This window comes from Acipenser ruthenus, chromosome 31 (genome assembly GCF_902713425.1).
Source record: "Acipenser ruthenus chromosome 31, fAciRut3.2 maternal haplotype, whole genome shotgun sequence".
Taxonomy (NCBI): domain Eukaryota; kingdom Metazoa; phylum Chordata; class Actinopteri; order Acipenseriformes; family Acipenseridae; genus Acipenser; species Acipenser ruthenus.
This window is the reverse complement of record NC_081219.1, coordinates 7,416,066-7,537,961: the sequence shown is the minus strand read 5'-3', so window position 1 is coordinate 7,537,961 and position 121,896 is coordinate 7,416,066. Positions and strand designations below refer to the sequence as shown.

Sequence of the window (121,896 nt, the reverse complement as noted above, 5' to 3'; positions counted from 1 at the left end):
GTACTTTTTTCACAATTACTACATTGTGGGATTTGTTTTAAACAAATGCAGCAAATCCTAGGCTTTCCTTGGCATTAACTGTGATGCGTCAGCACTTAAAACAGTGAACGTTGCAAATGATTGCTTTTTGACACACTATAAATACCCCAAGAAAAAGCTTACCTTGACTTCTAATAAAACAGTGAAACCATTAGTAACTAGTGACCACAACATTCATTTGAAATCTGTTGGGAAAATAAAGCAACAAGATATGAAACACTGGTTTACTTTGTAGAGACTCTGTATTATATTACCTAGTTGTTTGGTTCATATTAACAGGTGTTTTTCTCCATCCAAAAAATAGGAGTTCATTAAAGACTGGAGTAAACACTTTGAAAATAGCCCAATATGCCAAAAAGATAAAGAACAGGAAGAGTTTAGTAAGGTAGAAGATATAGAAAATAGGGAAAAAAACTAAAGAAAAATAAGAAAAGAGAAAGGACAGGAGAGAATTGTAGGTTTGGGGATTCCTAAGTGGGGAATTCTTCTGGTATAATGAGTTCCATGCTTCGTCATCCCCCAATTATACAACAAGATCATATGGCTCATGCTTTAACTGATACTCAAACCTTCCACACAATTTACACAATTCATTTCAAATGTGCCACAATTCAGTTTTAAACTAATAATAATATCTCACATTAAAATATTGTATAGTTTATAAGTAGGAACGTATCTTTAACATGTTACTCATTAACTTGATGATTTTCCGCATGGGGGTCTAGGGTTCTCTACATCTCCAAAAATATATGAAAGGATCAATTGCTATGTATAGCACCACAAGATGAATATTTGTGAAGATTTTCTTTTTTGGTAGTAGCTAAAATACTTTCATAAATCTCACTTGCCATGCACTTTCATTCCCTGTACATGCCTCAGGAGAGCAGTGTAAACGGACGTGCAGAATGACACAGAGGATGACAATTTTTTGAGGAAATGAAGGTGAGTTTATTTAGTGTTCAATGACAGAAACAGAAAAATAAAACAAACAAAAACAGACAGTAGGCTGCTGGGAGGCTATTTGTCCCTTAGTGAGAGCCAGAGAGCCTATCTGCAGTCCCTCAGGGGTGTTGGTCCCCTGGTCCCCAGGCAGTAGGGTTCTCTGAGCGAGTCCCTTCTTTTACTCAGGTGTCCTGGTACTGGAGCTCGCGGGGTTAATCCACTGGAGGCAAGTTCAGGTTACAGGTAAGGCAGAGTAGTTCCCTGTAGAGCTTGTCTTTCATGGCCTGATTCCGAGAAGCTAATTCACGCTTTGTTTAATCTAGACTAGGTTACCAGACCCTGCCTTTTCACGGTTACAACTTGTTCAAAATGCAGCGGCGCGAGTCACCACATAACTCTGCTGGCCTCTCTATACTGGCTTGCAGTACGATTTAGAGTTGATTATAAGATCCAACATTTCATGTCCTGGCACCTGATTATCTAAAAGAGCTTTTGTTCCTACATGTACCTAGACATGCTTTAAGGACGGCTGATTCTGCTCTTCTGTCCCTCCCAAAGATTAAGACATAAAGGAAAGGAGAGAGAGCTTTCAGTTGCAATGCTTCCAGATTTTGGAACAATCTACCATATGATACTGGAGATGCTGAGTCACTTACTATTTTTATTTATTTCTTAGCAGACGTCCTTATCCAGGGCGACTTACAATTGTTACAAGATATCACATTATTTTTACATACAGTTACCCATTTATACAGTTGGGTTTTTACTGGAGCAATCTAGGTAAAGTACCTTGCTCAAGGGTACAGCAGCAGTGTCCCCCACCTGCGATTGAACCCATGACCCTCCGGTCAAGAGTCCAGAGCCCTAACCACTACTCCACACTGCTGCTTGATTTTTAAATCAAGATTAGCTAGCATTTTGTACCAATTTTTAAATGTGTTCTTTTTGAACAGTACAGCGCTTTAAGATACTGTCGTATGAAAGGCACTATATAAATAAATAAACTTACTCTCCAATCAGCCTGGACTATGAGTGCCTTACCAAGATGGCCGCTAGAGAGGCGTACCTCCTTGCATCTACCTCACCTGACCTCACAAAGATGGCAGTCTTAAATGGCTCGTTCAACCATCCTTGTGAGGGAAGCCTACAGTTGACCTCAGCGCCACCTGTCTATAATACAGACTAGTGTTATAAAAGTACATTGCTTCGTAACGCAAAGTTCTACAGTAAATATTGTAATGTAATGTAATAACAGTGAGCTTCTTCTAATTGTTTAATTATCTCTCATCTTGCTGGCAGGCCTGTATTGATTTCCAATGTCTTTTTGCTTCCTGGTTCATCAGATTGTGTGACTTTTCTACTCTATTTACTCCACCAGCTACTATACAAGTAAGTGGAGTCAACAGAGTTGAAAGGTCAGACAATTTTATTTTTTCTTTTATCCAACAAATGTGAAGCACAAACACTTTTAAGGTCCATGCCACTATCCTATATTATCTATGGGGGTTTCCAATTGCCTACTCTACATTGCCAGACTGCATGCTGTAATGATGAACTCATGACCACCCTTAAACTGGGCCTGGATTATACTGACATGGAGGGAGGGTACAAACTTATCCACAGCACACATTATTTTGTACTAAGCAATGGAATAATGGTAACGTGGCTAGAATGTCTGGCAATGCTCATTGACCACAAACTGTCCCTGTGGAAAGCAGCATGCGCGGTGAATATATTCAGCCAGTCTAACTGAATTACTGAGGGTTTGTAATGTACTGTGTGCACCCGAGTATCTCTGGAACAGTGTGTGGAACCTGTATGAGCGTGTTTGGCTCGATGGGGCAAAAATAACAAATAGCAGGCCACCTAGCGCTCTGTCGTGTCAGCAGAGAAACAGGATATCACACTGTGGTTAGGCCTCATGTCACAGACCCTGCTTTACACAGGAACTAATGAGCCTTCAAACTGCACAGGCACTGAAACACAGTGACAGCAGGACACCCTTCGGAAACAGCTGCAAACAAACCGCAAAGAACGTTTAGTAAACTTGTGCACTGTTTATTTAACTGTATTATTATTAGTAGTAGTAGTGAAGTAGTACTGTAGTAGTACTGTAGTAGTAGTAGTAATAATACTAGTACTACTACTAATAATAATGTACACCCAACGGTGCATAATAAAACATTCTATCAAGGGTTTCTGGAACATATAAATCAAGAGAGTCATAGCACCAATGGTTTCTCAATGTCACCAGAAATCTGAGATACAATTACAGCCTTATACGTACAGTTTTGGTGTATATTATTTGTTATAAACATGGTGACATAACAGACAGAAATTGTAGAACGAGCCGTGTTTATTTTTCACATTGTTTTATGTTTAAATTTCATGTTCATAATAACATTGGAAAAAATTATTTTTAAAAACGCAAAATAATTACAATATAATATGTGAAAGTATTATAAAACATGATGCACAAGGAGGTGTTGTGAATTCATAAAGCAAGTGTCTCCCTCTGAAATATGATATTTTCTCATATTGGAGGGATTCCTGGAATTAAATCGGATTGTACAGGTAAAATTAATAAAACAACATTATAAAACGTGCTAGAATCCATCTGAATAACGTACCAACTCCTATCAGAAACTCCTAATAAATTTCTCCCTTGCTCACCTTGGTTTATACTGCTGCTGTTGTTATTTTTTCTGAATCAAAAAAGCTTAACTAATTTTAGCCCTGTCAAAGAAAAGGGAGCAAACTTTTCTCTCGTTCAGAAACACATTTAAATGTGGCTACCTGTGCTTAGTTTCACAGTCTTCTAGTACATATTATTAGTTGTTTATAGAAAACCTTTACCTGGAGCAAAAAATTAAAAAAGAACTTCAGGTTTTGACTGTGTGTGCTGTATTACTGCATTAACCACTCCAATAAGCTGGAGACACGCACCCCTTGTCAAGGAAGCTGAAAATGTGTGCATTAGTTGCTATACCGTACATGCTACAGTGCCTCCGTGTTTAACAAAGCGCTGCACTGTGTACTTTGGATACAGGCGTCTGCCAAATAAATACATCATAATAATAACAGTCTCTTTTCTAGGCAAGTATACAGAAGGGTGTGTCGCTAACAGTGAGATGTACTTGCCATTCTTGGCGCTAGTCAAGGCGGTGAACTTCCCGGGGCAGGCGCAGAGTTGGCGGGCAGACCTCTCACCTGTGCCGCTGTTTAGTGCCTAATACACCTTTTTGCACTGAAAAAAATAATACTCTGAAGCAGATCGGCTGGCTTCAAAGCAGCTGTTAACAAATCAACCTGATCAAGATATTCTGCAAGTATTAAAGGTAAAAAAAACAGTGTATTCTTTAAGTGTGAAGCAGTAGGCTATGTTCTCACATTTTTTGTTTTGTTGTGACAGGTTACCAGAGTGATAGGTAACATGGTTCCTGTTAGTAGCGCTCAGTTTTTAACAGCCTTTAAACGAATACCGTGAAAATATTGACAAAAGGAAAAAAAATATTTAATGCAAAATTGAGAAAAGGAAAAAAAAAATTAATGCAAAATTGTAAAATGTGTGTAAACGTTTAAAATAATACAATGAAATACAGCAGTAAAGAATAATACGAATAAAGAACCATACTATATTTACACCACTAATTATTTCAACACTGACTTAAAAAAACATTTCTTTGCGCACATCAGTTGCCAATGCTGAGACCAAGTGAAACAGTGGGGTTTTCTTCACCAGTTACGCCAATAAATTAGTATTATTATTTGTTGTTGTTGTTGTTGTTGTTGTTGTTGTTGTTGTTGGAGAGCCCTTAAAAAAACCTATAAATCCAGAACGAGCCTATTGTGTGATCATCCAGAGTCTGCTATTGGATTTTCTCTTGAGTGGAGTCCTCCGGACCTGCATGTGTGGAGCTTTGCAAGAGTTATTTATTTATATTTGTTTTTTAATCACCAATGTAATGTCAGTTAATAAAATAAAACACTATTGGTATTGCCTGTAGTTTACATGCATTTCCCCAATGCTGCTCCTGTAATCACGGGGGATTATTACAATGTATATTAGTATACATCCACTGTATGCGCACACATAGCAGTGTGAATTACAGACAGACGGACAGACAACTCGGTATACACCCAGATTCAGATACGATCGATAACATGTGCTAAAGATCACACCCGAGTAAGTTTCATCACAATTGGATATTTGCTTCACTTGTTATATCTAAAAATGCAAGTGCGTCATGCAGACATACGCCTCCATGTGTATGTATCCCATTATGCCATTCCATAGAGAGCAAGATAGAAAATGTTTTTATTATAACTAACATTTAACCGATGGAAGGAGTGTTGGGCTGAACTTGTGGACAACATTAACGATTCCTTGTAGAATAAGCACAGAAAGAAGCCTTCTAAAAATAGTTTATGATCTAGTGCTCCCTCTTGTGGTGAAATATTGTAACAATAGACATAGATTTGCCTTATCATTAGAGCGAGGCTTTAATCTTTCACTGTGAATGTGTAGTTTCCCAAGTTTGAATAAAGAGGGTTATTTGAATAGAAGTTCAATATGAAAACACCAGTACACCATAAGCTTTTACATTTTTTAAACATCATACTGTTGTAAATAGTTGCCTTTTTGGCACATCAAGTTACATGGTGGCAAGTATTAATAAGGTCAGCTTTTTGATAACGTATGCACCACTGAGTAAACAGGCACTGAGGGGTCTTAAATGAATTTGCAAATGTGACACCACTAACCTAACACCTCTCTGCCTTCATTCTCATTGCACATCACTCAGTCAGGTTTGATCATGGTTATTATACAAGAAAAATGAACCCTCTGTGGCTGTTATTTTATAGAGCTGTCCCCGTAACACTGGTAAAGCTTTATATCTCAGAACTTATTTTAGCTAGTTCATTCATATTTGCTGGTTTATATAAATCCATGCTTACATTTTTAGTTTTACATCCTGGTGACTTTTTAAAACTCATAAGTTGAAAGCACCCCCATGGCCTCAAAAATGGCTTTCAAAGATGTCTTTTATCTCTAAGTTGAACTGGGTTTCCAGAGTGTAGCCACTAACCTGTGGCCCTGCAACACTGCCCCTAGTGGATTTCAGAAATACCACACACATGATCTGTTTGAGATCTGAATTGCGGCCACGGGGCTGTTTTTAACAAGTGAGTTTTAAAATGCTTTAACATTAACATTATGTAAGCAGCACAATAACCTTCATAGCAAGAAACAAGTTAGTGCTTATATCCCAAGTGATGGATATTAATGTGGATAAATGGTTCATTTTATAGACGTGGAATCCATTGTATTTCTTATTTGCAGTTTCTAAAGTAAAGAAAAAAACAACAAACATTCTGAAGTCTTAGCACAGTAAGCAGGCTGGAACTTCCTCAATGGAGGGATCATATAAACTGGAGGGTGAGTGAAGCATGAGGACGGGCTTGCAGTTTTGTAGGAATTTTTGTGATAGAGCTTCATAATGTGCTCTAAAACACCCTCCTTTCAGCTCTCCAGCGCTGTCACCCAGCACCTTTACAATGATCATTCTCAGCTCTCCAGCGCTGTCACCTTGCACCTTTACAATGATCATTCTCAGCTCTCCAGTGCTGTCACCCAGCACCTTTAAAATGATCATTCTCAGCTCTCCAGCACTGTCACCCTGCACCTTTACAATGGTCATTCTCAGCTCTCCAGCACTGTCACCCGGCACCTCTACAATGATCATTCTCAGCTGTCCAGCACTGTCACCCTGCACCTCTACAATGATCATTCTCAGCTCTCCAGCACTGTCGCCCAGCACCTTTACAATGATCATTCTCAGCTCTCCAGCACTGTCACCCTGCACCTCTAAAATGATCATTCTCAGCTCTCCAGTACTGTCGCCCTGCACCTCTACAATGATCATTCTCAGCTCTCCAGCGCTGTCGCCCTGTACCTTTTGATTAAGAGCAGTAAAACACTTTTTATTAGCTCTCCAGTACTGTCACTTCTCCTGCAGCAAGCAGGATCTTCTCATAATTCATCATAGTTCAGTGTTACAGATCATCAATGTTTACAGGAAACCTGTTACTTTTACCTTTCCTGTATCCCATGTTGCATCCCCACAGTTCTGATGGTTTTGATATTGTTATTCACACATGGGTCGTAAATCAGACGGGAATACATTTTACTCTTTTCATGGTCAAGAAATAACTGCTCATTTGGATCAGAGCACCAGCATAGTTGCATCACGGAGCATGATCTGGATACACACTGACCGTCATAAAAAAAAGCTCTTATTCCCGGTGAACACAAGTAAAACTTGAAAAAAGTATTCCAAATATCTGTGCTTGTGTTGAAAAATACGTACAATGCTGCAGTAAGCTCAACACGGGATACATCAAAGCAATAGGGTGTTCTATAACACTATAGTTATAGAATGAATTCATAGGAGAGTTAATAAGGACCAGTCGATTTCTCCACTTTCTTGCTGTCAACATTCTCCTTAATGATCAGTAAGTAATCTATTTTTACTCCTCCAGAAATGCTATTTCTCTGTGTGATTGCTTGTTTAAACACTACACTGAAAAACAGTATACACATAAAGGTTAAAATAGTTAAAAATTCTAAAGTTCTCAAGTTACTAATGTAATGGTTGGTTTCACAGACCCTCTTTAGCACTAATCTTGGACTACATTACCTAAAGGTGTGTTAGTGCTAATCAGGGTCTATGAAACCATCATTCGAGTTTATTTTTATTTGAATAAGCTCTGTTGCTGTGAAATTGTTGCTCTCCAGTCCAGAGGTGAGTTGAGCCCCTTTTCTCCCCTAGATGTGGAGTTAGCTTGGGAGAGGATGAAGGAAGCCAAAGCCATGGTGAGTACCAGAATCCTCTCCTCCTACTCAGTGGCCCTTTTCGTCCACACTGCATGTCAATGTGCCTTAAAATGAATGAAATATACAACTGGATTCAATCATGGATTCATGTTACCAATCCTGTGGGTCACCCATCACCACTCCACGAATTTCATTACAGTATATTTTATAAAGATACCCCTTACAGACACTCTTCAATGCAACTCCTCTGTGCTACTGCACTGTTAGACTATTTACATAACTTAAGGGCAATCCATTGCTACCAGACCACCTGAAGCAGCACCGCTGTGCAATATATGTTCCAAATCCACTGTGTTGCCACTGATTTGCAATCAGGGTAGTTAGTGGAGAAGCCTATGTTGGAAGGTACTGTAAGTATGTCGTACATTTTAAATGTATCTTGAGAAGTGTATTGAAAGATCCTTTTCTTAACGTCTTTGAGATTGTTGGAAAGCATGCTCTTCTCTGCAGTGTCTGTGCTCCTCTGTGTTGCGTTGCTTCATTGTGGTGATTCTGGTCCAATAACACAACTAACCCTTCTTTGTCTCTTTTAGCTTTACTTGGTTGAGGACAGCTTTGGTATCCAGGACCGAATAATAGATCCACCGTGGACAGAAGGAACAAGGGTGAAGCAGGACAGAGAGCCAGGTAGGTCAGAGTTAAGGAAAAGGGGGACCAACCTGTTCCTTCTAATTCTAAATCTGGGGAGCTCAGGTTTGTGAAAATAATGTACTTTGCTGTACTATAGTTGTGCAGATTATTAATGGATCTGGTATTGTAGTTGTGCAGATTATTAGTGGATCTGGTACTGTAGTTGTGCAGATTATTAGTGGATCTGGTACTGTAGTTGTGTAGATTATTAGTGGATCTGTACTGTAGTTGTGTAGATTATTAGTGGATCTGGTACTGTAGTTGTGTAGATTATTAGTGGATCTGTACTGTAGTTGTGTAGATTATTAGTGGATCTGGTACTGTAGTTGTGCAGATTATTAGTGGATCTGATACTGCAGTTGTGCAGATTATTAGTGGATCTGTACTGTAGTTGTGTAGATTATTAGTGGATCTGTACTGTAGTTGTGCAGATTATTAGTGGATCTGGTACTGCAGTTGTGCAGATTATTAGTGGATCTGGTACTGTAGTTGTGCAGATTATTAGTGGATCTGGTACTGCAGTTGTGCAGATTATTAGTGGATCTGTACTGTAGTTGTGTAGATTATTAGTGGATCTGTACTGTAGTTGTGTAGATTATTAGTGGATCTGTACTGCAGTTGTGCAGATTATTAGTGGATCTGGTACTGTAGTTGTGTAGATTATTAGTGGATCTGTACTGTAGTTGTGCAGATTATTAGTGGATCTGTACTGTAGTTGTGTAGATTATTAGTGGATCTGTACTGTAGTTGTGCAGATTATTAGTAGATCTGTACTGTAGTTGTGCAGATTATTAGTGGATCTGGTACTGTAGTTGTGTAGATTATTAGTAGATCTGTACTGTAGTTGTGCAGATTATTAGTGGATCTGTACTGTAGTTGTGCAGATTATTAGTGGATCTGTACTGTAGTTGTGTAGATTATTAGTGGATCTGTACTGTAGTTGTGCAGATTATTAGTGGATCTGTACTGTAGTTGTGCAGATTATTAGTAGATCTGTACTGTAGTTGTGTAGATTATTAGTGGATCTGTACTGTAGTTGTGTAGATTATTATTGGATCTGTACTGTAGTTGTGCAGATTATTAGTGGATCTGTACTGCAGTTGTGTAGATTATTAGTGGATCTGGTACTGTAGTTGTGCAGATTATTAGTGGATCTGTACTATAGTTGTGTAGATTATTAGTGGATCTGTACTGTAGTTGTGCAGATTATTAGTGGATCTGTACTGCAGTTGTGTAGATTATTAGTGGATCTGGTACTGTAGTTGTGCAGATTATTAGTGGATCTGTACTGTAGTTGTGCAGATTATTAGTGGATCTGTACTATAGTTGTGTAGATTATTAGTGGATCTGTACTGTAGTTGTGCAGATTATTAGTGGATCTGGTACTGCAGTTGTGCAGATTATTAGTGTGGTGTAGTGGTTAGGGCTCTGGACTCTTGACCGGAGGGTTGTGGGTTCAATCCCCAGTGGGGGACACTGCTGTTGTATCTTTGAGCAAGGTACTTTACCTAGATTGCTCCAGTAAAAAACCAACTGTATAAATGGGTAATTGTGTGTAAAAATAATGTGATATCTGTATAATGTGAAATAATGTATAATGTGATACTTGTAACAATTGTAAGTCGCCCTGGATAAGGGCGTCTGCTAAGAAATAAATAATAATAATAATAATAATAATAATATGTACTGTAGTTCTGCAGATTATTAGTGGATCTGTACTGTAGTTGTGCAGATTATTAGTGGATCTGTACTGTAGTTGTGTAGATTATTAGTGGATCTGTACTGTAGTTGTGCAGATTATTAGCTGGTCGTGCTGTTCAAAGGTCTGTTGTCCAGGCTAGTTATCAGAATGCAAATGCATTTCCTTTCCTGCCACGTTTTTTAAATTGTACTGTTACCCTTTATGTGTATAAATTACTGCGGTTATAGTTTTTTTTATGAATTGAAGAATGATAGCAAAGCATATTAACCACACACACTCATACACTTTTTACACATTTTTGCTGTCAACGTGAGATCTTATATGACCCCCTTTACATAGGATTTTACTGTTATCCTTCATGTGAAAAATGTCAGTTTACTACTATTACTATTGGTGACATGACATCTGTTGTCGACCAGTGGGCTCTAGGGGGCGTGCTCTGTACCACCCCCCCCCCCCCCCTTCGTTTTGAACATTTAATAAAGTCTTTTTTGACCGTTTTTTTATTTAAACTAGTTAACGTCCAGTCCTTGTTTGCACCCCTATTTGTTTACGGGTGCTAAACTGAATTTTTTCTCTGGCCACCTTTGGACGGCCGGTGCACCGGCTGCCACTGGGCAGCTGGTGTAGCCTGCCAACTGGGCTTTAAATAGGAGTACTACTACTACTACTACTACTACTACTACTACTACTAATAATAATAATAATAATAATAATAATAATAATAATAATAATAATAATAATAATAATAATACAGGATGATTACAGCAATGACATTGTTAATAATAATGTCTATTTTTGTCCACAGCAATGGAGGGAGAGTCAAACCCAGAGACAGACCTTTCGAAGACTATCAGAAGCCTCAGAACACAGAACGCTGACTGGAGCTCCCTCAGGTCAGGAGTTTCTGTTTCATTTCAAATGCAGACAGCAATGTGAGGTGTCAGATTCAGAGACTGACATGTAATATGAAACATGTCAAACGGAGTTGCATTCAGTTCAGCATTCCCAATGCCAGTGCTAACAGTGTGCCTTTATCCAACACAAGGGAAGGAGAAGTTCACTTTTCATATCTATGGATTTAATAGTTAACAGTGACACGCTGGTGTAAGCTATATGTGGTGGCCCTTTATAGCACTGAACTGCTTTTAAGGATCTGTGGTTCGGTCCCATTCATTATGCCCCTAACATGTCTCTGCCATTGGGGTTGAAGCCTTTATCATGTAGCCTACATATTGTCTTGTGCTGATATTGATTCTAGGCTTCATGATAATGTTTTATTCGGGATATAAAGATAATACAAGGCTGTAGAAGATCAAAGCAAATCAAATCACTTCCTGTGCTGAGTAAAATTACTTAATTCGATAGGGATGCAAAACTTTTGGCCAGAGCTGTAGACATTGGAGTAAAACCGAGCACCAGGAAGCAGCAGTAACTTTTACTTTTATAGAGTTTGTTTAGTTTTAACTCCCTATTGACTGCTCGCCAGCTTCCTGCTTCCTGCTTCCTTCAACTCAGCAGCCTCGAATGAATGATCTGTGGGGGTTTTATTTCCCCACAGAACAGGCACAGGCAGCTGGCACCAATTTACAAGAATTTGCCAACTGCCAAAACAATTAAACAAATTAACAAAACAATTGACACATACATTTGCGCATTTGGCAGGGAGGATTTTAATCCCCTCCCTGCCTTGCTAATATATATATATATTGTGCGAATGTAAGTTTTAAATACAAACAAAGAACCAAAAGATGTTCAACAGAAGAAAATACAGACTGGTGATTTGTAGGTAAGAAAGTGGATTGACAAAACTTGGTTAGCCATCCTTTAACTAAAGGGTTACCATCTCTGTGTCTTTCCTGCAGGCCACACAGCAGCTTGATCCAGATCTCACCTGAGAGCACCAGAACACTTCCCTGCAGCAGGGTCCTGTCTGAAACGACAAACCTGCCCCAGAACACTCCTGAGCGGAGCAGAACCCGAGAACTCACCGATGACATCATCTGCATTCTCCACAAGCACCAGCCAATGAGCTGCAGTGATGGAAGCACAGAGGGAAGAGGAACCCGGAGCCCAGCAGGCAGCGCTGCCTCCCCCCTGTTTAATGCTCAGCGCAGGCAGCTCCTGAAAGCCGGCTCCCCTACTGGCAGGACCCTGCAGAGCCTGAAAGAGCGGATCCACCAGCAGAGACAGCAGCACCAGGCTGTGCAGGGCAGCACTACTGAGGTCTACCAGCGGGGGGCGATCACCAGGAAGGTCAGGAAGGTCACCTTCGCACCTCCCCCTCCCGTCTATAGAGGTCTGTTTGAGTCTGAATACTGCAGTATTAGTGAGGGGAAAAAAGCGACTGAAGTCTGTCTAACTGTTCAAGTAACCAGATAAATCTGACAAATTCAAGCAAGTTTCACAGGTTTCTGTTGTTGCTTGGACTCATAATATGGAAAATGGAAAATGTTCCCTACAACCAGTCGCTTCAAAAGTGTAGTGAACCCCCCCCTACCCCCCCCCCCCCCCCCCTCCGGGTAACGGGAGAAAGTCCGACACACTCGAGAGCTTTGTCCTGGATGACAGCCGGCAAGCTCGGAGGTAGACAGGATGGCTAGTAGATGAATAACATCAGCCAGAGGTACAACTGCAGCAGGTTCCAGTGTAAAGCAGGTAACAGTGTAAAGCAGGTTCCAATGTAAACCAGGTTCCAGTGTAAAGCAGGTTCCAGTGTAAAGCAGGTAACAGTGTAAAGCAGGTTCCAATGTAAACCAGGTTCCAGTGTAAAGCAGGTTCCAGTGTAAAGCAGGTAACAGTGTAAAGCAGGTTCCAATGTAAACCAGGTTCCAGTGTAAAGCAGGTTCCAGTGTAAAGCAGGTAACAGTGTAAAGCAGGTTCCAATGTAAACCAGGTTCCAGTGTAAAGCAGGTTCCAGTGTAAAGCAGGTAACAGTGTAAAGCAGGTAACAGTGTAAAGCAGGTTCCAGTGTAAAGCAGGTTCCAGTGTAAAGCAGGTAACAGTGTAAAGCAGGTTCCAATGTAAACCAGGTTCCAGTGTAAAGCAGGTTCCAGTGTAAAGCAGGTAACAGTGTAAAGCAGGTTCCAGTGTAAAGCAGGTTCCAGTGTAAAGCAGGTTCCAGTGTAAAGCAGGTTCCAATGTAAACCAGGTTCCAGTGTAAAGCAGGTTCCAGTGTAAAGCAGGTAACAGTGTAAAGCAGGTAACAGTGTAAAGCAGGTTCCAGTGTAAAGCAGGTTCCAGTGTAAAGCAGGTTCCAGTGTAAAGCAGGTAACAGTGTAAAGCAGGTTCCAATGTAAACCAGGTTCCAATGTAAACCAGTTTCCAGTGTAAAGCAGGTTCCAGTGTAAACCAGGTTCCAGTGTAAAGCAGGTTCCAGTGTAAAGCAGGTAACAGTGTAAAGCAGGTAACAGTGTAAAGCAGGTTCCAGTGTAAAGCAGGTTCCAGTGTAAAGCAGGTTCCAGTGTAAAACAGGTTCCAATGTAAAGCAGCTTCCAGTGTAAAGCAGGTTCCAGTGTAAAGCAGGTTCCAGTTAACATAATCATTTATATTATTAAATCATTACTTTCACACATCGGAAAAGGGTCCCACTTCCAGAGCTCATCTCTTACATTATGCACTTCTATGGGTTCAAGCGCTTTCTCACTGAGCATGCTCACTACTTACAGTCATTCAAAACGACAGAGATGAAACACATACACACTCTTAAAGGGGCCGCATCCTTCTACCGTAGGTAGAATCATTCCAATATTAAAACTTTACAATGCATTAGTAAGACCTCACCTAGAATATTGTGTTCAGTTCTGGTCACCTCGTTACAAAAAGGATATTGCTGCTCTAGAAAGAGTGCAATGAAGAGCGACCAGAATTATCCTGGGTTTAAAAGGCATGTTGTATGCAGACAGGCTAAAAGAATTGAATCTATTCAGTCTTGAACAAAGAAGACTACGTGGTGATCTGATTCAAGCATTCAAAATTTTAAAAGGTATTGACAATGTTGACCCAGGGGACTTTTTTGACATGAAAAAAGAAACAAGGACCAGGGGGTCACAAATCGAGATTAAATAAAGGGGCATTCAGAACAGAAAATAGGAGGCACTTTTTTACACAGGGAATTGTGAGGGTATGGAACCAACTCCCCAGTAATGTTGTTGAAGCTGACACCCTGGGATCCTTCAAGAAGCTGCTTGATGAGATTCTGAGACCAATAAGCTACTAACAACCAAACGAGCAAGATGGGCTGAATGGCCTCCTCTTGTTTGTAAACTTTCTTATGTTCTTATGTTCTTATGTTCTTATGTTCTAATAGATACAGGTTTGTTTAACACTCTGCTACCCATTCCTCTTGTCAGGGTTCACCATTGTGGCTGAGAGAACAGAGAGCCCAGGTGAAGGCAGAGCCAGTCTCCAACCCGGCAGCAAAGGGACAACTCGCAGGAGGGACCAGACACAGAGAACAGGTAACAGATGTTAGATATTATCAGTTACTGCTGTTACAGGTTTTTTATGAATTCAGGAATGATAGTAAGGCATGTTAACCACACACACTCATACACTTTAGATTTCTACACATTTTTTGCTGTCAACATGATCTTGTATGATGCCCATTAAAGTAGGATTGGATGATAATGACATTTTTCATTACAGGCTAAAAATTGTCACGGTAATTACAATCCTCCGTAGTTAGTAGTTCTTCCTCTTTCACAGACTCTTTTTGTTCCTTTTTGGACACATTTGTTGCTACAGGAAGTGAGGAACAAAAAAATCAGTTACAGTAGTGCTGATCCTTATGAACTTTAGATGACTGTCAATTCTTGTTGATAATACTGGGACTCATGGGAGAATTGTTATTATGAGACGTTAATAAAGTGTTTTATAAGCATTGGTCTGTGTGTTTGCAGGTCACTCGAAAAGCCCAAGACTGAAGAAAACAACCTCACCCAGCAGCTCTCCCTCCAGAGACATGAGCAGACAGACAAGTAAACCATCTTCCATCTTCTTAAAGCCTTGCGGCTGGTTCATTTAGCAAGCACACTTTTGGCATGCGTTATTTTCCTTTTTCAGCACTATTCAGAGGTACAGTACTGTACATGTGTTTAAACTAGGGGCTTTTTGAACGCAAGCACTGTTTTGGAATAACAAACTGGTATATTTGGCACTTGTTCTCCTGTGCCTGAAAGTTTAATTATTTTGTGCCATAGAGCTTGGTAATAAAAACACAGATCATAAATAGAATTAAGTCCTAACCTGGGATACAAAAAGAATTGCCAGGGAGATACTGTAATAAGAATGAATTAATCACTGCACTATTCTGCAACCCAGGGGGACAGTTTGAAGTGGGTGGAATCTATTGAGCCTACAATAAATTCGAATTAAGGGGGACATGATTGAAGTCTTCAGCATTTTAAAAAGAGTTGACCCTAATCAATACTTTCAGCACAGCATAGAAACCATGACACAGCTGGAAATTAAGTGGAGATAGACTTAGGACAGAAGGAAGAAGACACTTCTTCACATAGAGTGTAGTGAGGGTATGGAATGGGTTACCGAGTCATGTTTTTTATTATTTGTTTATTTAGCAGACGCCTTTATCCAAGGCAATTTACAGAGACTAGGGTGTGTGAACTATGCATCAGCTGCAGTCACTTACAACTACGTCTCACCCGAAAGACGGAGCACAAGGAGGTTAAGTGACTTGCTCAGGGTCACACGAGTCAGTGGCTGAGGTGGGATTTGAACTGGGGGCCTCCTGGTTACAAGCTCTTTTCTTTAACCACTGGACCACACAGCCTCCAGAATCCACTGGGATGCAACTTCTTATTTTCATTGAGTTCTGGATTGGTTTACAGTGGCTGGGCAATTGTTAACCAGGGGGAATTTAGTTAGTCTGAAGTCTTGTTGGCTGAATGCTAGTCACATTATTAAATATCATAGGCAGCCTGTGCTTGGTGTGCATGTTTGACAAATGACTGCACTGACCTTGTAAGGCCCAGTCGGCTGGCAGGAGCTCATTGGATCGTGTGTAGATGCCCATTATTTATGTACTGCAGGACGGGTCAGCTGGGGTCAGGGCCAGGGGAGAGTAATGGAGATTCAAAGGTCACCTCCACCGGGTCGATGTTCATATGTACAGTTGAATGGCTTCATGTCACTTTAACTCAATACTAAGGGTCTAAATAAGTGCTAGGGATATTAGTCATTAAGTGCATGGAATAGGTGACCTACGGTATTGTAAGGGTGAAGCCCAATATATTCTCAGCCTCTTGAGCTAAACAGTTACCTGATTTTACCAGTCACGGTAACGCCACAATACTTGCTCAATACTTGTGACTGGCTCACAATGAAATTATATTGGATACAGATTGGTCTGTAGAATGTAGTTGAGAACCACTGTTATTATCACTTCAGGGATCTGTGGTGACAAAGATACAGTGGTGGCGCTCAGTATGTCACACTTATATTTGAACCTATAAATGTATTATCGAATCGTGATGAAACTTGGTTCGGACATTCCTTTGAGTTCTAGACTCAGAGCAGGGTTAGAACAAATATCAACAATTGTGATATTATTGATACTTTGTTTAGTCTTTATTATTTATTGTACAGAAACAATATCATCAACAATAGTATTATTGTCAATAATTGTGTTTCTTCAGAGAAAGTCACAATCAATTTCTAGCTGATAATTAACAATTAAAAATGTCATTATCGTCCAACCCTTTTGGTCTATGATTGTTTTTCTATAAGACTACATCTGAAAAACGCTTTCGCAATTTTAATAAAATATAGCATAAAAATTTGTTACAAAAGTTATGCCCAAAATACTATAGATCTTCTAATTGCATTGAGATGCATACTACTATAGGATCCTTGGCAGTAAGTACACTGTTGTATTACTGTTGTAATGGTCACTGTGCTCCCTGTATTGACCTGCCTGTTTGTGTGTCATGTTGCAGGAGGCCGGTCTCCGGGGGTGTCTGCCTGGCGAGATGGACAGCGTCTGGTGAGGATGCTGCTGGGGCCTGCCCCCCGACCCAAGAAGGGAGAGAGCGCTACCCAGGGGTCAGGAGGTACTCTCTCTTTTCTAATCATATTGTACTGGAGAAAGCTTTATATTAATTTTGAATGGAATGCCTGGGTGTCGACTGAATGTTATCAGTCTACCCTCGTGTCCGAAACACGATTATTGACGATAATACTAGTGTTGATAATCATTTTTCCAAAAGACCATTGAGTGTCAAGGTCCTGGATAAATTAACAGGTTAATATTTATTTATTGCATTTATATAGCGTTTTTTATACAAAAGTATTACAAAGCACTGTATACTACATAGCAAAAAAAAACCAACAAACCACAATACATTTCTATAGCATGTCACACATACAGCTGCTATAATCAGAACATTTAAATAATATATTTAAATAACAGTATACGCATAATACAAAAGCAGCAATTTTAAAGTTACATTAAAACCCACTAAGATAAGAAAGCCATTTTATAAAAGTGTGTTTTTAGTCTTTAGACTTTAGTAACTTCCCTAATATGAGTCTCAAATGATAGATCAGGATCAAAGATGACCTCCAAACTCTTAATTTCTAGTTTAAGTTTTGATGAGAGACTGCAAGGGTCGAGCTCATGTAATCCCACATTTCCTTTTAGTTGGTTCTGTGATCCCACTAGCATAACCTCTATTTTATCTGAATTCAACATTAGACAATTCTGTGACATCCATTGATGTATGTAAGGCAAGTAGCTAATAACACCCACTGTTTTAAAAATGTCAAGATCTTCATGTGTTTTTGTAATGGTGCAGAAAGACATTTCCATTCAAAAATGCCTTGTATATACACAGATAACAATAAGGATGAAAACTGGGTTGTCAATATATATTATAAATGAGAACATATGACTTCTATTATTAAGTTGGTGAAACACAACAAAGGGGTTTTAAAATCCATGATTTTTGGATATCTGATGTCACAAAGACGGCCAGAGTGGGTTGCGTCAGACCAGAAAGGAATTCAAACACAGACAGAGACGGTGGTGATGAGCTGAGTGCAATGGCTGCACTCAGCGTTTATTAACAAATAAAAGGTTTTAAACGGTACACAAAACAGGACACGGCACTTGACGCCAAAATAAACAGACAGACAAAACGACTAGACACTAACACACAGGTGAAACGGAGACGAACAAACGCGGTGAGAATACACTTATTATATTTATAATTACGCTTTTACTCCTTCTCTCACCCGTTCTCCACTCTCTGAACACCTAACCCCGAGTGACTAAACGTGCATCTATTTATACTGTTTGTGCTGGGATTCAATTACTAATTAATTATTCACTTGAATCCCAGCACGTGAATTCATTACGTGAAACCCCGTGCCACACATTATACAAATTTTATCTGCACATGAAGTGATGTGCCATCCTCGTGCCTAAATATAATTATACACTTTAAACACACGTGAAACACAGACCCGTTTATATCCCGTGTACCAATCTATACACCAACATTAACACACGCACGCAACATACAACACAGAACACACAAATGCACACAGGGGCGGGGCACTTTGCCACATTGAAAATAAACTCCTAGCTACCTGTTTTCCTATATTATGACTATTATTATGATTAATATGATTATTTTTCAGAGTCACAGTTTTCAGAGGAGAAAAATGACATCAAACATCCCGCAAAGAAGAGACTCTTTCCATCCAATGGGAATCCTGGCCTTTCCAAAAGAAGACCGTCCTTGTCAAAGAGAAGCCCCTCCCCCTCCCAACGGACCACCGCCTTGTCAAAGAGAAGCCCCTCCCCCTCACAACGGATCACCGCCTTGTCAAAGAGAAGCCCCTCCCCCTCACAACGGACCACCGCCTTGTCAAAGAGAAGCCCCTCCCCCTCCCAACGGACCACCACCTTGTCAAAGAGAAGCCCCTCCCCCTCCCAACGGACCACCGCCTTGTCAAAGAGAAGCCCCTCCCCCTCCCAACGGACCACCGCCTTGTCAAAGAGAAGCCCCTCCCCCTCCCAACGGACCACCACCTTGTCAAAGAGAAGCCCCTCCCCCTCCCAAATAAGCACAGTCTTGTCAAAGAAAAGTACCTCACCTTCGCATAGGCCCTCCCAGAGCCCAATACGCTCAGCAGGAAGCCCTGTCCCTTCACAAAGCCCCACCCACAATAAGAGACATCAGGCTCCACAAAGGGAAAGCTCCTCCCCACCTACAGGAAGAACAGCTAGATGGAATGGGAAGGAAAACACAGGGCCACAGGAACCACAACGCCCCCCTAAGGCCCGGAGCTACAGTGCAGAGGAGGTGCGTGCCTTCATGGGGCGGCGTGCGAAAGAGAGGACGAGGCGAGCTCTAGATGAGAGACGCGAGGCCCGCAGGGAAGAGGAGAGGAGGAGGGGGCTGCTAGAGGAGGTGCTCAGGAAACAGAGGGACGCCCTGCACAGAGCCCAGGGGAGCCGAAGTCCAGGAGCACACAGCAGAAAGAGGCAGGGGCAGAGAGACACAAACACCAAGGTGAGCAGGAGTACTGAGGAGACCAGATTACAAATATTGTTGTAATTAAGGCATTTTTCTGTAAGTATGGAAATAATGAAGGAATACTACAAAGGCTTTACAGTTCATTTTCTTAGCATTCATTAGCTTTAGCAACATTATCGCCGGTTTCCATATGTCTGTCTGTCACACAAACTGCCTTGATTTTGCACCAGTATTCCCCATACTTTTACCATACACCCCTAGCCTCCTTTTGCTTTAAACAGAAAAACTCCACATATTTTTTAATCACCACAGTGTAGCAAAAGATGGTGTGGGACAGGTGGGTGGGTAGGAGAACAAATCACATACTGTGCTAAAAAAGCACAAGCTGAAACTTTTACTTGACTTAGTTTCTTATTAGCTTTACCTTAGAATTCAGATTGTGGGTCTTACAATGTTCCCCAGGATTCTTACTTGGTTTGGTTCTTTTTTCCCTTTACAGAAGGAGCGGCCTGCTGCAAAGAGGCAGAGTGATGGAGACACCCAGGACTGGCTGCAGCGGAGTAGGGACAGGGTGGGGAGAGCGCAGGAGCAGGGCAGAGGGTAAGTGTGTGACCTGGAGGGAGTGTCGGGGGAGTTCAGTACACTTACATGCCATTTACATTGAGATACCACGTGGAACAGTCAATGCCTCGGATAAGTACAATAATACATTTCAATGAGTATGTGTCAAGAACTGCCAGGGCAGAAGTGCTTTTGATGCTAGATTCATGGACTCCTGCAGTCATCTCCTGACATCATAGCATCTGCATGATTTCTTTTGAAAGATGGCACACTGATGTTTCACAGAAGTAGATGAAAATTAACAGTAGCCAAGTTCATACCTAACCGTACCTGTAAATAAATTCTCTAAACCCACCCCCCCTCCAAAAGAAAAAGTGGCCAACAGAGGGCAGTGTTACTTAAGAAATGAAACAAGCTAATACTCTATCAAAATATCTTGAAACAGTGTATGTACCAATTTAACACTAAGCAAGATGGAGATGGTAATAACATATTGTATGCATTGCTGATCAATTTAATTGACTTTTACATGGTTAAGAATAGCAGTACAGAACAAAATAGAGCAGGGCTTCCCAACCCTGGTCCTGGTTTTCATTCCTAATGAGCTCTCAGTTACTTAACTAGACCCTTAATTTACCTAATAATTTGCTTAATTAGACATTTTTAATTGTTCTCAGCTCCTAAAAAATTGCAAATTTCAAGCTACTTATAAAATGTTACAGCTAACTCAACAGCGCTGTTGAGAGCTCAGATGGAATGAAAACCAGAAGACACATAGGGGAGGATTTTCAAAAACCCAGTGTTATTGTATTGAACTCGTGGTATAGTAACGAGAGCTTTAGTAGCAAGTGATTTTCAAATGTGTTAATTAAATCAATCCGTTAATGCTTTCAAATTCAGTCGATGAGGTCGTTAATGAATGCATTTCTCGTTAAAAAGGTTAATTGGTTCTACTTCTAAGTGAGGAAGCTGAAAACAGAGGATTGGTCTGGTGTTCTGTAAATTTTAGGCCAGATGTTTCTCACAGTACTGTATGTTGCTTAGTTTAGCTGTGTAACTGTGAGATACGGAACGTGAAGGACAGTGGTTGTAAAGCAAATTTTAGTATACTGTATTGAATTTTAGAATGCTTGTTATTCATTAAAGTTTTCCCTCCCTTTTCCCTTTGCTCCCACTACCCTGTCTCTCCTCCCTCCCTCTCCAGAGCTCCAGTGGAGCTGGTGAGTGTGGAAGGCACACAGAGGGAGGTTTGCAGCTCCAGTCCACTGAGACTAGCTGACCTAGCCCCCGCAGGGAGGCTAGCAGGGGGGGCTGGTACTGCGCCGCTGAGCCGGGCAGAGAGAGTCGAGGCTATCAGACAGGCGGCAGCAGCACTGGGTGCCCGGGTTGAGACCGAGACTGCCAGGCTGGGGGCCAGCGCCAGGCTGTCTGTTTGTGCAGGAGCCACGCAGCAGGCTGTGCCAGGATGCTCCAAGACTGGCCAGTCAGGCACCTCTGCCCTGCCCAGAGACCAGGACTCCACCTCCGCTAGTGAGGAGCTGCCCTGGAGCGAGGATCCTGAACAGCCTGGAGCCAGAAGGACACAACCTGACTCCACAGGTACACTGGGTCCACAGCACTGCGTCAATAATGACTCGTGGCTCATGGCTGGCTCTCAGAACTACATTTCTGGAAAACTGTAAATAATTCTAACAATATGAGAAAATGTATGAATGAAAGAAGGCTATTCGACCCATCAATACTCATTTGGAGAAAGTCAATTGAGGGGTGTCGTGGAAAACCCTAATTTTGCTTTTTGTTACAACCAAAAACTATTTGTAAAAAAGATGTGATGGAAAAACTTAATAACCCACAAACAATTGCAGGAAATTGTTTTTAGTTGGTAATTGGAAGTAAGAATCGGTTCTTAAAAGGCAAAGGCACCCCTCACTTCGTAGTTGAAAATACACCTTTCAAAGAAAATACTAATGTGCTGTGTGTCTCCAGCTATTTGCTGTACCAAATAAAACCTTTTGGTTTTATAACTTTGAGCTGAGATGTGCTACATTAAAAATGCAGATCATTCTGTTTAACAGGCAATTCTACACACACACACAAAAAAATCATCATTGTAATTTATTGAGATCATCTTCAAATCTCAGTTTTTTTTTCCACTATAGCCTAGCCATGTTCCAATTTCAATACAGCTGTCAAAAAACATTGCATTCTTATTTTCTGTGAAGGGATCCTTATCAACTATCAATTGACATTTTTCAAGCCAGCTGCCAAAAAAGGGCTGACTAATACTCTTTTGCGGAAAGGTTTGAATTTTCGTAGCGCATTATACAAACTGAGGTTACAAAACTTGTTACAAAATTTGTTTCTTTACCATTTTTTAACATGAGAAATAATATTAAATGTTGTATGAGTGTCTATCATGCTTGTGCAAACTTAAAAATCTAGAACCTTTTATTGAACATAATGATGCTGACTGAAGGGATGGAAACCTGAAGCTTCAGCACAAAAATCAATATTCTTACTGCTTGAGTTTTGAAATCTCTTAACCAGAGAGTCTTCACAGGGACGACCCGGGGAGTGTGTGAGGAGAGGAAGCAGAAGGCAGGAAGAGCAGGGACAGCAAAGACTGGAGCACAGAATGGAAGCCTTCCACCAGGGTATGTTCACTGACTGATTCACTTCTGTACCATTCAGCCCATCTATCTTGGCTCCTAGTAGCTGATTGATCTCAGAATTTGTGCTGGGTCTTAAAGGATCCCAGTGATTCTGGATCAACAACATAACTAGGTAACTCAAGAAAGCAATGCCTGCAAGCTGAGATTTATTTAACCAGAGTAGCTAATGAAAAATGTTTGCTAAAACAAAACTATACGTTTCAGACCTATATACAGAATGGATGTGCTTTGTGTGGAAATGTATGTTATGATTATTTTTAGCTAGAATCACTTTAATATCGACTTTAAATTGGGGGTCCCCGAGTGGCTCAGCTGGTAAAGCACGGCCGCGTGGTGTTCATCGCGCTACAGAAGACCCTACCTGCCTGGCACCTAGTGAGCTCACATCTGCCTTCAAGTTTCTGGGTGTAAAAGAGGAAACGGACTTGGTCGTGGGATCAAAGGCTGCCCACTGAACCTTCACTTCTCCTGGGCTGTGTGGGGAACTGCTGTGGTGAGGTGGAAAATAATAGAACATTCTAAACTGGGGGGGGGGGGGAATCTGTGGTAAAATAATGGGACACTCTGAATTTATATATATATATATATATATATATGTATATTGTAAACGATCGCCCCACTTACAGGTTCGTGCCCCTTTAAAAATACGACCCACGACACAGCGGAATGGATTTTTATGTGCTGACGCGCTATATTTTTAATTCACAAAAATAAAACAAACACAAAACAAACACCTAGCTCTTTACGAGCACTAACTAAACTCTCTGGAACACCCTGACTATAAGTGGGACGGCTAAGCCGTTTCCCCACCAAACACAGAACCACCAAACAAAACCTCACTGGTTTAAACTGCAGCCACCTTTCTCTCGACTGCTCGGAAGCAGAGCACCTCTTCTGCCTCCTTCTACTCAGCAGCCTTGAGCAAACTGAGTGCACTCTTTAAATACCCTGCACCTGGATCTAATTTAACAATAACTACCAGGTGCAGGGGATAATTAATAATAAAACAGTCAGTCCCACCCCTTTTCAAAGGAACGCCCTCCAAAGAACAAGATAAAAATAGCTGAATGAAAAAACTGAACGCCGATTGACAGAAAATGAATTACAAAACATAAAACATAATACAAAAGAAAGGTATGAACTTCAAAAACATGTTCTGTTATTTATTTATGTTATTTAGTTGTTTACTTAGGCTGTATTAGTTGTTTACTTAGCTATATTTAAACAAAATACTGTAAAGCTATAAATATTTGCAGCCAAAATATTTGGCGAGCCACACTCATAAAACCTATTTTGCTCCAGAAATGTTGCCGCCGTGTTGCACTGGTAGTAGTAGATTAATTCATTATATGTACAGAACGAAGATATTCATGCTAAAAATGTTTACGTTTTTTTTTAATACATGAAAAACGCATAATGAAAGGCTTGTAAATATTTGTGGCTTTACTGTATACATAGTCATATTTACTATCCAGTCTTACCTCTCTTATTATTTTGACTGACTCATATATCAAGTATGTACTGCAGACTGCGCTAATAGTGGAAATTGAATGCCCCTCCGGAAGACTGTTGTTGTCTCCAGGGTGGTAAGCCTGCGGTGTTGGGCATTATAGCCCCCTGTCGATAATAATAGTATTCCCTCGGGTCAATAATTTTCCACTATAGCCCTCCTCTCCAGTTCATCTTTACAGTACTATATATATTGACTTTAAATTGACATCAAAGGCCCTACATTTCTCTGTGGATAAACAGACCAGGGGCTTCAGTCTTGAACACCGTCAGCCCCTCTATTGGGAAAAAAAACATCCCTTCAGGATTAGAGTAAACATCCCAGTTAGTGATGCTTGAGCAGTCTGGCCTTTCAGCACCATGGTAACAAAATGAATAAAAAGAGGTAACTGCTTTCCCCAATCACATTTTCAGAGAGAGGTATTCTTTTCCTCATAAACAATGATTTAACATAGATGATCCAGTCCTGCTCATATATTTAATGCATAGTAAGCATCCCAAAGAGTAATGTTAATGCAAGTGGAAGGGCTGTTTTAAGGAGATTGCGTACCACTTGGTTAGAGTACAATCCACACAACTGGGCTTCAACCTGCTTCACCCTGCAATTCAATTTCAGAGCTATTGTTTCACAATCCCAGTCCGATTCAGCGGCTTTGCTGCCCGGCGTTAAGTTACAAGGAAGTAATTACTGAAAGTTTTAAAAGCAGCATTTAGTTTATGAGGTGAAAAGGTTTGCAGCACGAGGGTATTAGAGACTTTTATTAAATTACAAATCTTGAAAATTCCTGTTTATTAAAAACGGTCTGCTTTAAGCACTAGTGGATTTAGGAGGGATTTGTTACATTAATGCCCTTTTTTAAAATAATGTGGCTTAAGAGGATCAGTATGCATCGGCTTTCAGAGGAATAGGGCTTTCCCTTTCATTTGATGATGACGAAAACACATATGTAGGATTCCCAAACAAATTGATTATTTATTACTTAAGCAATATAACTCGAAGAAGAGACTTTACAGTCTGGTAAAGTGTCCCAAGCTGAAGGCAAGAGCATTTGAGCAGACGGTAAAGCCCTGAGGGGTCTATTACTATTAGAAAATGGGATAGGTTTAAGTTTTTGTTGCTAATTAATACAAACATTTTTCTAAATATTCCATGAGTAATGTGGTTTCCTCAGAATGTGTGGTCTGGTTGTCATTCAAACCGGAGAATAGTTGCCATTGCTGCTGATACATATTTCAATAAGTGAAGGGTAGTATTATTCTATTTTCAGATATGCTCAGCTGAGGGTTAACATATCTAAGTACCATCCCGCAATGAGAAATGACCTGTACAGAGCATTGAACAAAGTCTAATTTGTACTCAGCGCCTTGTTTTTCTGTATGTGTGAACTAGGGGACGCTGTTCTCTTACTAAAGATTTGAAGTCTGTGAGACCCTGTAAGCTCCTGTTACAGAAACAATAGCCTTTTCTTACTAACGGCTCATTCCCCCTCCTTACTCTTTCCTTAGATATATTTCCTTAGAGTGAACCAAAAAAACAAAAAACAAAACAGCAAGCTGTTTGTCAGCGGAAACACCACTTTGCTAATCTGTTTGAGGCTGTCACTAGGCAGTGCTGGTGCTGGGGACAAAACAGCTTATTATTGTGTGAAGAAAGATGAAATGAGATTTATGTAAGCTCATTGGGGATTAAACACAAATTGACATCCACTTAGTTCCATTAGAAAACATCTGCCACTGTTAGCTTTTGTTCTTGTTTCTCTGGCTCCACTGGATTCCTGCCCGGCCGACTGGGCTTCTCTCTGCTTCTTTGGTTAATTCTCAGAATAGCAGCCCATCAGCTCAGAGATTTACAGACAATAACCATGCATGGAATTTGAGTGAGAGGCGCAGGTGGAGGCCTGAGAGGAAGTTAATGTAGTTGTAAGAGCAGTGTTTAAGTGTTGTACACAACTGATTTATTAAAATGTTTGGATATACTGTTACTTGATTGATTACTGTCTTGTTCAGTCATCTTAAAATAACATTATAATATGTTTTGTTGAAAAATTCAGATTTTGCTGCTGATGTATGTATTTTCAAAAGGTTTTCTTCTTGTGCTGGAGCAGCGCTGCACATTTTTTTTCTTTTCTTTTTTTTGGAGGGGGGTGGGGCGGTCCTACTTCACTGTCTTGCACCAGGGCCCAGTAAATCCTAGCGCCTTCACTGGATGGGCCGAATGGCCTCCTCTCATTCGTAATGCTCAATGATCAAGCACTCGGTCATGCTGAATTTAGAAATACTAAAAGAAACCTAATACATTTAATAACACATGTTTCGACTAGAAGTCTTTTTCAAAGTCTTCTTTTGAAGAATTCTAGTCATTTGTCTTTGCATTAATTAAGTCTCTTAGTATTTCTGAAGTTGTAAATAAATAGTGTCTTATTATGCCAAGGCTCCTGAATGTGCTTTACAAAAGATATGGCTGGTTTCTCAGACCCCCAGTCCAAGATCAATGCTAATTGGGGTCTGTGAAAACCAGACACAAAAAATATAGCAGAGCAAAATTACAGAAGAAGATAATACAAAAAATAAATAAAACCTAGCATGCAATCAAATTATAATGTGACAAGTACTGTATCACATCAAATTTCAAATGACATAAGAGTCTGTACAGTATTACAAGTGAAAACTGGAGCCCTCTGACTGTCCACAGAAAAGTACAGCATTGTTATTTAGTATTCAACAGGTAGCCAGTGGGCACACAACAAACTTGTGTCTGGCCTTGCTGTACCGATGCAACGAAAGTGTCCCCTAAAGCGAATGCAAATTTGTACATACCTTTCACTTACATTTTTTCTTATATACAAACAACCCCTTAACCAAATGTGATGAAACTTGGTCAAGGACAAAAACCATTGAGTATCTAAATATCTGAAGATATGTACTGTATCTGTGTATATTTCAACGTTCCCTTCTGAGCTGGAATGCACATTCCCAAAAGCTGTCCAGAGCTTGAAGCACAGTATAAAAAAAAACATTAGCTTTCACACTGTCGTCTGTAAATTCATTTTGAACTGCACTTGAGTACAAATACCAGAAACTATGCACAGACAAGATGTTTCTACAGGAAGTAAGGAAGCAGACTGTGGTTGCAGTATATTGACTATGCGTCTGTTCTTGCCTTCACTCACACACTACAATTATTTTTTTCAGCAATTCAGCATTAAAACTACCTGTTTGCAGGAGTAATGACAAGTCAGTATAGACAAGAAGTTAACTCACTCACTGGTTTACTCCACAGGGAAGGCAAACAGTAGCATCTGCCTTAAGTGCATTCTTGCTCCTGTGTTTAAGCCTAGTGTGGAAGCAGTACTGTTTTCCAGTGCAGTATTGAATTAGTTTGTGGCCGCTTCAAAATTGATATCACTGCAGCATTTTCTCTATTGTCCTCAGTGACCAGTAATTAAGTTACAACGCTGTGCTGTGTCTGTGTGTGGAAACAACCACCACGCCCATTATTTCAAAATGTAATGACTGCTAGTCATTTTGCATAGAAACAAATGGCTTAAATGTGTTATTGCTATTTTCAAACTGTAGTGTCCCAAACATGGTCAATTTTATACAGGTGTTATACTAAAATAGTATAGTTGTTTGCTCCACCCTTCTGTACACTGTGTTGAAATCAAACCATATTAGTTTATTTGTCTTCCAGCCTCTCTGTACAGTACAATCATGCTGAATTATCCCTATGAGAGCCAGTAACAGACCACAGCATTACTAGCAATGGCAAGGTGATGGATTGGAACACATTGTAGTTCTGATACATTTGCACACTGGTGCTGCTAATCCACGGTTCTGAAGTGGATTGGTGTGTATTGGTTCAAACCACTATAACAACATTTTACCAATAGCTAATACTATTGCTTCTTAATACAGAATCATCAGAATTGTAAAACCATTTTATAAAAACACTATATGATGTTAGATATTCAAATCCAGTTACTTATGGATTAAAATATTTAAAGTAAATATGAATTAATGAACTATTTGCACTTCCTTTCCTCAGGAGGTTGGTAAGAGGAGGTGCAGAGAAACGAGTTGAGAAAGAGAGACAGCAGGAGACATCACGGTCCGGACAGCAATCCACCTCTCCTGGGATGGGGCAGTCCAGGACACAGCCTTCCTTCAAGGGGAGAGCACAGACAGACCCTGGTAGGTATCCTACAGGGTTAATGTGACATTATTTCTGTACATACACACAGAAACGCTGTGTCTCCTTCCTATAATCCTACTCTCAAATAACATCAAGTTGAGATTTAAATTTATTTATTTATTTATTTATTTTAATTTAGTAGTCACCAATTAATTTTTTGTTATTTTCTCCCCAATTTAGTAGTGTCCCATTATTTTGTTTGGCTCTGCTACCACCCCTGCGCTGACTTGGGAGGGGGAGATTTCAATTTTTAATACGTGCATAATACAATCTGTATCCCAAACACCAATGGAATTTGAGAGAAGGAAGTTAAACTTGACGAAACCAGTTGGTGATACCATTTTTACCATATGGGATGAGCTGCTATCACACATTTGCCGTGGCTCATCCCATGAATGTCCGATTGAAAAACATTGGTAATCACAGCACCCAACCAAAATATATATAAAAAAATCTCGTTCATGAGAACTAGATCAAACAACTTGGCTTGGTTTCAGTGCGGACCTGCACAACAGCAATCAGATAGCTATAACGGGTAAAGGCAAGCGTGCATTTCAGGTTTGTTTTAATTTGCGATTTCAAACAGATATACTGCTCTTTTATAATTCATCTTGAAATAAAAAACATTGAGAAAAGTGATACCATACATTATATAAAGGGATCTAGTAGGTTAATAATTTCAGGTGAAACCAGGGTAAAATACTAAACCCCAACACTGAGGGACATGGTCCCTAATACCCTGAGTGTGTTATATACTAGGGGGCACTTCGGTACCCCGGTGCAGGCTCAGCTCTTGGTACTTCTGTGCCTCAGTGCCCATTGTGCTTGGTGTATAGCGCCTCGGTGCTCGGTGCACTCGGCACACCCGGTACGGACAGCTCTCAGTGCGCACAGTGCTCGTGCACACGGCACTTCGGTGCCTCGCTGTGCTTCAGTGCCTCGGTGCACATAGCGCCTTGGTGCGCACTGTGCTTCAGTGCCTCGGTGCACATAGCGCCTTGGTGCGCACTGTGCTTCAGTGCCTCGGTGCACATAGCGCCTTGGTGCGCACTGTGCTTCAGTGCCTCGGTGCACATAGCGCCTTGGTGCGCACTGTGCTTCAGTGCCTCGGTGCACATAGCGCCTTGGTGCGCACTGTGCTTCAGTGCCTCGGTGCACATAGCGCCTTGGTGCGCACTGTGCTTCAGTGCCTCGGTGCACATAGCGCCTTGGTGCGCACTGTGCTTCAGTGCCTCGGTGCACATAGCGCCTTGGTGCGCACTGTGCTTCAGTGCCTCGGTGCACATAGCGCCTTGGTGCGCACTGTGCTTCAGTGCCTCGGTGCACATAGCGCCTTGGTGCGCACTGTGCTTCAGTGCCTCGGTGCACATAGCGCCTCGGTGCGCACTGTGCTTCAGTGCCTCGGTGCACATAGCGCCTCGGTGCGCACTGTGCTTCAGTGCCTCGGTGCACATAGCATCTCAGTGCACGCAGCACAGGGCTTGGTGACTCGATGCCCTCTGCCTGTAGACCAGTGTTTTTTTAATTAACTGTAAAGATAACGAAAATGTCTATTAACTAACATAAATCCATTTGCAACTGTCTGGCCCTGTTTCAACAAGGGTTCACAGTACAATTGGTGTTGTGTCAAAATCAATTGTGTCTGATGGCCGCAGCTTCATCAGCCACCCAACTGGGGTTACTCCACATGCGCCCAATCCAAGCGTGACTCAGTGCCTTTCGGCTACAAGATTGTTACAATTGTTACAAGATATCACATTATTTTTACATACAATTACATTTTTTTTTTACACATTATTTTTACATACAATTACCCATTTATACAGTTGGGTTTTTACTGGAGCAATCTAGGTAAAGTACCTTGCTCAAGGGTACAGCAGCAGTGTCCCCCCACCTGGGATTGAACCCACGACCCAGAGCCCTAACCACTACTCCACACTGCTGCCCTATAGCAATTATTTTACAGTTTCTGCAAGATTTGTTAGCGGCGGGCAGGTCCCCCTGTACGCTGAAAGTGTACCTGGCAGCTATATCTGCATGCCACATCCCCATAGACTCAGTATCCCCAGGCTCCCATATTCTGGCGACCCGTTTCTAAAGGGTGCTCGGCAGATGCATCATCGTAGATGGTCAAATATGTGAGCTTGCCTCACACACTGACTGCATGCTTGCCACAGGGCTTCCCTGGGTCCGAAACCCTGCTAGGTACAGACGGCGATTGCAGTAACCACATACTGTACATTATATTTGCAGAAATTAAAGGTTTTCTGACATAAAGGGGTTTAACAGTAGAATTTTGAGCAAAATACAGGAGAAAATCTGTCTGGGAGAAGTGTCCAAAAAAATAAGGGAGAGTTGACAGGTCTGCGTTGCCTTGTCTTAATGCTGGTGTTCTTTTCACCTCTACACTGTACGTTACCATATGTGTTTAGTGATGAACAAAACATTAGCAAAATTCAGACAGGTAAAGAAAATATACGACGTGTAAAAGAGAAGCACTTTGCAAAGCTTTTAGCAGGATTTGGCAGAATGGCTTCTGGGTAGTGGCATGGTTTGTAATATTAATGGCTGTGTTTGAGTGTGTCTGAGTCACTGAGATACAGAAATCTCTTTACTTAGTCCACAGAGGATCAGGCTCCACAGAAACAAAGATACATGCCCCCTAAACCAGGACACAAATCCCTTCCTTTTTTCACAAATCTTGTTAGATTTCATTTGTGGTTTGTTTGTTTGCTCATTGATGTATCTCTGGCATATCCTGGCCTATTCCCAGAAGCTGTGATCAGAGAGAGTGTTTAAAATTAAAAGGTACCAGTAAAATAACTGCACACAGTAAACCACAAAACATATCTTATTTAGTAGGTAAAACGAATGAAGTAAATTGATCATATTTGGGGTACCATTGTACCTCTGGAATGGATTTTTTAAAATATATTTTAGGGTTACCAAGATGTTTATGTAAGTAAGGGTTCTGAGTAGATTACTTGTGCCCACGCACATAACACCCATAATTCGTCTACCAATTTGTTTTACAGATTTCCAAGCTTCCACAGTTACTTTCTGTGTATTGCTTTCTACCATACTTACCTTACTAGTCACGCTTGCTCTTGCTCTTGAGTATATAGGCAGATGCACACTAACTGGTTCTCGTATTTGATTTGCTGCACTGCGCTCTTCCTGGTTTCCGACGCGCTAAGCAAAGAGCAAACCTGAGAGCTTATATATCTAACGGCGTGATGCAACTATTCAACTCGCATGTAAACTACTTTGGTTACTTAAAAAGAACAGTAGAAACACAGCTTCAGTAACATTTGCACCACTGACAGCTCAGAGGCCTGCTGGTTCAATTCAAAAAGTCACATTTACGCCACACAGAATATCAAAGCAACTACACAGAAAAAATAACTATTACAGTAACAGGTTAGAGGGAGATTGGGCACTGCGGTGATTGAGAGGAGGAGGGAGATTGGGCACTGCGGTGATTGAGAGAAGGAGGGAGATTGGGCACTGCAGCTTCATTGAGAGGAGGAGGGAGATTGGGCACTGCAGCCTCATTGAGAGAAGGAGGGAGATTGGGCACTGCAGCTTCATTGAGAGGAGGAGGGAAATTGGGCACTGCGGTGATTGAGAGGAGGAGGGAGATTAGGCACTGCAGTGATTGGTACCAGATGGTGCTTCTGGGAGACAGAGCTGTAGTGTCCCCTGGGATTATACTCAGCACTGGGGAAGGATGGCTGTGTTAAAAAGGATTACTTAAAGTCCTTTGTCCTTTGGGGGAAGGTCTCTATGTGGTGTCTGTACACTGAACTCCCACCCCCTCACATCTAGTGTAATGTCTTACCAGTAGGGCACAATTTTTACTCCTTAGAAATACCTGGCTGAGACTGACCTAAATAAAATGAAGGGACATAGTAATGCAATACCTTGTACTCTATATCCAGTTCCACAGCAAAACCGGCATATATATTTATGTGTCAGTACTTCTGCTCACTGGTGAACCCCTGGAAAAGTGAATTCTATTGTCTCCGTCTTTATGAAGTAATATTAAAAGTGTTTGACATTATTTGAGTCACTCTCTCACTCTGAGCCTTATAAAAGTTTACTGCGGTACATGCTTTTCCTATAGTTACACTGCACCATAGTTTACAATGTTCTTCCATGCTTTTTAAAATACTTTACCATACCTGTCTGGGCTATACAATGCTTACTTATGTTTGATCATGCTTCAGTACACTTTCCTATGCTTTTACTATGGTAAGCTCTTATAAGAACAGCAAGGCAGGTTACCAAGGGGCTGTTCAGAGAGCAGAGGTGTTCCGATAATCAAAGTCTGGGTGATATATTGGCATACATGTCTCTAGCATGACGAAGCTTGTGTTAACGTTACAACTACATTAGTAGTTAGTATTTGTTACTTTTTCACATTTGGGTGTTTAATAGTTATGGAAGGAACAATAATACTGAGCACTTTAAATACGCTTACAAAACCCACAATAACAGCTCTTTTTCAGTGTTCAGTGTTAGGTATTACCATACTATATGTGTGTCACTGCTAGAAATGTGTTTGGGTTGATCATCACAAATGAAAGATAGTACTGTGGGCACTGTTGAAGCATAAATATTAAACCCACATGTCTCTGATACAAGAAAATCCTAGATAAGGAAGAGAAAGTTGGCATTCCCACTGCGAGGAGGCACTTATCACATTGCACAAGCACAGAGAACAAAACATGGTGCTGAGCTGTGGGGCCGCCCTGACCCCACCAGGAGAGAAACCCATTTGACTAATGAAGAGCACAGAAAAGTCTGGAAAATCGTCCTAAAGCCTGGCCTTGTATCCCAAGCTGAGGCGGGATCAGCCCTTAAATCCAGGACATTGTCTTCTCTGCTCTCCTCAATATCTTGTGTTGATGAGAGGGCTGAAGTCTTTTAGCACTCCTCTAAAACCTCTTTAAACTCCCGGGCCAGCTCTCCAATCCCAAGACAATGCCTCAGCGCTCCCAATCTTCTACACTAATGACCATTTTGAGCTGAATTCTGGCCAGTTTAACTGCTGTGTAATGCTGCTTTTTTTCTTTTGTAAGCTGCTCATGGCCCCGTTGGCTTAGCCACGGGATTGGAGAAATTAGGCTCTGTTTCTTGGTATGTTGACAGAGAGCAGAGTAAGTAATGGAAATTAAATAGCCCGGACCGTGGGGCTTACTCTGTCACTAAAGTGCTGCTAAATGACTGCAAAAGAGAGATTTTGATTTTATACTTAGATGATTTTCACCTGATGAATGCACATATGCTGTCCTGAAAGCTTGTGTATACTGTTTATGACACCTAAATTGGTTCAATAAGAGTAAAAAATGAAGCCTGGAAGTCCTGCGAGAGAGAGGATAGACAGTGTACACAGAGCCTCGTTCACAAGGGAAGTTTCATATGAATACCAATTTTGGGCATTTTTGTGAATGTGAAACTGGTAATAATACACAACTACCAAACCCCCCCCCCCCCCCCCCCAAAAAAAACTTCACAACCCTTATATTAAAGGTAGGATCAATAGGGTGTACAAAATTATCTACCCTACATATCATTCGTGGTACTGTATTTGGTTTTCAATTCCTCATTTGGTTCTGTTTTTCATCCTTGAAATGTATTGTTAGAGTCTGAGCTCAGCATGGTTCACAGACATGTGTTTCTCTGCTAACTACCATTACAAGATACTTCTAGTTAGTTCCCCACGTGACTTTTTCATCTTCAGTGTCTCACCATCTACACCTGTACAAGCTTCCCTGTAATGAAAAAAGCATCTTGTTAGCAGCAGAAATTAACTCAACTACTGTAGCTATACCACCAAAATTGCCAGCAGAGACCCTCCCACAGACTATTAATTAGTCTTACCCGGCGCTCCAGATAACGTTTTGGGTCTGGGAGTAACTTACCCTCTAATTTTAACACCGAGAGAGTAAAATGCAACATTACCTTGAAGTCATGAGTAATATTAATAAATACTGTACAATCTTTAATGGTAATGGGGTAGGCATTAAAAAGAGCCTTCCATTTTAACTGCAATGTTACTTTGAACTACTGTACAAAAACTTAGTATTAAAAGAAAATCAGAGACAACAGGTATTCGTATTCACTGTATTGAGCACAGCTAATATGAGTGAAGATAAGCACAGAAACAGAATATATATATGAAGATAAGCACAGAAACAGAACTTATATTTTACCATTAAATTCTTAAACTCAGTGAGCATGTTAAAACTTCAATATAAACGATACAGATAAATAAAATAAAGAAATGCATTAATAATTTATAGAACAGTTTGTTTAATATTATAGGCACCTTTATTTAGCGGTTGCCTGTGACGATGGTTCCAGTTGGATTTGTAGCTGCACTGGGGTGTTTACGCTTCAACCTGTGTAGCTTCGAATTTTTCTTATTCTTACTGTGATTGGCTGCAAAGACAACAGGGTTAGCCAGAGATTGGATAATGTTTACAGTTTCCTAGTATCTGAAGGCATTGTATTCTGGGTGATGTAATTGTGAATGGAAGATTTAGGGGAGACATACAAGCTGTGCATCTAAATTGCTATGCGTATTTTCACGCATTCAATTTAAATTGAGTGCATAAAAACGGCAGGTACACAGCTTATCTGTACCACTGGTCTTACCATTCCTCTCTGGGTCTTACAATGCTTGCCTATGCTTATCATGCTTTTACTATTACGAGTCTATGCTCTTATGGTGATAAACCTGTGTAAGGGCTCGTTTACTGCAGTTTAATTACTAGTTGATACAATATTGGAATCTGTTGCATTATTCGGGTTATGTTATGTCATGCTGCCTTTTCTATTAGTCGCTGGTTCAGGTCATGTCATTAGAGAGTCTGGCTCTGGTGATTTTTTCCATAATGGTTCTATAACACAGAGTAAGGCAGTAAGCTGTCTATGTCTGATCTGACTGGCGAAACAGCTTTAAGACACCCATTATAATAATGATTTTAATCCTAGCTATGGCAATGGCCGCGGTAATGAAGGATTTTCAATGGTAAGATATAAAGCAATGTTCCAATGGTATAAGCAAACAAATAAATAAATAAATAAACACAATGGTAAAATCCGTTATCATTCATGATGTATCATTGGCAATTACTTTAGAAAATAAAAACATTTATAAATAATGTAAACAAGTCCATTTGATGCATCAATCCAGTTCCTCCTTATAGAAATTTGCCACAGTAAATCTGCACAGTAATTTTGTAGTTTACCCATGCTTTCCCCATGCTTATACTATGCATTAACCACAATGTACCATGTTTTGCCATCTTATTCAATCTTCTTTATTATAGCTCTCTGGGCTGTACAATGCAGAATTATAATAACCATGCTTTCACTTTGCTTTATTACACTTTGCTATTCTTTTACTGTGGTAAACATTTATAAGAACTAGTAGCTGATTGATCCCAAAACTATCGCAAGTCAAGTCTTAAAAGATACCAGTGACTCAGTATCAACAATGTGGCTTAGTAACCCATTCAATATTCCAAAAAGGTGTCTCCTACCCTCTGTCCTAAGTCTGTCTTCACTTAATTTCCAGCTGTGTTTCTGGTTTCTGTACTGTGCTCAAAATATTGGCCTGGGTGTCTGAAGTTTCCAACACATTTGAATTAGCATTGGTAAACCAATGTAGTTAATGGTAAACCCTGAGAGTACTCAATAGCACCTGATTGAAAGGCTCTTGTAGAATGTGAACTCATTCTTGTGGCGCTTTGTTTTACAGAGGCGCTGAGTGATGACTCAGGGGGGCCGGGGGCTGGCGAGGCCAGTCCGGAGGCAGAGGCCAGCAGCAGCAGTGAGGCTCACACAGAGTCCACCAGCAAGGTAGGAGCGGCCTCAGTCCAGGAGGGGGCAGCGTTCTCAGTCCTAGTAACACCCTACTTCTGTATTAGCCACTGTTGGGACCAAATTTAGTTTTTCATGTTCAAATATTCTTTCAGTTCTGAAATGAGTATGAGTATTCTTAAATTTCGAATGAACTGGAAAACAGAAGAATAATTCCTACCATATTACTGTAAAACATCTCAGGAGTCTGCAAAACAAATCTAGTACCTCATCAAATTACCTATTAAAGAAGTGAAACTCATCTATCAAAGATGTGTGATATTTACTTCAGACATCATTTATACGCTGGTTTCATTTACATGATATCATTGTCATACAGTCTTTTATAAATTATTTTGTATGAACAAATACTAACATAGTCATTTTTCCCCTAATACATTTTAAGCAGTGTTTGTGTGAATATTCGAATATTTGACCTAACGCTAGTATTAGCAAAGGTCAGTAGTTCCAGTTGTTTATACTTATAATTAAACAACAAAGATCTTTTAAAAAGACAATATTTTAAAACTGTGTCCTCACCTATTTGTTTACAATCAGTGGGCTAGTTGTATATGTTCATGTTTTTTCACTATATATATATATATATATATATATATATATATATATATATATATATATATATAGTGTGTGTGTGTGCTTGATTTGAAGACATTAATGGTAACTCCCTGCCATTATGATTTCCTTCTTCAGGAGTTGGGCAAAGTTCAAAATAGTTAGTTTCTATCACTATAATGTCTTTAAAGAAATACTTAATAAAAATAATACAAATGGAAGTGAAGAAGTTCTCCAGATCTCCAACCTGGAGTGCTGTCTCATCTCTGTTATATATGTAATGTGTGCTGTGTGTGTGTGTGTGCTGTTTTTTCAGTGGAGCGAGGTGAGTCAGTTCTTGGAGTGCTGTCTCATCCCTGTTATATACTGTATGTAATGTGTGCTGTGTGTGTGTGCTGTTTTTTCAGTGGAGCGAGGTGAGTCAGTTCTTGGAGTGTTGTCTCAACCCTGTTATATACTGTATGTAATGTGTGCTGTGTGTGTGCTGTGTTTTCAGTGGAGCGAGGTGAGTCAGTTCTTTGGCAGGGGTGAGATGCTGAACCGCTTGTCCCTGGAGCTATCCCAGCAGACCCTGCGTGATGAAGAGCTGCGTGCCCGGCACCACAGTGCCCTCTTCAGGCTGCGAGAGGAGGCGCTGAGCGAGAAGACCCAGGCAGAGTTAGCCTGGCTTGAGCACCAGAAAATGTAAGTTAAATTGCTCTGAGGTTACAGCAATGACAGCAGTGTGGGAGGTACTGGGTATGAGTTGCTCAGTGGTTGTAGTTCTGGGCTGTAGTGTGGGAGGTACTGGGTATGAGTTGCTCAGTGGTTGTAGTTCTGGGCTGTAGTGTGGGAGGTACTGGGTATGAGTTGCTCAGTGGTTGTAGTTCTGGGCTGTAGTGTGGGAGGTACTGGGTATGAGTTGCTCAGTGGTTGTAGTTCTGGGCTGTAGTGTGGAAGGTACTGGGTATGAGTTGCTCAGTGGTTGTAGTTCTGGGCTGTAGTGTGGAAGGTACTGGGTATGAGTTGCTCAGTGGTTATAGTTCTGGGCTGTAGTGTGGGAGGTACTGGGTATGAGTTGCTCAGTGGTTATAGTTCTGGGCTGTAGTGTGGGAGGTACTGGGTATGAGTTGCTCAGTGGTTATAGTTCTGGGCTGTAGTGTGGGAGGTACTGGTGGGAGCTACAGTGTTAAAGATAGTGGGTTTGTTTCAATAAAAGGTGGATCTCATAAGTGGCTTACCTGGTAAATGCACTAGCATGTGGTCTGCAGGGTGAGTCATGCTGTCAGAGTTCAGTCATTTTAGTGTCAAATGAAAGATAACGACTGAAATTTTACCTCATGGAAGTTTGTTTTGCCAAATGTTTAGGTTTTTATGTCACCTATATGATTTTGAGATATGTTTTTGTCAGTGAGTGTGGCAAAGTGGTTTGCAGTGCGCAGGTGTAGAGGTGATGTGATTACAAAACAGAAGACAGACAACAAAGTTCACGATCCAAACAGAAAATGTTTCTTTTTATAATCCCGGTCTGGCGACCACAAAAAATAATTCCAGGCAATACACAGCAATGTCTATTGCACTGTTTCAAAACAACAGGTTACAGTCCCAAAAGATTATACACAGTATAACACACACAAAGACATACACACACGATCACAAGGCCAGAGTGAGTGCTAAAGTGCAAGTGGTGAAATGCAATTTATTCATGTACAGTTGTGAAGTTTGGTGCTGACCTTAAGCGACAGCTCCGGATCGTGTTACAAGAACAAACAAGTATAATTAGACATGACAAACAAACAAAACACTCACGGTACGTTTACAGTTCTCCTTTAGCAGTTTGATCTTAACCATAACAAAGGAACAGATCACCTAGCCACGTCCCCTTTTGTACCATCAGTCACGCCCCCTTGGTTAGCGAGTACAACCGTTTCTCCTCCAATCCGCGGTTGCCACATCGCTTCCCTTCTGGGGCGATGACTTGGTGTACCGTAGCTCCGCCTCCTTTCTAGATGACCAACTTCCACCTTTCCCTTGGAATTAACTGTCAGACCATCCAGTCCGGGGCACTGTGTTCCCTTTGCACAGCGCCCTCACAGGTCGGGAGGAGATTTATAACCAAGATTCATTCCCTCTCTGTTTTTTAACGATGTAAATGTTGACTATTAACAACAACTACATCAATATTTGGATGTAACTTATTTGCATGTCTTTTAAGGTCAAGAAAAACATTGAACTCCTGAAATACATGCATGTCAAAACTCCCTCTTTTAGATTTTCTGAAGAAAATCTTGTGAAAGTCATTGAACCAACCAGTAAATGTGACTTGAAAACATCTCCCTAACACAGGGATGGAAATAAGACTTCCATTACATAGCCGTTTCACCTATTCCAGGTTTTAATACAAGCTTGGTTAGCTACTGTGAATAGGTACATGCTTAGGCGTGTCTTATTAAACTCATAGTAGAGTGAGGAATGGATCACACTGCTGTGCAATGAGTCTTATTGCCATCCCTGCCCTAACAGCAAGGTGCTGCTTTGTGGTGCAACTGTATGTTTTAACCGCTACACTGCAGCTGCACTAGTCAGACTCCATAGCATCAAGTTCATCGGGAATGTAATGCAGAGCCTGTGCTTGGATTGTTTCTGAGGGAAGGTGTCTGAGGGAAGGAGAGGAGGACACTCTGGCTGAGATTGCAAGGAGACAGGAGGATGTCCTTTACACCCTGCAGCAGGAGAAGGTACTTCAACAGCACCCCCACAAGGGGTCCTCAGAGTACCACTTCATACAGAGACATGTGCTGGGAGCAGGAGGGAGAACAGGGTGTTAAGACGTGAAAGCAAACCAGGAACAGATTAAGGGAGTGCTAACCAATATTTTAAAACCCAGTTTCTTATTGGTGTCAGCAGTATCAAAGCTAGTATTTGAACATGAAAAAGCGCTCCTTTAAGAATGCTGTCTTGAAGACAAAGAGTGTTAAAAATATTTAAGACTATCAATCTCAAAATGTGATCAAAGGATATTTCAAACATATGTTAAAAGTGTATCAATAACAATACTGATAAAACATTGTATTGACGACAAAATAACTTATGTATAAAGAAATGGTTCAGTTATGCTGTCATAAATGTTCAGAATGCAATAAAGTCACTTAAGTAAACAACAAAGCTAGTATTTGAACACAAATACACAGTAGGACGTTTTTCCCATCCAGCTTTTCATATACGGAAGCACAGGCATGTTCTGTTTAGCATGATGCTAAAGTTTTTAATAACAAAGTCTTGAACTCATGTTAGTTCTCAGGAAAGAGCTCACTGTCTACAAAGCGTAGGGATTACCTCATTCTCAGGATTCTTAAAAAGATGTTGCATTGTAAAGTGTAGTAAAGCACAGTGAAAGAATGGTAAAGCACACTGTAAAGCCCAGGTACATCGTATTAATAACTGGGAAACCATGGTTAACGCATAGTACTGTATAACCATGGGAAAACTGCACAATTACTATGCACATGTAGAGTGGTAAACTTTTATAAGGGGAGCGCTACACCTCACTCCCTCTCTGTCTCTACAGACTGAAATCCGGCACCTTCAGAATGTGTACAGAGCTGCTCGGCAACAGAGGAAACTACTTCTGAGACATCAGAGAGAGATCCTGGGCATCCAGAGATCTGCTGCACTAATAAAGAGTAAACTACTGGGAGACTCTGCACTGAGCCAAGAGAATCCGGAGAGTGCAGAGCAGCAGCTACAAGGAGGGCTGGAGAATAACACTGCACTGCACCAGTTACAAGGGGATCTGAGCAAACACAGTGCAGTGCATCTTAGCCAGGGAAATCTAAAGAAACACTGTGCATTACGCCAGTTCCAAGATGATGTAAAAAAAGATGGGGCTGTACGGCAATCACATAGGGACCTAAGCAAATACTCTGCATTGCAGCTGTCACCGAGAGAGCTGCATGAAAACACAGCACTGCTCCATTTACAGGGAGATCTGAATAAATACTGTGAGGTTCAGCAGGAAGACACCAAACTGCATCAATTACAGGGGGGTCCTGAGGAATACACCACTCTGAACCAATTAAAGGGGGACCATGAAGAGGGAACCACTTTGCATCATTTAAAGGGCAGTCCTCAGGAAGGCACTACTCTGCACCACTTAAAGGATGGTCCACAGGAAGACACTGTGGAAGACACCACTCTATATGACTTACAGGGGGAAGAACCAGCAGGAACAACTCAGCAAAAGCTAAAAGAAGGTCCTCAGAAAGACACCACTTTGCACAAGTTATCAGGGAGTCGCCAGGAAGACACCACCCTGCATCAGTTACACAGTGATGGCCAAAAACACTCCACTGGTGACCATGGGAACACTACTTGGGAGCAGGTGGGTACAGTCTAGTATGCTTAGGCTTAGGAGTGTTTATAGTTTATAGTTGACAGCTGACAAGTGACTTTCATCTTAAAGGCGTACAGCCTCTATAAATGAACCCCAATATCTCTCACAAGCACCTGAGTACATATTGTTATGATATCACAACAAAAGGAATACGCTTTTTTTTTTGGTGCATATGTATAGCTATTATGTACTATATATCACCTTACGACAAAAAATGGACTGAATGATAATACCCGAAAATAATCTTAATATTTTTGTAATAAAGTAGCCGGCGCAAATATAGTATTAGGTGGTGGATTGCGCCGATCGCTGGCTTATTTTGACCCCCTGCATTATTTGTCACTTTTTTTTGCTTTGAAAATAATTGGTTATTTTTTAGCAGTCATTTTTAATGTTTTATCCTCTCGTAGTGCTAACACAGAAAACCCGCCCCTTCAACTCTCTGATTGGTTAAATGTTGTGTCAAGATGTAACACAGCTGTCATGTGGTTCCAAGATTCTTCTTTCACCAGCAACGCTCAACTGATCTAGTCTGCTAGAAGCGAAATCAATCCTTATTGTTAAAGGCACAGTAGCATCTGCAAGACGTGCGGATCTGTTTTTTTCAGCCGGGCGGCGACCCGCCCGTCTGAAAAGGCCTGAGGAGAACCCTGATATATCAAACTTAGACCAATTATATCCGTATCTGATGCAGAGAGACTAATGCATGCCTTTGTTTCATCTAGAATTGATTATTGCAATGCACTTTTTTCTGGTGTCCCAAAACATGTGGTATCCCGCTTGCAGCTTGTTCAGAATACCACCGCTAGAATTCTGACTAAAACCAGGAAAAATAAACATATTACCCCTGTTTTGTCTTCTTTACACTGGCTCCCTGTGCAGTACATAATTGATTTTATGATGTTGCTGTTAACTTACAAGGCCCTGAATGGATTAGCACCTAGTTATTTGCAGGAGTTACCAAACCTGTATCTTCCAAACCGCACTCTGAGATCACAGGATGCAGGGCTGCTGGTTATTCCTAGGGTCAACAAAAGCAACATGGGAGGTAGGGCTTTTTCTGGTAGAGCTCCTAAATTATGGAATGTTCTGCCTTCATTTGTCAGGGAAGCCAGACCGTTACAGTTTTCAAGTCAAAACTGAAAACGCACTTTTATAAAATGGCTTTGTTATCTTAGTGGGTTTTAAAGTAACTTTAAAATTGCTGCTTTTGTATTATGCGTATACTGTTATTTAAATCTGTTATTTAAATGGCCTGATTGTGGTAGCATTGTGGTTTGTTCTTTTTTCTGCTATGCACTGTACAGTGCTTTGCGATACTTATATAAAAAGTGCTATATAAATGCAATAGATTAATAAAATAAATATATCAATAAACTTTATTGCCCTGAGGAACTGTACGTGTAGAAATAATAGTTCACAATCAAAAGAAGAAATAAAAAAGGAAAACAAACATTGCAATTAAAACTACAAAGAAAAGTGCTGCTTTAAGCAGGGCCTCACAGCCTCCGCTAGCCTGCGAGACACCACGTACAATGATGCTGTTCTGTTCCTTCAGTGTTCTTTTATGGGGTTGCCCAAAACCCCCTGAGCTAAAATAAATAACATCCCAGGGACTGTATTTTACCAGTATGGGCACATAAACAAACTCAAATCGAGCGGCTATCTTCTTCAGCCGCCTACGCTGCCTTTAGGTAGTCTCTACTCCGGTGCCTGCTATCAGGCACCGGCAGTTTCTTTCTTTCTTTCTTTCTTTCTTTCTTTCTTTCTTTCTTTCTTTTTCTTTGTCCATAGACTTTCGTTCTCTGTGTTTAGTCCAGTGTCCTGCTATGGGCAACCCAAGGAACAGGAGAGCATCATTTTTATGGGTCGATCGTCCCCCGAAGACCCGCCCCGCAACCAATCAAAGTGGTCCGAGCAACTCACCTCACTCCACCTCTTTGTGTCAATGCCATGATTGATAGGCAGGTCAAAACAGGGCTTAAAACACCCCCCCCCCGCAGAAGCAGGCATGTGCACGATAGCCAGCACAGATCTCCCCCTGTCACAGCCTCCTTGAGTGGCTCACTGGAGCCTTTGTGATGGATTAACCCAGATTGCTAATACTTTAATAAACTTATAAAACACCAAGCAATACGAAAAAGGCAACATTTACCAATTCCAGAGATAGAGTGGCAGTCTTCTCCTCTATTATTTATTTTAGTAAATAAGCCTGTTTTATACAGGAGTTACCATTTTTCACAACCGTTTCTTTGTTTCACCTAATAGTCCACATTGTTCTGCACTAGTCATTAAGTTCCATAACACTTCCTTGGTTTTAACATCTGCAACTTTAGCACTTCATCTAGCAAAACAATTCTGGTTCACACCAGCGTTAGACACTGTGACCTTGCAGGTGTAAACCCCTACATTGTACTATATCTAACCATGCAGGGAGCTCAGGCAACTTTATATACCTGTTCATTAAAAATACACAAAGTTATGTGAGTTCAAATCTTACACAAAGTTATTTCATGAAATGGCTACACATTGCAGGGGCTTGCAGCCTCATATATATAAACCCAGCATATTAAATGAATTTGTGACATTGACCTCTGACACAGAATGTCAGCCATATCGTCATACTGTGTGACATTTTTAGGTTGAGATATAGAGACAGTACATTTTGACTTACCGTCTTAATATTTAGTACACAACTTTATTATATGATTTTCTCAGTCATGTTCCATTATTGGTGTTGTTCAGTAAACATTTCACTGCCACATTGTTTTAACCTAATCTTAACACATCATTTTACTGCAACAAGTGTTTAACCTGTAGTATTTTGTATTTAATCATATCCTGATGTAACTATCACTATTTAATCATATCCTGATGTAACTATCACTATTATCTGCTGTATTATTGAATTGTGGTTTGTCACACTTGAACAAAAGTTATTGTATTTGTTGCTCTTATTGTATTACTTGTATTGTAACACTTGAAATGTATTTGCTTATGATTGTAAGTCGCCCTGGATAAGGGCATCTGCTAAGAAATAAATAATAATAATAATAATAATACTGTAAAACCTTTTTATACTATCACCCTTACAATACATTATGACACATTTTATTCACTAAAAAAAACTATTTTGGTGTCTGAGCTCCTAAAATCAGTGCTACCAAATATTGTGGATTTGTATATGAAACACAGTAATTACTGATCTTATTTATTTTATTATTACTGTTATTTAAGAGATAAGAAAGTCTACAAACGAGAGGAGGCCATTCAGCCCATCTTGCTCGTTTGGTTGTTAGTAGCTTATTGATCCCAGAATCTCATCAAGCAGCTTCTTGAAGGATCCCAGGGTGTCAGCTTTAACAACATTACTGGGGAGTTGGTTCCAGACCCTCACAATTCTCTGTGTAAAAAAGTGCCTCCTATTTTCTGTTCTGAATGCCTCTTATCTAATCTCCATTTGTGACCCTTGTTCCTTGTTTCTTGTTTCTTTTTTCAGGTCGAAAAAGTCCCATGGGTCGACATTGTCAATACCTTTTAGAATTTTGAATGCTTGAATCAGATCACCGCATAGTCTTCTTTATTCAAGACTGAACAGATTAATTTATTTTAGCCTGTCTGCATACGACATGCCTTTTAAACTCGGGATAATTCTGGTCGCTCTTCTTTGCACTCTTTCTTCTTTTTGTAAAGTTTTAACATTACCTCCCTTGATTTAAATTCAACACTTTTCACAATATATCCGAGCATCTTGTTGGCCTTTTTTATAGCTTCCCCACATTGTCTAGATTACATTTTTGAGTCATCATAAACTCCTAGGTCATTTTCATAGATTCCTTCTTCAATTTCAGTATCTCCCATATGATATTTATAATGCACATTTTTATTGCCTGCGTGCAGTACCTTACACTTTTCTCTATTAAATGTCATTTGCCATGTGTCTGCCCAGTTCTGAATGCTGTCTAGATCATTTTGAATGATCTTTTGCTGCTGCAACAGTGTTTGCCACTCCTCCTATTTTTTGTGTCATTGCTATACCAGAATCTAAATCATTTTTGCATGCACAGATTCCAGATCAAAGCAGCTCTTCTGAGAGGCCTGGGAGCTCACCTGGTCCAGAGCCCAGGGAGAGACAGCGCAGGGTGGCAGAGCCTAGCCAGAACACAAGCAGTGAGCTGGGAGACAGGTGAGTTAATATCATGCATACAAACAATCAATATTAATCTGCAGGGACCCTTTTAAATGTTTCTGGCAGTAAGTGTAGCAAAACCTAGTAAAAGCTAAGTGTAAATTACAGAGAACAATCATGGCAAGATATGGTACATGCATAATAAAAGCACTGGACAAACTGACCATGGGAAACATTTTCACTTTTAGGTGATGTGACTTGAGTGTTGCCTGATATTCAGACTATTCTTTTTACTGTGTAAATTAGTGTTAGACCATAAGAACATAAGAAATTTCAGAATGAGGAAAGGCCATTCGGCCCACCCATGCTCGCTCGCTTTGGTGTCAGTGTGGTCCGTTAGCACCCAGGAGCAGAAAAACAAACAAACCCTAACCAGGTTAGTAGGGGAAATGAAACCTCTGGGAATCTGTGGCTAAACGGACCGCCCTTCTTCCAGGTGGCTAGCGAAATGACTTATTGTGGTCACAGAGTGGGCTATACAGTCTATTCTTGAAGGATCTGATAGTCTGCTTCAACAACTCAGCAGCCTATTCCAATGGTTCACCACCCTTTCCGTGAAAAAGCTCCTTCTCCCTGAATCTGCCCTTCTTCAGCTGTCACCCGTGGCCCCTGGTTCTGCTCTCTGTGAAAAATAATTGTCAGCAGTTACTTTGTTAAACCCCTTGACAATTTTAAATTATTCTTTAAGTCTCCTCTGACTCTCCTTCTTTCTAGTCTATATAGATTCAGCTCTTTCAGTCTATCTTCATATGAAATACACTTCAATCCTGGAATTAATCGAGTTGCTCTCCTCTGTACTCTTTCCAATGCCTCAATGTCTTTCATATGATATGGGGACCAGAACTGGACACAGTATTCTAGGTGTGGTCGTACCAGTGCATTGTATAATTTTAATATAACTTCTCTAGATTTTAATTCAACCGTTTTGGCTATATAACCTAACATTCTATTTGCCTTTTTTATAGCTTAAGAGATTCATCCACTACTACCCCCAAGTCCTTCGTACATAGCTTCCTCTATTTCGTTACTATTCATGTTGTACTTGCCTCTAATGTTTTTGCACCCTGTGTGCAAGACTTTGCATTTATTCACATTAAATTTCATCTGCCATGTGTCAGCCCAAGCTTGAATCTTGTCTAAATCTCTTTGTATTATTAAGTTGCTGATTGGGAGTTGGCGACCCCACCCAGTTTTGTGTCGTCTGCAAATTTACATTACTTAGTGATTATGTCTTGGTCCAAGTCATTTATATAGATTAGGAATAACAACGGTCCCAATACTGATCCCTGTGGTATTCCACAGTTTGATGTCTGGCCTCTAGTTATAACTCTCTGCTTTCTACTTTGTAACCAGTTATGAATCCATGCTGCTAGTTTACCATTTATTCCTACTGATTTAATCTGTAGGTATAGTCTTTCATGCGATACTTTGTCAAATGTTTTTTGAAAATCTAAGTAGATGATGTCATACGCACTATCCTTGTCCACTCTAGTGGTCGCCTCCTGAAAGAAATCTAGTGAATAGTTAAATAAGATCTACCCTTCCTGTAATGTTGTTACTATATAAATATTATAACTACTGACTTCCTCTTTTAGTTTCAATTAAATTTAAATAAATAATTCTCTGTATGTCACACTTCCACATTGTGTATTTCTTTTTTCATCTCTGGATCTGCAGTTATACAGAATAGATCACATTATATTGTGGTGAGCCTCAGTTCCCACAGCAGGTGCCTCACAGGTGGAGGGCGGGCGCGAACCCGGGACCTCCCACTTTGAAACATAGTGCAGATACCGCTGTACAAAAGAGCTGGGCTCCCTTGCAGGAACAGATATCAGGCTTATGTCTCCATGTTTAGATTGCGTCACCTACCAGCCCTGACCTTACCCCTGTGCACGCTACAATATCATGTATTTAATTGTTAAAACTACAGTAAATGGTAGCTTGTAGTGTAGCCCACTCGGCATGATATCTGATGTACTGTACAACACCTGTCCAGTGCAGAACTAACCTCTGCCTCATGCTCTGCATGTCTGTAAAGCTTTTCTTTTGGTTTTGATAACATAACTGGATTATTCACGTAATAAAGGAAAAGATTACAACTACCATGGGTCTGTTAAAGGTTACTATACATACTGTAAATACAGTTTATGATCTAGTCTTACACCTACCTAGTGCATTTAGTGACAGTGCCCCTATGGCATGGAATAGTCAGATAAATAACCCAGTTAATGTAGAATAATCACTAAGATTACATTTTCATTAATGAGTAGGTTCTGATAACTATGGAAGTGTAAATGTTTCTGATCCCAGATGAATGTATGATCATGTTTTTAGAGTGAGGTTGTGAGGTAGTGATGTGAAATTACAACTGCAAGTTGCTGGTGGTTTTGAGGACACACTTTATTCCTGGTTAAAAATTAATAAATAAATAAAGACAAACAAACCATGCTGAATTTCGGGTTAGATGGGTTCTGGTTTGTGAGAGGTTACACCATTTTAACTGAGACAAATAAAAATGATACAGGATGCTATGCAGAGAGGTCAGATTAAACAGGTTTTACTGTATCATAAAATAGACTGTACCTAACCTGAGAGCTCTGCCTAACGAACCTGTCCCAAGACTGCACAGTGAGATGGAGAGGCTGCTGTAAAGCATCATGCATTGATGCGTCAGTCAAGGCCCCACAGAGAGAGAGAGAGAGAGAGAGAGAGGGAGCAAGAGACAGACGGAGAGATTTATACTCTCATCTCTCCCATTACAGTCCTACTGCAGGCAGAGAGGTTGGGGGTTCAGTCGGAGAGTGGGGAGTTTTGGGGTATCCTGGATTGGGTCATCCTCTTTAAGGATATAAGCTTTATTCTTGATTGCAAACTCAGCAAATATGCCAGTCATGAGCAGACCTGGGTAGGTATTTCTTTTTTACCCAGTGATTACCTGACCTGCTTTTTTATAAGCAGCATTTGCTTTCAACACTGTCAGAGTTAATACAGATTCTATAGAGAGTACATAGCTGACAGCAGCATGATGTATACTGTAGGAAAGGAATACATATTTAAGGAATATAGTATTTCTGCTAGCTTGTGTTTTAGAGGAAGGCCTTTTTGTCTCCAGCAAAGAAAGTCACTTTATCCATGGCATACTAATAGAGCTGTTTAATTAAGAAAGGATTAGTTGGATGACTTGCAATTTGGAAACAATTAATGGCAGCATTTTGTTTTTTAAACAGAGCTAATTTGAAGCCTTCATGTGTATACTCTTCCTAGCTGCTGACAATGTAAAATGGGTGTGCAAATCATCCTATCTATAATTAAATACAGTTTTTTTTTTTAGTAACAGCCTAGAGTAGATGTTGATGTATTGTGATAAGTAATGGTTCACATAAAACAAAAGATAACTGTTTTCATGACAAAACAGAATATTGAATAGTCTTAGTTGTTTTTGTCATCGTTATCATAAATGATTCCTGGAGTTCTGGTGTGGTATCAGTAGCTTTTAAAACTGCACCAGTCATGCCAGTGCCTATAAAAACACATACGGCCTTGGATAATTTTAATAATTTTCAGCCTATTTCAAATCTGCCATTTCTTGCTAAACTACTAGAACGAGCTGTCACTCTGCAGTTAACTTGCCACCTCACTGCTAACAAACTTTAAGAACCTTTTCAATCTGGTTTTCGACATCTTCACAGCACTGAGACTGCCCTTGTCAAAGTTACTAATGATCTATTAATGGTAGCAGACTCAGGTGCTTTATCAATATTAATTCTTTTGGATCTTAGTGCTGCATTTGACACTGTAAATCATTCTTCTTGACAGATTAGAGTGTTTATTTGGTATCTCTGGCACTGCTTATCTAACAGGGTGCCAACAATACATTTCCCTGGGCGGGTTTAGTTCTGAGGTTGGGTCAGTACCATCTGGTGTCCCACAAGGCTCTATCCTGGGCCCCTGTTATTGAGTATTTATATGTTTCCCCTCGGCCACATATTAAGATCACATGGCCTGAATTATCATTTTTACGCAGATGACACTCAGATCATATTCATTCTAAACCTGATATTGATGTTGCTGTTCTTTCTGCCTGTATCTCTGATATAAAAAGTTGGATGTCGCAACATTTTTACACCTAAATTGTAATAAGACTGAGGCTTGTTTTCCCATTCTCATATTGGTTTTTGCAACAAAATATTCAAAATGGAATAATCTGTAATACAAAAATAAATAATAGACTGTAGGGACGAAAAATGAAATCAATCTCCAAGAGTCGGTGATAAAGAAGGTAGTCTTCATTCAAGCAGATATCTGGAGAGACAGCACTTCACAGGCAATCTGTTAATGCTTGTCTAACAGGTACACACTTAAACAAGGATAGAGATACTAACGTATCAGAAGAGGGACAGACCTATTTAACCAAGCGTGCCAGCCCGCTTTAGTGATCCTATGGCAAGCTATGTAAAATGCTAACATTTCCTCTCTCCCTGTGGTTTGCAGCTCTTACAAAAGAAGGAACTGGGATACAGTACGAAACTGTAAACAGAATTCACCCCCACCCTTCACCATGTTCTGTTACAAAAGAACCCCCCACTGCAGCATGAAAATACTCCACATTTAATATCTTAAAAATTATTTAGCTGCTTCAAGACCTTTAAAAAAAAAAAAAAAAAAAGGTCAGAACCTTACCTGGATTGGCTGCCTGTTAGGTTTCGAGTGGATTTTAAAATCCTTCTCCTGACCTGTAAGGCTTTTTTTGTCAGATCTTTTAACCTTTTGCACACCCACTCGCAACCTCCGCTCCACCAATCTTAGACTGCTGTGTGTCCCTTCTGCTCGTCTGCGCTCTATGGGCGACAGGGCCTTCTGTTGCTGTGCCCCAAAACTGTGGAACTCTATTCTGTTAGAGATCAAGGATTCAGCAACTTTGAGTGTTTTAAAATCTAGCTTAAAAACTTTTTTTTTTAGAAAGGCATGTTTATGATTCATTTTCCTTGTTTCTGTTTTTGTTCTGTGAAGCGCTCTGAGACGATTGCTTTTAAGGATGATATATAAAATATAGTTTATTATTATTATTGTTATCCCCAAACTCACATCCTTCCTTTGTTCACATTTAGGCCAAGTGCACTTCACAAAGCTAATAAAATATCAAGTGCATTTTTTTCTTTTTCAATGTATAATGTACTTCCAGGTTTGTGATGAAAACAGAAAGAGACCCCTCTCCAACAGAGGGGAGTTGGAGCTGGGAAAAGAGAAAGAGTGATCTGGAGATCCTGGGCTTGGAAACAGATGTTCTTCGCTCAGATCCAGAGGACAATGAGCAGGATATCCAGAACCTGGAAACGAAACAGAGCAAGCTGGATAGTCTCCACTCCGATCAGGAGAACAGTGATACGGATAACCAGGAATGGGATGATAAGGAGTGGGGCTCCGAGGATCATGAGGCTGGGAAGATTGAGGAGGGATCAACGCATGTGGTAGAGGACAGGACACAGACAGGTAAGAAGGACTGAAGGTGTGTTAAAAATCACCAAGCTATCCACTTGTATCCAAGCCAAGTGAGTGGATTTAATAGCAATGAACAATGATGATTTATGTGAATTGTAATACATATATAATGTATATAATGTAAGTTTCTGGAGATGATCTTAGCTAATTCGTTCCTTAAATGAGTTAATCGCTTAATTATTCTTTTAATCAGTTTACTTTACTGCCTGAACATCTGGTGGACTGGGGTAAGTATCAGCCAGGCCAGTATTGATTTGAAGCGGTGCTTGTATCTTCCACAGCGGATGAAACCCCTAGTAACAGAGCTATAGTGGAGACTGTCATATGTACATACATACAACTGTACACGCTTTTTTCGATATATCTGAAAAACGCTTATTGTGATGAAACTTTGTATTAACATTTTGCGACAATTCACAAAGTATACATTTTGTCGTATGTACTAAGAGAAAATATGTTAATGAAAAGAGCAGCAATATACTAATTGAAATATTTGTTGCGTATTCTTAGCGAGATCTCTGGCATACATTGCAAGAGTCGTGCAACACTGTTCAAATAAATAGCGGGGGTTGAGTTGTGGTTTGCTGCAGCAGAGGGTGCCCGAAGGATACATGCAAGGGTGCAAGAATCAAAATAACATAGTTTTTGTTAAATGTAAACATCATCTATACGATGCATTCTGTTCCGTATTCATTTTACCTGTTTTAATACTGTTATATATATAAAAAATGAAAGGCAGTTTAATCCCATCAGATTCTATAGTGGGGCCCCAACCTTCACCCCCAAAAAAGCTTTTCATAATCATTCAGTAGGCCCTCGCTGAACCGGACATGTTTGTCTGACATAAGGAGGTGATGGGTTTAAAAACAATACAATAAAATCGCACACATACATTTAGAGTTCTCGATGTATTTTAATTGCGCTGAAATAACACTAATGTGTTTTGGGTAGGCTATGCATTACATTATGTAAAAATATGAATCTGTACAGTAGGCCTATACAGTGGGGCAGCAGTGTGGAGTAGTGGTTAGGGCTCTGGACTCTTGACCGGAGGGTCGTGGGTTCAATCCCCGGTGGGGACACTGCTGCTGTACCCTTGAGCAAGGTACTTTACCTAGATTGCTCCAGTAAAAAAACCCAACTGTATAAATGGGTAATTGTATGTAAAAATAATGTGATATCTTGTAACAATTGTAAGTCGCCCTGGATAAGGGCGTCAGCTAAGAAATAAATAATAATAATATACAGTACAGCAGTAAAATCAAATGAATACCTTGTGCACTTTCTTTTTACTTTATCCTACCGGTAACACAAAATAAATCATGCTGCTGCATTGTACACATTGGCATACAATGCGAATAAAAGATTATTTTAAATTTAAACAAAGTGCTTTTTGGGTTTTTTACTTTATTTTAATTATTATTATTTTTAACTTGGCCTACTTAGTACCCTTGACAATTAACACACAATAGATCATGGTCCTATACAGATGCTCAATATGAGCTGGAGGGGTTAGTGGCACATGTGCGCAGTCTATTGCTCCCAACACTGTGGGAAAACCAGAAATGTCATAGAAATGTGTTTTCAAGCCTTGTAAGTACACCATGACTTTCGTGAAAATTAGGTACTTGGGTGTTTGTCTCAAAAATACATTGAGCACAACTGGCAACACACGAGAAAAAGCATACTGGGAAATGCCAGCAACAATTGCGACTGTTTAAAACATGCTTTCAAAAGTTCTGAACAAATTGATGCAATTGTAAGTGTCGCAATTGTCAGTAGTTTTAGTACATCTCATTATAATATTTGAGAACCCTCTTCTCCGCCCCCTTTTTGCAAATGTATACAGGAACGCCCATAATTACATATTCATCTAAGGCTGAACCGCAAAGAAAAACTGCTGCCACAAAGCATTCCCTAAAAAGTCGCACAGCATTGCGCATGTTTAGTGCATTTCACCCTAGACTTCCAAGTGGTTTGCGACTGGCGCAACACTTTACTACATCTACCCCTTTGTCTGTACATTTATCCATCAACGGTCACACTTATATCTGGAAAACCTATTACTAAATTATGATGCAACGTGGTAGCAACATTATTTAGCAAGTTATCTGACTGTGGGAATATAGGGAGGTGTCTCTCTGTCAGTAAATCTATCTGTCTGTATGCCACTGTGACAGGCTGGCTTGTGGGGTGACGGCAGACCAGGAAGAAGTACACAAACAAATGTGTGCTGCTGCGCTCGTATTTAAGCAAACAAAAATAACAAAATAATAAATAAACTTCTCAAACACAAAATAAAAGGCACAAGGGCCAAAGTAAAGGTTTCCACACCATATAAATCAAAAATAAACACAACAAGTACCTTTGTTGACAAATAGGTAGCATTGGTTTTCCTTGCTGTTCACTCTGTCTGTCTGTCTGTCCACCATACTCCACCCAGACAAAGGATTTCTCCTGGCTTTTAGAGTCTGTGGCTTTTCTCACATGGATTTCTGGCAGGGAGGAATTTAACCCCCTCCCTGTCGATCCAAAACAAACAATAGCAAAATCATAATAAAAACTGAAATAAATCATAAAAATAACAACTAAATAATATATCATTAAAAAAGGGGCGGGCACCCCGTCTCAAGGCTATACATACATATATCTTTAAACCCAGCAGATACAACAAACAGTCAGACACTTGGAATTTATTTGGTGACTTTGACCTGGAATTCATATCCAATATGGCAGCCTGGCAGGTTTTGTCCTTAGCAATGTCGTTCTTGTTATTATTCCAGCATCTGGATTTCTTTCCCTAGTAATGTAGTTTTCAAAGTCTTGTTAATAATTATGATTTTTTCTATAAAGCTTTGCTGTGTATAGTGGTAGCAGCCTTCTATAAATACAATAGTATTCCCTTGCTGCAGGAGTCTGATATCAACCGTCACTTCATCCCTGTACCCACCGCCACTCTACTCCACAGCGCCTGTAAACTGCTTTTGCCCTTTATTTGTTTGAACACATGTTCTACCATTTTCAAGTCAAACTAATGCCAATCTTCTAGTTAAATAGTTTTCTACATTTCTTTTCAGTTTGCAAGGTAATGTTGTTCATTTAAAAAAACAAATCTGTGGTCTCAATATTTTACCATTACAAAAAAAGATGAACTTGCTAGATGCTCAGAAGCTGCTTGTCTGAGGCAGTCCTGCTACCTACAAACTGAAGCACCCTCTGCATCCATCCCTCCCCTCTCCACACATACACCACACAATGTAACAGCATTGCATAGGAAAGCTGATTCCAGGTTAGTAGATATGATGTTTATCTAATAAATGACGTCAGTCCAAATACCTATGACATGTGAAGCATGGTTAAGGGTATGCCAATGATGTTGGAATAAAGTAGATAAATATTGTAACAAATAGCCTAGAATTAGCTTTCCTATTTATACAATGAGTATGTTATATATGCAAATTAGTTTAATTTTTTGCAGAAAGCTGGTATGATTAACTGTAACCTAGCAAACGCCAATCTTAGCTTATCCCGTGACCAAGTCGGTCATAGGGTGTCATTTTTTGATGACAGATTGTCATCTCCCTCCACTTCACTCCCCTCTGTCTGTGGCAGCTTGGAGAAGCTCTGACTGCGATTTCCCCATCCAGGGGTTGGGGCGGGGGATGTTTTTGTGCCAGGTTGCCTCTGAATGGCCTCTCTTCCTCTTCAATCCAGTTTTCCAGTGTAGAATTGTGTTTGCTAGGCCTGTTGCTTTGGTCACATGGCCAAACCACTTCAGCTTTCACTCTCTTCTGCTGTGAGCCATGGCTTCTCATTAATGTGTGGGAGTCGGGGAGAAAGAAAGCATTGTGGAAGGAGCCCTAAAAGAAGAAGGAGCACAGCATTAATACAATAACAAGTTTCTTCACAAAAGTTCAAATCCAGCGCTATTTTTTCTTTTTAGTGAAATGGAAAATAAATAACGTTAAAGGAATTCTCATGGTGAGCTAATCAGTGTTTAACAACATGCTTTACAGCTCTTTTATCATGTACCATATTTAGCTAATAAGTTATCAAGCAACTCAAGTGGTATAATGTTGTATACATTCAAACACTCACAATGAAACAATGAAACCAGCTTTAGACCATCAGATAAATAATTTGACACTGTGGGGTAGTGTCACAAAGACGGCCGGAGTGGGTGGCGTCAGACCAGAAGCAGGAAATAAACAGACAGAGAGGTGTGGTTTGGTGGAGCTGAGCGAATGGTTTCGCTCAGCATTTAATAAACAGCACAGAAAATAAAAGGTTTTAACACAAAACAGAACACGGCACTTGCGCCAAAATAAACAGACAAACAAAACGGACTACACAGACAAACACGGTGAGCAGATTTAACTACTATTACTATTACAAATATTACCTCCGTCTCCTATCCCGTTCTCCACTCACCGAACACACAACCCCGACTGAAACAAACGTGCATCTATATATACTGTTGTGCTGGGATTCAATTACTAATTAATTATTCACTTGAATCCCAGCACGTGAATTAATTCTGTGCAACCCCGTGCTCACATATTACATTTAACCAGCACGTGAAGTGATTTGTGCCCTCCTCGTGCCTAAATACAAATCTACACTTTTTAAATACACGTGTGTGGCGGAGTGTCCCGCCCCTATTTATTATTATTTGTATTTTTGTTTGCGGCGCGGGTAAAAGCGCCGCGTCTTTTATTATTATTTAAAAACCCCGTGAGGATGCATGGCTGATCAGCTACTGATTATTTAAATAGCTGACAGTCATGCATCCTTACCAAACGCGTGCAGACTCTGGCCGGGGGATAATAAGATAATTACCAACTAGTTAAATCCCTCGGCCAGAGTATATAAACCAGCAGCACTCTGCACTCAGGGTTGGGGTGTTGGAGTTGAGAGTGTAGAGGAGAGTACGGGAGTACGGGAGTACGGGAGTACGGGAGTACGGGAGTACGGGAGTACGGGAGTACGGGAGTACGGGAGTACGGGAGTACGGGAGAGCGGAGAGAGACGAGAGAGACGAGAGAGACGAGAGAGACGAGAGAGACGAGAGAGACGAGAGAGACGAGAGAGACGAGAGAGACAGCCACATTTGAAAAACAATTGCTAAAACGTGCTGGATTACCCAGCACATCACTTACTTGTTTGTTTGTTCATTCGTTTGGCCCTTGTGCCCTTTTGTTTTGTGTTTTGTTGGTTTGTTTAATATTTTGTTTATTAATAAATACGCTGAGTGCCGTTGCACTCAGCTTTAACCGCCCAACCATTGTTTTGGTTTCTACTTCCTGGTCCGTGACGTCACCACTGCGAGCCAGTCTGCCACAACGTGAAACACATACCCGTTTATATCCCGTGTACCAATGACTATACACCAACATTAACACACGCACGCATCATACAACACATAATATGCACACAGGGGCGGGGCACATTGCCACAAGTAGGTTTACTAAAGTGTTGTGCCTGTCGCAATAGTCGCAAACCAGTTGCAAACGAGTCGGAAGTCTTGGGTGAAATAACGCTCTATAATAAGCAATATTGCACAGAATTGCTGCCTTCATCATGCCCTCTGAAAGCCAGTTTTTGCTTGCTTGTTGTGATGTATTGCATCCCTACTCTTCTGCTTATCCATTTGAACATCAAAAAAGTTTTGAGTGTTACAGTGGCTCGCAGGTGACTTTGGGAACACTCATGTTTTTGTGCTGACTTCGTTAGACATCCTAGATTGCTGTAGCCAGTGCTGTTCCGTATCACCTTTTCTGTACTGAACAAAAGATTATACTGAGCAGTATTATTTGTTTAATTGACAGTTACCAGTAAACCAAGAGACCTTTAATAATTACTGTTTTGGAAGTGGCGAGTATATCCCTGCCCTTCCTGTGTCGGTTCGGGTATTTGTGGTATATGCCTCCCTTTTTAAACAATCTCCAAATTTTTTCTGAGAAAGTTCTTCTTGAAAATTGGTTCGTAACCAAATCGACTACAACACCTCTGTTGTCTGATGACATTATTTTTGTATTTGTAAAACGTAAATCGAAATATGACTTAGACGTTCTGAATATAATTCTCAATAACACTCTAATAAGCAATATCGCGCATAATTCAGCTATTGTTACACCACTTAGGGCCTTGCATATTTATGTCCCACCTCTGCTCACTCATGATTGGACATCTGCAAAACCAGGGCAGATCTTTGACATTGCCATTGGTTAAACTTATTCAAGACAGTCAGCCAAGCCAGAAAATACCTTCAATTGTTTATGTCCCGCCTCCGCTCACTTATGATTGGACTGCCACTGAGAAAATGCAGATCTTCTATTGGTTGGTTTATTTTAAATTGGTCCACCCCTTCACTGGCATATTTTCTGTCAATAACCAATCAGGTTCTTCCCCTGTTAATGCACATGCTTTCGGTCAGTAACATTCTTTGACACAGAAGAAACTACTACGGTGAAACAGCCCAGGGAGTATAAATGCAAACAGATAACACGAGAATAAGGCATCGAAACTAAGAGTTTCCTTGAACCAAAAGTAGTAGCAGATAACATGTTTTTAAAATTAAAATACAGTGCAGTCCATTTATAAGAATCACTGATATAAGAATCAGACACATATAGTGATCAAAACCACTGGAACCAAATCATTCCTATACCAACCAATGTAAAATAATCTGCTTGTAAGAATCAAGCAATCCGCTTATAATAATCATTTCGGGGTAAACTGACTACAGCCAATAAAAGCTGTTTTTGAATTTGATCACATCTCGTGCAATTAGGCACGTACGCAGCATGGATCATGCAATGATGCAGGAAACACTGCATTGTTTGTAATCAATCGTGACTGCACCACTGCATTGTGCAGGCATGTTTTTTTGTGTTCTCTATTAGTGAAAATGTGTTTAAATAAAGTGAATACACATTCATTGAATACATACTGAGTACAGCAGTGTTATTGTGTGATATGCATGTAGAGGGAGTGGGATTAAGTAAGCCATAGATGCTTAAATGCAGTGGTAGTCCTGACCGTAAATACTGTACTGTAATGTCGTTTTAATTCAAAGGCCATTACACGTAACACCGCACAGCAGTTAAACTAGGCATCCTCACGAGACGATCGCTTCTCAGGTATACTGTAGTAAAATAGGATTCTGCAGACTTGAGTAAACATAATTGTGATCATATAACAAGCTGCTTACCCACAAGGACTTGTTCTGATGTATTGTCCTCAATGATTGAGCACCATTGACATCTGTATACTGTATTTGAACTGCTGATGGTATGCTTTTGCTAATTGTAATGTGACAGAGTGGCCGAGGACAGTGTAAATTATCAGGCTGGAGTCTTGATTTACAGTTTTAAACCAGGGTTGGTTTTATTTTTCTTACACTGCGGTGGCGAAACAACCGCTATAAAACAAACAAAATAAACCTAGCTCTAGCTGGAGCACTAACTAACAGTACTTCATGTGGAACAAAGATTAGTTTTGGTTTCTTTTTGTTACTTCTGCTTCCTTACGCCTCTATACCCCCCCCCCCCCCCCCCCCACAACACAAAGCTATTAACTTTAACAAGCAGTTAACCAATTGACTATTATCCTTAATTTGTTAAGGAAAGCAGCTGTGGATTTTTCATGGGCGTGCATACATGCTGGCATCTACTGGTCAACCCATTACACTGCAGCCAGGGAACACGCTCTTATCATTCTCATGCTAAGTTTGATTCTGCACAGTAATCATATCGGTCCGCTTTTAAGAATCATCCGCTTATAAGAATCAAAACACCCGGGATGGATGTGATTCTTATAAACGGACTGCACTGTACATGTGTACTATGTGTTTCTTTTAAAACTGCACATTTGAGACCTATGTAGCTAATGGAAGTGCAAAATGGCTACTATTTATGGAATTATGTTGTTAGCAGTGTATATAGTAACAAGACATTTTCTTTTGTTATAGATGGACAGGTGATTGACGGAAAGGCATGCAATTTAGAATCTGAGAAAGAAGAGCATTCACAAAAAAACATAGATAGCTATGAGTCTTCAGAAGAAGAATCATCTTGTTCCAGGTTCAACTTGAAGCTCCACTTGTCTTCTAATTCAAATGATCTTTCCTTGAAGTCACAGAAAAGTTTGGGGTCATATCCCTCACTCCAAGAATTCCAGAGAGCATCTGCCGTTCGAATAAACATATCTGAGACATCTGTCTCCTCTTTGGAAATTGAGGAAGAAATCCCTTTTGACACAGAGAGCAGTAAAGGGGAAGTGCTAGAGACAGGCAGCCCTCAGGGCCTTGATTCACCTGATCTTAAGTCAAAGAGAGTGTCCAATGACGCTTCTCCTATTAAGGAAGAATGTCCTGAAGAGGTTAACCAACAACAGATAACCAAAATACCTAAAGATTCAATGAGGCACAGTTCTCAAAATGACTATCTAACTCAAAGTGATCTTTTAGTTGACCACAGCCCATTCAAAAGCAAGCAGTACATGCTTCCACGAGTTCCAGGAATAGAAGGAGACCAGTTCCATCAGAGCTACACTGTGGTGGAAGAGATTAAGAAAGATCACCAGGACATTGGTGAGCCCATTTTACCTAGAGTTGAGGTCCCAAAAGATACATCATTAGCAGAAAAAACTACAGAAGGCAAGCCAAACAAGGGAGGCCTATTCCTGGATCTTGAACCCAGAAGCCCTGATAGCTCACTAAAAATATCTGGTTCCAACAGTGATGACTTCTCAGAGAGCGAAGCACCAGAGCCCCAGGAAGAATTCTTCCGGAGCAGCCAAGAACTGGTTTCTTCAAGGGAGGAGCAGCTTATACTAGAGGGGATAGAATGTCAGGGAAAAGGCACCTCAGATCTTGAAAATAACTTAAAACCACTGGTTCAAAATAAAGCCTCTAGAGAAACTGAATCACAGGTTACAAAGAACAGTACTGGCCAACCATGCCCAGAAACATCCAGTTCCCTGCCACCAAAGATTAAAAGACATGTAAAACTAAGTTCCTCAGGTAGGGTCTTAGAGAAAGCACAGGCTCCCAAGGATAGCCCATTATTTTGTTCTGCAATGAGAGATGGTGTTTCCATTAATTCAAGAAGGCCACTGTCTGACGAGAACTTATCAGAGATATTTTCACCGTTGGATGAGGTACTGTCCTATGGGAGTGCTGAACTACCTCCACCTATTGCAAGAGAGACAGGCTGTGAAGCTTGTGAGGATCTGCCCCTCCCTCCTCCTCCCCCTGCAGGTGAGGTGATTACATGGACAAGTGAGGATGCCTCATTTCAAAGCGAAGACTTCCCCCCAGTACCAGAAGAACTGGGAGAGTTTGGGAAGGAGAGACCTCAATACCCAGTGGATGATGACCCCTCAATCAAGAGCGAGGACTTACCATCCCTATCAGAGGACTTGGCCCCTCCTGTTGAGGAGTGTTACACAGAGGAGCTGAACAGCTCTCCTCAAGAGAAGCAGTTCTTGGATCCTATGGATAAAAGTATGGTAGCTGTAAATCATAAGTGTGAAAAGCAAACTCTTGAGGTTGTAGCTAATGGGTCTCAATTTCAGCCTTCACAGGAAGATGTGGAACACCAAGAACAGAGCTCCCAGCATTTCAAGAAGGGAACCCCATTTGTAACTCTGACCAATGCTGATGAAAGCGACTCAGACTCATTGTCAGACCCATTGTCATCCTTCCACATTGGAGACCGAGTGTTGGTGTGCCACACCAAGCCTGGGGTTCTGAAGTTCAAAGGGCTCACCAGTTTTGCAACCGGACATTGGGCTGGGGTTGCCCTAGACAGTCCATCCGGACATCACAATGGCACCTACCGAGGCATCCGGTATTTTGAATGTCCTAAAAACTGTGGTGTCCTGGTCAGAGCCGAGGACATATCTCACCTTCTGGGGGGCCATGAGACTGACTTAGATTTCAAAGCCAATGAAGATCCCTTCTCAGATGGAGACTCGCCTGAGAAATTTAGATCCCTAAGAGATAATATAGGGGACAGTGGATTAGCTGAGGGCAGGGGGGAAGGAGGAGAAAAGAGGAGTGGAGAAAGTGGAGGGAAGGAGCCTAGTGGGGAAAAGGGAGGAAAGCAGTCTCTAGCACCTAAGGTGTGTGAAACTGGCTCATACAGCCCAACTTTTGAGGAGATTAATAACAATATACAGAAAACAGCTGTGTTTATTGAGGAAGAATGGAACTTGGCACAATCCATTCCCTCTTCCACTGCATCAGAGTTCAGTACAGGAGAGACAGACCTCCAGCAGATCATCAGTGAAGCAAGGGCTGAGTCCAAGCAGAATGAAGAGGACATCTCCTTGGAGATGGATAGTAGTGTTACAACAAATACAAATAAGAAACTAGGTAGTGAACAACCTGCAGATAGAATGATTCAAGAACTACCTGAAACCAACCAAAGAAAATCTCTGAGCATCTCAGGAGCTCCACTCATTGGGGAATGCCATACACACAAAGAGGAGATGGGGGATTCAGGCACCCTTGGCATCCCTGTGCTGGATTGTCTGGTGCACAGTGTGGCAGGGGAGTTATTGAGCGAGGTGGTGAGGGAGTTCCAAGGGATTCGGAAGAGAAAGCAGCAGCAGCAGGAGGCTGTGAGGACCAGAGGGAGCCTGACCAACACCCCCAAGAGCCCTGAACCTGTAAGTATAGGTTTACATCTAAATCACTTTTGTATGGCTTGTGGGGCATGTAAATCACACTATAGAAAAGATTATAGCTGTAGTTTTAATTATTTTACTTATTTTCCTGCCTATGTGATTTGTATCATTGTGCAGCAATAGTTTTTATTTGTAATACATTTGTATGTCTACCCCATTCTTCTTGTTCTTCTTCTTCTTCTTCTTCTTCTTCTTCTCCAGGGTGTGCCAGAAAGCCTGACAATTGAGAAGTGTCAGCAGGAGCCCTGCTCCCCCAGCACACTATGCTATTTGGATCAATGGCAGTGCACTACCTCGACAGCACCCCCCCTGGAAGACAAACGCCTCCATGACCCTGCACATGTACGAACACTGGTGGGGAGCGCAGTGGAGAGGCTGTGGAGCCAGGTACCAGGTCAGAAGGTTGGAGAGTGTGATGTTCAGGGAAAGAGAGAAGGGGATGACTTTATGGCCGATGAAGAAAGCAGGAAAGCCTATAAACAGGTTGGTATGTTAGAGATGGTCCCTTACAATTGGAATATCATGGCATAATTGTCGAACTTTGAAAGAGATTGAGGCTAGGGCAGCAGTGTGGAGTAGTGGTTAGGGCTCTGCACTCTTGACCGGAGGGTTGTGGGTTCAATCGCAGGTGTGAGACTCTGCTTGAGCAAGGTACTTTACCTAGATTGCGCCAGTAAAAACTCAACTTATAAATAGGTAATGTAAAAATAAAGTGTAAAAAATAATGTAATTGTATGTAAAAATAATGTGATATATTTTAACAATTGTAAGTCGCCCTGGATAAGGGCATCTGCTAGAAATTAATAATAATAATTAATTAATAATAAAAAAATCAGTATTTAACTATTAAGACTCAAATGACTCATAATTAAAACTCAACAAGATTACTTTAATTTGATTCCAAAGTACAAAGTTCCGTTCCATTTAGTTATGTAAGACTGTACGTCACTATCATCAAACAGCAGATTTTAAGGTAAAGGCCGAGGTTACCTGTTCCTGCAGGGAGGTGTCGATATGATGGACAGGAGATCTGGAGGTGTTCGAATCTTCTCAGGGTGTCTCATTACTACACTTATATTTATACTGAAAACATATTGTTTCAAATAAGATGGGGCCCCTTAACTCTTTACTGGTATCTGTTCTTAAGAAACTGGTCATAAACCAATTTCTGTAAAACAGGTCATTATGCCTATCTCCCAGCCATCACCTTACAATATATACCATGGTTAACTATAACACATCTGTCGAAACCATGTCTTTGAACTTCTCTCCATTTCCACTTGACATTTTTACTTTCTTTCAAACTCACACTTATTCCTAACTATTCTTCACTCAGACCTATAAAACTCTTTCACTCTAGTTGCTGGTCCACTTGGAGTAGTGGTTAGGGGCTCTGGACTCCTGACCGGAGGGTCGTGGGTTCAATCCCAGGTGGGGGGACACTGCTGCTGTACCCTTGAGCAAGGTACTTTACCTAGATTGCTCCAGTAAAAACCCAACTGTATAAATGGGTAATTGTATGTAAAAATAATGTGATATCTTGTAACAATTGTAAGTCGCCCTGGATAAGGGCGTCTGCTAAGAAATAAATAATAATAAAAATAATATAGATGATCATCACATTTCTCTACACTTGTCTCTTGGGCAAACTGTCCATGTTTATTCATGCAAAGAAAGTTTTTAATGGCTTAATTGGAAGCAGCTAACCCGACCATCCTTTTATCCATGGAATACAATTGCATTTCTCATCGTTTTGGGCTACAGGTTCATTCTAATGAGATTCGGTAAACCCAGGTACATCTTGGGGGTCAGTGTAGTGTACACTATGGAACTAAGAGAAAGGAATGTCTAAACTGGAATATGACTCTAAACAAGGAATTATTACTAAAGGTACAATTTTATTGATTTATTTAGCTAGACTTAATCTATGTAAAATATTTCGATTTAAAGGAAAAGCCAAATCCGATTTCTTTGCACACCACTTGTTCTTAGTGGGATAAATACAAATATATTTGATTTGTGACCATGCATTCTTGTATGACTGTTTTTACAACAGCGATGAACACCAAGGTACTATATATACAGTAAGTTGTATCCAATGATAGTGTTGCACCCCCATATCTAAAATTTTTAAATTGTAAAAATGAAAGAAGTTCTTGGTATGTGGCATTTTAAATTCTCACTCCAATGTGGTAGCCCTACTATTGGTTACTTTGAAATTATGTCTAGTAGACAAATGTTTTGGGTTCATGTTTCTTATCACCAGCATATTTTTTACTAGGGCAGCCAGTTAAATGACAGTTTGTAAACCCTGAGAAAGGAATAACCGAATACTGTTTGATGTACCATAAATCATTCTTCTCTTTCACTTGCAGGTCATATTTGATCTAACCTCAGATATATTTCATGATGCTTTTCAAGAGGATCTGAACACCAGTACCTCCCCATGGAGGGGGAAAGGGGTCTCCACCCTCTCAGCTCTACTGTGCAGCAGGCCCACCCTCAAGGAAGTCAAGGTAACGCTCTGACAAAACTCATGTATCTTAAGGCATGTTTACACTGAAGCAATTTGCTGTGTCTGTGGCGGCACTGATGCGGTATCACTTTAAGTGTAAATGGGAAATGCCGGTAAAATGCAGCCACACTTTATTCCGCCACTGAACCATCTCTCGAGGTGGTTCAGTGGCGGCACAGTGCAGGTACTGAAGTGCATTACTTTCAGTGTAAACTGCAATGCCGTCACAGCCATCGCATTTTGCATTCAAGGTGGATTTTTTTTTCCAAGTAAACACAATTTCCTGGCAAGTGACCCAGGCAGTAATTGGTCTGAAAAAGAAGTAAGGGAGCTTTTGACCATCAGAGCAGAAGAAGAGATAAACGCACAACTTGATGAACTGTGGGAGATGCTAATGTGTATTCCACAAGAGTAGAAAAGTTAATGACACGCGGTGTTGTGCATAATAAAAAGCAAGTGATGGCTAAATTCTTTCTGCATGTCTTCCAATCTTTTCATTACTCTATTGTGATAGTCAGAAAGTATAGTGAAAAATATCACGCATACCACGGTAGGTACCAAAGGCATCATTGTTTTGATCACGGTACTGCGATAATATCTGCCTTCTGTGTAAATGGGGGTAAGCCACCAAATTGCAGACACTGAACTGGCAATATTGTTGTGTGTAAAAGGTGAATTTAGAAAACGGAATGCGGCATCACTGATCCTGCATTTTCTGTGGGAATATGGCTTTAGACTAGTGTCCATCCCTTTGTACTCTCTGCTCTAACACTGTCTCTGATATAATCTAAGGCTGCTGTCCACTCCTACAGCCTCACACTCAGTCCCTCCCCTGTCACGCTGTATTTGATGTAAGGATATATGTCATCTGTGCAGTAGGTTCAATTTTTGAGCCAAAATAAAAACAATAATGTAATAATGACTAAAATCATCAAGTTTGCAGTTTGTCTTATACAAAGACATATGTCTTCTCAAATTAAGCAGTGTGCCAAACAGGATTCCAGGGCAAAGGGGCCGAGCCTCTTCATGTTCTTCAGAACGGCTTCCATAAAAAAATTTTTTTTTTAAAATCAGCCTAAAGATATCAGCTTCAGATATCAGTTGTTAGAAATACCCGAAGAAATATATTACTATCCAACTGTGGCAAAGTGGTTTGCAGTGCGCAGGTGTAGAGGTGATGTGATTATGAAACAGAAGACAGACAACAAAGTTCACGATCCAGACAGATGTTCATTTTTATAATCCCGGTCTGGCAACTACAAAGAATAATCCCAGACAATACACAGCACTGTAGTTCCTTATCACCTGTAATGGTGGTGAAATTCACTTTTAAAAGGTGTTGACTCAAACACGCTTTGATCTTTAAGAATGTGATGAGACAAAAAACAGTTCTGACCAGTGCAGTAGTGCAAAGAGTCCTGTACGGTGATGTGATCACTAACAACCAATCAGAGTGCATAGTTTGCCCATGACATTTTATAATGATGAATGAATGAACGTGGTCTCTCTTCCAGTCTGTCATGCAGGCGGAGGTTCTGAGACTGCTCAATCTGGACCGCAGCGACCTGGAGATGAGGAGGATTCTGCAGAAGATGTCCAAGTTTGGAAAAGCTCAAAGAGACAGAGTGGACTACATTCTGGTAGGCAATGACTCAAAGATCCAGCTCACAGCACCACCACAGGGGTTAGGTAGTCTTTCTGCAGGATGTAGCTCTCACTTGCTGGTTTATGTTTCCAACCTTAAGCATGCTGGATATTGCTACTAGATACCGGATGTAGGCAGGCCCAGAATAAAAGTCTACATATACACAGTAGTCTTGTGGTTTTACTATGTTTATGCTATGCAAAACCACAGTTTACTGTCATTTTTTGTCTAAGCTGACTGTAAACTAACATAGATATTAGATTATATCCCTCTATCAGTCTCACTGTGCTAGCTTTTCTCTTATCAACACAAAAAAGCTTTTAAATGTAACCTAGCCATGTGGATCAAGAAGCTATTTTTTATGTCTGGTGAAAGGCTTTGTAGATGAAGTGGGTGGGAACAAATGAAGGTTTTCTTTAGCTGGCATCATGCCAGATACTTCAGCTGTTCATTAATCGCTAGGGATACATGTATTTCAAACTGGAACCCCTACAACTCTGTCATGAGTACTTGAGAAGCAAGTTAAAACTGTGGATTGATTTAAAAAACAGATACGTAATTGAGGAAACTGAGACTGAGAGCAGGCAGGCAACACTGTGATTCTTGTGTCATGCAGACTCGCTAAATAGTGTTAAAATATGCTACACTAGACTATTACTTTAGATAAGTGGATAGTGTTTTTTGCAAAATATCAGGTAGTGACACTGTTTAACCATTACAACTTCAACAAATTGGGTCAATAAATTGTAGAGGTACAAGTTGGCGTTCACAGCTGTCCTAACGAATGTCTTTCTTCTTCTTGTTTAGATCCACTTTATTGTATTTTCTGTTTAAGGAATCACATCACGTCACAAACCACTCAGAAGTTTGAAAGCACCCCTGTTGCCAATACTTGGAAGTTACACATGGTTCTGAGAACTCCACAGTATTGAGGCCGCAAAGGCGCTTTAAACTTCACAGTTTTCAAAAGTCACCAGGATGTGACAACTGAAACAGAACATGATACAAAGAGAACGTAAAAAACAGCAATAAAACCATAGTTAAGAAAGCTCTGATATTTCACACCCAAGCCAAGTTGCTCCTTAATGATTTCTATGTAGTTTAAAACAAGATGTATTAGATGTATTGCCTGTGAATGTGTGTTTTGAAACATTAAATAGGTATAATGAAATAACAAACTACTTTAGGACCTGAATGGAGGTTTAATTGGTTAAAAAAAAACAACTGGGAACAGGGCTAGAAGAAAGACCCGGACTTTGTCCTGCTCTGATTTGACACGCATGTGTCCTTGTTCAGATCCAGGAGCTGCATGAGGAGGAGCCGCAGTGGGTGGACTACAGCGCTGACAAGCTCAGTGTGAAAATGAGGTTGACAGAGGAGATCTTCGATGCTCTACTGCAGGACACCATCCAGGTCCTCAAACACATTGATGGAGCGCCCCCTACTGCCAACCTGTGCGCACTGCAACCTGCCTTCAGCAGAGGCTGAGCTAGGCCTCTACAGCACTCAGGCTATTGAACCAGGGTAATAACTCTGATATGACAGGAACTCCTGTAGACTCACTACAGTGTAAAGTCTCCACCACTTTCTTCTCTGCGAGCAATCCAAAATGCTAATTTAAGGGAACTTGCATGCAATAAAGTCATACTTGCTCTATAAGTGGTACGGACTTTGCACTGAAGTGAAATCTTTATTTTTTATTTTCATCTGAAGGGAAGTAATTAAGCCATCATAATCAAGTTTACTGCATGTCATCTTACACCAGGGTTGTTTGTGTAGTAGATTTCTTTTTAGAACTGATGCAGTACTGTATTTCTTTATCATTTCAAATGGTATATTTATACATACACAAGAACACATACACATGCATTGTCTCTAGTTTACCTTTATCTCTGATATAATCCACTTCGCTTTCAAGCTCTGCTCTAACAGTGAGGCTGCTATCCACTTAGTCTCATTCTCAAGTTATGCAATGCAGTACAAAAACGTGCTGTGGTAATTAGTTTCTTCCTCAGTTTGGGCACAGCTATCTTCACGTTCTCTCTTAATCACCACTTTTCTCCTGCATGTGTTTAAGGCATTCAGGTAACATTTTGTTGCAACTAACGCTTTCAACAATTTTCACCAAATTGCTGAAAACAAAACTGTTTAGATTGTGTTGCTTGAACTTTGCACATTGTAAAAACTTTGCAACTTTAAAAAGTTGCTTTAGTACAGTAGGTCTTGAGTGTTTGGTGGCTACCTCTAATCAAGTTGAGAGTGTATATCTCGTACACTATTTGCTGTGTGAGGCCCATGAGGGAAGCGTTGCAGACTCTGGGTCTGTCATACAAACAGTGCGAGAGAAAATACACTCTCAGCTTGATCAGAGGTAGCCACTGAACCTTAGAGACACATTAGAAGTTAAATACATCTAAATAAAAACAAAAAAGACCATATTAACATATTTAATGTGTTTATGTAGATTCTGTTGAGGTTTACTCGTTAGAATTCTTTGTCATTGACATTCTCAGTGTGAGATATATGCTCTCAGCGAAAAATTATAAGTGTAGTCACTGCTAATAGGTTCTAGTGGGGAGGTGCCTTAAAATGAAAGTTTAAAAACTCGTTTCAGCACAGAAAACTGTGTAAACACAAACCTCTTATACCTGTGATGCCTAAATAATTGCACTGCATAGACACTAACAATAGTAGTTATTATTACTATTACTTAATAGATATACTTCAGTAGCTTATACAGCATGCAGCTCGAAATTGAATAATCAAATGTATTTATTGTTTTTTTTAATTGCAATCATTTTATTAACCAGTGATAATGTTATCATGAACACAGAGTGTAAAAAAGATTGATAATTTAATCATTTGTGATAATGAGGACACAGTGTGTACAAGGTTGACATGTTTTCAAATGATGATCACTATTCACAAAGAGTTATTAAAAAAATTACATATATTTTATTTATATTCATGAAACTCTTGCTGGGTTCTTTAAAAGGGGCTCTAAAACACAGACATGAGCGACACCAAGCATGTGAACTTAGATGTCTCTGCCCCTGCACACAGACCCTGATTTGTACTAATCTTGTATTACTACCTAAAATAACATTAGGAAGTCCAAAATGAGTGTTAATCTGGGTCTGTGAAACCAGCCGTATAAATTCAGATGGTACATCAGAGTGTAACCATTAATCAGCTAACACAGATTGAATATAGGGCAGATGCAACTGAGCTCAGGGCAGTGGGAATTCTCCTGACAAATCCAGTATTGACATGTTACTTGTGAGTACAGTAATGTACATCCCCATCTTCCATCTCAATGGCATCTTGTTCCAGTATCAAACTGGGGGTGGAGTCATCACGTTGTTTGTATAACTGGTATTTATATTGGACAAGCCTGCAGTCTTAGCTGGGCTGACAGAGTCCCAATTGAAATCTGTTTGATCTTTACCTGCTGCTAATGGAAACGAACAAGTCTGATTCCCAGTGATGGATATGTGTCTTAAACAGTATGTAAAAGAACAAGCTCAAGAATCCTAACAGCAGATTTACACTCCATTTCTCCAGCTGCCCTCCTCACTGTGGAGTAGCAAATGGATAATCAGAAATGACATTCAGGTCTAAAGACCCTGCCTCCAGCGTGTGCACTGTGCTGTAAAGAAAATATTGATTTTTATTTATGAAATGTATATTTTTATACCATATTCTTTGAGTTTATACTGATTTGTTATATTTGCAACTGAGAACTGACCCAAATAAAGTTTGCTGTGTTTTACACCACTGAAGTTAACCTTTTTATTTTTTATTTTCTAAGTGTATTTACCCGTCCACTTTGCTTCTGTCAATATAATCACTTTAATTAGGCTGCGTGCAAACGGCTTTGCTTCGTGTGTAGCTATGGGCGACAATTGTGGAAATCAACACTGTCGTGTCACATCACTGTGCCATGTTTACATACAAGGCAGTGCACTGAAGCTTGTGTGGTTTGAACACTGTGCATCAAAATAGCCCATCACAACAATAAGAGGGGTTTTAAAATGTGACACAAGTATTTGGAAACGTATTTTCTATTGAAATAAGGGTAACTTTAACCACAGGTACCCTCTGAGAAATGTATTGTAATGTTTTAAAGCTGCAGGAGACCAGGGAGACGATGTTGCAGTTTCCAATTCACGGTTTATTTGTTGTACTACAATTACTGGGTGCCAACTGAACGTGCCGTAGCAGCTGGCAGTCCCCTTAAACTAATAATAGAAGCGACTACAATTACTGTTTACAGGCTTCTGAATGCACTGTGTCGCTGTCAGCCTCGACCACGCAAAACAACCTTAAACACAAACTGTCTACGATGCTGACCAAGCTCTAAGACTTTAGTTAAGTCTGACACGCTCCTCGTGCTGAGGGCACGCTGCTGCTTTTATAATCACGTCCCTCCTGAAACCAGCCCACCAGTCCCAAACACTCCCTTTACAGGGTTCCACAGCAGTCTTAGTTCAGTGCCCCTTTTCTGATAGATTGACTCTCCAGTAACTGTACCCTGCAGCAGAGAGTCTGGGTAACGTTGACCTCGCAGGCTGTCGACGTTACTGTATGTGTGTGAATAATACAAAATCATTTGTGAACTTGTTATTTTCACATTTGTGAAACTCATGTTGTAAAAATTATGTAAATATTGTAAATATTGAACATTTTTAATTTCTTTTAGTATACTGTTTTTTTTTGTTTTTGTTTTTTTTTAGCAATAATTAAACACAGTAGTTTCAGGTCTCCATGTGCCCATATAATTTCTTTCAAATTGTATTTACATTGATAGTTGAGCAGGCCTACTGTATATAATACAAATAGTTAAAAAAAAAAAATCCTCATTTAATTTTACCTTTACAAATATCTAAATAAGTTGAGGTGGATACATCTATTCAGTTTGGTGACCCCATATTTTTATTCTGTGTTAATGTATTATTGAAGTAGTATATGTGTTATCCTGCAAAGTTTAAGAAAAAATAGACAAAGGGTACTCATATTTAAGATGAATGCTATCTGTTGCATAAGTGTGATGGCTATATAAGGTGTTTTAGAAGTGTTTGACTTTATCACAGCTATTAGCTTAATAGAAGAAAAACAACACATTGATAAAAAACATTCCTTCAGCAAAAGAGAAAACGTCAGGGCTCATATTACTGGGGGCTGGGGGTGGGGTCAGGCCCTTTAAGTTTCTCCATACAGTTTTATTTCCACATTTCCTTTTCAACATGTTTTAAGCTGACAGGTATCACTTAAAACAGAAAGGAACCTGTTAAAAACGTGTTAATTGTATGATGACATGTCCTGCCTTGTTTAAGAAGTTTTTCAGTACCAATCAATGACAATGAGAAAGTGTCTCCTGGCAATCTGAAATTTCTCTGCGCATTTACATAGACTAGTGCAGATGCTTACATTAAAGAAGATTAAATAGTGTTGTTCCTTTTGTAAGTAAATTAGTGACAAAATTGAATTTGATCAGAAAAGGAATACGATTTCATCCTTTTTTAAAACCTTTTTTTTTTTTTAGTTTTCTGATCATTAGCATAAATTATATTATTCTATACAAACTTTAACAGTATATTCACATATTGTGTCACTTAGAAATGTGATACAAAAATATTAAAATGCTTCTCAAGGACACTAATTTGGTTATGGAATCCTCATGAACAGCGAATATACAGTATCACAATTTTAACAACTACCACGGTGTTGCTCATTGGTTGCCTCGGATGTCACGCAGAAAACGGACTCGCATTTCTATCACGACACATAAGCCAAACCCCTTAACTGAACCCGCCCCGGTTGCTAAGAAGGCGGTTGCTAGGCCCATTTCCCGGTGACGTGTACTGAGGCCCAGCCTCGATCCTCCTTCCAGCTGGTTCAGTAGCACATTAGAGCCGCGACATGGCGACGGGTAGCAGCAGTCCTTGTTCTATTGCTTTCTTACTCGGCTTGTACAGTCTCTTTTTTTCTGTTTTCATTTGCTGGACGCAGGCCGCTCATCTATATTCCAGCGAGGATCCTGTTACCATTCTGCACAGCGGCACAGTGAAGCAGACCCTGCAAAATTCGTCCAGTGCCTGGCTTGTCCAGTTCTACTCGTCGTGGTGCGGTCACTGCATCCAGTACTCGCCGACATGGAAAGCATTGGCAGGGGACGTTAAAGGTAGGGTTTACCGCTACATTATTACGTGGTATAGTTACAAGGATTTCATTAAATTCCTCCATCAGGACGTCGGACCTACAGTGTAAACATCTCCAAAGCTCTGCACGAGACTGAACCTCAATATGAGGTCCTTGTCATGCCCAGGCATTGAACATTTAGTGTCTATTTCACATAAATGTCATAACTGCAAATAGGCCTTTCATTCCTTAGTTTAAAACACATCATTCAAGTCATTTTACAAACAACGGTGTACTAGTGATGTATGTTGTTGTGAGTTGTATTATCGGCTTGCAGTCGATTCAGGCTTTACATTTGTGTTGTGTGTGTGTGTGTGTGTGGAAATGTTAAGTGATCGGACAAGAGACAGCAATCGTGTTAACCAGCACGTTTGTGCATACACAGGTATTTTCGTTTTTCAGCCACGCCATACTGGGTTAAATATTCGTAGGATGTGTGAAAAACGGAGGCAGTTATAATTATCTAATTGTTGAGACATTGCAATAAAAAGCAAACTCTATCCAGTATATCTATCGCAGCCCAATTACACTCTATCCAGCCTAATTACACACTATATCCAGTATTTCTATTACAGCCTAATTACACACTCTATCCAATATCTCTGTTACAGCCTAATTACACACTTTATCCAGTATTTCTATTACAGCCTAATTACACACTCTATCCAGTATTTCTATTACAGCCTAATTACACACTTGTTGCAAACAGTTGGGTTCCCTCTTTTTCCGCCTCCTCTTGAAAAGCAGCTGACTGTACAACAGTGCAGTACCTGTCGGTATTTTGATCATGAATGACAAACATGTACAGGTATACTAGAAGTGGAACGTTTGTGCAACATGTTAATTTGATAGCTGCACACTAGCAGCTGGTCTCTGCTCTGGCAGTCTGAACCTTTGGCTGTTTGAACAAGCTGCTTTCTCTAAAGTAGATGGTTTTTATTTAAAATGTTTTACCAGGAAGCCCAGGCCTTGTTTCCACTGAAAGCTTTACAGTAAATAGTGAGGGCAAAGCAAAAGGAGGGTGGTGCGTATTGTAGAAGGCTTCTGCCAGCTTAATCAATTAGAACACTGTAACGGTGGAATTTAATTGTCCTCAGTGTTGCAGAGTCAGCCTGTCCAACCATCAATTCCTGCAGTGATGTCAATGTTTTGTACACTAAGATGAACACGGGCAGAGGGAGCTGTGTAAAGCACCCAGTTACACACCTGAGTAAAATACAGTACAGCCGGCGTAGTCAAATATTATGTAAAGGTCCACAATTCCTGGTTACAGCAATGTCAAGGTCTGGAGAAATATTATCGCTCTGACTCCTATCCCCATAGCCACAAACACACAGATACACAAATATAGTTACATGAGCTGTTGGTTTCAGAGTGCTTCACAATTTTTTATTTTTTTGAAGTAACTATCTTTTTTCAATAGTTTGCCTTTTTATGTCTTAACTCCATGAGTTCCTTCCCTGCCAACAGTGGCGACGCGTGGGGGGGGGGGCACGCCTGGTCACGTGCCCCCCCCCCAGGTTTCTGCCAGGCAGTGGCTTAGCCACTGTGTTAGGATCGTTCACACTGAAACATGTGTAAGAAATAAAGAAATTGCAATATTGTTATATATTTCGCTTCCCATTATAGTCTACCTGTGTGTTCACACAGGACGCCGTGCGGACGTGGCACGGGCGGCGCTGATTTTTCTTTTCGCTCACGGAGCGAACTTTTTATTTACCGCGTTACTATCAACCAATGGGAATACATAAGCAAGCTGCACTCGCTCAACCCCACACAGAGATGCATGTAACATATAGGCTGTGATTACTGTATATGCTATGTAGCCTAGCTACTACACACATAGATGGGGTAGAGGACATCTACTATGTAATGAGTAGCCTATTTATTTACTTAGAATGCACTCGCCTCTCGACATATCTTACTGCCAGCTGACCTCTCCAGCGGCCAGCCTATTAATAAAATTATAATTTTTTATGGATTGTGCAGCCAGCTTCATCAAGGGACGGTAACCAAGTCCATCCAGGTCTTGGAGATGGAGTGGTAAATGTACAACTTATTATTAATTGAATAACTAAAGAAATAAATCAGAATGAAAACAGTTCTGGACGCTGCTGAGAAAGAAACGGCAAAACTGTCAATTCCTGAGTTTGGTTACCTATTCGTTTTCATTCTGATTATTTGTTTAGGCTAAAGTGCGTCTGTCAGCTCAACAAAGCTTGATAGGCTAGCGAATGTCAGTGCAGTGTGATACCATAAAAACGAGTGGCTGGATTTGCTGTCAATCAACCAAAGTTTTTTGTTGGATCAGCTGTTCGTATATATTTATTTATTTATTTTTTTTAAAAGGCACTGTAGTTATACAATGTAGTTAATGCAACTGTGTGCACAAGTCCTTCCTCCCCCGAACCTCCAGAAGATTAGGTACCACCGACAGTCCTGCGTCAGTCAAACGGTAATTAAATTAGTCAGGATTTGTGAAATTAAATAAAATGGTTTGCTTTGCTTTGAACACCAAATGTTAGTTAACAAAAATGAACAACCATAAGTACAAATGAAATTCTATCTAGTTATTTTTATTTATTATCATAATGTGAAATTGAAATCTGATGCGCATGTTAAAAGTTCAAGTCCTTTGCTTTGTATTTCCTTTTTTGTTTTCAATTGGAAGTGTTCTGAACTGTTTTTTTTTTTTTTTGCACAACAGTGTATTTGGTTACTGGATCTTCTGTTAAAAAAAAAAAAAGATTGTTCTTTTATTTTTCGAAAATAAAACATCAATTCATTAATAAGAAATCAGGTTGCCAATTGCACCACTGTGACTACTCGCCTTAATAAAGTTACCATTTCCTCCCTCTCCTGAAAAAAAATCCTGGCTACGCCACTGTTGCCAGGGTTTATTTAAAAATACGTAAGTGCGCAGTTTATTTCAAACTTTCAAAACTTAACATAACCAAAGAGTGTCTAAGACCCTTCACCGTTATATTTACAGCTATATTTGGAGTTTTTCTACAACAAAAAAGCGAAACCACCAATGCCAGAGACATCAACAGAAACTGAACCTGACTCTTCTGTAGTTCAGAATGTTATTAACAGCACGAGAGTGTGACGATACTTCCATTTCAAACGCTCAGTTTAGTGCAGGTGCAGCTGTCTGTCGATAAGAGACCCTTGCCTGTAAAGTGTTGTTTGTGACAATCTGGCGTAGAACTGTTTGTGATGAAAGATCTGTGGTAATGTTAGAAAGCTAGCTTAGTGTTTACATAAAAATGGTTAAAATCAGGCATCGGGTTTGAGCACAGTTTTTTGTGGGGGGGGCTGTGCCCCACCAGTTTTTCAAGCCACGAGTCGCCAGTGCCTGCCAAAACCACAGAATTGTGTAACTGTTCATGTGTTGTATGTTTCTTTAACAGACCCACACAGTGTTTCTCCATTGCAAAAGCTAAGCATTTATTCAGCCTACTGTACAGTATTAACCATGCTTATGTGTGTGAGATTAATTAGACCTTCCTGTTGGAAGCTTGTATGCATTTCCAAGTCTGCCACAACAGCTGCTATATTCTCATAAACCAGGTAAACCCTAATCAAGTGAAATCTCCTTTGACTTTTTGGTACCCAGCTAATAAAGACCAAAGATATTTGCTTCATACTCGGTACACAATTGTGATGAAACCATTATTAAAAATGCGCATGGATACATCTACCGATGAATCTACCTGTTAATCAACTAATGTCCATAATATAAAGAGTGTGTGTATGTAGATATGGTTTAAACATTTAAACGCTGACACCTACATAGCATTTATACATTCATAAAAATGTACCAAAAGCACATCCCTAACAGTAACGCACCTGAGCTTGTTGCCAAAACAGTAGCTATGTAAGCTTGTAGTAAACGCCCAGTATGGATCAAACTGCTCTGCAGTTGCTGCATTGTTCATAATAGCCCTTACTGGGCTAGGAACCTGCCGCACTAAGGCCTGAGATACTGATGTATTTTAATGACCATGAAAAGTCTTGTTTTACTCTGACATTTAGTTGTCACATTCAGTTCAAAATTATTGTATATGGGCTGCTCTGTGGTAAAGTACCACCAAAGAGTGTGGTCATTTTAAAAGAATTAAATTATTAATTGGTCTGCACCGCCAAATCGGCTTACTGATAATCAGGATTTCTGCTTTAAATGGGATACAACTCAGGGAGACAGTTCTTCCCAATGCTATTTATGTCATTTTAATTGGGTCGTCACTTCATTTAATTGGGATATGGTATGTTCAAATGATGAACGGAGATTGCTTTTCAGAGCAAGACCGGTTAAAAGAACGAATGAGTTCGTGATTACGCTGTGACATGCGTAAACCATGTTGAACTCTTGAAGGAGCTGGAGTCTCCTGTGGTTTCTCAGGCTGCTGTTGCAAATAAAGTTGGCGTGTCAACATTGCAGGTGCCTCGCCTTGTGATTAAGATGTGATTTTATTCTTGTTCATTTAATGTAGAAATTAAAAACAGTGATTCATTTTGTTTCGGAATAATAAAAAAAAAGACGTATTTAACATTTAATCAATGTGATGTGATTTCATTCTTTTTCGGGATATTTTTACTTCTCCCGCGTCGTCATGATAAAACGGCGAGGACTGTACAAGAGTAACTGTATATTTTTAGTTGTCAGACTGAGAGATTAATAAAAGTAGGGTGAGCCATGTAATCTTAGCAATCGATTTAAAAATCTAGAATAAATAATTATTTGAATTTAGTAGATATGTGGTTTAGACGGATGTAATTTGAACTTTTCAAAACATTCTGAAGACCCAATAATATACCTAGAAAACCTCTAATATTTGTATTCGGTATTAAGGCTTTATACTCAAGGGATAACTTTTATTAATTCCAAAAACAAAATTGTTAGCCCACTGTTGGCAGGTAGAAAAGTAAAATAAATGATCAAATAAATACTGGTGTTTTGCAGTTTTAAACCTTCACTGCAATGAGGGGAAAAATACTTTGAAAGTGAGCAACTGCAACTAGAAACTACAAAATTGACCTGAAATAAAAAAAAAATTAAAAGAATTCTCCATTTTCTCAAGGCTCTGATAGTTTCTTCAGAAACGACATGCATGGTCTGCAAAACAGTTAACCCCCTTCCTCATACAAGAGTCTCGGGTATTCCCCAGCACGATCAGCGGCTGTTTTATTTCCTATGTGGTTTTGCCTCCAGGCACATGTTTGCTCTTAAATGTATCCGTGTTAGCTGAGGATTTGAATAGTCACAGCACGTCAGTGTCTAAAACGAGTGGATTGCTTTTCCTAAGAGCGGGTTGAGCAAGATGAACAAAGCAAAGGTGTTAAAAAATCTCACTGCGCCACCTTGTGAAATGTTAAAAAAACTTGAATTTGTTCTTATGAATGCTAGTTAGGCTTGTTGCTGTGGAAAATCAATAATTCTGCAACCCAGAGTGCATTCCGCGAAATCTCACCGCGATCCGCAATCGCGTTTTTCACAGGGGACTATTCATCTCTGTCTCTTTATAATTGCGATGGTCTTTGTCATAAAGCTCTAAGTATTTTACCATGGTAAGTATTATGGTTTTGGATAGTTCTTCCCCCTGGTGGACACTGTGCATTGAAGCTGTTCTGTAATTGCTCAATTCCCAAGTTGTCGTGTGACAATATATCGGTGATACTGAAGGGCTTATATACACATTTTCCTGTGTGTACTTATATCAGACCTGTATCGATACACTTTAATAAAATTGTATACAAGTCCTTTAACATCACAGATATTTTGATATCATCCCAGGGTGGATGAAAGTCAGTTTGTCTGTGTACGTCTGACACCATGGTATTTTGAGCGTTTCTCCCTCAAGAAAGGTGGACATATAATTTATATCTGAATTACAGTACAAATTGGTTGAAATACTATCCCCAAGTCAAAAGCTACTTCATTTATTATACTAATGATTACCCACATCTTCAAAGTATCTGAAATGTACGTCTTAAATTGTATAACTGCCCTTGTAGTTTTCATGAGAGATTATTGGTGTTATATTTAATTGTAACAGGATTACCAGAGCTGTTTCTTTTGACACTAATCCAGACCCCCACCTAGTACAACGGGACACTAAAGGCTGGGAGATGAATTTGATGTGTTTTATGTTTTAATGTGCAGTACAGTATGTGTGGTGTTCTGCGTTTCCGGTTTATTCCAAATTTTACTGAAAAATTGCAGGATTTTTTAACTGGACGTCAGTTTTTACTGATTTTATACCCATTTTTGTCTATTCAGTATTTTCCTGGTACTATTTTCTTGGAAATACACAATATTTTGATTAAAATGCTGTTTTATTTTGACTCCAACATTCAGATGTACACTGTATATCCTAGAATACAGCAGACGTTTAGACGTCATATGATCAAATAACATTCAAACGTGGTTCTCTGTCACTTCACAAACACATTCTCACCTGATTATGTTGGCCAATCAAAGTCTGATTATTGTGGCAATTGCTATAATGTTTTTAGTGGATGAGGAATGGAGAGAAAACGTAAATTAGTTCATATATTCAAAATAAAACAAATGTTTCGAAGTATGCAGTAATAGCAGTAGTGGGTCATATGAGGCAGATACTATTTCCGTCAGCACAGCGATTGCCCAAACGTTCACAAAGTACCAGCTAATTTGGGAATATGTGGCTTCGACTTGCACAGATTCTGCTTTATCATACATGCCAGGGACATTATTAATCAGAAACCAGAACTGCTACTCATCATATTCCACATGTAAAGTGTTTTTTCTGAGACTTTTTCCCCCGATTTTTACTGAAGTGTCAATTAAAAACTATTTTGTACTGATTTTTATCTCTATTTGTAATATGTAAAATAAACTCTGAAAAATTCCCAGATAAACGAAAAACGCGGAACACTAAGTGTGATATGATATCGACGTTTCAGAAGAATCTGCATTGTTAGTGACAGAGATGGAGAGCATTGCAAGAGAGTTGTTGTAATGGTCAGTACATTCATCAGCACTGTCACTTTTGGACTGTAGCTGTTCCTTTTTGGAACACTTTAGAAGACATGTATCTTGGATCGTTTTATATAACTTGTGTTTTTTAGCCAAATTCTTAATGTTGTTGCATACGTGTCAGTGTCTGCCCCAGCTGGTGATTACAGAGCTCGTGGTGGTTGAAGCCCAGCGCAACACAACAAGCCATTCAGCTGGCTGGCCTTACCCTGGAATTAGTTTTTCATTGTGGGAAAAGTGCACATTTGCTAAATAAACTGATAAAAAGAAAAGCACCTGCCCTGATCCCATAAAAGAGCAACTTATGTATGACATGCAAAGCCTGCAACTCTCAAGGTCGTCATGTTGATGTTTGAATGAAATGTAATGCCTGCAAAATGTATGCTCACTAACCAGAACACTGTTGAGGTCCCCCTCATGCTGCTCTTTTAATATATTAACTAGCAGAGATTTAAAGTAATGATGGTGTCTTATTACGGATTACTGTCAACCTCTGTGTGGATGATTATATTCGAGGAACTTCAGTCATCTTCCTTGGCCAACACGATCACTGGATCCATTTGTATGATTATGTAATTTCCACAAGTTATTGGGAAAACTATTGCAAATGTATTACATCACTATATAGTTAGTGTTCACATGCAAAAATGCATTTTAATATATGTGATTATTAGACACTTCCAAAGTCCTCATTGGTCCATGGGAGAACAGTGTTGCAGATGGATCTTCAGTTGCCAAAGCCTATTCCTGGGTGTGCTCCACAGTGCACATACTTCAGTGTTTTTTTGTTTTTTTTTAATCAATCCAAGTAGTTTCACTCGCATGTACACACTTTGCAAACAATTGCTAAGTATCCAAGTTCAAATTAGGTGTGTTTGCCTACTTTTTTCAATCACAAATATACAAGTTCAGAAACCTAGGGCTGCAACGAAGGGTACATTTTGACCTTCAAAGGTTCGGATCTTCGATGGTACTAATTTCCATAATTTACTTGTGATTAGAGATGTCATGGTATACCGGTTTGACAGTAAACCGTGGTATAAACTGCCACGGTTTTGAAACCGCAACCATTTTTCTATACCATGATTACCGAGTTCACACGGTTTAGGGCAATATGGGCATTTTTTTTTTCACCTTTTGTCTATGGGTGGGCCACTGTGTTTGTTTATTAGATCTAACTAATGAACACAGCCATCTCACGTTCTGAAAACTGCAATGCATGAGATTATCTGAGTAAGCTATTAAATAAGTGACGTCATATTTAATATAAACCGCCCTACTAAACAATGATCGCTAGCAAACATGATAGTCAGTAAACGAAACAAAAATACTCAAATCTCAACAACAAGGCACTGTAACTATTCATCACTGCCTTCCTATTCATTTACCAAACCAAAGAAGTAACAGTAGCTGTTAGCTATCGTATGGGTCAAGAGAAACGCAGTAAGTACACTCCAAGGCAGAGAATCAAAAAGTCTGTTTACTATTATATAACTAAGTCTAAGATGCTACAGGCATTTGTATTTTTCTTTTAAACAGTATTGTAAAGATGTTGCTGTGTCTGAGTTGATTAGTGTTGTAGGGATTTTGGTTTTATGTATTATAAAATGAATACAATTAATTATTCCCATTTAAAAAAAAAAAAAAAAAAAACACAACAATTTGCAGGTGCCGTCTTCTCATCATTAAGTTTTGCACTCTGCTGAGAGATCAGTGGGCGGGCGCTGCATGTCTTAAAACACACTTGATTGGCTATTGTTAGGTAACACTTTGCTTCTCTTAACTAATAGGATGCCGTCCAAACTGATAAAGATGAAGAGGGTATTAATTTGCAGTGGTCACATCCTTACCCTCTCTTGTTCCAGACCAAGACCAGAAAATGTTAATATTTTGGTGTTTCTCCACAGTAATTTGAAATAAAAAAGCAGCATTATTTTGCTGAGCCTGTGTGAGCTGGAGTGAACACTACTTCCAGCCAGGTAGTGCCTGATAGGACTGTAGTACCAGTGTGTTGTATGTTTTAAAACTTTTAAAGTTATTTTTCTTGTTAAATGATTTGACTTGAGTGTATTTCTTTTAAATAGCCATTTAAAAACGGATTACAACAAAGTGACATTATAGCGCGGTACGACGAGAAACGTGGTATGTTTTTTGGTGGTTACCATACCGTCAAAATTTGATACGATGACATCCCTATTTGTGATGTCACCATGTTTTATATTTGATTGAAAATCCTATATTACAGGTAATCCATATAAATGTAATACAACATTCACATGTAGTTTTAAAAATACGTTCTATAGAACGATTTCATGTTTTTATAATTTAAATAAAAATACGTGTTTATTTGTATGTAATTGAGGCTGCTTGCGATATATACAGTAAGCTTGCACTGCAGCAGCACCAACTGCAGTGGACTTAGGAAAACAAAGCTTTATTTAACACTCACCGTTCAAGCAGGTTCAGTCACAGTCACATTTTACTACTTTTAATATTACTACTACAAATAATAATAATGTCAACTTATGCTTGTCAAGTGACCCCGGAGATTGGTTGTGCCTCCATGATACATCAACAGTCGCTTGGACAGTTTGCATTCAACCAAACGCCAGAGGGGTTTCGAGACATTTCTTTCAATACAGCTTACGCTATACAACGCTTTGCTGTCGAGATGACCAATGAAAAAATTAAAGGTTTGCCTCTGGATAAGAAGAGCTAAAATTATTAGTGTTAGCATATATTTTGTATGTTTCAAACCTATTCTACCATAGCACTTCTCTTTACTGTCGTACACTAGGTATTCAGTGCTTTGACATACTATACCCTGCTGCAATGCACAGCAGCGGCACCATATAGAGTTGCTACGTATAACAATTTGGTAGTGGATTGTAATACAACAACTTTTGTTTTAGTAATATGCATTATACAAATCAAAAGATTGAATTTTGCATGCGATTGACATTTAAAAAAAAAAAACATAGTGAACGAACATTCGAACCTTTGAACACAGCCCTACAGAAACCGTATGTTAAAATATACCAAACCCAAATCTAACTCGGACTAAGAATATATTTTTATTTGTTTTTATTAGGAGCAAAAATAATACAAGATGGTTGCATGAATTAAATGAAAAAAACTGAAAATAAAATTTATTTTACAGAAAGTCCACAACTGTACCGCAGATCCTCGTCTTCCTTTATATAGGCAGGTGGTTTCCAACAAACAAGTAGTCCTCAAATCTGATAGGAGTTATTCATTAAAAATCTTGCTCAAAGATTCCTTATAGGAATTAACAGGCAAGATACTTTTCCCCCTTTTCATCTGTATCCAGGTACAGAATCAGGCTGGTAACCTCTTTGGGATCCAGTGCATAAAACAAGCAACAGAGACCAAGTCCTTATCAGGAACAAGCAGGAGTCTGCAGCTTCCAGCCGAAGACTGATCGAAAAGGCCGCGGCTCTCTAAAATATCTCTCTCTTTATACCCTTATAGAAAAGCCCAGAACTTTCTCATACTTTCCAGTAGTTTTCCAAAAAAACATTACACCCTACTCATCAGACATTACACCTTACCGCCTCACATGTCCCATAAATTGTTATTTTCATAGAAGAGTTTGTACTTTGTACCATTTTGATCTTTGTATTCTACTGAAAACCATTGTAACCTCAAGGCCATACATCCTTGAGACAATAACTCCCTAAAAGGTCTCGGGTTCCAGTATCATATACACAGCATAACATCTTGTTGGTCAGCTTGCCTTACTGACTGCTTAGTTTCATAAAGCAATGTTAACTTGTCTTAATGACCGTTAACAAGTTATTTCAGGCCTGTGTTACTACAACAGGATTGCTTGTCAGTGTGGGAGTTTGGTGAAAAATGAAATATAAAATATGTAACGTTATACAGATTGCCTGAAATAACTTAAACTGAAATAAAATGACTGGATTTCCTGCTCTGATATTTTGCAAGGTGCTCAACACAATGTTTTTGGCTGTGTAAATAACCCTCTAACTTTCTGGTGTGAATTATTGGAAACAATTTAGTGTTCACTACAGCATGACTTAAGACCATCCTCATAATAATGAGTAATCATGTGTAAAGTTATTTAGAATTGGGACTTTCAGTCTGCAACCCTGTGCATGATATAAAACCTCTGCCCCTTCTTTCCTGGATAGCTCCGAATTCTGGATTATGTATTAATGTGAAAACAAAATGCTAAATTGTACAACTAAACAGTGTATGTATGTTTTGCATTTGCATTTTCCTGCTCCAAACATGCTTCTAAACCAAGCGCTGATCCATGCAGCCTTAGCAAAGTGCCTGAGGAAGATTGTTTTGTGATCTGACTATGCTGTATTTTGATAATGGTCAACGACACAGAATGCAGGTTTCAATGTCTCCAATAGCAGAGACAGATGATTGCAGTGGGATAGTCTGCTTATTCTTATTTACAGTATTCCAACTTTTTTAGGTAAGTGTAGAAATCTTTATTTTTTGTACAAACTCCACATGTGTAATAATCCTTGGTAAAAACATTGGAAGCTGACTTGTGCAGTGTCATGTGAATTGTAGATATTAATCTAATAACAAGTCTTGGCATTAAAATACATTTTTAATGACGTTGCTATACGTATTTTATTTACTCCATGCTCCTAAATATACCTGTATCATTAAATGTTTGTTCTTTAATCTATATGACAGATAATGTTCTAATTCTGTTTACCATCAGCTGAATATTTATTTATTTATTTATTTATTTATTTATTTATTTATTATGTTAGAATTTTTGTAACAAACTGCATCTTCTCGTTTTGATAATACTAAGTTACTGTTTTAGGGTTTTTGGTGAAGTCAAATATAAAATCAATTGCAGTAATTTAAGTAATGTAGAGTAGTATTTCTCTGTTTTTGGTAATCCTTCATTTATAACCAACAGTATTAATTTTTGACGATTATCATACCGTGCAAATGTTATCCAGCCCATCCCTAATATGCAGTGCCCTCAGTGGGGTTGCCCTGCTTTTAGCATGGTGTTGTGATCTCCACTTGTTTAAGGAAGCAGTGGTGGCTGTTTCCATGCAGGCTCGGGAGCTGCTGTTTCCATGCAGGCTCGGGAGCTGCTGTTTCCATGCAGGCTCGGGAGCTGCTGTTTCCATGCAGGCTCGGGAGCTGCTGTTTCCATGCAGGCTCGGGAGCGGCTGTTTCCATGCAGGCTCGGGAGCGGCTGTTTCCATGCAGGCTCGGGAGCTGCTGTTTCCATGCAGGCTCGGGAGCTGCTGTCTCCCATCTGCTCTGTTCTCAGTAGCAGGCTGCTGTCAGGAGGAGGGGTGGGAGGCTGCATTGTTTCGGAGTGCTCCGGCTTGCATTACCATGATAGTGCCTCCATTCATTGTTTAAGTTTGGAGAGGAGCAGACAGACAGGTGGGAGCTAGGCGCAGGGCACAGAATAAATAGCAAATGCCCCAAAAATCCCCTCCTCCTTTTCTTTCACAGTGAAAGCCATTCCCTCTTTGTCTTCACGTGAAGGCTTGTCCATCTGCTCCCCTGGATGGTTGCAGTCAGCACTGGCAGCCTTAGTTATTTTTGTTGTTGTTTTCAGTAGCCTATTTATTTGTAGTATTTAGTTATTTGTAGAGCTGGTTTGGAGTATATCCACACATGCTGTGGCTTATCTAACCAATGTAGAGTGCTGATTGCTTTGTACTGAACGAGACCAAGCCATGGAGAGCACAGTGCTGCAATAACAAACAGCCAGTTGAGAAGTTTGAAGCCCACGTGTGCATAAGACATGGTTAAGGATCTAGAGCTATCATTAAAAATGTCTTCCTGGTGTGGTACAGAACAGTAGATGGGGAATTTTCAAATAACTATAACTTGGACTGAAAGTTTATATAACATTATTGCTGCTGTGTGGTTTTTTTTTTAAAACCTATACTCAATCAGCAACCTTTTTCAAGTTTTGTTTCCTACTATTGGCACCGTTAATATTTCTAATTTTGTTTTAATTCTCTCATTAACCCCTCAATCTCATAACTGACACACAAAACAAACCTGTTCAAACTGATCAGTTGTTAGACAGATTGTTAACAGTGGTATTTACACTGAGGATAAAGTACATTTACATTAAATACATGTACATTTTATAAATATTTCCATGTTTTGCTGGAGGTGTTGGTTATGAGCTACACAACTGTGCCAGGCTGCACTAGTGAGTTAAACAGTAATATTTAAAAAAATAATGAAGAGCATATGTGTCTACAGTCCTTCCAGAAACTCTTGACTTTTCTCGCCTTGTTTCAACGTTATTTTGTTATTTGTACAGAGTCAGTGGGTGTCGGGCAAAACTCTGGGACATACATAGAATGGTGTATAAATACAAAGTGGCATAGCTTTTCTCATAATTACCGTGTGTGTTAGAAACAACTTAAACCCTTTCAGATTTTTGTATAAAAACAATTACATTTGTAAAATTTCACTCTGAAACTTAAATCTGACTCTGGGACAGGGGTCGGTTATGAGATTCAGAATATGTAAAATGTATCGAGTTATTGTGCAGAGTAGATTACAATGTTACCTTTCTAAAAATATATAATTTTCAATGGGAAATTAATTTGTTTTGAGAAATATGACAGCTGGACACCAAGTTACATAGTTATTTGAAAATTCCCCAGATATCTCCAGGGGGGGAAAAAAAAAAAAACTGTTTCTAGAAGGTCATTGCATGTTGGGCATGCTACTCTTTACCTGAATCCAGGGCAATATAACATTAGACATGACTTGTATAATAATTATAGCAAAACTCACAAAACAGTGGTCAGGGATGCAGCTTTCTGCAGGATTGTATACCTGCACCAGGTATGATGCGCTTATGATGTCACTTTGAAATTAAATCAAATGCTACTTAACATTGTTTCCTTTTAAAATATTCAAAATAATTGTGTCCTAAATAAGTTTCAAAGCATGTGTCTTTGTACTGTGTCTGAATTAACTGCTTCTACACTCCTATATACAGTGCACCTAAGACCAGCAACAATGTATGTTTTATTTTACAATATAATGTGTAGATTTCAGGACCACCCTATACTCTAAATAATAGTAAAAATACCTTATAATATGCCTTTAGTTGAGGCTGTGCGGTCAAGTGACTGGGAGGCAGTGTGGTCTAGTGGTTACTCAGCAAAGGGATTCAGGGCCTGTTCATCTGGACATTAAAACTGCTTAGTGTGAGTTATATGAAGAAGCTGATCCCACAGTTTCTAAAGTGTTTGTATGCAGTCTAGTGCACCGTGGTTTTGATTGTGGGGTTCTTTACAGATTGGGAGCCAGCTATTCAAATAGGCGTGCTGGACTGTGCAGATGAGAAGAACTTTGATGTCTGTAAAGAGTTTGGCGTCCACTTCTATCCTACCTTCAGGGTAAGTCGAAACACCAACAACAATTTCATTCTGTATTTTAATAGATTTATCATCCATACTGATATAGTCAATAGTGCAAAATGTAGACATACTATTAAAAAAATAACACATTCAATAACATATGTTTAGACTACAATTTGTTTTTCAGTGTAGTTCTTGCAACTGGACAGTTTGGGAACTGAAAAAAAAAAGTTGCAGGGGAGGGGAGGGAGTTCATGGCTTCAAAGTGAAAAGCCCCAGTCACACCTGGAATGATAATGATAACAATAACCATTTTTAAAAATCATTCCAGTTCAAATGAATGGAGGAGAACGATAACAGTCATTGTAAATGAGAACGATAGCTATCGTTTCGATCACTTTCAGAGCGTTTTTTTTTTTTTTTTTTTTCCCTGCTGTAACAATAACATGTTCCTGGCCAGTCAGGGCTGTATTAAATGTGACATCACCTACCTGGTGTTTTATATATTATTTTAAACACGTTAAACAGTAAATACAGGCATTGCAATGATTTACTACAGAGAAGACTGCCCTCCACTGTTCCACCGCAGAACATCACGTCGGAAAACTGGTTCTAGTATACATCAAGGAATCTTTCTTTTTTTTTTTTTTTAAATTGTTATAAATTATTTGATTAAACAGCCATTAATGTATAATTATAGCACAAGCATGATGTGTGATCCTATGTGCTCCATAAAGACATGTCAGTCTGCATATTGTAGTTGCTTTTTTTTTTTTGCTTTAAATAAGTCATTAGTATAAATATATACACATTTATTTTCGTCTCTCGTCATATTAGGTAAGGTATAGTCAACGACACATACCATGTTCTTATTTTATGTTTCAAGTTAATGGGAAGTGGTTGTACCCAAGGCGACCGTGCATACTTCCTTGAGGCAATACCCACGGCATAATTTTCAGCACTTGACTATACCAGCGAGCGTGTGGAATTCCCCTAGCTCCTCCCTACTCTGTAGTATTCTGTGTACCCACACTCGTCTTTTCTGTCTCCTATGCCTTCTGTTGATCTAATACAACAGGGGTATTTCTTAATGTTCCTCATCACTGTCACTCATCTTGCTGGAAAAAAGTGGGCGTGTACTAAAAAGTTGATTGGCATTTGCTGTACAATATATCTGAGCCCTTTTTCGTTCTGGTGTACCCGCTCTGTAAACGGTTTATGGTTATGGTTATCGTTCCAGGTGTGACCAGAGCTTTAGAATTATAAAAGGTAATTTGTCAAATGATTTCAAGATTGATTGTTTATTTTTTTAATAAACATTTTCTTTGAGAGATCTACATCACATTGTTGAGCAAGTCTAAGGAAAGTAATACTCTGAATTCAGCTGTTTAATCTAAGTTTAAACATCCTTTCTTTTCCATACAATGTGTATAAGAACAGAATACTCTGAACGTTCATGGAGTGCTGTGGTTATTTAGTTGTCATTTTGTGTTCTCTATATCTTATTGGTATACTTATATAAATTCTGGCAAAAACCAAGAGTCATATTTGCCTCTGAATACATTTCAAGCTGTGCTTTCAAATAGTTGTCCCAGCAGTACTGTGCTGTCTCTTATTGAAAATTGTAGTAACTTCAATAATAAGATGTGATGATCTTAACTAGGATCCAATGTACGGATGTCCCTCCACTGTTAAAATAATTCCAAAACAATAACTAGCCCAGTCACTGTTCCAGTAGCCCTTTAGGATCTTTAACTGCCCCACTCTTCTCTCTTGCAGTACTTCAAGGCACGTAACAACAAGTTTGATCTTGGGAAACCTTATAGAGGTAATTCTTCATCAAGAATCATACTTGTTCCTTTAAAATAATCTTCCCTCTTATGCTGTTGTGGTTTTTATTTTAACACAAAAGCAGTAGTAAGTTTGGATAACCACATTTAAAAAAGAAACAACCTTACGTGTTAATTCTGCTATAACTGTTAAGTTTTGTATATATTTTAATTTGTCCTTAATTGGATATTGTCTTTCAGACTTGCAAAATATAATATCGATTATGGCACAACACTAAGGATGGTGGGATGTCTGTCTGCTTATACCCAGAGCACTTGGTTCATTGTAACGCACTTGTGTTTTGTAATGATAACTTGCTGCTCTTTTTTCCCCACAGGGGCAAACAGGGAGCTGCCTACAGTCCGGCAGGTGATGGTAAACTTTCTTCAAAACCACAGCCAGGAAGAATGGCCCCCAGCCTGCCCTCCTTTGGAATCCTCTAGGTACTGCAGGGTAAACTTTATATAACCTGACACGATAGAATTGTGAAGGCGGTTCTACACTTGGGGCGAGCAACGGGAGCAGATTTTGTATGTACATCAAAGGCAAATATTTTAGCAGAAACGGTCATGTGACCCTGTCCTTATCCCTCCTGCTGTTCTCCCACCTAATCCCACACAAGACAGGTGGCCCATTCACAACACCACTCCCGCAGCACAGAGACTATAGAGCAAGCGAGTGAAGCCAACACACACTAAAGAGAGTGAAGTCGCCACACGAGAGAGAGAGAGAGAGAGAGAGAGAGAGAGAGAGAGAGAGAGAGAAACACACAATCATGTTCGCAGTAATACAACACAATACACCCACAGTGCACACAAAACGGTACACAAACAACTATTTACATCATTTACCTTTCTCGTCCACCCTCTCCCACAGTTCCAACCGTGCATATTGCATTAAGTGTTGCAGGTGGGGCTTATCCTGGAACTGGGGTTGGAGCAGGGATTGGGATTGGCCCTGGGGCTGTGCCTGAGTGTGAGTGGGTTGGGAACTGGCTTTGCTTCCGATTGGTCTGTTTCACTCTAGTCACGACTGGCGGCAAAAATAGAACACATTTCTGTTCAGAGTTGCTCACTTCACCAAGACAGCCGCTCTATTCCAGTCACTTTTAAATGATTTGCTCGCATCGCTCACGTCCGGTGTAGATTCACCTTAACCCTTGAATTGTATTAAACAGGCACTTAACAACTAAGCAACCTTGCACATTGACATCATAAAAAGCACCACTTTCTATTTATTTATTAATGTATTTATTTATTTATTTATTTATTATGTGTAAGGCTTCTGATTTTCAGTTTTAACCAGTGAAAACCGATAACACCCACGATTTACAAAAACATGAAATTGGTGTATAGCTAAAAAACACTAGAAATGGTTAGTTAATTCACGTGGACTTCAACCCTTTCACATAAAACCTACTACAAAAAATACTTTAAACCCATTCTAAATACTTTAAACCTACCCCAATTACTGAGTGGCAGCAAATTCCTACATTTCTACTGGAGACTCCGCTTGCAAGATTTAAAACGAGATTACAATTAGAAGGCTTGTTTGCAGGATTTAAAGCTATATTACAGTTAGATAGGGAGAATTTAAAACAGAATTGCAAATTGTGGTGAAATGTAAAAAATGCCTGCACACAAAAACCGCAGAAGAATGTGCCCGTGACCATAAGGATTTCGTCAGGGAAGACAGCAAAGGAAAGAAGGTACAACTTAAGTGTGCAAGTACTGTCAAGTGACTGTACATATTGTAACAGAAAAAAACACCCAAGCATTTTGGAAAGTAACTGAAAACAATAATTTCATACAGTATATAAAAAGCAAAAGCCCCCAAAAAAACGATTTACATTAAACTCAAATAGCTAAAAATAAGCAACGAAAAATGAAATTAATAAAAAATGTAAAACACAAGCCCTAATTATATAATATCAGATACAGCTTTTGGAGTCTCTGTTATGTTTTCAATTTTAGAATCGGTGTGCTCCGTATTGGGTATAACACTGTTGTAAAGACTTTAAATGTGTGTAATCCTGGAAAATCGCACCACAATCTTCAGTGCTGCAAACTACTGAATTTGCTAAATATCACAAGATTCCAGTGAAGAGTGATATCAAAATAGGACTTTACATGACATTTCTGTGTTCCATTGAGATCTCACACGGTGGCATATTAAAGCAGTTTAATATTGGGGAACTACAAATGTTTAAAGCTAGAAGGTTAATATCCAACACGTTGTAAAGCTGTCAAATAAACTTGTGGAGGCAGTTCACCTGGAGACAAGAGAACAAGGAGGTAAGTAGTGTGGAGATTCAAATTGAGTTGGTGGAGTCAATTACCAATGTGATGTAAGAAATTTGAAAGTGGCAGCGTTGAACATTCTTTTTTTGCAATGAAGTTGAGTTTATTGTCATTAAATTGTTTTTCTCAAAGGTCTAGTGATGTCCTCGCCCTGCTTGGCAAGAAAAAACAGCAGTACACAGCAGTTATCATTGAGGATGAGAATTCGTTTGTGGGACGAGAGGTAGGATCACTTGTTTTTACTAAACTTTTAATCAACAATGCACAATAAGTGCAAAGCAATAAGTATCTCGGATTCATTCCTCGTGCCCCACAGGTGATTCTGGACCTGATGCAGTACGACGGCCTGACTGTGATGAGAGCTCTGGGTTCGGATGCATCCCTCCTGGAGAAGCTGGGAATCCTCTCACTTCCTGCTGGATACCTCTTTCATCCCAACGGCAAGCATGAACTCATGAAAGTGTAAGTGTGCAGAGAAAGTCTTGTCCATACTGTTTCAGTCTTTGTGTAGTTCTTTAGAAAGAGTAATATGCTGAAGCCAGTACATTCCTAGTATTAATAAAAATTCATGAAGTGTAAAATTTGGTTCCTCTCTGGATTCTACTCTGACATGCAGCAGAGAAAATCCTGCTGAATTTTGGCTACCGGTAATTATTCATTATACTTATTTGTAGTTTGTGTAGATGTAACATCTACACTTTTCTTTTTAACTGATCATGGCTGTAACTATAGGCTACAATGAAAGTTTTATCAGTTTTAATATACTGTAATGTATAGTCTGGGCTACAAACATACAAATGTATAAAATTATGATTCTAGTTGGTTTTTATTAAAGGTTTTATTGAACACATGTAATTAATATTCTGTAGAAATCAGTTTAATACTTGAAGCATATTTGACTATTCCCAATACATTATTATAAAGAAAATAATGTTCTATTTTGGCTTTAGTTACGAAGTCAGAAGCTCCAAATACAAAATATATTAAGAGAGTAGTTTAGTTTTGTTCTCTTGTTTGTAAACAGCAGTTGGGTCAGTTGGCTAAAAGTGTAGCATGACGAGAATAGTTTGTACTATTGCACACAAAATCAGTAGTCCTCTGATTTGTAACATATTGAAAACTGTTGTCCTTTGTGCTGAAAAAGTGACCTCCAGAAGGTGAAGTGCCCCTAAGCCACACAACTCCTTATCGGTCACTTTGTTGGCCTTAAGGGATATTTCACTATGATCCTGAACTCCAGTAAATATTTGCATACTGTAGGATACTATATACTCTGGGGATATCCCGTTTCCATAGACAAGTCAAAAGACACACTCTCTAAAAACAAAAGATTTTCCAAACATTTTTAAAACTGCACTGATGTAAATAAAGAAACATTAATATAGTATTATTTATGGATTGCTTTGCTATAGCAATATAAAGCATCTCGACTCTCAAACACAGAATACTGTATTCTATAGATTTGCATTCCAAAACTTCATTTGACAGATAGGTAGGTTAGGTTGAGGGGGACTAGAACGGCACAGAGAAATCCTGTAGATCAAGAATATTTCAGTTTTTTATTTTTCTTAAATATTTCCCAACAGAAAACCAATGTCACCTTACAATAATTGATTTTGAGTTTCAGTGTTTTAAAATAAAATATCAAACAGAACGAAATTTCAATGTACCATTTATAATTCAGTAATATGAGAATTGGTCAGGGGTCTGAATACTTTTGCAAGGTACTGTATGTATGTGTGTGTGTGTGTGTGTATATATATATATATATATATATATATATATATATGTATATATATATGTATATATATGTATATATATATATATATATATATATATATATATATATATATATATATATATATATATAATATATATATATATATATATATAATGAATACAAAAATTGGTATCTGTGCAATATTCTCTTTAATATCACTTGATCAATTCAATAATTTGTTACAGTAGCATCTTGGAAATGGTGTCCTTTTTTCAGAATACTCTAGGGGAGATTATAAAGTACTTCAGAAACCGAACAAGCTTTTTGCTTCTCCCCCCCCCCCCCCGCCCCCAAAACACATTTTATTTATTTATTTATTTTAATGTAAAGTATTTATCATGTATTCTGCTTAAATATGTGTATAAAACGTGTTCTTCTATTACCCAAGGGACCTTGCAATACTTCCTGAAAGTTTTGTTGAAAAATATTGATGTTTGGGCAAATTACAAGACGAGACGTTTATTCTAGGGGTCTTTTTGTAGCAATAATGGACACAACTGTCTTTATTTTCTCAGAATAAATTTAAATAAAATAAGTTGTCATTCCATTGTTGTCAGTAATAATGAAAAAAAAAAAGGTACCTGATAACTTTAGTTCATGAAATAGTATCTGCTTATATCCACTCATTTTCTTTATTTACGAATGTTGTAAAAAATATTAGGGCTGCTTCGATTTAACAGATTAATCGGGCCAATTTAATCAACTAATGAATTGATTGGAGATTAATTTTTTCACAATTTAATCGAGCAGAATTTTTTTTATTTTTCACGTCATAAAATGTCACACATCCGCCCTGAACAGTTTCATCAGCGTCAGTCATGTGGATAGCGCCAATGCAAAAGGATACAGCTAGTGTTTTTACAATATGTTTAAAAAAAGCACACTATTTCAGAATTGTTAAGAGTGCTGCTGTGATACATAGAAAAAAGTCTGCATTGAGATAAAACCCTATGGGGCTTGTTTATGTGAATTTAGTGAAGTACTGTTAAGATCGGATTGTCACAGCAACTGTACGTCAGAACCAAACTCAAGTTTGGGGATAGGGGTTCTTGAACAGAGGGGTAGCAGTGTGGAGTAGTGGTTAGGGCTCTGGACTCTTGACCGGAAAGTCGTGGGTTCAATCTCAGTTGCACCCTTGAGCAAGGTACTTTACCAAGATTGCTCCAGTAAAAACCCAACTGTATAATTGGGTAATTGTATGTAAAATAAGGTGATATCTTGTAACAATTGTAAATTGCCCTGGATAAGGGTGTCAGTGCACCTTGTTTTGTTATATCAAATACTGCTGTGTCATTCCTCCTGCTCACCTCTTGCAGCCACAAGACGCTGCGGTTCTTCTTCTCATCCTTCCTCAAGCTTCTGCCGGGAGTCAGGAGGAGGAAGCCCCAGTCTCCCAGGAGCTCAGACCTTGCTGTCCAGGAGGGTGACGCAGCTGCCACAGTCTGGAAGGAGTTTGACAAGTACGTTTGTCAGAACAGCTCATTGAGACCGAACATGGAAGATACGAGTTTCACATAAAGAAATGATTTGTGTTCAGTTGTGTTTCAGTTACCCCACAGGCACTGTAAATTATTACATTAACACACCTGGATCTCTTTCTAATGGGCCACACTATTAATTACTTTGATCTACAAAATAAGGAATATCATTCTTTTCTATTATGCATTGAATTTTTTACCCAAATAGTCACGTTTTTTTTCATAAATTCCCTCTTTAAAAAAGAGCATAAGGGAGACGTGTAAAAACGATGCATTCCTAAAATAAGCATATTGCAGGCAAAGAATATGTTGATGTATAGTGCTTTTCACATGAGCTGTTTGTCAAAGGATTTTGAGAGCCATACATTAATTATGTAGAACCCAGTATACTGTAGGTATTGAATAGTAACTACGAACCCCACCTAAACTTCAGTGAAACCTTCTACAGTAGTATCTGAATCTGATTTTCACTTTGGGTTCATTTATCACTGTTTGTAATTTAGGGAGCTTCACAAAGGATTCTGTCTGAACAGAAACCCCAGGTTATGCTCAAGTCAGCCTTTTTGCTTTAATGTCTGTGTTGTGGTGCCATCTGGTGTTCACAAGCTATATCTTTCTCCTTGCTTCCTCTTAATCTCTGCAGTTGTCGTTCCGTTCCTGTTTAACGAAAGAGGTCAGGAGTTAGTTGTATCAATTTAATAATTAAGGACTTGGTTTTAACATCTGGACTGGAGGTGTTGGAGTTCACAATACTGCTGCAGCTGGCAAAAAACTGGGAGCCACGCATTCTTAACATATTTCAATGTTTAGTCCCTTTCCTTTAAGGATCATATTCTGTAACCTTGCATTGGGAGTACCATATTACAACACTACCAGACACCCTTTTTAATATGTAATAATAGTATAACCATTAGGCATAAAATATTAATTATTATAATTTTCATTAATTGAGATTAAAGACATTTAGATGCTGTAATCAACATCACAATTTTCAGACTAACCTTAACCAAATTTGTATACTAACTTTTTGTATTGAAGAGAATGCTTTGGCTAAGAAATTCTCAGACTGAAACAACACTGTTAATAAAGAAATTTGAATTTAGAGTCCACTTTTAATTTGGTTTGTTTATTTCTGTACTCTGTAGTAGTTCATTTCTCCTGGCATTGCTTTGTAGTACATGTAGTTTACCCAAAGCCCCACCAGGGGGCTCTGTTGTTATTTTCAAATTGCTGATTGTGGTTAATGCTGGAATCGTTATGACAACCCCAGCAAGTCTTATGGAAATCTCCACAGTGGCTCTCTGACAGTGTAGCTGGATGTGGTTCTCTAAATTCCCACTAGGAGGCCACTAGGAGCGTTACACTCTCAAAATCCCCGCACACAGCACCAGCTAGAATACCAGTGAATAGGCAGCTTCCTCCCCTCCTTTCCAGCCTTTGGTACACACTGCCTAACCTTATAGACGGCAGATACAGCTCGACAACTTTGCTACAAACTGAAGCATCTCCTGATTTCAAGCCTTTTTTCAGCTTTGTATTTTTCCCCACAGAGCTTTCGTCTTGACTGGAAAGTTCGATTCAAACCTGGCCTGTGAATACTAGTGTCAATAGACGTTGTAGTCCATTATTACTGTGTGATTAGAATTCATAAAACAAAGAAATAAATGATGTTTGTGTTATAATGTGAATGCAAACCCTAGTGTAATGGCATTATGGGACATTGCACTAGCCATACCACCTTATAACCTGTTCCACGATATCAAGGGCCACCTAATAACAAGGAATCGCTGTAAAAGCATGAACTGGGAAGGGTGGCAGGCTGGCTTTGTCTCCTATGAAATGAGTGTGGTTTTGTGTTATTGTATTTTTTGTCCCTGTTCGCTGATCTCGTTGCCCTGTTTGCGTTTCAGATCCAAAGTGTACATGGCAGACCTGGAGTCAGGATTGCATTTCCTGCTGCGGATAGAGCTGGCCAGCCACCAGACACTGGAAGGGAAAGAGCTGGAGACATTCAAGGATTTTGTTACGGTCATCGCCAAGGTAACTGCAGAGGATTGGGTTTCCGCTTCTCAAACTTTCTGAATGTATCCTCCCCTCACCTTGGGTCATTCCTGGCCTTTAATGCATCTACAGGCTTTTTTTTTTTTTTTTAAAGCTCTTATGTTAATATATTTGTACATTTGTTTGGGCCACTATACATTATATTATTGAAGTCTGTAAATGTGTTTGCTTTCAGTTCAAGTTGGTGGGATCTGGGCTTGACCATGTTTATTAATTTATTATGCCCACTGCTTGGGCAAAATCTTATAGTACCCTTCATTTTGACCTGTGACCTAAGATGGCTATTATCTGGAAATTCAAAAATGTCAAATGACCACAGTATGTCAAAGGCTTGCGCTTCGAGATGCCCGCTTTATAATTGGTACACAACTGTATTATATGATTCTGTAGGTCAAAGTCATTTGGGATTATTGGAAGTAATTGTGCAAACCTGCCACACTGCCAGGGCCTTATATAGCCATCACTTGAGGAACTAACTGCATCTTTATGCTTTGTATGCTAAATGTGTTGCTGACCACATAACAATAATGAAAGAAAGATGATTTGAAATAGCTAGCCTAAAAAATGTCTTGTGTCTTGATTAGAATTTTAAATATCTTTTAAACAAAGATTGATTTTCTTAATTGTCAATCACCGGTTTAAATACGGGGGAGCCAATAGCTGGTCACGCAGAGAACCGCAAGTCAAGAAGACAGAACAGTTAGTCCCAAGATGAGAATTGGTGTAAAAGGGTCTTATCCCTGGAGGCAGAAATCTCTTGCTGGCCTCTTTTCCTTAAAGAAAGTGCCCTGCCTAATCTGGCTGGAGCTTTAGCCTGAAAAGGGCAGTTCAGCCAGGGCGTCTGATTTAATGTTAAGTATTGGCTATCTGGAGAGCAGGTTCAGGCTTAGTGCTGGGAGCTGCTAACCCAGTTCTTGGCCTACTTTAAGACTGGTGAAATGAGGGCACCCGAGTCTAAAGGAAGGATTAAGGGCCTCTCGCCCTCAGATTTGGGATTTCACTCGCTTGCCAGACACTTTAGTCTGCCAGGGATTAAAGGGAAGAGCAAAGTAAGAAAAAACATGTGTGCCAGAGGGGCTGATGGTTAGACTCTGATCATTTAAATGCAATGCTGATCAGCCTACCCATTTTTTCCAATATATTGTTCAGCTTTGGACAGTTTATGTTTAAATTATTGTTCTTTTATCAGGATACGTATTTTTTATTCACATTGGTATTAAAGTGTTTCAGAATCCCTGCAGTGTTTAGAAGAAAAACATGGCTTTACCTTTGCGTATCCTGTGTCGTCCATGTCACAGCAATTGTTTTCCATAGATCATTAACTTGAATAGGATATACTTTTTTTTTTCTCTTCAGCTTTTACTCGGAAACATTTGTCAGGAGAGTATTATTTTTATTTTTTTTCTAAACATCGCAGTGTATCGAGTTTGTGCTCCCTCCTGCAACAATGCTACTTGTTGCACAAGGGAGGATACACTGAGCATTTTTCTTCTCCTGGCGAACTAGTAAATATTGAGAAATGTATTGCCCTGTTGATTTGTGGCCCATGATGTGTGATTTGTAATTTCAGGAGTTGGCAAGAAGTTAAATCTATTGCTGTGATACGGACAGCTTGGGTCATTGCAGAGTGTTCTGTTACACTGTATCTGTGATTTAATGATAGCAGTTGTGTCCTGTTCTTGTTTGCTTGGAGAGTGTTGGTCACAGACCGGGTTTGCTTGTCTCCCCAGCTGTTTCCCGGACAGCAGCCTGTGGTGAAGCTGCTGGAGACTCTTCTGGAGTGGCTGGTCAGCCTCCCTTTAGACCGCATTCCCTACAATGCCATCCTGGACCTGGTGAACAACAAGATGAGGGTAAGCGACTCGCAAGCTCCCTTCAGCACAGCCTGCATTTTAAATGGGGCAGGGATAGGATGGTGTTTTTTTTTGTTTTTGTTTTTTTTTTCCTTTTGGTTTTTCTGACCAAATGATTTTGGAATAATAAACTAAAGTCTTACGCCTCAGTGATAATTTGATGCTGTTCATGCAAGTACAAATTGAAATGGGAGCTTTACCCCAGAAACTGCAGCAATCACAAACAGCAACTGTAAAAACAAAAGAATATTGCATTGTGATTTCATTATTGAGCGTCATGCCTTGTGATGAGGCAGTGCATCTGAGTGCAACACAACAGCATCAAAATGTAATCAAGCCATTAATGTTCTGATAATCTGACTGACAGACACACACACAAACACGCACTTCTTTATGGTAGAAGCTAATGACTGAAGCCCCCTCCCAGCCTGCAGGTATTCCATGATTCCCTTCTTTTGTCCAAATGGTGAAACAGCAATAGTAGCATAATGGGTAGGAATAAGTCTGAGACTATTAGAAAAGTCATATTTCTAATGGTTTTGAGATGTGGCCAATGCACTGAATTTCCCTGACATATTCCTTCTCTACTGGGTTTTGCTTGCAGATCTCTGGCATGTACCTGACCAATAAGCTTGAGTGGGTAGGCTGCCAGGGTAGCCAGCCGGCTCTGCGAAGGTACCCCTGCTCCCTGTGGACGCTGTTCCACACCCTCACTGTCCAGGCAGCAGAAAGACCAGACGCCCTGGCCAACACAGGTAAAGAAATAACAACATGAAAGAATCTGTTTGTTAGAATGTTTATCGTAAAGTGTTGCTCACCAATACATGCATTATATTGTATATGATATCCGCTTTAGCCACAGTAGGCATTGTGCTTGTCGCACAACAAGATCTATTAATCTCCAAGGTTAGCTCTAAAAGAATATATTGTAAGGCCAAAAGGGGATCTGAAGCAAACCAGAAGAACAGAATAATCTGTTTTGCTGTGATATTGCCTGCAAGAAATGTTCTTAGAGCGGAGATTGATGGCTATAGCCATACTACAAATTGTGATTGTTGTTTCTAGGGGGAATGGTGGGGATCTGGTTGCACTGGTCCTTGGAGACAGTATGGTGAGAATATAGCTCTCAATCATGTTTAAAAAATGTGGACAAAGTGCTCTAACACATCCTGTAGATTGAAGACCTTCTCTGTGCTACAAGAGAAGGGTTTCCCAGGAAGTTGACAGCAAAGTTTGTGAAAAGCCAATCAGCCTTTCCTAAAACTGGTATGTCCTTGTGCATGCTGGTAAGTCCTTATTTATCAAAGAAATGGACCTGTAGCTGGAAACAGCAAGGGTGCTTTACCATTTTTTTTTTTTTTTTTTTAAATCAAAGAATATCTTTTGAATTCCCTTTATAAAAATTAGGACCTAGCTGTGTTTTCTTAAATACTTCATTCTAGTGTGTATAAATAAATAAACCGTGCTTTTGTGTTAATTGTGTTAAATGACTGCACAGCAGAGAAGCAGTTTGGGTTTATGAAAGAGGTGTTTCACTGTCTGGGTATTGTACTTCATTCCTGCTGATCCACACTGCAACACAGTATTGTTAACAAAGAAACTCTGGCAGCAGAGACTGAGTGGACGATGCTAAACGAGGACTGGAGTGTCTCTGTCCTGCTGCGGTCACAGGCTCTCTGCCCTGGTGGTTAGAGGAGGAATCGGAGAGGGATTGCTCATTCTGGTGTTTGAAGAATGTGGGTCAGGCTGAAACTCTGGGATTATGTGTTTGAATTTGTCACTCCCCCACCCCTTACCCCCATTGCTGCTTTCTAAATCCCAGCTACAGAGAGGAGCTTGCTAGCCAGGGTAATCTCATCCACAGGTAGTAAGCAAGAGAGTGAGTAAGTGGAATGGGGTTATTGGTGGCAAATGTTTAGCCAGGCGCAATCTCAAAGTACAGTTTAACAGCATAACTTGATGATAATTAGAAACATAAATTGAATTAGACCCTTTACTGGCTGGCAAGAGAAGCTCCCTAATCATTTTGTCTAATCCCTCATTTCTTGACTTTTTTAAATAATTATTTAGAGAACAATTCTTATGTAATGGTTAACCTACGGGACTAAATGTTGGGTATTAAAGGGTACGTAAGGACCTTTTTTATTTTTAATGTCTTGCATGTTCTCATGTGTTGCTACAACTGTTTACTTAAGGTGTGTGTGTGTGAATTTTTTTATTTTATATATATATATATATATATATATATATTAGCTCAAAGAGCCAGCTGCCCAATGTTTCGATATGTTGTACATATCTTTCTCAAGGGAGCCTGTGTTTGAATCAAAACATTGGAGGTATTTATAGGTTTTTGACGGCATGACAACTACTTGTTATTGTTTACGTTCAAATCCATAATTATATATTTACATTTTGACAACTTATTTAAAACTTTTAAATTTCATTCCCTGCTTCAAGATGGCTTCCCATGTACCTGCTTGGACTTCAGAACTACATTTCCCATCATCCTCCTGCTCACTGGTAAATCCATCTCGGTTACATATGTGAGCAGGAGGATGATGGGAAATTCTGAAATTCTGTTAAGGTTAAGCAGCAAGAGTAAGTAGCGGGATTCCAAAAAATAGTCCCCACGTGTGGCTACAACTGTTAAATAACTGTTAAATCTTTACATTGTTAACATCCTGACAACTTTTTACACTTATAACTTTAGTCTTTTTCAGAATGTCCGCTCTAGTTCACTAGGGTTTGAGATGTGTACTCTAATTATTATTTTTTTTTTCTGTGCCGTACCACATCTTCTATCGCTATTGCTGTGTTACCTGTTTGACAAAGCAGGAAATAATCCTTACACTATCGGTGCTTTTTATTTCTGTTCTCTGAAGGTTTGGAGGAGAACGCGCAGGCTGTGCTGCAGACCATGAGGCGCTACATTGGCTCTTTCTTTGGATGCCAGGAGTGTGGGCGGCACTTTGAGGAGATGGCAAAAGAGTCAATGGACCAGGTGACGACACACAATGAGGCTGTTCTGTGGCTGTGGAGGAAACACAATACAGTCAACAACAGGCTTGCAGGTATGCTGTGAGGGCATCGCATTGGGCATTCTGCATTCCTCTCGTCTTTATTGCATCCTTCTTAATTGCATGAGCAGTACACCTCAACGCTAGGTTTCTGTTTTACCCACATGGCACAGTATACGCAGTATCTTACTAGTGTGCCTTTTGCTTTCACTTTGGATTGTCACATCTGCAGTCACCATCTTATCTAGCTTCACATTCATGATTTTAAGAAATATGGGTAATTGCTAATGGGTAACTATCAACCAGTTAATAGTTCCTATGAAAACACTCATACACTCTGCTGGCAAACTGGAAAATAATTTTATTGAAATATGTATTATCCTTTTTAATCCTCATCAACAGTGATGTAAATGATTATTTGCTTTCTTTGCCAGTTTTAGCAACATTAAGTTATTTCCTGATTGTGACTTGTCTTTTTTTTATCCCCCATTTTGAGCATTAACTTAAAATAAAATGTGTGAATGTTCTTTGTACCTTGGTTGTTAACTGGCTTCCTTCTAGAGAAGAGATATTGATTGTCTCAGCTTGGCTATCTGGGTGAAATAAAATAAAGGTCGTTGCTGGTGATGGCCAATTTGAAGCCCTAAAAATAAGTAGCATTAGAGAGGTGGACAGTTGTGATTTTCTTTTTTGCTGCATCAGAAGAGACAAACCCTTAAACAAGTGACACATGTTAAGCTGTAAATGTGTCGTATGTGAGTTAAGGTCATTTTTTGTAGTGTAGTCCAGTTGTTGCACCTTGCCATTGTCCCCAAAGTTGTACAGCATTAGCATGTGAATATAGTCAAGTTATTGCTTGCTGGAGGGTCCCACTCCCTTAGAACTGAGAGACGATGCAGAACACTCCTTTTGGTCAAGAACTTCCAGCTTTCAGCATGAAAGAGCCTGCTGTTCCAGTTAAGGAGTGCTCGGCATTGTCTTTTAGTATAGCTGTATAACTTTGAAAAGGACTACTTTAGCTAATTCAATATGGGGGGGAAGGGGAAAGCCGAATACAACATTTATTTAAGGGCATATGCAAGCTTGACTGTTTTTACTTCACTGCTCTGGCAGTCTGCTGCTTTTTTTTTCTTTCTTTCCCCTAGTAGACCACTTTACAAGTCTACAGTGTAAAGAGTTAACCACATTAGGTGTCAATTAATGTCTTGTGTATAAACAAGTAACAGTTCTTTAAAATAGTTTCCTGAGATCACAGATACTCATTTCATACTGATTCTCAAACAGCTGATCTGTACTTGAATCAGAAGTAGGGAACCACAATTGAATGGTTTCATATCCCATTGTTGAGTAACACAGCCTTCTAATTGCCATTGAGTGTGTGTCTTTTGACTGCCATACATTGAATAGTCAAGCTAGTGTAATGAGGCGGATAATTGGTGCCCCTTCTCCCAGCACAAGGCCAAGCATTAAGAACAGTGATTGATCATGACAGCCACACAATGTGGGTCTAGTTTGGAAGGTTTGGGGTGGCCTCCATTTACAAAAACTCACACAATCTCAGGCAGGCACACAGACACAGGGCCAGCCTGGAGTAACAGCTGTTTGTGTGCAGACTCCCTACAACTGACCCTAAAGCATTGCATGGGGAGAAGTGGATCTAGGCACAAAAAGCAGGTTAACATTTTTCGAGAGAGAGGGGGAGTTGGGTTTCCTTTGGCGCACTAGAGTCACTGTAGCCCTTATTTTTCTGCTGGCTCTGCTAGCCAGTGGATATAGTTGAGGCAGGCTTGCATATGTACTTGCATTGAACTATAGAACCACTTGTCAGATTGTTATGAAAATTACTTTAGCTGAAGTCATTTATTGAATCAGAATTTGGTTGTCTGTCTGTCAGACAGTTTGTCAGTATGTCACACTATTTTTTTATTGTCCATCAGCACCTTACAAAATATATTGTACCAGTTTAGGTTTTATCGATCCGTGTGCATGGCAAGTTTAACATTTTATTGACTGTGACAATGCAAAGACAAAGAAATGTGTAAAGTAGTGGTAATATCAAATGTAATCTTTTTCAGTGTGGAGTAGTTCAGTTTCATGGACGGAGTGTAACATGTCTGCTGTTCCCCTGCAGGAGCTCTCAGTGAGGACCCACAGTTCCCCAAGACTCAGTGGCCGACCCCCGATCTGTGTCCTGCCTGCCATGAGGAGGTTGAGGGGCTGCATGCCTGGAACGAGAAAGAGGTGCTGGCCTTCCTCAAGCGGCATTATGGGGCCTCCAACATCTCCCCTAAATACACTGCAGGACCTGAGGAAGGTACAGCAGGGGGCCAGGAAGACAAAGAACCCTCGGAGCAGAAGCCTGGGTGGGAAGACCCCAAGTACGGGTCCCACCCCCCCAAATCCCCCTACCTGGAGAAGCTCCAGGGCAAGGAGAGGCAGGAGGAGGGCATCAGTTTGCACAAGGAGGCAAAGCCAGGGATGTCCTTTCTGGGCCTGGGTTTCTCCAACATAGACTTGAGCCTCTGTGTGCTGATGTACGTCTCCTCCGGTCTCTTCCTCATGATCATGTTCTTCTTCTTCCGCATGCGCTCCAAAAGGTGGAAAGTGAGACACAACCGTTTCAGCATATAGCAGATGAGGGTTGAGGAAGACACTAGCCACACACAACATCCTTGTATACCATACCATGAACCTGGTTGACTGAAGGAAACTTGTTCTGATTTTACATGTATTTTACCGTCCAGAAAGGTTTCATCACCTATAATATGGAATAAAACAGCAGCTGCTGAAGGTGATCTCTTGATTTTGTAAAGTGTTTGAGAGATGTAACCGCCACCACCACCACACTTTCTCACATACTTTTCAGTGAGAAGAATATCCCTGAGGTTAGATTCCTAAAAATGCTTTTATAGATCACCAAGCCATGATATGTTCTGGAATATGCAGTTTTGGCCAGTAAAGGTTTTTGTAATGTCTGACGAAGTTGATATGGTGCCTAATCTAGGTTTCTCATTTCACAATAAACAAACAAAAATCAGCATAAATGCACTAAATGGAAGCTTTTCAATCCATAGAACTAATTCAGCGCCATATTCAATATCCTTTGCATCTGTTACTGTCCTAAACTCCCTGGCTACAGGGCTGTGATGTCATGCTCTCCATTCTTGAGAGGAAGCCGGTTTCACGATGACATCACAGGCTAAAATAGGAGGTGGAGTTTCTGGAAAGTCCAGGGGGAAACACAACTAACAAGTAAACAAGAAACTTCTTGCAGTAGTCAAAGCAGCCAAATATCTCTAGAATTCATGTTACAAAAAATAAATGGAATGCCATCATGCCATGTTTTGATCATTGGAGAACCTGGAAGCCAACATCCTAAAATACTAAAGGGAATTATTGAATCTAACCATAATATTTCAGTATATACTTACATGCCTGTTGGAGGTTTAAATGTATTTGAGAGGTGAAATATTTTCTTATCTAAAGAAATGTGTTTTCTAACTTGGGAAGGTAGTGTATATGTAAATGTTTTATTTTTATTTTATTTTTATTGTTACATGCGTGCCATGCATGCGTGAGATTCTAATTAAGTATTTTTTAACTGTGAAGTCATGCGGTAAATTCTGACTCGAAGGTTGCCAGACTTTTATTATAGGTTGCTGCCTAGCTGCCTCCAATTGTGTATCACGCATCTGACTTCTGTGTGTTTTGTACAGAAGTATCACTTGATTAGAGGATAAAAAGGTGGTTATGGGACACTAGTGAGGTACATTTTTTGGTTTTGCCTAACATTTTGGAAAGTTTATTTTGCTTTACAGAAGGTGTGAGTTCAATTCTGAGTCTGTTTTGAGCTAGTCTTCAAGATCCTGCTGTGTTTCTAGTATAATTGATGACCTCACTGTTGGGAATAGTGTTTTATTAAATCAGGGAGTCTGGATGACATGGAGAGAGCAGTCCATGTAGTCTTTCAAAACATGACATTGAAACATCTTTCATTCTAAATGCTGACATAGCTTCTTTCTGGATACATGCTTCAGTGTACTGCCAGTTGTCTGATCTTTGAGCTGTAGAATTTGAAGGAGCATTTAATTTGTTGCAGCTGTTAAAAAGGCTATCGTAGTAGTGATTTTTGAGATATAGAAGAGTAAATATTCCTGGGCAGTGTCTTTTATTGCATATAAAAACTGCAGTAGTGAAATCTTCTATACATTTGAGGGTATTTCAATGTTAATAAAACAGTATTAAGAAAGACTATGTACAGTAACATCTCTGTTGGATAGATGAGAGAGAGAGAGAGCGCCTGTCTACAGGGTTTCAACTAACTGGACTTTGTGTGACAGATTTACAAAACCATCCGATATAAACCTGTAGGTTTGAGTAGGGGATTGGTGGGACATTCTGGTTATTTCTGTCCTTAAAAACCTACCTGGAATGCTGTACAAATAAACACACAATGTGATACTACTGTGCCACTGAAGAAGCAGTTCCATTTTACCTTTACTGTAACATGCGAAGAGGCTAGGGCAGCATTTATTTATTTATTTTTAGATACTTTTTCAATACAAAGAGGGAATGTCCAAACTTGAAATCCGGTTTGTAATGGATGTAAAAAGCTTGTGGTGGTCCAGGCTTGAGACCTTCATGTCTTGCTGCTGTCACAGTGGCTATGACTGTGAGTCGTGGTATTCAGAGCTTATATCCAGCAGCCAGGAATCTCCAGCTTAGTTATTTGCCTACTGTGCCTCCCAGCTGTAAAAGAGGGCATCGAGATCAGTAATGTTATCGTGAACGTTTTCTGAAGGTGTTTGTCATTGTTTTCTGCACCTACAGAAATAAATAGCTGTTGCCTTACACTGAAAGGGAAGGGTAGTGGTCACACTGGTCTAATGTGCAAGTAGCTGTGGAATCAATTTAAAGTTGTTATTTATTTTGTAAAGTTATAATATTTACAGTACATTAAAATACCTACCATTACAGTTTGACACAAACCTAGCGTTGAGTGTTTTTATCGCCTCTCTTTTGATGGGGGAAGATAACCTGTTTTGTACAAAATTGATGTATGATACTGTTATGATTTGTTTTCAGAATTAAAACTACATGCATTACCTCTGTCTCATATTAATTTTGTTCAGAACCATTACAAACAGGTTTGATGGCACATGTATAAATGGCACCTAAGATATAAAACATCTTGCTGAGATTTATTTGATTTTAAATTAGTTTTCAATGGAAATAAAATGTAAAATAATGGAATAGGCCATTCCTGTAGTGGTTCTTTAGTGACCTGGGTTACATTTCAAGCACAGACTTGTTTCAAGGTTTACCTCTGCAAAGGTACAACTCTTGTAATGAGCCGCGCATCACTGGTTTTGAAAAGAAAACTGTCCCGATTCACCATTGTAACCCCCATGCAACAACACTCCAGTGGACAAACCCAATAAATGGACTGTGTCTTTGCTATCATCAATAATAAACATCTCTAGTTCCAACGTCCTTCGTTTTGTGCGACAGCTGGATGGTCACATGCCCTTAGCATGCAGTATCTGTGGCAAAGCTTGGGGCAAACTGGGTCTCTTGTGGGTGGCACTCTGTCTCTGGAGCAGCTGTCCCAGTGTTAATGATCATGGTAAGGTTAAACAAATACAATGTGTTTTCATGCCTTACTTTCAGGTAGTCCTTTCCTTCCTTGTTCACCTGGAGTGACATGTTTATCCCTTTAGTGCCTTCTTTCCAATCCTAAAGCAACCAGGTGCTTAGCATATTGAATGGCATATTGTTGAAGTGAAATGACCTAGGAAATATAACGGTAACTACCTGAAAGTAAGACAAGGGAAAAAGGAGTGTGATACATGTATTAAATTACAGCAGTTGGAATAGCACAGACTTAAAACAACATTGTTTTTCTTGGTTTTTTTCAGCCCTGCTTATTGAACTGTACATTTTGGCTGTGGGTGTACAATGCCGCATTTATACAGTTTTAATGTTGAAACGGACAGAACAGTGCAACTAGCATAATCACTAGGTCAAAATATAATTTGTCCCAAAATAGCCTGGAATTAAAACCGAAGATGAATCAATTTTGCACCACGAGTTGCCATGACAATACCTGATACTGAAGAGGCAATAAACCTGGAATCTGAGTACAAGAACCAGGCTTTTAAGATCCCCATCTTCAAGTTCTGCATGAAACGATCCCTGAAAGCATTGTTTGCATGGAAGAAGCCAGTAGCCAGGCTGACATAAATATTCATTACCTTGCTTTTCAAAGCCACTCTAAAGAATGGTAAAGGAAAAGCAGGCATGTGTCCTTTTACCGTCGTGCCATTGAGATGAATGTACTGTATGAGACCTGAAAGCGAACATGCACTGCTCTCCAGTGGAGTGGAAAAGATGCTCAAGTGCCACTTAGCTGTAAAGAGACATTTGTCAACGTTTTAGCCTTCGCTTCCAAAATCGTCTCTAAGAAGCCAGACCCTGGTGTTCCAGGAAGCATGTGGGTGTTACTAATGTTGATTTTGTTGCACCGCTATTAACTTGATTGAAATGGGTCACAAAAGTGTGTCCCAGATGTGTCTCTTCACACATCTCTTGTAGTGGATTCCTGACAAGAGTGTTAGCCAGTGGTTCAAGCTTAGAAGCAAGGACTACATTTTTAAGGGTGTATTAACATTTCCATTGTATTTACCTTCTGTGCACCTCCCATTGCTATTGTTTTTAGTTCCGCTTTGTTATTTTCTATTAGGTTTTCTTAACATCTCCAAAGGTACGAGAGCAGCCCTGTTTCCCAGTTCTACTGTATATACTGGAGTCCCCCTCCTATTCTTTGGGAGGCATGGTGCAGATTAAATGCAACAATAAATGTGTATTGTCAGAGGTCTAAGCCAAATGCATCGTGTCCATTTTTATTGAAGTTACAGTAACACTGAAAAGTAATATACATTTTTTTTAAAATACGCTAGTAAGTGAACGTTGCAAATGAACTGCACTTGAATATCTGCATGTCCCATTCTGATCACAGGCATTTTTAAACCACAAAAGCAAGGCGTTAAATAATTTGCACTAACATTCATGTTAAGTGAGTTTGTATTATAAGAAGTAATTTACAATAAGCCACTGCTAAATTTATTCGGGACCTTGTAGGGAATCTGTCTCATCCGAGTTTGTTTTAACAACAATTTACTTTAATAAATAATAAGGATTCAAAATAAAGCATTATTGTACTTTAAACAGCAGGAACTCATTGTAAAAGCAGTGGGGGAAAAACCTGGGTCAAGTGTAAATCTTTAGACTACAGGCCATGAATAACTATAACTACAATGTAATTACTCATGGCTCCTAGTCCTACACAGTAACTACCATCTTATGGTAGATTGGTGAGCAATATCTTGTTACCAGGTAACAGCATGGCATGTGCCATTTCTATCTAATTACACTTAATATACCATTAGTTACCATGAAATAGCAGAGATAATGGGCTCTAAAAAGATTTCACTTTAAGCCATAAGTGTAGAGTAGTGTAAAGTGTACATATTTTTGCACCAGTAAATCAAATAAAGATGTATTATATAGCGCCTTTCGTGCAAAAAGTATCTCAAAGCACCGACGGATAAAACAAAAGAAAGTCCAAATTAAATACATGTGTAAAAAGAAAGCAAGATCAAAAATAAAACCCATTCGGCACAACAGTGTCTAAAAAGAATGAAATGGTATTATTGAGGTTACACTCCAAAGCCCCAATGTCCTTGTACTCTACACTTCAGCATATGCACACAATCGTTCTGTTTTCCATTTGAATTTCTTTCCCAGGTGATTGTGAATTAAATAAATGGCAGTCTGCTGATTTCAAATGCAGTCATTTTCAGAAAGATGCCTGGTAATACTGTTTAAGAAAGAATTTGATCAAATGAATTAAGTACATTTTAAAGGGGAAAAAATTAAAAGGGAAATAGAAGGGAGGTGAAGCTTGGAATTGTTTACATGATAGAGCCAGTCATTGGCAGAAATATTTTTTTGGTTAAAATAATATAAATAATAAGCATATAAATAATAATCTGATTTTAGTGTTTACAATATACCATGCATACAATGAACAAAAATCATTAACAAAAATCTTAATAATAATAATAATAATAATAATAATAATAATAATGCAACGTGATGTAGGTTATCACGTTGCATTAGTAATTTCTCCTCTGAGTAGTTGTTGTTTTTGCTCTTAAGCTCCTTTGACGCTGAGCAGGGTTTTGGAATCCTAGTTATCTCATTCCTTCCAGACTCCACACTTTGTCTTTATAATCTTCCATAAAGAGATCAGCCTGACTTGCTGGCGGAGGATTATAGCTAACAGCCATGGCTCTGAAACGAGCAGACCCCTTAAGAAGAATCTATTGTTTGTGTTCTTGTGTCAGGCTGCTGCTTTTTTAAATCTAAACTGGGGCAGAATTTAGTGATTCATTAGCAAGACTGCCGACTATTATTGCAACCGGATGTTGAGGAACAGACATGCTAAAATGTACAAGTGATTTAAATGCATTATCTTTGTAACACTTATGATGTTATGAGAAGGTTCTGGAAAGGAACTCTAAAGGACAATTTGTATTACTTTATTCATTTCAAAGAGTTTAGATGTACAACTTGTGGATATATATATATATATATATATATTTTTTAATGTTATATTTTGCCAAAAATCTAATATAATTAAATGTAGGAGAGACCGGTACAACATTATATAAACGCATACAGAGTCACCTATCAAACATAAGAAATAAAAAAGTGAACCAGTGATTCAGCACTTTACAAAGAACAAGCATAACATGAATTACCTAAAATTCGTAGATTTAGAAAAAATGTAATTAAACAATGTACAATATAGAAGACTAAAAGAAAATAAATGGATAAATAAACTCAGTACCATGGTGCCTGAAGGTTTAAACAGAAAGGAATAGTAGGTAATTACATTATCAACTACAGTATGTGGTGAATGACATCACAATCACATAAATAGATTTAAACAGACATAAATTGCCATTATTATTTTATTTCTTAGCAGACACCCTTATCCAGGGCAACTTACAATTGTTACAAGATATCACATTATTCTTACATACAATTACCCATTTATACAGTTTGGTTTTTACTGGAGCAATCTAGGTAAGGTACCTTGCTCAAGGGTACAGCAGCGTCCTCCACCTGTGACTGAACCCACAACCCTCTGGTCAAGAGTCCAAAGCCCTAACCACTACTCCACACTGCTGCCCATAACAGCCAAAGCCATGACATCCAAAGCCTATAAGTACCTCCACTGTTTGTTTTCAAACACACTTTCCTTGCCAAAGGTATGTAAACATACAGAAACGTTGGGACGTTGACATAATAAAAAACACAGCGCCCACCGACAGAAATAAAATACACACACCCCTCGTTATATCGCCCCTCGCTATACTGCGGATTCGGATATATCATAAGAACATAAGAAAGTTTACAAATGAGAGGAGGCCATTCAGCCCATCTTGCTCATTTGGCTGTTAGTAGCTTATTGATCCCAGAATCTCATCAAGCAGCTTCTTGAAGGATCCCAGGGTGTCGGCTTCAAGAACATTACTGGGGAGTTGGTTCCAGACCCTCACAATTCTGTGTGTGAAAAAGTGCCTCCTATTTTCTGTTCTGAATGCCCCTTTATCGAATCTCCATTTGTGACCCCTGGTCCTTGTTTCTTTGTTCAGGTCAAAAAAGTCCCCTGGGTCGACATTGTCTATATCTTTTAGGATTTTGAATATTTGAATCAGATCACCGCGTAGTCTTCTTTGTTCAAGACTGAATAGATTCAATTCTTTTAGCCTGTCTGCATACAACATGCCTTTTAAACCCGGGATAATTCTGGTTGCTCTTCTTTGCACTCTTTCTAGAGCAGCAATATCCTTTTTGTAACGAGGTGACCAGAACTGAACACAATATTCTAGGTGAGGTCTTACTAATGCATTGTAAAGTTTTAACATTACTTCCCTTGATTTAAATTCAACACTCGACTGTAAGTCGCCCTGGATAAGGGCGTCTGCTAAGAAATAAATAATAATAATATATCCAAGCATCTTGTTGGCATTTTTTATAGCTTCACCACATTGTTTAGATGAAGACATTTCTGAGTCAAGATAAACTCCTAGGTCTTTTTCATAGATTCCTTCTTCAGTTTCAGTATCTCCCATATGATATTTATAATGCACATTTTTATTGCCTGCGTGCAGTACTTTACACTTTTCTCTATTAAATGTCATTTGCCATGTGTCTGCCCAGTTCTGAATGCTGTCTAGATCATTTTGAATGACCTTTGCTGCTGCAACAGTGTTTGCCACTCCTCCTATTTTTGTGTCGTCTGCAAATTTAACAAGTTTGCTTATTATACCAGAATCTAAATCATTAATGTAGATTAGGAATAGCAGGTACACCACTGGTTACCTCGCTCCATTTTGAGGTTTCTCCTCTAATCAGTACTTTCTGTTTTCTACATGTTAACCACTCCCTAATCCATGTGCATGCATTTCCTTGAATCCTTACTGCGTTCAGTTTGAGAATTAATCTTTTATGCGGGACTTTGCCAAAAGCTTTCTGGAAATCTAAATAAACCATGTCGTATGCTTTGCAATTATCCATTGTCGATGTTGCATCCTCAAAAAAATCAAGCAGGTTAGTTAGACACGATCTCCCTCTCCTAAAACCATGCTGACTGTCTCCCAGGATATTGTTACCATATAGGTGATTTTCCATTTTGGATTTTAGTTTCCATAAGTTTACATACAATAGAAGTCAGGTTTATTGGTCTGTATTTACCTGGTTTGGTTTTGTCTCCCTTTTTGTGGATCGGTATTACATTTGCAATTTTCCAGTCTGTCGGTACAACCCCTGTGTCAAGAGACTGTTGCATGATCTTGGTTAGCGGTTTGTAAATAACTTCTTTCATTTCTTTGAGTACTATTGGGAGGATCTCATCCGGCCCAGGGGATTTGTTTATTTTAAGAGCTCCAAGTCCCTTTAACAATTCTGCCTTTAAATGCTAAAGTTATTTAAAACTGGATAGGAACAGGTCGACATGTGGGGCATGTTGTCCGTGTCCTCCTTTGTAAAAACCTGTGAAAGTAATCATTTAATATATTTGCTATTTTTTTTCTTCATCTATGATTTTGCCATTTGCGTCTCTTAGACATTTAACCTCCTCTTTGAATGTTCTCTTGCTGTTATAATATTGGAAAAACATTTTGGAATTGGTTTTACCCCCCTTAGCAATATTGATTTCTATCTCTCTCTTGGCCTTTCTAACTTCCTTTTTGACTTGTGTTTGCAGTTCCAAGTACTCTTTCTGTGTACTTAGTTTTTGGTCCTTTTAAACACTCTGTAAAGTGCCTTTTTTCGCTGAATATTTTTTCTAATTGATCTTTGGCCATTTTGTTTTAGATGTAGATTTGTCTACTTTTGGGAGTAGCTGAACTTTTTGCATCATTAGCCGGAGGAGCTATCTTCATGGAACTGGACCTCAAGGAAGCTTAACAGCTAGTTCTTGATGAAAGATCAACAGAACTATTGACAGTCAACACACACAAGGGACTTTTCCGTGCCCTGAAATTACAGTTTGGCGCCTCGACTGCTGTGGCCATTTTCCAATGCTTCATGGACACACTGCTCGCAGGAATTACAGGAGTAAAGCCTTATCTGGACGACACCCTTATCTCTGGGAGGACTCGAGCAGAGCATGATGTGTGCCTCCAGGAAGTTTTGCCCAAGCTGGACTACATCTCTACAACAGGAAAAATTGATTTTTGCTGCAAAGCAAGTGAAATTTCTAGGTTTTTGTGTGGACACACAAGGAATCCGACCGACCAATGATAGAGAAAGCAATTCAAGATACTCCCACACCAATAAATCAAACTGAGCTCCAAGCATTTCTGGGACTGTTAAATTTGTGCTTCCTGCGTGACAAAGCAACCGTTCTAGAACCCTTGCATCGTCTCCTTGACCAATCTGCAACATGGAAATGGAATGTCAAACATGAAGCTGCATACGCTAAAGCAAGAGTCCTGCAGAGCTTCTGATGAACAGGAGATTAAGAACATCCCTGGATCACATAAATCTAGACCCAGTGCACAACCATTGTGGAAGTAGCTGGACCTGTGTTGATGTGTTAAAGGTGCTGACAGCATTTGGGGGATATGTTTGTGTGTTAGTTGGCAACGCCCCTGTCATGCACTTCAGAGTTAATGCTGAAACACATGGAGCTGTAGCTGTTCGCTCACACTCTGGTTCTGATGTTGAAATAAACAAGTTAAAAGCTGACCTGTTCCCTGCAGAGTATAAGCCAGACACACACACCCGACAAATATTTAATATACTATTTAAAACTAAAGCTTTATTATTGTAATTTACCATGTACAGTAGATGTTATTTAAATGTAATATTTATGAATTATCATGTTAATGGTATTTTATTTATTTGTTCTGTAACAGCTATATTTAAACAAAATACATAAAACCAGTACACACTTTCTTGACAGATTTATGAAACAAATATGGACTGCAGACCTTGGCTCATAGTGGGGAAACTAAAGGCCCCTTGGGAAGAACTACAGTTACCTGCAGCTTTGGGCATCATAGTCCCCTGTTGGTAACTATAATCGTGTGTGTGTGTGTAACTGTCACTAGCAGCTGTCACATTTTTTGACCGTAAATTTGACTCTCGTAGAAACTTACGATCTAAATGTTTTTAAATGGGGTTCTGGACCTTGGTTATGTCTGACTTTCTACCAAGTTTTAGGTTGTTCAATGAAGAGGTGCTAACAAGCGTCGTTAGTGGTGACTTTTGGTTTCCATGGTTTCTCGCTGTATGTCATCCATATGTAATGTTATTAACAGTTGCAACAGTACTAAAACACACCTCCTAATCAGAATTGCGTCTTTAGGTGATGTCCTCTTACATCATTTGGAACCCCATTGTTCAATAACGAAGCTGCATTATCCATTTTGAGGGGTTCAATTACAAGCATTCTCAAGTGTTTACCAACAATATGTACAATAATATGTAAAACTACCGGTTGCAAAAAAACTTAAATGAAAGCATTATTAATTATTGTAATTTACAATGTACTTCAATGTAAGACATAAACATATTCTCCATATACTATCAGCACTAAAACCAATCTCCCTGCTGCCTTGGATTATCGCTCACTCCTGTCTTCCATGTCCTCTACACTAACCTCTGCCAAATGCTCCTACTTCCACTCTATCATTCAGTCTTCTACTAACAACAAACTTTTTTATACCTTCTCCTCCCTCCTTAGCCCTCCCCCTCTTCCACTCTCCTCTATCTCAGCTGATGACTTTGCCTCCTCCACAAATTCTTCAATATCTTGCCTCCTTCCCCACCCACCCCCTGTCCTCTGCGACCCCTACTAATCTACCATCCTGCTCCTTCACATCCCTCTCGGACTCCGATCTTTGCTTCCTGCTCTGGACCCCCTCTTCACTCACCTCTTCCAGGCTGCTGCCCCCGCTCTACTCCCTTTCATTTCCTCTCTTCTTAACACCTCTGCTCCCTGGCTGTTTCCCCTCTGCCTTCAAACAGGCCTGCATCACCCCCATCTTAAAAAGATCCCTCATTCCTCTAGAACTACCATCCTGTGTTCCTTCTCCCATTCTTCTCTCAAACCCTCGAGCGAGCGGTACATCGCCAGGTCTCTGCTTTCCTGTCAACACATTCTCTGCTTGACCCCCTCCAATCTGGTTTTCAACCCAGCACACTCCACTGAAATTGCTCTTCTCTCTGTCACTAACCCTATACTCTGTGCTAATTCTCCTCAACCTCTCTGCTCACTGACCTAGGACTCTCTGGCACTGCTCTTGCCTGGTTCTCCTCCTACCTCACTGATCGCACGTACTGGGTGTCCTGGTGTGGCTCACCCTCTGCCTCTTGCTCTCTTTCTACAGGTGTCCCCCAAGGCTCAGTCCTGGGACCCCTCCTGTTTTCTCACTACACCCGCTCCCTGGGTCCCCTCATCTCCTCCCATGACTTCTCATATTATTTCTATGCTGACGAGGCCCTTATTTTCCTCTCCTTCTCCCCCTCTGACTCTGACATTTCCTCCCATATCTCTACCTGTCTCTCTGCTATCGCCTGGATGAACTCCTACTGGCTGGCCTCCCTACTTCTGCTATCTGTCCACTCCAGCTCATCCTCATTTCTCCCACGCTACACCGCTGCTCCGCTCTCTACGCTGGCTCTCTATCGCTGCTCACATCCAATTAAAAACTCTTGTACTCACCTATCGTTGTATCAACCTTTCTGTTCCCTCCTTCTCCAGACTATATCATTTCTCCACACACCCCCTCTCAACCCCTCCGCTCCTTCTCCTGATTTTACCCCTCAGGGGTAGAATGACCTACCCACGGATATCAGGACTGCTCAGTCTCTGACCACCTTTCAGCACCTCCTCAAGACACACCTGTAAACCTCACACCTCTCGACTATACTGGACTATATGGTGCCCAATTGTACCAGTACTTGCATCAGCTTATACTTGCACTGAACTGCTCAATACCTTGCCGTATTCTACTACTGCTCTTAATTATAACGACTTCCTGTATCTGGTGGTTGATTCTACTCCTATAGGTATCCGTGTTCACATTTTTTGTAAGTGCTCTTATTTGAAATTGTTCTCATCGACTTATTGTACTTACTGTATACTTAAATGTATTTACTGTATGCTTGATTTTGATTCTTGAATTTGATCTTATTTTCTACTGATTTTAATGTACCTTATAACTGCTCTTATCTGTAATGTGAGTCGCCCTGGATGAGGGCGTCTGCTAAGAAATAAATAATAATGCAAGGTACAAATGAAGTGGTAATTGTTTTAAACTAAAGTATGTTGTAATAATTTGGTAACTCTCTGTATAACTACTGTGTGAATATTTAACACCTATGCTATACTGCCCTAATAAGGGGCAAGCAAATGAGCTATTAAACTTTCTGGAAATTAGCATACACTGTAAAACAAATACCCTATTTTTACGGTACATTTACCTTAATAGTGACCTGATAAAACTGTATTTGTAGATTCATTCTAGTGTATATTCCCCCCCCCCTCCCCCCCCCCCCACATCAAAAACGTCAAAATACAGAACCATTTACTTTACCTTTACAAGAAAGGAGAGCTGCATCTTTGCCATAACCCACTATTTTCTTTTAAGACGTTTCAACCGCTGTCAGCTGAGAACTATGCGGAAAAAAATTACAGTGAGTGACCTGAATCTCCCTGCGACATAAAACCCACTTTGATTTAAATGCACCGTATGTGTAACACCTATCAAATGGGCTACGAAATAGGTTTAAAATTATTTTAATAAAACACAGCAGTTCCCAAATGGTTCAACTTACAATAACGGCACATTACAATAACGTAAAATGTCATTTACTAAAGCATATTGTTAAACAACGTCTTGCACATCTGACAGTTGTAAAGTTACTATATATATATATATATAATTTCTGTGCACCGAGGTTTTTGTTTTGTTTTTTTAAAAAATAAATGCGCAATGGTTTCTATATTATTTATTTCTTAGCAGACGCCCTTATCCAGGGCGTCTTACACTTGTTACAAGATATCATATTATATAGCTATCACATTATTTTTACATACAATTACCGATTTTTATAGTTGGGTTTTTACTGCAGCAATATAGGTATAGTACCTTGCTCAAGGGTACGGCAGCGTCCCCCACCTGGGATTGAACCCACGACTCCGGTCAAGAGTCCACAGCCCTAACCACTAATCCACACTGCTGTTCAATCCGTCAATCCGTCAATCCGTTATTTTCCGCACTGCAGATCCACAGAGAGGCCACCATACTGCATAATTCTAACAACGGAACATATTCTGTGTAAGGGCATGTCATTAGTGGGGCTTGCGAAGCAAGAGTCCCCACTTTAGATCTTCTACATACTTATTATTATTATTATTATTATTATTATTATTATTATTATTATTATTATTATTATTATTATTATTATTCTTTGGCACGCTACTCCACTTATACGGTTTAAGCTAGAAACGCCGTTCAAACTTTAAAACGTGTAGACCGGTCTGGAATAGTGTGCTTGTATACAACTTTTTGATATATTTTATAATTTTTAAACTATTAAGCTTGTTGTCCTTTTTTTTGTCCATCTTCATTCACTTTAATGGGACTTTTTTCAACATTCTAAAGCTCCCCATTGTTTAAAAACTCCCAGACTTCCATCATTCTATTTACTGTAAACGATGTGACTTTTGACACAAATCAGCTACTTTGACCACTTTCCCAACAAGTAAGACAAACAGTTAGAGCATATGGAATCTTCCTCTCCGTCTCTGCTATTCAAATATGAAATCAAAACAGAAATAACTTTTACCAATCAAGAGGTACACCTGTTTTAGTAACCGCACCAACTCAATTGTCTCTAACCTTTTATAAACAACTGCCATTTTGACCACTTTCCCAACAAGTTAGACAACTACTTAGAGTAAATGAAATCTTCCTCTACTTCTCAGCTATTCAGATATGAAATCAAAACAGGAATGGCGTCTACCAATCAAGAGGTACACCTGTTTTAGTAACCGCATCAACTTCTTTCAGTAGGCTACTTCCCACTGTTGAATTAACTGTCATAGAACTTTGAGAAATGTCAAATTATAGCACATTCTAAGCAATGTGACTTTTGACACAAATCAGCTACTTTGACCACTTTCCCAATAAAGCAAGCCCCACAACTTTACTTGTAAAGTTACCATCTAGTTTATTATTATTATTATTATTATTATTATTATTATTATTATTATTATTATTATTATTATTATTATTATTAACTTGTAGGTAACATACCATCAATATACTTTTTTTCCCTTTTCACACCAGTCTATTTCTCTTTCATTTTTTTTCAAATATAGTTTTCATTTTGATATTGCTATACTATCTAATATGATTTTAAGGTTGATCAGATTGATAATTAACATAATTTCGAAACTGATTATAAAAATCCCTGCATTGTCTTCTCTATATTTTAAATGCGTAAACTCATCAGAACTGGTGTGAGCCAGCATAGACTTTAACAGCTGCTCCGCCTGTGACAGTTCATACAGGGTCGCGACTCTGGCACCGGCACCGACCCTTACAACAGCGGCTGCTTCCGCTGAAGTTTGTCACGGTTCACATTCACACATGTAACTAGTAATGATCAAAATAACGAGTTATATTTGTAAATTACAGGCAGCATTTTATTCTATTGATAAGCATGCTGTTGGGTCTAGTTCTCCTTATAGTAAAACTCTGATTAGTATGCACTTTAAAATGATTGAAATTCAGCTGTCAAACCGTTGCTGTAAATAAACGTAAATTACCCAATATAAGAATGTTACCTTTTAAAAAAAATAATAATTAAAAAAAACCGCGCAGGAGCTGCGAGATGTTTATCTTACGTCATCTAAACTGCGGCTGTTTGGTGTAACCATAGCCCGGTCCCTTATAACCGCGCCCCTATGTAAACAGAGTCATCGCATAGGTATCTGAACAGCCTCCTTGAATCATTACACGCTTCAAGTGAAATAAATGTCACAACACTTTCCATTAACTACACAGAGTTATTAATCCTTAAGCCTATTAAGAAACGTATGTTATTCAAAAGGTAGATATGGTGGTCCACTTAATCTTATCAAAACGATTTCCCTTGCATACAACTCTATTCCTTAATATGTGCATATAAGCTCCCATACCAGTAAGGGATAGCCCAAACCGTCAACCTAGTCTTCAGAGATGTTCTTGTGGACAAGTGAATTAACATGTGAAATGAAGGGATTCGCTGGAATGACAGCACTGTGGTCCCTTTACAAAGGTAGTTTAAATAGTTTCTCCATTGTGTGTTCTGCAACCAGCCTAATGAATGGAAATGCGTGCCTCTCGAAGAAATAAAATGACACACAAAAGGGCAGACAATAGAGTGCATAATGAACAATTCACAATTCTGTTATAGTACCTCGCACTGGAACAAAAGAGTGGCAGGAGCATGACAAGGGAAATTTGCATGATGACAATGTCCGGACGCGGGGCTCCCTCTGCGGCTATTGTGTACAGTGAAAGATGGACACGTGTATGTGAAATGCACGGGGGGACTCGGCCAGAAGACAAGGAACAAGACAGCACGCGCACGCCTCTAGCATCGCGTCCAGCGACTCCCCTTTCAGCACCCTGGACAAGGCAGAGCTTCGGCAGTGTCGCCGCTCAACTCGCTACCTTTGTTATGCTAAAGAGCAGCACGACAAGCAACGCGGGGTCAGCTGACGCTATTTATAGTAGCAGTAAGAAACCCCCTACACAGTTAGTTATAGGTCTCAAAGGTAGCTCTAAACACGTTTTGTAATTTTAGATTTATCATTTATATATTTCAAGTCTTTATTTATGTATTTATTTATGTATTTGTGTATTCTATTCAATAGTTTGTTAGTTTAAGTAGTTTGTGGGGACATTTTTACTATTGTCAAGTCTGCTTGGATACAGCAAGTCGGTGTTTTCTTTACGTTTTTGTTTGTACATATTTATTTAAATTATAAAGGTATTTTTTGGTTAACCAAGATGTTGCTAGAGCACCCGGGATCCGGCTGTCAGAACCAGACCAATTTCACCAGATACAGCTCCAATCAAGGTAAGAATATTGTGTTTCTTTAAAATGTATCTCAGAAGAAAGTGAAATGTTTTCCACCAAATATGCCATGGTCGCTGTATCGATACTCTGTGTGTAGACTGTGCGGACATGCTTTGCTTTCTGGTTTTGCGGCGGTAACACCCTGATGTTTAGTGGCAGGACATAACATGCCATGAAATTGTACCTGTCAGATTCCCACTGCGTCTCCTAAACGGAACTCGTTAAGAAATGCACACCAACGCCAAACTCCATACCAGGGAACAAGTGGTTATGATAAAAAGCTGTGTTTGTTTCGCCAGATAATACAACATTGTAGAAAACAAAAATGACCAAACATAAAATCATCCGTAAAGGTGATCTAAGTATTGATTGCTGCGTCTTCAGTTTTACTAAGTATTGATTGCTGCGTCTTCAATTTTACTAAGTATTGATTGCTGCGTCTTCAATTTTACTTATGCCTCGTCAGAGACATTCAAATCTAATCACAACATTAGATTTAAACCAGTTCCAAACGCGGTATGACTTAATACAATGGAATTTATATACATGTAAATATATCATTTGTATTTATACAAATAAATATGGACCTACACTCTGATAAAGCATATGTCAACATGATACCAAAGGCAAACTTCTCCGAAGGTGGTTGTGGCGAATGTCGTGGTATTGGCTAATTCACTACTGATTTGTTATTCTCAGTGATGTTGCAGATCTTTGTAATGTTACATATAAATGAATCTCTAACGAACTTTGCGTACCCAACAAACCCCCATTCTAATTATATACATATTAACGTGATTATCCAACCATTTTAAAAACGCCATTTGCAAGAATAAAAAATGTACTTACACAACTTTGAAATAACCACAATGCTGTCGACTTTGTTTTATAGGACAATGAAATGTGTGTAAAAATAAAAAGACTTAACACAACACCATATTGTTCACATGCATTTTTATAGCGTAAATACAATTTAGTTAAAAGTGGTAAATATTTATTTATGTATTCAAGCGATTTTTGTTGACATCTTAGGCATATTCCTTTAAGTCTTTTTTTCAGTTGCGTTTAGCCCCGCCGGCAGTAGACGTTATGAATATGTAATGAAGTCCATTGTTAGTAAATGATATGAACAGATGTAAAGCGCGTGCTGTCATTCCACACCACCATTACTCATTGCTGTCAGGCAGGGACCACCTAGACACTAAACCCCCGAAACGACACAACCACAACCTGTCTGTGCGTCCGCGCGGCAGCTTGTGTGCCTGGCTGTTGACCTCCCCTTGGGCCTGCACGCTCAACAGGTAGTGTGTGTCATCACGACAGGTGCAACGGCTGAATGGTCTGCGGTGCAGGTCTACAGGTCGATGAAGATTGCGCACACATCTACAAAACGAGGCACCCATAGCTCAACACATAGAAGCAACACGTTTTACACTTGTAACCTGGAGAAAAACAACTCTGTGCAGATTTAAGCATTCCTTTGAGAATGCGGCAGTAATACACATCAAGGTAAAGATTATAATCAATATGCAATTCAAAATGTGTTCTTTCAACAAAAAAGAAATACATACATACATATATACATACTTACAAATATATCGTATTTTAGTTCCCGTGGGTATAGAGACAAAGCTTAAAGATGAGCACATTATAAAGTAGATATTGAACGTCAACGGACTGTTCAGTTATGTTGCTCATTTAAAAGTGAAGGATTGACTTTTCTTTTCAGCTTGTGTAAAACTACTGAGATGATTACATTTTCTAAAAGCAAGCGCTCTTCTACATTCCTGTCGTGTTTATATACGTTTTGATCTTATAAAAGATCAGAAATATGACGGGGATCTTGTGAATGTCGTTTTAAATCTATGTTAAACGAATACATAAAACAACAATAAAAAAACCACGTCACCTCAATTACATGAATTAAGTAACTGTAAAAAGCATATATGCAATACACACATATAAAATCGAATTTATAAATTATTAATGGTTATTAACTTAATAGTAATGCTTTTTTGTAAACATTCTGTCATAATTCTATGTTTTACAATTTACCGTTGCTGTGTTTATATATATATATATATATATATATATATATATATATATATATATATATATATATATATATATATATATATATATATATTCAAACATAGCCTATAATGTTTTATTAAGCCATAATTGTAGTGTATAAACTATAAATGTGCCTGTGGTTTTACCCTCCAAATAACAAACTTGAGATCCCATTACT

General features: G+C 39.5%; 4 protein-coding genes across 4 annotated transcripts in view; all 4 read left to right on the top strand.

Annotated features, from left to right (window-relative positions):
- The first annotated feature begins 6,342 nt into the window (after window positions 1–6,342).
- LOC131702883 (centrosome-associated protein 350-like) lies at window positions 6,343–46,106 on the top strand. Its single transcript, XM_059005204.1, has 19 exons — window positions 6,343–6,421; window positions 7,815–7,858; window positions 8,413–8,506; window positions 11,020–11,107; window positions 12,077–12,510; window positions 14,564–14,671; window positions 15,113–15,190; window positions 17,168–17,281; window positions 18,873–19,750; window positions 20,214–20,314; window positions 21,480–21,874; window positions 22,836–22,929; window positions 28,502–28,647; window positions 36,420–36,520; window positions 37,590–37,777; window positions 39,726–39,810; window positions 40,641–41,453; window positions 45,533–45,651; window positions 46,091–46,106. Exons 1-19 carry the CDS (start codon window positions 6,397–6,399, stop codon window positions 46,104–46,106), a joined length of 3,921 nt encoding a protein of 1,306 aa, XP_058861187.1. The 5' UTR covers window positions 6,343–6,396.
- A 2,325-nt stretch (window positions 46,107–48,431) lies between these two features.
- On the top strand, window positions 48,432–69,768 carry LOC117964726 (centrosome-associated protein 350-like). Its single transcript, XM_059005682.1, has 7 exons — window positions 48,432–48,562; window positions 50,840–51,147; window positions 59,129–61,833; window positions 62,053–62,334; window positions 64,227–64,367; window positions 65,881–66,006; window positions 67,308–69,768. Exons 1-7 carry the CDS (start codon window positions 48,540–48,542, stop codon window positions 67,497–67,499), a joined length of 3,777 nt encoding a protein of 1,258 aa, XP_058861665.1. The 5' UTR covers window positions 48,432–48,539; the 3' UTR covers window positions 67,500–69,768.
- Window positions 69,769–71,816: 2,048 nt separating this feature from the next.
- On the top strand, window positions 71,817–106,033 carry LOC117964659 (sulfhydryl oxidase 2-like). Its single transcript, XM_059005300.1, has 12 exons — window positions 71,817–72,195; window positions 86,548–86,648; window positions 88,389–88,437; window positions 88,777–88,882; window positions 90,872–90,962; window positions 91,056–91,201; window positions 93,836–93,979; window positions 95,908–96,037; window positions 97,789–97,911; window positions 98,516–98,666; window positions 100,794–100,982; window positions 103,060–106,033. The coding sequence occupies exons 1-12, from the start codon at window positions 71,934–71,936 to the stop codon at window positions 103,557–103,559; spliced, it is 1,992 nt and encodes a 663-aa protein (XP_058861283.1). The 5' UTR covers window positions 71,817–71,933; the 3' UTR covers window positions 103,560–106,033.
- A 13,141-nt stretch (window positions 106,034–119,174) lies between these two features.
- Window positions 119,175–121,896, top strand: part of LOC117422720 (LIM/homeobox protein Lhx3) — a 19,147-nt gene continuing 16,425 nt past the window's right edge. Inside the window, exon 1 of the mRNA XM_059005706.1 lies at window positions 119,175–119,645. Within this exon, the coding sequence (XP_058861689.1) occupies window positions 119,576–119,645 (70 nt within the window). The 5' untranslated portion in view covers window positions 119,175–119,575. The remainder of the gene's footprint in view (window positions 119,646–121,896) is intronic.

What these genes read in the sequence shown, in the direction of transcription:
- LOC131702883 (XM_059005204.1), top strand. Translation starts at nt 6,397, where the DNA reads ATGGAGGGATCATATAAACTGGAGG. An exon ending in GCTGACTGGAGCTCCCTCAG is followed by an intron (nt 11,108 to 12,076) that starts GTCAGGAGTTTC and finishes TCTTTCCTGCAG; the next exon opens with GCCACACAGCAGCTTGATCC. An exon ending in TGGCTTGAGCACCAGAAAAT is followed by an intron (nt 37,778 to 39,725) that starts GTAAGTTAAATT and finishes TTCTGAGGGAAG; the next exon opens with GTGTCTGAGGGAAGGAGAGG.
- LOC117964726 (XM_059005682.1), top strand. Translation starts at nt 48,540, where the DNA reads ATGCCAGTCATGAGCAGACCTGG. An exon ending in GCAGGAAAGCCTATAAACAG is followed by an intron (nt 62,335 to 64,226) that starts GTTGGTATGTTA and finishes TTTCACTTGCAG; the next exon opens with GTCATATTTGATCTAACCTC. An exon ending in CCACCCTCAAGGAAGTCAAG is followed by an intron (nt 64,368 to 65,880) that starts GTAACGCTCTGA and finishes TCTCTCTTCCAG; the next exon opens with TCTGTCATGCAGGCGGAGGT.
- LOC117964659 (XM_059005300.1), top strand. Translation starts at nt 71,934, where the DNA reads ATGGCGACGGGTAGCAGCAGTCCTTGTTCTATTGCTTTCTTACTCGGC. An exon ending in ATTCGTTTGTGGGACGAGAG is followed by an intron (nt 90,963 to 91,055) that starts GTAGGATCACTT and finishes CGTGCCCCACAG; the next exon opens with GTGATTCTGGACCTGATGCA. An exon ending in GTCTGGAAGGAGTTTGACAA is followed by an intron (nt 93,980 to 95,907) that starts GTACGTTTGTCA and finishes TTTGCGTTTCAG; the next exon opens with ATCCAAAGTGTACATGGCAG.